General features: G+C 41.9%; 1 protein-coding gene across 1 annotated transcript; it reads right to left on the bottom strand.

Annotated features, from left to right (window-relative positions):
- Positions 1-55,443: 55,443 nt before the first annotated feature.
- LOC138350334 (uncharacterized) lies at positions 55,444-130,520 on the bottom strand. The gene is made up of 2 exons (XM_069300960.1): positions 129,443-130,520; positions 55,444-55,622 (listed from the first exon to the last, which is right to left on the bottom strand). The coding sequence occupies exons 1-2, from the start codon at positions 130,308-130,310 to the stop codon at positions 55,444-55,446; spliced, it is 1,047 nt and encodes a 348-aa protein (XP_069157061.1). The 5' UTR covers positions 130,311-130,520.
- Between the last annotated feature and the right edge of the window lie 13,659 nt (positions 130,521-144,179).

The following is a 144,179-nucleotide window of genomic DNA, read 5'->3' as shown; positions in this document are numbered from 1 at the left end:
GCTGCAACTGTGGAGGCGTTCACAATGCCAGCTCAGCTGTGTGTAGCAAGAGGCCGAGTATGGCTGTTCTCCGGCCGGTGAATGTTACAGAGCAAGCAAGAGCTCTTACCCAGACACCGGGAGCACAGCAAAACAGTCTGCCCCAAACAGCGACAGTGAACCGGACGAATGCGTGGGTAAAGGAGTCACCTTTACTTAGGCAGGCTCCAGCAACAAGCAGCCACGCCACCACTCAGGACTCCGGCAGTGACAGTGTAACGGTGAGTGAAGTGGCTACTGTGGCTCAGAAAGAGGGTCATAATAATATGGTCAAGGAAGTGTGGGCTGAACTTAAAAAAGTTGGTGAGTTCCTCCAAAATCTGGGGCAGAGAATCGAGTCCATCGAGGCTAAATTAAACGTTCAGGAGGTCAAGGAAAATCACAAAACGGTGAAGGATAGTCAGGATATAGTGGTTGAGGACAAAAATGAAATATTGAGTGATGAAATGAAGGAAAGTGAAGTGTGTGTGAATGATGATAGTCGTAGGGAAAGGAAGAACCCTATAATTACACATAAAATGAAAGAATCATTTGGGCCAATAATGGACGTCTCAGGGCTGAAAAAATCTCTTGAGAATCGCAATGTCGCTTTTACTGGTGAACTTGGGAGGAGGTGGGAGATGTTATACAAGGTATGGCTATCATTTAGTGAACTTATTGGGGATGACTTAGGCAATGAATTGATTAATAATGGATCACCCTAGACTGAAAGTGTTGTCATAGAATGTTAATGGTTTGAGAAACAGGGTTACAGATGTTCATTGTTATGTGATGGGAAATGATATTGATGTTGTAGCTCTCCAGGAGACAGGGGATAGGAATGAAGGATTATTGAAATTAAATGGCTATAAAGGGTTTAACCTCTTCGCTGCAAATAACATCAGAGGCACGTCGATTTTTGTTAAGAACTCCATACCAGCAGAGTTAGTAGAACCGCCATCAAAAACGCAAGGTATAGAGAGTGTCTGTGTTAAATTATCATTAAGGGAAGGGGAATTTATTGTAGTTAATTTGTATGTATCCAGGAACTGCTTCGACGCTATTTACCTGACTGCATTTATACTAATCCTTCACTGGTCATTGGGGACCTTAATGCTCGGCACACAAGCCTTGGGACAGTAGGTAGTATTAATACTAATGGGGTCAAGTGGTTACAGTTTCTACAAGATCATCCAGATACCTGTCTCTTGGGAAACAATGAACCAACTCACATCAGGGGAGGACGGCTTGACTATGCCTGCGTTTTAAACTCTCAGGGGATTATGGGGGAGGCTCGGGTTGTTCGGGAACTACTTAGTGACCACTTTGCCTTGAACGTTGAATTACCACTGGGGAAAAAACAAGTCCACTTTCAAAGGAAAAGGCTAAATATTAATAAAGATATGAAAAATTACTTTATTCAAAATATGGGAGATTGGTATCAACATTACACGCCGCTCTGCGTTGATAGTTTTTACGAGGACATGGTCGAGAACATAGAGAAATTAGTACAGAGGGAAAATAACGGGGGCAGGGGAAGCAAGACGCACGGACCTAAGAAATTTAAATATTCCAATGATCAGCAAGTCAAGGGATGGGAGAGAATGCTACGGAGTGCGCATAAAGCATGGTTAAAAATGGAATGAGGGATGAAGAGAAAAATACAATGTTGGAAGTGGCTAGGGAATGCAGTCAGGTGAGGAAGGAGGCGCGGGACAGATACTGGCAAGAATTTGCTCAGTCCATTGGTAATACTAAGAACCTTAAAGACATATGGAGAGCAGTAAATAAAGTCAGGGGTTGTAAGACCAAATTCATTGCTCACTCAGATCCAGGGAAAGTTGCTAATGAGTTAGTAGATAAATGGGCTAGTGCTGCTAGTATGGAGTCCTTACCTGCAGACACGAGAGTCACCATTGAGTCATGGGAAAATATTAGAAATGGAGTAACTTTATGTGCCTTAAATACAAGATCTATAACATGCACTGAGATAACCCACGATGAGCTACTGGATGCTATAAAAAGTGGCAGTTCCACTGCTCCGGGAAAAGATGGAGTAACGTATGACATACTTAATTATTTAGCCGGTATGAAACCTAATCCCTTACTTGATTTGTTTAATATGAGTTATAGAGAGGGAAAGTTACCAAGAAAATGGAAAGAGGCTGTCATCATTCCTATCCCTAAGTCAAACGGAGGCTACAGACCTGTCTCCTTAATATCCTGCTTTTGTAAAATGATGGAAAGGATTTTGTTAAATAGGCTACTCTACCTTGTAGGTGATAACATGTCCAGTAATCTCTTTGGTTTTATCAAAGGCAAAAGTACTGCGGATTGTCTCTTAAAGTGCTTGTCTAATGTGGATGACAATTGTAGAGTTTTTGTTGATCTACAAGGAGCGTTTGATAAAGCCAATGGGGAAGTAATCTTATACGAATTAGCCAATCTGGGAATAACAGGGAGATTGCTACACTGGATAAGGGATTATCTACAAGGCAGAAAAGGTCAGGTGTATTACCAGGGATACATGTCTGAGGAACGGAGGTTTCAGTTAGGTACCCCACAAGGGGGAGTATTAAGTCCCACCTTATTCAATGTATTAATGAACAGATTAGCATCAGAGATGTATCCTCCAGGGGTCACGACGATCATATATGCTGATGACATTCTTATACAAGGCACTTCTGGGAACAAAATTCAAGATGCTCTTAACATACTTGGTACAACCTGTCACAAGTTAGGCTTAGTTATAAATGCAGATAAAACCAAATACGAGTATAGGAAACGAAGAAATATAACACTTACTCTAAATGGTGTGGAACTGAGCCGTGAACAGAAGTACAAGTATCTGGGCATGTATGTTGGATACACATGTGAGAGTAAAAATGCTGAAATAAATCATATCAGCACCTTATGTAAAGCCCGTCTGCATCCTCTAAAAGCACTGGCTTTTTCTGGTAAAGGTGTTGGGGTACCTATCTTGCGGATGTTATACATAAGCACTGTTCGATCCCTGATAGACTACACAGCACCCGTATTGTCTTACACAGGCCAAGGCAGAATTCAAAAAATAGAGCTGATACAGAACGAGGCTATGAGGATTATTCTTGGATGTCAAAGAAATGCAATGATTGAAATAATGAGAATGGAATTAAATTTACAGAGTGTGTGTGATAGAGTCCGTGACATTAACACTAGAGTATCTATTCGTTTCATGCGGAGAAAAGGAGGGGATAAGCTGTTTGAGAGCGTTCAGACCTGCTTGAGTGACGTACACACTTCCAGGAAACTGAGGGAGACACGCTATACGAGAGGATTAGCTCATGACCTCAGGGAATACGACGTACTTGACTGCTGTAAACCCTCTCGACAGTGTAATATGTCTGCTCCCTGGAAAGTACAGAAAATAGACGTCGAAATTGTACCCCTCAAGGTGAAAAAGATTCATCATGAACCGGGACAATTACGGTGTTTGTATGGAAGCATGATATCTCGGTTACCAAGAGGCAACAGTTTACATGTATATTGCGACGGGTCGGTGGCGGAAGATGGCAGGGCAGGGTGTGGTGTCCTAATAAGGGATTATACGGAGTTTGGGACTGTGGACAGGATAATTGAACTCCGGCTTAGTAATTATATATCATCCACACAAGCTGAACTGCAGGCCATTCTGGCGTGTTTGGAGGAAGTACGTCATGACGACAAAAATGTTTTTGTATTTGTCGATAGCCGAGGAGCACTGGAGTCCTTAAACAGTCGAAACCCAGTCTTCATGTCTATAGTGGAGGACTGTAAGAGAAGAATAACTGAGATACAGCTGAAAGGTTATAGTGTGAAATTCATGTGGATTCCGTCTCATGTTGGAATAGTGCTCAACGAGGTGGCGGATGACTTGGCCAAACGTGCCACATCAAAACCACAAGTTGACATTGAATGTGAATTCACAATGAGACAAATAAGAAGCAAAATCAGAAATATTCAGGCACAGGCGGGAGTGGAGAGGAGAGAGATAATGTATGAGAGAAGTCAAACCATGCAACACTACATGTATGTGAGTCAAAACACCCATTTCACTTATGGTAAAAGGAGAAATGCTTGGAGTGACTCTGTGTACATGCGGCTCAGGCTTGGGTACAAATATTACTGGGAATATGGGATAGATGTTCATGGTAATGACACGAAGTGTAAACTATGTGGTATGTTAAGGTCTCACACCCTTGCCCATTATGTTCTTGATTGTCCGTTGATTAATGTATATAGAAACACTGAGATGAGGACTGTTCCTGAGCAAATAGCCTGGATGTGTCACAACGGAAAGGTTGATGATATTCTTGAGAGATATAAGAATTTTGCACCAAGATTGTAATATTTTGTTGAATTATCTGCAGGTGTCTTGCAAATTGTCTATACAGTATACCTAGGTCATAAAAGTATTTGTGTGTACGTCTGATACCATACTACTTGTGAGGAGGAAATGTATATGTTTACCTCTCAGAATGTTTGGTAATGTGTTTATTTGTGATGTGTGTCTATGTATATATTAACACGTTGTACTGAATGGGGTGAGAATAGCTTGAGCTACCTCATCCCTTTGTGTGTATTTTACCTCAATAAACTTATTTCAATTTCAATTCAACAACACCCATATCGTCTCAACCCCCGGAAAAGAGGTGGTGAAACGCTAGGTGGAATATATGATGCAGCACCATCTGATAGCCCCGAGCATAAGTCCATGGTCATCCCCGGTTCTGCTAGTGCTCATAACTGGTAAGGAATACAGATTGTGTATTGATTACAGACAGGTTAATAAGGTCACAGTAGCAGATACCTATCCTCTTCCAAGAGTAGAAGTGTCTAGATACCATCGGCAGGGCGCAATACTTAACAAAATTCGACCTATGGCAAGGCTAATGGCAGGTTTCCCTCACGGAGCGAGCCAAACCCATCTCAGCGTTTGTAACCCCCAGACGGCTTGTTTGAATGTCAGGTGATGCAGTTTGGGATGAAGAATGCCGCATCTACCTTCCAGAGGATGATGGGTATGGTGTTGTGTGATGCAGGTAATACTATGGTCTATATCGACGATATCTTAATCCATGATTCAAGTTGGGACGACTACCTACGTCATCTAAAAGAATTATTTATGGTCATGCAAAATGCTTGGTTAGTAGTCAACCTAAATAAATCTGAGTTCGCTAAAACTTCCATTATCTTTGTAGGATATGTGGTGGGAGGAGGATGGATTGTCCCAAAAACCAGCAACGTGGAAACTATCATCCAGTACTCGACTCCTTCAGCAAGGAAGGAAATCCTGCGTTTCCTTAGTATGACTGGTTTTTACCGTAAATTTGTCCCCAACTTTTCAAGCATCGCAGTCCCTCTGATGAATCTTCTAAAGATGGGCGTAAAGTTCCTGTGGGGCAAAAGCTGTCAGGAGACTTTTGAAAATTTAAAAGCAGTTTTGATTTCTTCTCCTATCCTCATGTCCCCAAATTTCGAAGATAAATTCCCTCTCACCGTAAATGCTTCCGATTACGCCCTCGGGGCTGTATTATCACAAATTGATGCTAAAGGAGTGGAACACCCTATAGCATACTATTCTAAGAAGTTTACTAATAGCCAGCTAAATTACTCTGTGATAGAAAAGGAGACGTTGGCCTTGGTCAGTTCTGTACAACACTTTGAAGTTTACCTAACCAGTAATGGCCATCCAATACTGGTCAGGTCTGACCACAATCCCCTAAAATTCCATGCGTAGTTCAGGCAGAAAAATCTTCCGCACTCCAGATGGAGTCTACACCTCCAACAATATCCTCTATATGTCAAAGGAATGGATAACGTGGTGGCAGACACATTGTCTCGCATCTAAGGTACTGACTTTGTCTTGCTCAAACATACTAATTTGGTTTATTTTCCTTTTAGAAACCAAACCATCGTTGGAGGGTGGAGACGCAATTACAGTGCGATCTGTGAGTCGGTACTCCCGTACCCCTAGTATTGAACGCAATGTGGACAGCGCCATCTGTTGGTGGTGGCGTGGTAGCAATGAATGGCTCTGGTTTCCTGCCTTAATCAGAAAGAGAGGTCGATGTGGATGACCTGTGGTGGGTGGCGTGTCATGATCAGCGCCATCTAGGTTGTGCTACAAGCATAACGTTCACTCCCTGGTGAAAGAGTGTTACCTCATGGTTTCCCCAGTATCCTGCCCATCTTATTAATGACGTTTTTATGGCCACAGAAGTGAAGTGTGGAGGCAATTGTTGTGAGGAAGGCAGTTTACCTTAGACAGCTCACGAATCCTTAGATTGGTCTTGAAAGAAGACTAAGTAAGCCGCCGTCGATAAAGGCAGTGTGTTAGCTGCTAGTATACGCAGCAGCTAACACACGGTGACGATCGGCGTACCCCGGGATTGGCTATTAAGGGTTACAGTGATATGCATAGTGTGAAGTGCTGCTGGCAAGCTGCTAGAGGCTTCTGCTGAGGGGTTTGCTACCCATGTGTGAGTTCGTTTGGTACCCATGTCAGCATGTTGCTGGAGCCCTCTGCCAGCGAGTAGCTGGAGAGCAAAAGGTTAGGTGTTGGTACATCGTGATACTGTGTGGATGGACTGGCCCGTATAGAAAGGTGAACTCACCAGTGTTGTCCAGTATGAGTGGATAAGGTATTGGGACGTCGTAATCACTGGAATTGGTGTACACTGCAAACGCATTTGTTTCCTGAGTGAAAGTGACGTTATTGTATGTAAGTGTTCCAAGGGGTTGTCATAGCCAGGGGTGGTAATGGGGGACGAGCTCCCATGACCTATAAAATGCTCCTATACGGCATGCGTCTCAAACAGCCTCTGACAACCAAGTCCAACTCCTGGCCTGCACGGGTGGCTTAGTCTAAGTCCGGTAGAACTGCTTTTACCGACAGGATAAGAGGTGAGGGGCGTGCCTCTGGCGCCTTAAAACCAGCTGCTCCGGGTAGATGGGACTCGATAGCCTGGGAAGGCAGCCCATCTAGGGGAAGGAAAACCCTGATTTTAAACCTCCGCTGCCTTGCGGCCATAACCTTTTTTGGGAAAGACTTCAGCAGTCAACCTCGAGGAAAAATCCGGAGTTGGAGCCGCTAAGGCAGTTCGTTGTTGACGTCGACCTCGTTCTGGCAGCTCCTGCGACGTTGCTGGAACCATGTGTATTGGCATTTGCCTTCTATTGGATAATTTCAGCAACGTGGAGAGGGGGGACCTGCTGCATGGGTAACAGCTTCTCCTCCATATCTACCTACCAGGCTTTGCGCCCTGGAGAGGGCACTCCAGCTTCGCCTCACAGCCTCGAACCAACACGGGAAGCGACAGTCTACCAGTTTTAAGTCTTCTGCTCGATTATCTTGAGATGAGATCTTGAGGTTATCTTGAGATGATTTCGGGGCTTTTTAGTGTCCTCGCGGCCTGGTCCTCGACCAGGCCTCCACCCGCAGGAAGCAGCCCATGACAGCTAACTAACACCCAGGTACCTATTTTACTGCTAGGTAACAGGGGCATAAGGTGAAAGAAACTCTGCCCAACGTTTCTCGCCGGCGCCTGGGATCGAAATCAGGACCACAGGATCACAAGTCCAGCGTGCTGTCCACTCGGCTCCCCCTTTTGGCGAAGAGTGTGACGCCAGGGATTGCTTTCGACGGTGGGAGGGGTCATCGTGTCCCACTGGGCAGCTACCGCCCGCCTCAAGCTGGGCAAACCCCAGCCAATAAGGTGTTGCCTCGCCACGGTCCGTTAACCTCACTGGGTGCGTCGGGTTTAGGGTGAAAACCGACAAGCGGCCCGACAACTTTGCACCAAGCAATACCAAACCTAAGAAGAAAATATCAACTGCCCTAAAGCTGGGCACATGGAACGTCAGGACACTGACACCAGGTTTCTCTGACGACCTGCAAGAAATCAATGACGCCCGAAAAACAGCAATCATCGATAGGGAGCTAAGCAAACTGCAGATGGATATTGTTGCTCTCCAAAAGACCAGGCTCCCAGGATCAGGATCTGTGAGAAAGAGGACCTTCTCTTTCTTCTGGCAATGAAAACCACCTAATGAGACCAGAGAACATGGTGTGGGATTTGCCGTCAGGAATACACTGTTGGGACACGTTAGGCCACCGATGGGGGAAACCGTACGAATTCTGTCTCTGCAACTGCACTCCCAAACAGGACCAGTAAATGTCATTAGTGCATATGCACCAACCCTGACTTCTCCAGCAGAGGCAAAGGAAAAATTTTATGATGACCTCAACTGAGTCATAGCGAGAATCCCTGTAAAGGAGCCACTGTTCATCCTCGGCGACTTCAACGCCAGAGTGGGTGCCGAGCACAACATTTGGCCCACTTGTCTGGGTCAATTCGGCATAGGGAGGATGAATGAGAACGGGCAACGTCTGCTAGAACTCTACTGCCTTCATGGTCTTTGTGTCACCAACACGTTGTTCTTCGGCACAAAGCCTCAACGCCGAGTATCTTGGAGACACCCAGATCCAAGCACTGGCACCAGCTTGACCTGATTCTTACCAGGAGTGCAAGTCTACCCAGCGTCAAGATTACGTGTAGCTACCAGAGTGCTGTCTGTGACACCGACCACTCCCTGGTATGTAGCAGGGTCAAGATGCAACCAAAGAAGATTCATCACTCGAAAAAGGCGGGCAGACCTCGCATCGACACCACCAAGACCCGCAACCAGGACAAGGTGGAATATTTTGCACGCGTGCTCGAGGAAGCTCTCCCTGGCCCAGCTGGGGTCACTGCCTGTAAAAGATGGGAGCACTTCAGAGACGCTGTGTTCAACGCTGCCATTTCCACCTTTGGCAAGAAGACCAGCAGGTCGGCAGACTGGTTCGAGGCTCACTCGGAAGAGATGACACCTGTCATCGAAGAGAAGAGAAACGCCTTGGCAGCCTACAAAGCCTGCCCAAGTCAGCGCAACTTACAGATCCTTCGGGCCGTCCGCTGCAAAGTGCAGCAGAGCGCCAGGCGATGTGCCAACAACTATTGGCTCCAGCTCTGCTCCCAGATACAGACTGCAGCTGATACAGGCAATGTAAGGGGAATGTATGACGGCATCAAGCTGATATAGGAGCGACGATGATCGTGGGCATCAAGCAGGCCCTCGGCCCAATCCAGAGGAAGACCGCTCCTCTGAAATCTGCCACTAGCGAGGTGATTCAGGACCAGACACTGCAGCTGAAGCGCTGGGTCGAGCACTACTCTGAGCTATACGCCAGGAACAATGTGGTCACCGAAGACGCCCTGAGCGCCATTGAGAGTCTGCCTGTGTTAATGGAGCTCGACAGCGAACCGACCCTGGAAGAACTCAGCGATGCCCTAGACTCCCTTGCTTCTGGCAAAGCTCCTGGCAAAGATGGCATTCCTGCTGAGACCTTGAAGTGCTGCAGAGGTAGCCTGCTCATGGAGCTGCATGAAATTCTCTGCCTCTGCTGGGGAAGAAGGTGAGGTGCCACAGGACATGAGGGACGCCAACATCGTCACGCTGTATAAGAATAAAGGTGACAGGGGCGACTGCAACAACTACCGTGGAATCTCCCTCCTCAGTATTGTCGGAAAGCTGTTTGCTCGAGTCACATTGAAGAGGCTCCAAGTACTTGCAGAGAGAGTTTATCCAAAATCACAATGCGGATTCAGAGCTGGCAGGTCCACCATCGACATGGTCTTTTCCCTCAGACAACTGCAGGAGAAATGCAGGGAACAGAAGCAGCCACTCTTCATAGCCTTCATAGATCTGACGAAGGCCTTCGACCTCGTCAGCAGGGTTGGCCTGTTCAAGATCCTCCCCAAGATCGGATGCCCACCCAGGCTCCTCAGCATCATCAGATCTTTCCATGAGAACATGAGGGGCACCGTGGTGTTTGATGACCTAACATCAGACGCCTTTGACATCCGAAGTGGAGTAAAGCAGGGCTGCGTACTGGCTCCAACCCTATTCGGGATTTTCTTCGCAGTTATGCTGCGGCACGCCTTCGGATCTGTCACGGAAGGCATTTACCTCCGGACCAAGTCGGATGGAAAGCTCTTAACCTCGCCAGGCTGAGAGCCAAGGCGAAGGTTCGGCTGAGGTGTCTGCGCGACTTCCTTTTTGCCGACGACGCAGCAGTCACTGCCCACTCAGCCGAAGACCTCCAACGGCTCATAACCCGCTTCAGCGAGGCCTCTCAGGCTTTTGGACTCGCCATCAGTCTGAAGAAAACACAAGTCATAGGACAAGGAGTGGACTCCTCACCTGACGTTGGCATCTCCGATTCCAAACTGGAAGTCGTTCACGACTTCGTGTACCTGGGCTCCACAATCTCTGACTCCCTCTCTCTTGATACGGAGCTAAACAAACGCATCGGTAAGGCATCTACTACCATGTCCAGACTGACAAAGAGAGTGTGGGCCAACAATAGGCTAACTGAGTATACTAAGATTTAGGTTTACAGAGCCTGTGTCCTAAGCACTCTCCTTTATGGCAGTGAGTCTTGGACACTCTGCGCCCGTCAGGAAAGACAGCTGAATGCCTACCACATGCGCTGCCTTCGACACATCTTGGACATCACCTGGCAGGACAAGGTGACAAACAACAACGTCTTGGAGAGAGCAAGAATCACCGGCATGTACACAATGCTGAAACAGAGACGAATGCGCTGGCTCGGGCACGTTGTGCGTATGGGCGACGGCAGGATCCCCAAGGATCTCCTGTACGGAGAGCTGATGCAGGGAAAGCGTCTAACAGGCAAGCCCCAGCTACGGTACAAAGACGTATGCAAGAGGGACCTGAAAGCCATGGACGTCGATCTTGCTATATGGGAGACACTGGCTGCAGACCGTTCAGCCTGGGGGCAGTCTGTTCAAAGAGGTCTCTCCAAGTTCGAGGAGTCACTTGCCAAGGAATCGGAGGCAAAGAGACAGAGAAGGAAAGCTGGTAGCCAGGAAGACAGACCAAAATCGGACTTCGTTTGTGCTCGGTGTGGGATGGACTGCCACTCTCGGATTGGCCTCATCAGTCACACCAGACGCTGCACCAGGATTGACAACCAGGGCGCAACTCCATAGTCTCCCGAGACTGAAGGATGCCTACTATGTACTACGTGTATGTAAGTGTAGCAATAGTCTATTTTAATATGTATTTAATGGTGGAGGTGAATATTTTGGTGAAGGCAAGTGTGTAGTGTTTATCCCCCTTTATATCTTTATTGCGCTATACAGTCAGTTCTTGAAAGCCTACTACCGACTTGGGGTCGGATACACTAAAAGAGGTTATATTACCAAGAACCCGGTTACTGGTCCTAAGTGGCCGTAACACTCCAGTAGGACATGATGAGGGAGGAGAGAGCCATGGCAGCAGCAGCAAGGAAGAAACGAAGGGTGGGAGGAGAAAACCAGGAAATCACAGCCTCCAACACAACATCCCCAGAGGTGAAGGGGGGGGGGGGAGGGGGGACCCACAACCAGCAACCCAGTAACACCAGAGGGGAGGGCAACTCCACCACCCTCCTCTGCATAGAAACCTCCCAACCCCAAACACTCCCTGATCTTGCTCAAATTATCAGTCAACTCTCTCTCCCCCTTCATCCCATACCCACCCTTCTTCCCCTCCCCCAAACCCACCGTGTCCCACCTCCCCCCATTCCATCCCTGTCTCCCCTCCCCATTCTTCCAATACCCTCCTTGTCCCCCCTTCACTTAACCCACCCCCCTCACCTCAATATCCTCTGAGATTCACCTCACAAATCCTCACACCTATGGAACAGCTTCCTCCATCAGCAGAACGCTTACAAAGAAGGGGACATGAGAAGGAACAGAAGAAAACCCAGACTTAATAGCACTCACAGAAATAAAGCTAACGAAAACCATAACAAATGCCGCATTTCTACACGACTACTGTATTGTGAGGAAAAGAGAGAGAAGGAAGAGGAGGTTGTGGTGTAGCTCTGCTGGTAAGAAAAGACGGGAGATTTGAGGAGAATGATATTCAGGGCTGTAAGGTTTCAGTGACTACATAACAGGTACCATAGCAATTGGAGGACAAAACATTATAGTGATAGTCATATATAACCCACCACCAAATGACAGAAAACCCAGACAGGATTATGACAGAAACAACATGGCCACCATTACCATAATATAGAGAGCAGCTTCTGTCACTGGCAGGAACGGATGCCGACTACCAATCAATGCTAAATTTCAACCACAGGAAGAGATTGGGAGAACAGAGACCCACATGGAGGAAAATACACACGGTGAGCTAAGCTGCTGGACGTGGCAACAAGACACTTTCTAAGCCAACACGTCAAGGGACCGACAAGAATGATAGGGGAAGATGATGCTTGATTTGATATTTACCCTAAATGAGTGGGATATAAAGGGAAGTTAAGTTTGAAGCACCCTTGGGAATGAGTGATCACACTCTATCGATCATTGAGTACCTGGAGGAGCTAGATTGTATCTCCCTCCCAAAAAAGAACCAGGAAACAAAACGCTGGCGTACCGAAAGGGGAATTATGAGATGAGATGTTTCCTAAGGGATATACCATAGGACACAGAACTCGGAGTTAAGTATGTACAAGACTTGATGGACTATGTCACCCAAAAGTGCCAGGAGGCAGTAAACAGGATTATCACGGCCGGAAAGGAAAACTCTGAGAAGCAAAAGAAGAATCCATGGTTTAATAGGGCATAAATGGAAGCAAAGGAACCGAACTAAAGGAGGTGAAGAAACTTCCGGAATAACTGAATACCTGAATGCAGAGAGAGATCAGAGAACCAGGAATGAGTATGTTAGAATGAAAAGAGAAGCAGAGAAAAATTGTGAGAATGATATAGCAAACATAGCCAAGACTGAACCAAAGCTACTCCACAGTCACACCAGGAGGAAAACAACAGTGAAAGAACATTTGATGAAACTTAGAACGGGTGAGGACAGGTACACAGAGAATGACACAAGGAGAAGATCGTGAGAAAAAAACCTGGTAACACATCTGGAGAGAAGCTACTTTGTGACAAATCGCCAACATGAGTTCAGGGAGGGTAAATCTTGCCTGACTCGCATTATTAGAATTCTACGACCAGGTGACGAAGATTAAGCAAGAAAGAGAAGGCTGGGTCGACTGCATTTTCTTTGATTGTTAGAAAGTCTTTGATACAGTACCCCAGAAGAGGCTAGTACATAAGCTGGAGAGACAGACAGGAGTAACTATTAAGAGGTTCCAGTGGATAAGGGAGTACCTAAGCAATAGGAAGCAGAGAGTTACAGTGAGGGGGGGAGACCTTAGATATGCGGGAAGTCACCAGTGGAGTTCCACAGGGCTCTGTACTCGGACCTATCCTGTTTCTGATATACGTAAATGATCTCCCAGAGGATATAGACTCATTCCTCTCAATGTTTGCTGAAATTGCCAAAATTATGAGAAGGATTAAGACAGAGGAGGACTGCTTGAGGCTTCAAGAAGACCTGGACATACTGAAGGAATGGTCGAACAAATTGTTGTTCGAGTTTAACCCAAGCAAATGTTATGTAATGAAGATAAGTGTATGGAGCAGGAGGCCAAATACAAGGTTTTATTTCGGAGATGAAATTCTTCAAGAGTCAGAGAGAGAGAAGGACTTCGGAGTTGATATTACGTAAGACCTGTCCCCTGAAGTCCATATCAAGAGTATAACATCAGCGGCATATTCCAGGTAGGCCTAATTAAGAACGGCCTTTAGAAATTTGTGAAAGGAGTAATTCGAACTTTGTATACCACATATGTCAGACGAATCCTGGAGTATGCAGATCCAGCAATGAATCCATATCTAGTCAATCATAGAACTAAACTGGGAAAGGTTCAAAGGTTTGCCACCAGACTAGTACCCGAACTGAGAGGTATGAGCTACGAGGAGAGACTATGGGAATTAAACCTCACGTCGTTGGAAGACAGATGAATTAGGGGGGACATAATCACCACATACAAGATTCTCAAAGGAATTGAAAGGGTAAATAAAGGCTATTTAACACAAAGGGCCACACTCACTAGTGGACACAGGTGTTAATTGAGTGCCCAAATGAGCCACAGAGATATTAGACAGAACTTTTTTTTAGTGTCAGAGTGGTTGACAAATAGAATGCATTAGGAAGTGATGTGGTGGAGGCTGACTTCAAACACAGTTTCAAGTGTACATATGATAGAGCCCAGTAGGTTCAGGATCCTGTACATCAGTTCATTGTCAGTTGAGAGGCGGGACCAAAGAGCCAGAGCTCAACCACCACAATCACACCTAGGTGAGTACAACTTGGTGAGTACATGCTCACATGTACTCGCTCACACGCACACGCTCACACACACACACACTAGAAGCACTAAGTGTACCACTCTCTATAGTGTATAACAGGTCACTGGAAACAGGAGACCTACCAGAAAGTTGGAAGACAGTTAACGTGGTCCACATATACAAAAAGGGTGACAGGCAAGAGGCACTGAACTACAGGCCAATTTCCCACATGTATACCATTAAAGGTGACGGAGAAGATCGTGAAGAAAAGGCTCGTAGAGCATCTGGAGTGAAATAGCTTTGTAACACACCACCAGCATGGGTTCAGAGATGGTAAATCGTGCTTCACAGGTTTATTAGAATTCTATGACCAGGCAATAAAAATTAGGCAGAAAAGAAAAGGTTGGGCCGACGGCATTTTACTGGACTGCAAGAAAGCCTTTGACACAGTACCCCAAAAAAGGCTATTAAAAAAGTTTGAGCAACAGGCAGAAGTAAAAAGGAAGGGGCTCCAGTGGATAAGGGAATATTTAACCAACAGGAAACAGCGAGTAACGGTGAGGGGGGAGACATCAGAGTGGCTAGATGTCACCAGCAGAGTCCCACAGGGCTCAGTACTTGGACCCATCCTGTTTCTAATATATGTAAACGATCTTCCGGAAGGTATAGATTCATTCCTCTCAAAGTTTGCTGATGATACAAAAATTATGAGACGAATCAAGACAGATGAAGATAGACAGAGGCTACAGGATGACCTGGACAAACTGGAGGAATGCTCTAGAAAATGGCTGCTAAAGTTCAACTCAGGAAAGTGTAAAATAATGCAATTAGGCGACGGGAGCAGAAGGCTGAACACTAGGTACCATCTAGCAGGTGAAATCCTGCACAAGTTAAATAGAAAGATCTGGAGGTTGATATCACACCGAACCTGTCCCCAGAGGCCCACATCAAAAGAATATCATCAGCGGCATATGCTAGACTGGCCTACGAACTGCCTTTAGAAACTTGTGTAAGGAATCGTTCGGGACCCTGTATACCACTTATGTAAGACCAATCCTGGAATATGCAGCTCCAGCCTGGAGTCCATGCCTAGTTAAACACAAGACAAAGTTAGAGAAGGTTCAGCGGAATGCCACCAGGCTCGTCTCGGAACTGAGAGGAATGAGCTACGAGGAAAGGCTAAAGGACCTGCACCTCACGTCCCTGGAAAACAGAAGAGTAAGGGGAGACATGATAACCACCTACAAAATTCTCAGGGGAATTGACAGGGTGGACAAAGACAAACTCTTCAGCACGGGTTGAACACGAACAAGGGGAAACAGGTGGCAACTTAGTACCCAAATGAGCCACAGAGACGTTAGAAAGAATTTTTTCAGTGTCAGAGTAGTTAATAAATGGAATGGACTCTGAAGTGTTGTGGTGGAGGCTGACTCCACACACAGTTTCAAATGTAGATATGATAGAGCCCAGTAGGCTCAGGCATCTGTACACCAGTTGATTGACAGTTGAGAGGCGGGACCAAAGAGCCAAAGCAAACCCCCGCAAGCACAAATAGGTGAGTTCTAACACCTGTCCCATGAAGCCCACATCAAGAGGATAACCTCAGCGGCATAAGCCAGGCTGGCCAACATAAGAACGACCTTTAGAAGCTTGTGTAAGGAATCCTTCAGAACTTTGTATACCACATATGTCCGACCAATCCCTGAGTATGCTGCTCCAACATGGAGTTCATATCAAATCAAGCATAAGAGTAAGCTGGAAAAGGTTCAAAGGTTTGACACCAGACAATTACCCGAATTGAGCAGGTATGAGCTCTGAGGAGAGACTACGGGAATTAAACCTCATGTCACTGGGAGACAGAGGAGTTATGGGGACATGATCTCCACATACAAGATTCTCAGGAGAATTGATAGGGTGGATAGAGACAAACTATTTAACACAAGAAGGGAGACACAGGTGAAAGCTGAGTGCCCAAATGAGCTATAGAGATATTAGAAAGATTTTTTTAGTGTCAGAGTAGTTGACAAATGGAATGCATTAGGATGTGAAGTGGTGGAGGCTGACTCCATACACAGCTTCAAGTGTAGAGCTCAACCCCTGCAAGTACAACTAGGTAAGTACATTTAATTGACTAAAATTAACGCATGTTTTACGTTAAAAAGACGTCTTTATATAAACAGTTACTGTGTCCCTTTCTGTGACCAAATAAAAACATGAAAAAAAGTTTTGTGTTTCCTGGGAATTTATTGGGCACATTAAAAAATACATTCTAGGGTTCGTTTTTATTATGAGGTTTCACGAGTTTCTCCAACAAGTTTCTTACACTAGTTTGTGTAAAATATGGAAATATGAATATATCTCTTTATCTCTCTTAATATCACTCCAATCGTTTTTTAAAGATTTTCGTAGATGCATGCAATATTACATGAAGGAGTTGGTGGTTTGGGAAAGCTATTGAGCACATTAAAAATTATATTCTAGGGTTCATTTGTATTTTGAGATTTTACGAGTTTCTTTAACAAAATACAAGATCATGAAAATTTGTAAATGTGAATAGATCTCTTTACCTCGTAACATCGTTTCAGTCACGTTTGTAAAAAATCAAACATGCTTTTAACATTACAAGAAGGAGTTTGAGGCTTGGGAAAGCTATTGGGAAGCTAAAGCTATTGGTTTGAGGCTTGGGAAGGCCCGTATGGCTAAACGTGAATGTTGGGCATCTTATGTTTTCACCATTACGTCCGAAACTCCTCTGCGACAGATCTGGAAGCATATCCGCAAGATATATGGTTCTTGGTTCGGTTGCTACCCAACTGGGTTCCCACTTTTCTTCTGTTAGCTCTGGTCTTCATCTTCCCCAACCTTTCCTTCTTTGTAAACCTGTCCTTGAATCTCGTCATTTCGATTTCTGCACTCGTCTTCGACTTCCCTGTAACGATCCCTTCTCTCTCTCTGAACTTCGTTCAGCCCTGGCCCTCTGCGGTTCTACGGCAGCGGGCTCCAATGGCATTCATTATGAGATGCTATGCCATCTCTCTCCGTGCTCGTCTCAGTATTTACTGAGTCTGTATAATTGGATCTGGGAGTCGTCGTCGGTCCCTGAGGACTGGCTCGATGCCGTTGTCCTCCCTGTTCGCAAACCAGGGTCTCTGGGAACATCCCCTAAGGACTTTCGCCCTATTGCCCCTCACAAGTTGTGTCTGCAAGCTCTTTGAACGTATGGTTAACGTTCGTCTGATGTGGTTCCTGGAACACCATCACCTCCTCTCCCCTTCTCAATTTGGTTTCCGCAAGAGCCGCAGCACGACAGATGTCCTGGTGAACTTGGAGGTCTATATTCGTACTGCTTTTGCTGCGAAGGCCTCCGTTGTTGCCGTCCTTTTTGACCTGGAAAAGGCTTACGACACCACTTCGCGTTATCACATTCTCTCCCAGCTTCATTCTTTTGGCCTTCGTGGTCATCTCCCTCTCTTTCTCCGCAGCTTCCTCTCTCGTCGTTCCTTTCGGGTGAGGCTTGGTACCGCTCTCTCTGCCTCTTTTCAGCAATACAAAGGTGTGCCCCAGGGTAGTATTCTGAGCACTACTCTTTTTCTGGTTGCTCTCAATGGTCTTCTTTCCTCTCTTCCCTCTGGTGTCTTCTCCGCTCTCTATGTCTAAGATCTTACCCTTTGCTGTCAGGATGATGATTCGCCTCTTCTTCAACGCCGGCTTCAACTTGCGATTGATGCCGTGTCGTCTTGGGCCACTGTTCATGGCTTCAAGTTCTCTTCTAATAAGACTTGTGCCATGACTTTTATTTGGAAACGGGTCGTTCTTCGTCCCTCTTTGTCACTTTATGGTCATCCCCTTGAGTACAAATATTCGGCGAAGCTTTTGGGGTTATTCTTTGACACTCGTTTGTCTTGGTCTCCCCTTATCTCTTACTTCCGTGTTGAGTGCTCTAAGGCCCTTGCCCTCCTTCGGGTATTATCCCATACTTCTTGGGGAGCGAATTGGCGCACTCTCCTTGCTATACATTCCTCTCTCGTCCTGTCTAAGCTCGATTATGGTTGCCCTACTTACTCGTCTGCTTCTCCTTCTACTCTTCGCCGTCGTGATGCTTTGCACCATACTGGGTTGCCCTTCAGTTCTGATGCCTTTCGTTCGACTCCCGTCCTCAGCTTGTATGTTGACACTGGTTTCCTGTCTCTCCAGGACTGCTGTGATCGCTACTGTCTTCGCTATCTTGCGCGGTCCTTGCAACATCCTTCCTCTCGCCTCTGTCGTGCTTTAACTTTTACCCCTCCTGCGATTCCTGTCCCTCTTTCTGTACGGTTACAGGATTCTGTAACCGTACAGAAAGTACGGATTCTCTTTGCTTACAGGATTCTCTTTCCGTTCGTATTTCTAATATTTCTCCTCGTGTTGTTCCGTCTTTGGTCCCGTGAAGAGTCCCCCTTCCGCAGTTTTGTACATCCTTAACCCGCATTACTAAAGCTTTTACCCCTCCTACGGTTCTAAAACGCCTTTTCCTTGAGCACTTTTCTTCTCACTCCCTCTCCGTTTCTGTCTTCACTGATGGCTCTAGGTCTGCAGACGGTGTTGGCTACTCTGATGTTTTTCCTAATCACACTTATATGTATCGCTTACCTCCAGAGACTAGCATCTTCACAGCGGAGCTTTATGCTATTCTCTATGCTCTTCGTCTCCTGCTCTCTCATTGTCATTCTTCCTTTGTAGTTGTTGTTGACTCTTGTAGTGCCCTCATGGCTCTCAGGTCCTTTAATCCAGTTCATCCAGTGGTTGTCGGGATCCAGCATTGGCTGTTTCTTGTTCACAGTAAATTTAAGTCGGTTGAGTTTTGTTGGGTTCCCAGCTATGTTGGTGTCCCTTTAATTTAAATGAGTGTGCGGATGCTGCCGCCAGGGAAGTTGTCCGCTCTTGTCCCATCTCTCGTAAAGGTATTCCTTATTCCAACTTTTACCCGGTTATCCATTCCTTTGTCGTCTGTTACTGGTAACAAACTACATTCTCTTAAAGGTTGTGTGTCCTCGTGGCCGTCCTCCTACCACCGTAATCGGCGATGGGAAGCAGCTCTGGCGAGGTTGCGTATTGGCCATACTCGCTTAACTCATGGTCACTTGATGGAGTGCCGCCATGCTCCTTATTGTCCACATTGCATTGTCGCTCTTAGGGTCGTGCATATCCTTGTTGAATGTCCTGACTTCCGGAATGAGCGTGTGTCTGGTTTTCCGACCGTCCCCTGCGGTCGCTTGTCTCTCCATAGTATTCTTAGTGACTTGGATACTTTTGATATCGTTCGCCTTATGCGTTTCTGTTCTCGTATTGGCGTTCTTGGTGATATTTAGCGCCATATGATTATCCCGCCCATTTGATGGTGCTACGTAACCTTCCCGGTTTGTTGCCTTCTTTTTGATAATTACATACTTAAGTTCTCATATCCAAGTTATACCCATTGTTTCGTGTTCTGTCTTGTGTTTGTCATAAGTTTGTTCACCTCACTCAAAACTTTTGTACCATATCACCTCACCCAAAATGAGTATAAGTTCGATAAATTTGTGTGTAAATTGAGTCTTTGAAAATGTAATAAGCCATTACGAAACGCGTTCAGGCGTCAGACCATTAATAAAAAAGGAATTTTGGAGAATTGATATTTTCATTACCACCGACAGTGAAGAAAAACATAAGAAATATTGAGAAAATTCGCATTACAATTATTAATCTTACCTTTTCGGTTATATTCAACAACATATGTTTACAAGAAAGACTGCTACCAAAAAATAATATAAATATATATATATATATATATATATATATATATATATATATATATATATATATATATATATATATATATATATATATATATATATATATATATATGTATATATATATATATATATATATATATATATATATATATATATATATATATATATATATATATATATATATATATATATATATATATATATATAATATATAATATATAATATATATATATATATATATATATATTATTAAATATGACCGAAAAAGTAAGATTAATAATTCTAACACGAATTTTCTCAATCTTTCGTACATTACGCTTCACTGTTGGAGGTAAATCAAAAATCAATTCTCCAAAATTCATTTTTATTTCTAGTCTGACGCGACACGGGCGCGTTTCGTAGAACTTATTACATTTTCAAAAACTTTAGTTCACAAATACACAACTGAATAGAACTTACGTATCTCCGATTTTATGTCTACATTTGAGTGAGGTGGAAGGGGTGATGTGGCATTAACACAAGACAGAACAAAATGTGGTATTAATAGGGTATTAATTTCATCAACACAAGACAGAACAAGAGTATTAATAGGGTATTAATTTCATCAACACAAGACAGAACACGAAGCAATGGATATTGAATAGAAGTGTTTGTAGAAAGCCTATTGGTCCATATTTCTTGATGCTTCTATATTGGAGCGGAGTCTTGAGGTGGGTAGAATATAGTTGTGCAATAATTGGCTGTTGATTGCTGGTGTTGACTTCTTGATGTGTAGTGCCTCGCAAACGTCAAGCCGCCTGCTATCGCTGTATCTATCGATGATTTCTGTGTTGTTTACTAGGATTTCTCTGGCGATGGTTTGGTTGTGGGAAGAGATTATATGTTCCTTAATGGAGCCCTGTTGCTTATGCATCGTTAAACGCCTAGAAAGAGATGTTGTTGTCTTGCCTATATACTGGGTTTTTTGGAGCTTACAGTCCCCAAGTGGGCATTTGAAGGCATAGACGACGTTAGTCTCTTTTAAAGCGTTCTGTTTTGTGTCTGGAGAGTTTCTCATGAGTAGGCTGGCCGTTTTTCTGGTTTTATAGTAAATCGTCAGTTGTATCCTCTGATTTTTGTCTGTAGGGATAACGTTTCTATTAACAATATCTTTCAGGACCCTTTCCTCCGTTTTATGAGCTGTGGAAAAGAAGTTCCTGTAAAATAGTCTAATAGGGGGTATAGGTGTTGTGTTAGTTGTCTCTTCAGAGGTTGCATGGCTTTTCACTTTCCTTCTTATGATGTCTTCGACGAAACCATTGGAGAAGCCGTTATTGACTAGGACCTGCCTTACCCTACAGAGTTCTTCGTCGACTTGCTTCCATTCTGAGCTGTGGCTGAGAGCACGGTCGACATATGCGTTAATAACACTCCTCTTGTACCTGTCTGGGCAGTCGCTGTTGGCATTTAGGCACATTCCTATGTTTGTTTCCTTAGTGTAGACTGCAGTGTGGAAACCTCCGCCCTTTTCCATGACTGTTACATCTAGAAAGGGCAGCTTCCCATCCTTTTCCATCTCGTAAGTGAAACGCAGCACGGAACTCTGCTCAAATGCCTCCTTCAGCTCCTGCAGATGTCTGACATCAGGTACCTGTGTAAAAATGTCGTCAACATACCTGCAGTATATGGCCGGTTTCAAGTTCATGTCGACTAAGACTTTTTGCTCGATGGTACCCATGTAGAAGTTTGCAAACAGGACACCTAGGGGAGAACCCATGGCGACCCCATCTACTTGCTTATACATGTGCCCATCCGGGCTCAAGAAGGGTGCCTCTTTAGTACAAGCTTGGAGTAGTTTCCTCAGAATATTTTCTGGTATGTCAAGAGGAGTACAGGCTGGATCACGATACACTCTGTCGGCTATCATTCCGATTGTCTCGTCCACAGGTACGTTGGTAAACAGCGATTCTACGTCCAACGAGGCTCTTATCCCTGTGGCCCGTGTGCCCCGCAGTAAGTCAACAAATTCCTCTGGAGACTTCAGGCTGAAGGCGCAGGGAACATAAGGAGTCAGCAGGCCGTTGAGTCGCTTCGCCAGTCTGTACGTGGGTGTGGGTATCTGGCTAATGATTGGCCGAAGTGGGTTTCCAGGCTTGTGCGTCTTGACATTTCCATATGCATATCCAGGTTTATATTCCCCAATGATCTTTGGCAGGTGGAGTCCGGATTTCTTGGCGTTCACAGTTTCGATCAGTTTGTTGACCTTTGCTTTTAATTCGGCTGTAGTGACCTTCGTTACCCTTTGGAACTTAGTTTGGTCTGAGAGTATGATGTTCATTTTCGCCAGATATTCGTCTTTTTTAAGAATGACATATATTGGCGACTTGTCACCTCTCCTGACAACTATCTCCTTGTTCTCACGAAGGCTTTTAGCTGCCGCTTTAAGCTCGGGGGACAGTATGGTGCTTCTGTAGTTGCCTCGATTCTTTCCTCCTTCTGCAATAAGTTCTGCTTGTAAGGTATCTTTGGTAGTGACCTTCTTTTGTGTCTCGAGGTCGAATATGTCGTCCAACAGAATTTCCAACTCTACTTTCCGGGCCATCTCATTCGGTCTGAACATAACATGACAGTTTATAGCCCAGATTTAGGAGAGTGACTTGGTCCTCAGTGAGGTTAATTCCTGCAAGGTTCAGGAAGCCATCTCTTGGTCGTGGAATTGCCATAGGTCCTCCATATAATGTTGTTAGTTTCTTGATAATCCTTGTTTCAGTGCTGAGGTGATGTTGGTCTGTGAGGATGTCGAGGTGTTGTTCAATACGGGTACGGATACTATCGTCGATGTTGCTATTTCTCCACTCGTTTGTAGCATGAAGTAGTTGCGTTTTGTTGTCTTTGATTTCATTCTCTGCCTTGTATATCTGATCACGAATCAGATCCTGGCGATATTTTATCGTGAAGGCTTGATTCCTTGCTGCTGGGTCGTGCGCTTTAATATTAGTATATTTTGGTATAATGAGGTGATAGCCTCGGCTATCACCTCATTAGTCCGGTCGTGATGGTCAAGTGGATTAAGGCGTCTTGTACATACCAGTTGCGTTGCTCCTGGGAGTATGGATTCGAGTCACTTCTGGGGTGTGAGTTTTCAGTTGCATATTGTCCTGGGGACCATTCAGGCTTGTTCGCATATATATATATATATATATATATATATATATATATATATATATATATATATATATATATATATATATAAATAAATAAATAAATAAATATGTTTATTCAGGTAAGGTACATACATACAAGTGATGTTACATTAATGGATTGATATATAGATAGAGCTAGTACATACAATGCCTAAAGCCACTATTACGCAATGCCTTTCGGGCAAGAAAAACATTAATATCTAGAACTTAATACTAATTGAGCATAAAGAATAAAAAGTGTTGAAAACAAATACAAATAAAGATAAAAAAAAGGGGGAACATGACTGAAAAAGCAGCACAAATACAATAGGTTGACAAACAGTGTTGATTAAAAAAAAAATAATAATAATAAAATAACAGACATGGGTTGACAATAAAGGAGTGAGGTGGGTTACAGGGAATTTATTAGGTAGTGTTTAGTTTTTATCTTAAACTGGTTGAGAGAGGTACAGTCTTTAACATGGTTGGGAAGGTCATTCCACATTCTGGGTCCCTTGATTTGTAGAGCATTTCTAGTTTGATTAAGTCGTACTCTAGGAATATCAAAACTGTATTTATTCCTGGTGTGGTGCTCATGGGTTCTGTTACAACCTTCAATGAAGCTTTTGAGGTCAGGATTGGCATTACAGTTCAGCGTTTTATATATGTATAATACACAAGAGAGAATGTGCAGTGACTTAATATCTAACATATTCAGAGATTTGAGTAAGGGTACCGAGTGATGTCTGGGGCCAGAGTTGGATATTGTCCTAATAGCAGCTTTGTGTTGGGTAATAAGAGGACGTAAATGATTTTGGGTAGTAGAACCCCAAGCACAAATACCATAGTTGAGATATGGATAGATGAGGGAGTAATAGAGAGTAACCAGGGCAGGGCGGGGTACATAATATCTGATCTTAGAAAGAATGCCAACAGTTTTTGAAACTTTTTTTGATATATTTAGAATGTGACCCTGGAAATTCAGCTTGTGGTCGATGAGAACGCCAAGGAATTTGCCATCTAATTTGTTACAAATTTGGGTATTGTTTATTTTGAGATTTATCTGATTAGAGGATTTATTGCCAAACAGAATATAGAAAGTTTTGTCAATGTTAAGGGTGAGTTTGTTGGCAGTTAGCCAAAGATGGACTTTCTCTAGCTCAGTATTTACTGTGGCATTTAGAGCAAGGGGGTCAGGACTGGAGTAAAAGAAGGTTGTGTCGTCAGCAAATAGAATTGGTTTGAGGTGTTGGGAGGCATTTGGAAGGTCATTAATGTAGATGAGAAAGAGGAGAGGGCCAAGTATGCTGCCCTGAGGAACACCAATGTTGATGGGTAGGGTGGGAGAAATTGTATTATTCACAGAAACATACTGGAGCCTGTCAGTAAGATAAGATTTGAGGTATTGCAGGGAGTGTCCTCTGACTCCATAATGATGTAATTTAAGAAGAAGGTTTTGATGGTTGACAGTGTCAAAAGCCTTACGCAGGTCCACAAATAACCCAACAGGAAACTCCTTTTTATCAAGAGCTGCGTGAATTAAGTTAATCATACTAATAAGTGCATCGTTAGTGCTTTTTTTGGGTCTGAAGCCATATTGACAAGAGCTAAGTATATTGTGTTTGGCTAGAAAAGAGTAAAGCTGCTTGTAGATTAGCTTTTCGAATATTTTTGACAAGTTAGGCAGGATTGATATAGGTCTGTAGTTGTTAACATCAGTGAGATCACCACATTTGTAGACAGGGGTTACTCTTGCTTTTTTTAGAATGTCAGGAAAGGTTTGGAGTTCAAGTGACTTGTTGAAGAGCAATGCAATAGCAGGGGCTAGAGATCTGGAGGCTTTTTTGTAAATTAAAGTTGGTATCTCCTCGAGGGCACTAGACTTAGTTTTAAGGGAAAGGATTATTTCATTGACATCAGTGGAACTAGTAGGCTTTAGGTACAGAGACTGTGGATAGTTACCTGTAAGATAGTCCTTAACATCAGTACAGGAAGATGGAATATCATTTGCAAGGGATGACCCAATGGAAGAGAAGAACCTATTGAACTCAATAGCAGAATCAGAGGCTGAAAGCTGACCAACGTTATTGGAAAGGAGTGTTGGTTTGTTATTTAAAATCTTCTTTGATCCCAATATTTGTGAAATTGTGCTCCAAGTTTTTTTAATGTTGCTCTTTATTTGGGTAAATTTATCTTCATAGTATTTAGTTTTGGCTCGTCTAATTATTTTAGATAGCAATAACGAGTAATTCTTTGAGAATTCTTTGGAGACTGTTCCTAGCCTATACTTCTTCTCAAGGTCGTGTTTTTTGTTAATGGATTTAAGTATTCCCTTTGTAAGCCAAGGATTGTTAAGTCTTTTGCTTGTGACTTGTTTTGTAAGCATAGGACAGTGGGTGTTATAAAGGCTAAGAGTTGTTTGTAGAAAAGATTTCACTGCTAGGTTGATGTCCCCTATGTTACCTAACTCGGACTCCCAGTTGACATTATCAGCAGCAGTTATAAAATTGTTTATAGCAGTTTCATTGTGCAGCCTAAAGCTTAACTCCCTTGTCTCTAGAGGTGGTTTGCTAATGTTAGATAAGAGAAATGTGGGGTAATGGTCTGTAGTGCTATCGGTGATTATACCTGAAGTAAGCGGAGAGGTTATGTTGGTCCAGATGTGATCTAGAGTCGTAGCAGTACTATCAGTGATTCTAGTTGGTCTAGTGATTAAGGGTATGAGGAAGCAGAAATTCATACAGTTGAGGAAGCTAACAGCAGTAGGGTGTTCAGGCTCGCAGAGGTCAATATTAAAGTCCCCTGCGATAATTAGATGGTTTTTGTTCAATCTGTTATCTAGTATTAGATTTCTAAGGTTTGAGTTGAATTCAGACACATCAGTGTTAGGAATTCTATAGACTGCACCCACAGACAGGACAGACTCGGCACCCTTGACTCTGAAACTGGCGAAGATATACTCCCCACAGCAGTCTCTAGTTCTAATTATTTTTAAGCATGTTAGTTCTTGGTGGTAGTAAAGAGCAGTACCACCACCTCTCTGCATTTGACGACAGTTGTGAATTGCCGAGTAGTTAGGCATGTTAAAGAGTTGAGTATTATCCTCTTTCAACCACGTTTCAGTAAGTATAATAAAAGAGAATTTGTTGTCAATAGTTTCAATCAAGGCACTAACATCATCGAAGTGTTTACCTAGGGATCTAACGTTCAAGTTGATTACAGAGATATTGAGATTATCTGTTAATACATTGTTTACATCATGTGCTGTAAAATATCTGCAATTTTGATCATTGAAGTGATGATTGTCATAGATAGTGGATAAGAGGTTTAGTTCTGGGTCTATACTTGTCTATATATATATATATATATATATACATATATATATATATATATATATATATATATATATATATATATAGTAAAGAGCAGTATATATATATATATATATATATATATATATATATATATATATATATATATATATATATATATATATATATATATATATATAATGTACCTTTGAAGCCAGAACGTCGTACTCGGCCTACTATGCAAGGCCTGATTTGCCTAATAAGCCAAGTTTTCCTGAATTAATATATTTTCTCAAATTTTTTTCTTATGAAATGATAAAGCTACCCATTTCATTATGTAAGAGGTCAATTTTTTTCATTGGAGTTAAAATTAACGTAGATATATGACCGAACCTAACCAACCCTACCTAACCTAACCTATTAGGTTAGGCTAGGTTAGGCAGCCAAAAAAGTTAGGTTAGGTTAGGTTAGGTAGGTTAGGTAGTCGAAAATTATTAATTCATGAAAACTTGTCTTATTAGGCATATCGGGTCTTGCATAGTAGGCTGAGAATTGCGTTCTGGCTACTAGGTACGACATATATATATATATATATATATATATATATATATATATATATATATATATATATATATATATATATATATATATATATATATATATATATATATTATTAAATATGACCGAAAAAGTAAGATTAATAATTCTAACACGAATTTTCTCAATCTTTCGTACATTACGCTTCACTGTTGGAGGTAAATCAAAAATCACTTCTCCAAAATTCATTTTTATTTCTAGTCTGACGCGACACGGGCGCGTTTCGTAAAACTTATTACATTTTCAAAGACTTCACAAATACACAACTGATTAGAACTTACGTCTCTCTGATATTATATCTACATTTGAGTGAGGTGGGAAGGGTGATGTGGCATTAACACAAGACAGAACAGGAGGGGATATTAATAGGGTATTAAAAGTATCAACACAAGACAGAACAGAAACAATGGGTATTGAATAGAAGTGTTTGTAGAAAGCCTATTGGTCCATATTTCTTGATGCTTCTATATTGGAGCGGAGTCTTGAGGTGGGTAGAATATAGTTGTGCAATAATTGGCTGTTGATTGCTGGTGTTGGAAGTCAACACCAGCAATCAACAGCCAATTATTGCACAACTATATTCTACCCACCTCAAGACTCCGCTCCAATATAGAAGCATCAAGAAATATGGACCAATAGGCTTTCTACAAACACTTCTATTCAATACCCATTGTTTCTGTTCTGTCTTGTGTTGATACTTTTAATACCCTATTAATATCCCCTCTTGTTCTGTCTTGTGTTAATGCCACATCACCCTTCCCACCTCACTCAAATGTAGATATAATATCAGAGAGACGTAAGTTCTAATCAGTTGTGTATTTGTGAAGTCTTTGAAAATGTAATAAGTTTTACGAAACGCGCCCGTGTCGAGTCAGACTAGAAATAAAAATGAATTTTGGAGAAGTGATTTTTGATTTACCTCCAACAGTGAAGCGTAATGTACGAAAGATTGAGAAAATTCGTGTTAGAATTATTAATCTTACTTTTTCGGTCATATTTAATAATATATGTCTACAGGAAAGACTGCTACCAAAATATACTAATATATATATATATATATATATATATATATATATATATATATATATATATATATATATATATATATATATATATTGGTGTATACTGTCAGCAGGTTTTCTTTCAAACATGCTTCATTGAATATGACCGCATATTCTGTATTTATTATTTTCTGGTTTAGGGCTTCTATCCCTCTAACTATTTTCTTAGCATCAGGGCTTAATTGGAATAGGAGTTCTCCAAAACTCATTTTCGTACTTTTAAGGTGAAGAAAAGAAGTGATTTACTATAGAGTGTATTACACTTAACTTCTTATGATCTTACCCAGGACCAACGAGACCTCTTAAATCTTGGTCTAAATTGTCAATTCTTATCTAAACCAAAGATGCATCAAAAACGCCTGGAAATCGAAATGCTTCTGGACGATATCCATAAGCTAGAAGACAACAAAAAAGTCATCACCACTGAGACACTTCAAGCTGAACTACTTGCAGAAGCAGGGAAAAAACGAGGAACATATTCATCTACAATCTTAACCCCACGACTCAAAGAAGCAGCGAAACAACTAAAAAATCTGAAAGACGTAACAATAAGAAAAGCCGACAAAACAGCAGCATATGTATTGATTCCTACCCATGAATACATGAACAAAATTAGCGACATCCTAAGTGACGACTCCAAATTTCAACGAATCACAAGGAACCCCGTAGAAGACCTTAAGCGGAAAGTAAACAAAACAATTACAGCAATCAACGCAAAGAAAGGTAGTGTGCATTTCAATAAACTTCAAGGCGACTATGGCTTAGGATATGCCTACGGCAATGTTAAGACGCATAAACCAGGTAACCCACTACGCCCTATAATCAGCCAAATACCAACCCCAACTTATCACCTGGCAAAGAAACTCAATGAACTCCTAACTCCATACACTCCAAGTAAGTTTAGTCTACAATCATCAGCAGATTTCCTAGAATTGATCAAATCTACCCAGCCCGATGGAATCATCGCTTCCCTGGACGTTGAATCCCTTTTTACCAACGTCCCAGTCGACACAACCATAGGAATGATACTGGACAGAGTATACAGAGACGAGAGCACCCCCAAATTAGACATACCTGAGCCACACTTGAAAAGTCTTCTCGAAGCATGTACAAAGGAAGCCCCTTTCATCAGTCCACAAGGAGACATGTATTTACAAATAGACGGAGTAGCAAAGGGCTCCCCCTTAGGAGTTTTATTTGCTAATTTTTATATGGGAACCATCGAAGATAGGGTCTTCAGTAGCAGACAAAAACCAACTGTATACTGCCGTTATGTAGATGACATATTCGTAATAGTAAAAGACTCAGATGAACTAATTGACCTAAAAAGACACCTAGAGAGAGAGTCAGTACTCCGATTTACACATGAAAATAGTGAAAATAACAGTCTGCCATTCTTGGATGTACTAATAACAAAAACAGGAACTTCTTTAAGCACCAACGTATATACCAAGCCCACCAACATACGATTATGCCTTAACGGTAGAAGTGAGTGCCCCCAAAGATACAAAGCCAGTGTTCTCAATGCTTATATTCGTCGAGCGCTTACCCACTGCTCTGAATGGAGCAACGTGAGTAGAGTTTGAAAGAGTAACTCAGGTATTGGTGAACAACGGATATAGCAACGCGGAAATAAACGCTGCTATAAGAAGACACTTGGACCGTTGGTATAATTCAGAACCTAGAACAGAAACCACAACACCCCCAATAAAATTATATTACAAATCAACCATGCACAGTGAACATATAAAAGAGGAAAGAATAATGAAAGAAATAATCCGTAAAGGAGTAAAAAGAACTACTCCTAACCAAAACATAAACCTGATAATATTCTACAAAACCAAGAAGACTTCCGAACTCCTTATCAAAAACAGCCCGAAGCCGACGGAGAACCCTCTACAGCAGTCAAGCGTTGTATACATGTACACTTGCCCCCACGAAGGATGTAACCTTCAATGTAAGTACATAGGTATGACGTCGACCAAGCTGACGAGGCGTTTGACATGCCATCTTCAATCTGGTGCCCCTAGGAATCACATGAGACAAGCCCATGACATTACTCTAACAAGAGAAATGTTGAACAAGAATACTTGCATAATAGACAAAACCCAAGATTCAAGAAGATTACAAATTCTTGAGGCAATTCACATAAGAATAGAGCGACCTACCATGAACACCCAAATCACGGAACTATTTACTCTACCCACCATGAGAGTAAGGACAAGACAAGAACATATCGATGCCAACACAGAAGACAATGTCCAACATAACAGGCCAATTACACTGGATTAATCTTTGTGTTTAGATAGGAGATGCCTCGTATGGGCCAATAAGCCTTCTGCAGCCCCTATGTTCATCCCTTATGTATCCCCCCCATGTTTTTCACCTTCATTGTATTATCACCTGACCTAATGCGGGTATAAAATCAACTAGTATTGTAAGATCTGTTCACTTGAGAATGAACCATGGAGGTTCGAAACGTCGCGCAAATTATACAAATAAGTGTAATACACTCTATAGTAAATCACTTCTTTTCTTCACCTTAAAAGTACGAAAATGAGTTTTGGAGAACTCCTATTCCAATTAAGCCCTGATGCTAAGAAAATAGTTAGAGGGATAGAAGCCCAAAGCCAGAAAATAATAAATACAGAATATGCGGTCATATTCAATGAAATATATATATATATATATATATATATATATATATATATATATATATATATATATATATATATATATATATATATATATATATATATATGAAATATATATATATATATATATATATATATATATATATATATATATATATATATATATATATATATATATATATATATATATATATATTTCATATATATATATATATATATATATATATATATATATATATATGTATATATATATATATATATATATATATATATATATAAATATATATATATGTATATATATATGTATATATATATATATATATATATATATATATATATATATATATATATATATATATATATATATATATATATATATATATTTCATTGAATATGACCGCATATTCTGTATTTATTATTTTCTGGTTTAGGGCTTCTATCCCTCTAACTATTTTCTTAGCATCAGGGCTTAATTGGAATAGGAGTTCTCCAAAACTCATTTTCGTACTTTTAAGGTGAAGAAAAGAAGTGATTTACTATAGAGTGTATTACACTTATTTGTATAATTTGCACGACGTTTCGAACCTCCATGGTTCATTCTCAAGTGAACAGATCTTACAATACTAGTTGATTTTATACCCGCATTAGGTCAGGTGATAATACAATGAAGGTGAAAAACATGGGGGGGGATACATAAGGGATAAACATAGGGGCTGCAGAAGGCTTATTGGCCCATACGAGGCATCTCCTGTCTAAACACAAAGATTAATCCAGTGTAATTGGCCTGTTATGTTGGACATTGTCTTCTGTGTTGGCATCGATATGTTCTTGTCTTGTCCTTACTCTCATGGTGGGTAGAGTAAATAGTTCCGTGATTTTGGTGTTCATGGTAGGTCGCTCTATTCTTATGACTTATCGCTCTATTCTATTCCATAAGAATAGAGCGACCTACCATGAACACCCAAATCACGGAACTATTTACTCTACCCACCATGAGAGTAAGGACAAGACAAGAACATATCGATGCCAACACAGAAGACAATGTCCAACATAACAGGCCAATTACACTGGATTAATCTTTGTGTTTAGATAGGAGATGCCTCGTATGGGCTAATAAGCCTTCTGCAGCCCCTATGTTTATACCTTATGTATCCCCCCATGTTTTCACCCTCATTGTATTATCACCTGACCTAATGCGGGTATAAAATGGAGTTGTGCCCTGGGTGTCTAGTTGTAGTCTAGTTGGATGCAGCGCCTGCTGTGGCTGTGAAGGCCAACCCGAGAATGACAGTCCCGACTGCAGCAAGGGCAGATAAACGCTGAAGCGGGTGCGTCTGACAGGGGTCAAGATCTCCTGTGAAGTCTGTTATCCTCCGCCTGCCTCTTCAGTTCGTCCTCGAATTGCTTGAGTCCCTTCTGCACTTTTCATCTCCGGGTAGATCTATCCGCAGCTGCTGCTTTCCAAGTGTTGATGTCGATGTTCATCTGCTTGAGGTCACGTTTGCAGGCATCTTTGAAAGGCAGCTGAGGTCTTCCGGTGGGTCTCCATCCTGATGCCAGATCTCCAAACAAGAGGTCCTTCGATATGCGGCCATCGACCATGCGTGTAACATGTCCCAGCCTTCGAATGCGCCTCTGCTTCAGGATAGTGAACAGTGAAGGGACTCCTGTTCTCTCGAGTACTATGTTGTTGGTGACGTGGTCTTTCCACGTGAGGTCAAGGATGCGTCTCAGGTTCCGCATGTGAAAGGTATTGAGCCGTCTCTTCTGGCAAGAGCGCAGGATCTAGGATTCCGAGCCGTAGAGAAGTGTACTCACCACACATGCCATGTAGACTTGTGCCTTGGTGTGCACTGTCAGTTTGGCATTTTCCCAAATTCGCTTTGTGAGTCTGGCCTTCCTTTGTTGCGGCCTTCCCGATACGCCTGTTGAGCTCAGTGTCCAGGGAAAGGGTGTCTGGGATTATGGAACCCAGGTACACAAACTCGTGAACTGCCTCCAGCACATAGTCTGCTATATATATATACAGGGTAGCTCATTGACATCTTGTCCCATCACCTGTGTCTTCTTCAGGCTGATTGTCAGGCCGAATGCGGAACAGGCTGCGACAAAGCGGTTGAGTAGCTGCTGCAGGCCTTCTGCTGTGTGTGTGTGGTGATCGCTGCGTCGTCGCCGAAGAGGAACTCACAGAGGATTCGCATCTGTACTTTTGTCTTTGCTCGGAGTCTGCATAGATTATAGAGCTTTCCATCATATCTTGTACGGTGATAGATGATTTCTGTGGTTGTTCCAAAGGCATGCTTGACGAGGATCGCGTAGAAGATGCCGAACAAGGATTGGAGCTAGAGCACACTCCTGTTTAACACCACTGTTGATGTTGAATGGTTCAGAAGTTGAGCCGTCGTACACGACTGACCCTTCATGTCCTTGTGGAATGATTGTATCATGATGAGTAGGGTGGGTGGGCAGCCAATTTTGGCCAAGATCTTGAAGAGTCCGTCCCTACTCACGAGGTTCGAAGGCCTTTGTAAGGTCAACGAAGGCGATGTACAAGGCTTTTCTCGACTCCCTGCAGTTTTCTTGAGGCTGTCTCAGGAAGAACATCATGTCAGTAGTCGACCTCTCTGCTCGGAAACCACACAGTGACTCGGGGTACACTCTTTCGGCAAGAATCTGAAGCCTGACCAAGATGACCCTAGCGAAGAGTTTGCCAACGACGCTGAGGAGGGATATGCCGCAAAAGTTATTGACATTGCTTCTGTCACCTTTATTTGTGTAGAGAGTGATGATGTTTCCATCTCCCATGTCTTGTGGCACCGAGCCCTCCCTCCAGCACTGGCACAGAAGTTCATGAAGCTCAAATTTAAGTGTTCCACGCGCGCACTTGAGAACTTCAGGCGGAATCCCGTCGTCTCCTGAGGCCTTCCCTGAGGAAAGTGAATCCATTGCTTTCTCAACTTCTTCCACAGTTGGTTCAAGATCAAGTTCTTCCATGATGGGCAGGAATTCGATAGCATCTAATGCCTCTAACAATGACCAAGTTCTCTCTGGAGTAGAGTTCGGAGTAATGTTCCACCAAGCGATTCATCTGTTGATCACGGACTTTAATGATCTCTCCAGTGGCTGACTTCAGAGGAGCCGTCCTGTTTTGTGTAGGGCCTGTTGCCTGTTTGATCCCTTCGTACATGACTCTTATGTTGCCGACAGTGGCCGCAGCCTGGATGCTGGAACAGAGTCGAAGCTAGTAATCGTTAGCACAACACCCTCGCAGTTTGTTGAACTCTACTGCGGGCAGTACGGAGGGCCTGTAGGTTCCTTTCTGAGGGCAGGTTCTTGTAGGATGAGAGAGCTCGTCTCTTTTCCTCTACGAGGGGTAACAGTTCCTCTGCACTGGCCTCGAACCAATCTGCTGACTTGTTCTGCCTCTTACCGATTTTCAGTGTTGAAAATAGTGCCCCTGAGATGTGACCACCTCTCACTTGCGCTATCGCAGGGTGGTACAGGAAGGGCATTTACCAGCGCTGCAGTGAATTCCTCCACCTTGTAAAGATCACGGGTCTTGTTTACATTAATCCGTGGTCTTCCCTCCTTCTTTGCTCTGTGGATTTTCCGGGGCTGGGACTTTACTCTGCAAACGACGAGAGAGTGGTCGGTGTCACAATCTGCGCTCTGGAAGCTGCGGGTCAGTTTGACATTTCTCAGATTGCTACGCCCCGTAAGCACCAGGTCGAGTTGATGCCAATGCTTAGACCTGGGATGTCTCCAGGAAACCTTATGCTGGGGCTTGGTGTTGTAGAAGAAATTGGTGATGCAGAGATCATGACGGCAGCAGAACTCCAGGAGGCGCTGTCCACTCTCATTCATCTTCCCAAATCCAAACTTGCACAGGCAGGAAGGCCAAGAGCTGTGATCAGAACCAACTCTTGCATTAAAATCTCCTAGGAGGAAGACTGGCTCTTGTTGAGGTATGTCTCTGAGAGCTAGGCCGAGGTCATCATAGAACTTGTCCTTCGCTTCGGTAGAGGAGGTCAGTGTTGGTGCATAGGCGTTGATGAGGCTGACCATTCCTGCTGCTGTATGAAGCTGAAGTTTGATGATTCTTGCAGACCCCTCAGTGGGCAGTACTATGCACCCTAACAATCTGTTCCTGATGGCAAAGCCTACGCCATGCTCCCTTACCTCTTCTGGTGGTTTGCCCTGCCAAAAGAAGGAAAAGTCCTTCTCCCGTATGCTGCCGGTTGCAGGCAGACGTGTCTCCTGCAGGGCGACTGTGTCCATCTGGAGCCTGCTCAGTTCATTGTTGATCACAGTTGTCTTGCGGGTGTCGTTCACTTCCAGTAGATCTTCCGAGAGACCCGGTGTCATGGTCGTTACATTCCATGTGCCCAGTTTGAGAGCTGGGTGGCTCTTTGTTTGTTTTCTTTTGCCTGGTACATGGGTTGACGATCCGCTTATTGGATTGTGTGTGTGTGAGTGTGTGTATATATATATATATATATATATATATATATATATATATATATATATATATATATATATATATATATATATATATATATATATATATATATATATATATATATATATATATATATACACACTCACAAGTCCTTCTCCAAGTCCAGATTTATATATATATATAATATATATATAAATCACGTGTGTGTGTGTAAATCACGAAAAATAAACACGTGATTAAAAATGTGAGAGTCAGACCACGGAGGAAAATTGAAACAGGAATTTCCTTCAGTACTTTCGTATATTAATACATCTTCAGAAGGAGTGGTTTTGCAGGTCGAGTACTGGACATAAATGGGCAGGAAAGAATGGTGGAGTGAGGTAAGGTACAATAAGTGGACACAAATATTGCTCTGCACAAAAACTGCAGAGGGCCTATTGGCCCATCCGATGCAGCTCCCATTCAAAACCACACACAGGCCCACACATGTATATATAAACCACTGCTAATGTTCAAATTACTTTCTTTTGTGATTTGTATCAAAGCAGATTCAATTATGTTTTTGTTATAGGTCCTTTTACAATTCGTTATTGAAGAAGCCATCTCCCAATCAATTTGGTGAGCATCTCACTGCCACCACTTCGTATCCACTCGCCAGAGTCCACCTGGATTGTCCTTTCGTGAAAGGTGAAGTCCAAGTCGCTATCCGGGAAAAGCCTTTTCCCATGTCAGGGGTACAACTTCTCCTGGGCAACAATTTGGCCGAAGATCTACAGCCTTCCAACTTGATCATCGTGGATAAACCCCAGGTATGTGACTCTGTAGTGGAAAACCCCATCTTGAAGTATGTTCCAGCAGAGGTCCAAGAAAGTGATGAAGTCTCTCCTCCGGTTTTGGTAACAACCCGTGCGCAAGCTGCACGCCCGCAACCAGCTGACTCTACTGCCACAGCTGTCCCTCAAGACCCTCAGAATCTACCACCGAATCTTACTATGCTGGAGTTCCGTAAGTTACAGAGGGAGGATCCCTCATTAACACCATTATTCTTCCAGGCCGAGACTCAATCTGATAGTATTCCTGGGTTCTTTATAGAGAATCAATTGCTCTACCGCAGGTACCGACCCAGTAAACTAACGGAAGATGACGATTGGGCTAATGTCCATCAACTCGTAGTTCCCACCAGCCTACGGCCCGATATTCTACACCTGGCCCATGGAGCGCTTTCTCAATACGGTTTTAATAAAACCTATCACGCCATCCGACAAGACTATTACTGGCCAGGTATGGTTAAAGATGTAAAAACTTATGTACAACAGTGTCATACATGTCAGATGGCAGGTAAACCCAACATCTCTTTTCCCAAGGCTCCCTTGATTCCTATCCCTGTGCCTTCGGAACCCTTTCACATACTCATCATAGACCATGTTGGAACTTTTCCCCGGACCTGTTCTGGCAACGCTTATATACTAACCATCCTGTGTCCAACCACCAGATTCCCCATAGCAGTTCCTGTAAAGAACATTACGGCTGCTACTGTGGTGAAGCAGTTGTTGATGTTTACACAATATGGATTTCCTCGGGAGATTCAGAGTGACTGTGGCACCAACTTCTCCAGTGATCTCTTCAAGATGACACTGGAAGAATTCAACATCACTCATTGTCCATTGTCCAGCCCCTATCATCCTGCTTCACAGGGTTCTCTTGAACGTAGTCAGCAAACTATAAAATCACTCCTTAAGAAATTTTGCCATGAAACTATGAAAGACTGGGATAAACAACTTGACATCATCATGTGCATTTTCAGAAGTCTCCCAAATGAGTCTCTAGGAGTGTCTCCTTATGAGATGCTCTACGGACGTAAGTGCCGTACTCCTCTTAAAGCTTTTAAAGACTCTATGTAATGCCACCTTCAGTGACCCTCAGTATGTGCCCCAGTTTCTTCAAAACTTAATCAAATTCTAGAGAGAGTACATAAATTTGCCAACAATAATTTATTAAAAGCTCAAGATAGGATGAAGACTCATTTTGACAAACATAGTAAAATCAGGAAATTTAAAGCAGGAGACTTCGTTTTAACATATTTTCCGATCCCTGGTTCTCCATTGCAAAATAAGTTTTCAGGACCTTACCGCATCAAGGAGTGCAGAAACAACCACAACTACGTTCTTGAGACTCCAGATAGGCGGCGGAGGACCCAGTTGTGCCACGTCAATCTTTTGAAGAAGTATAAAGGTACACCCCCACTGTGTTAGTATCTCTCTCCACCTTTCAAGATCCATACCTCCACAGTGAGACCTTCCCTGCTTCTCCTCCCGAAAGCACTAACTCTAAGTCAGTGCCTTCCAACTCGGAAATTCTTACAGATCTTCCTAAATATTTTCAGGACTGTAACAGTGCTCCTCTCATCAGAGTGTTCCAAGAACATCAGAAGATGTTCAGCGATGATCCCCAGGAATGTAATGTGATTCAACACGACATCCAGCTACTTCCTGATACCCGGCCGATTCGTCAACCCTTCTACCGCATCAGCCCGTACAAAAAGGAAGTTATGCGTGCTGAGGTACAGTGCCTCCTGGATCATGGGCTGGCCACCCCTTGTGAGTCCCATTGGGCCTCACCCTGCATCTTGGTGCCGAAACCTCACGGTAAAGTACGATTATGTACAGACTATAGGAAACTGAACCTTGTGACCGTCAAGGATGCTTACCCTTTACCTCGTATAGATGATATCCTTGACGCTGTAGGTAATGCTACTTATCTCTCCCAGATTGACTTGTTAAAGGGCTATTATCAGATTAGTCTCACAGAGCGGGCTAAGGAAATATCTGCCTTCACCACTCCTTTTGGCCTGTACAGATATGAACGCCTTCCTTTTGGACTGTGTAATGCCCCGGCCACCTTCCAGCGAGCTGTCAACCGCGTCATCCATGGCCTAGATCACACCTACGCCTACTTGGATGACATCGTTGTGCCAACCGACACCTGGAACGAACATCTGCTCCAGCTGCAACGATTGTTCTCCATGCTCCTGACTGCCGGTCTCACCATCAACTTGGGCAAGTCCACCTTTGCTAAAGGTAAAGTGCGTTATCTTGGTCATGTAATAGGAAGTGGCAGCCTAGCTCCTTTAGTCATTCATACTCAAGCCATTCAGCATTACCCACAACCTACAACCAGGAAGCAGCTCCTGCTCTTCCTTGGTCTTGCATCTTACTATCGTAAGTTTGTGAAAAATTTCAGTACGGTAGCGACACCACTGATTAATCTGACCAGCCCCAAGCAATGGTATCATTGGACCATTCAACAGACCGTTGCCTTTGAACAACTCAAATCTCTGCTATGTTCTAATCTCCATTCTCGCCTCTCCAGATATTATGAAGCCCTTCATCATCAATATCGATGCAAGTGGCACCGGCATCGGGGGCGTTCTAATGCAACAACGTGGCGAAGAGATTCTTCCTGTCAGCTACAAGTTGAAGCCCCATCAGAAGGACCATAGCACCATAGAAAAGGAACTCTTCTCCATCGTCCTGAACCTACAACATTTCGAACCTTACCTACAGGGTAATCGGTCTATTACCATCTACTCAGACCACAATCCCCTACGATTTCTGCATCAAGCCCAATTCAGCAATCAACGTCTTCTATGCTGGGCTCTGTACCTGCAAAACTTTAACCTGGTGATCTTCTTCATTAAGGGCTCAGATAACATCACAGCCGACGCCCTCTCCAGAGTCTACGAGGTAGAGGCAGCAACTCCTACCACTCTACCGTCTAATGAAGTAACTTAACCCGTAAGAGCAGGCTTCGGGGAGAGCTGTGACAGCAATCTCTTTCAAGAGAGATATAGTCTGCTCTTTCCTATATCTCGTTACTTCTTTACGTCTGCAACATCAAGATACCACATTCAAGAATATTATAGAAGTGGAATAACAGACGTCTCTACAGGAAGGTACATTCACTCCACCCCCCCCTCCCCCTCCTCTCTGTCGCCGCACCACCCTCGTCGATCACCAAACTACCACTTCAAGCCAACGCTCTTCCCATTGGTGAATCAGCGACTTCACGCAACTCCAGCGCCATCTGCTCGCCTATATATACTCTTGCATGAGCTGTTGGCCTCAGAATATTCTTTGTGCCTTAGAGCTGACGCTTCTATCTAAGCTTACGACCTGTATACTAAGTGGAGGTTTCAGCCAGCCAATATTCTCAGCCCTTTTGACTAATTTTTTGTCTTGCTAATTGTAGAGTAACATAACCATTATTTTATTTTATATTGTGTTTTTGTCTTTGTATTTTTGATCAGCACTGTACATAGCCAAGGGATTATCTTTATTTTGTTTCTGTTTGTTTAAAGTAAATTAAAGTTCATTATTTATAAAATTTGATTTGCGTGTTTTCCCTCTCACTTTACCTCAGGAAGACAACCGCAAAGCAGTCAACATTTTTTTTCTCTTTTTTTTCTAATGTGATTGTCATTTCCACCAGCCATAGAGAAGACTCACCTCATTCTTTGGGGCACACGTGAGGAACACAAATGCGAACAAGCCTGAATGGTCCCCAGGACTATATGCGAATGAAAACTCACACCCCAGAAGTGACTCGAACCCATACTCCCAGAAGCAACGCAACTGGTAACTACAGGGCGCCTTAATCCGCTTGACCAATTCGACTTAATTCGACTTGACTTAATTCGCATATAGTCCTGGGGACCATTCAGGCTTGTTCGCATTTGTGTTCCTCACGTGTGCCCCAAAGAATGAGGTGATTTGGTGAAATGCTATGCCCAAGATTACCATCCGAGTTGCCGTCGGGGAAGTGGCTCAAATAGCCTCGGCTATCACTTCCTTTTGACGGCCGTGATGGTCAAGCGGATTAAGGCGCCCTGTAGTTACCAGTTGCGTTGCTTCTGGGAGTATGGGTTCGAGTCACTTCTGGGGTGTGAGTTTTCATTCGCATATAGTCCTGGGGACCATTCAGGCTTGTTCGCATTTGTGTTCCTCACGTGTGCCCCAAAGAATGAGGTGATTTGGTGAAATGCTATGCCCAAGATTACCATCCGAGTTGCCGTCGGGGAAGTGGCTCAAATAGCCTCGGCTATCACTTCCTTTTGACGGCCGTGATGGTCAAGCGGATTAAGGCGCCCTGTAGTTACCAGTTGCGTTGCTTCTGGGAGTATGGGTTCGAGTCACTTCTGGGGTGTGAGTTTTCATTCGCATATAGTCCTGGGGACCATTCAGGCTTGTTCGCATATATATATATATATGTATATGTCGTACCTAGTAGCCAGAACGCACTTCTCAGTCTACTATGCAAGGCCCGATTTGCCTAATAAGCCAAGTTTTCATGAATTAATATATTTTCTCAATTTTTTTCTTCTGAAATGATAATGCTACCTATTACATTATGTATGAGGTCAATTTTTTTTATTGGATTTAAAATTAACATAGATATGTGAGGAACACAAATCTGATTTGTGTTCCTCACGTGTGCCCCAAAGAATGAGGTGATTTGATAAAATGCTATGCCCAAGATTACCATCCGAGTGCCGGCGGGGAAGTGGTTCATATAGCCTCGGCTATCACTTCCTTATGTCCGGTCGTGTTGGTCAAGCGGATTAAGGCGTCCCTGTACATACCAGTTGTGGGAGTATGGGTTCGAGTCACTTCTGGGGTGTGAGTTTTCAGTTATATATATATATATATATATATATATGTATACATATATATACATATATATACATATATAAACATTATCAAATATGACCGAAAAAGTAAGATTAATAATCTTACAAGGAATTTGTTGACTTACTGCGGGGCACACGGGCCACAGGGATAAGAGCCTCGTTGGACGTAGAATCCCTGTTTACCAACGTACCTGTGGACGAGACAATCGGGATGATAGCCGACAGAGTGTATCGTGATCCAGCCTGTACTCCTCTTGACATACCCGAAAATATTCTAAGGAAACTACTCCAAGCTTGTACTAAAGAGGCACCCTTCTTGAGCCCGGATGGGCACATGTATAAGCAAGTAGATGGGGTCGCCATGGGTTCTCCCCTAGGTGTCCTGTTTGCGAACTTCTACAGGGTACCATCGAGCAAAAAGTCTTAGTCGACATGAACTTGAAACCGGCCATATACTGCAGGTATGTTGACGACATTTTTACACAGGTACCTGATGTCAGACATCTGCAGGAGCTGAAGGAGGCATTTGAGCAGAGTTCCGTGCTGCGTTTCACTTACGAGATGGAAAAGGATGGGAAGCTGCCCTTTCTAGATGTAACAGTCATGAAAAAGAGCAGAGGTTTCCACACTGCAGTCTACACTAAGGAAACGAACATAGAAATGTGCCTAAATACCAACAGCGACTGCCCAGACAGGTACAAGAGGAGTATTGTTAACGCTTATGTCGACCGTGCTCTCAGCCACAGCTCAGAATGGAAGCAAGTCGACGAAGAACTCTGTAGGGTAAGGAAGGTCCTATCAACAACGGCTTCTCCAATGGTTTCATCGAAGACATCATAAGAAGGAAAGTGAAACGCCATGCAACCTCTGAAGAGACAACTAACACAACACCTATTCCCCCTATTAGACTATTTTACAGGAACTTCTTTTACACAGCTCATAAAACGGAGGAAAGGGTCCTGAAAGATATTGTTAATAGAAACGTTATCCCTACAGACAAAAATCAGAGGATACAACTGACGATTTAATATAAAACCAGAAAAACGGCCAGCCTACTCATGAGAATCTCTCCAGACACAAAGCAGAACGCTTTAAAAGAGACCAACGTCGTCTATGCCTTCAAATGCCCTCTTGGGAACTGAAAGCTCCAAAAAACCCAGTATATAGGCAAGACAACAACATCTCTTTCTAGGCGTTTAACGATGCAAAAGCAACAGGGCTCCATTAAGGAACATATAATCTCTTCCCACAACCAAACCATCACCAGAGAAATCCAAGTAAACAACACAGAAATCATCGATAGATACAGCGATAGCAGGCGGCTTGACGTTTGCGATGCACTACACATTAAGAAGTCAGCACCAGCAATCAACAGCTAATTAATGCACAACTATATTCTACCCACCTCAAGACTCCGCTCCAATATAGAAGCATCAAGAAATATGGGCCAATAGGCTTTCTACAATCACTTCCATTCAATACCCATTGTTTCGTGTTCTGTCTTGTGTTGATGAATTTAATACCCTATTAATACCACCTTACCCCATCCACCTCACTCAAATGTAGATATAAACAAATCGACGATGTGTAAGTTCTATTCAGTTGTGTATGTGTTAACTAAAGTCTTTGAAAATGTAATAAGTTTTACGAAACGCGCTCAAGTGTCGCGTCAGACTAGAAATAAAAATGAATTTTGGGGAATTGATTTTTGAATTACCACCAACAGTGAAAAGAAACGTACGAAAGATCGAGAAAATTCGGGTTAGTATTATTAATGTTGACCAGACCACACACTAGAAATTGAAGAGACGACGACGTTGACACAATCGACTTGAGAATGGTCCAGGACGGACCGAAACGTCGTCGTCTCTTCAATTTCTAGTGTGTGGTCTGGTCAACATACTTCAGCCACGTTATTGTGACTCATCGCCTGCATATAGTATTATTAATCTTACTTTTTCGGTCATATTTAATAATATATGTCTACAGGAAAGACTGCTACCAAAATATACTAACATATATATATATATATATATATATATATATATATATATATATATATATATATATATATATATATATATATATATATACATATATATATACATATATATATATATTAGGTTATCCAGACCTAATGACCCTCAGAAGCGCCCGGATGGGGTCACCTTGCTACCTTGGAAAGATGGTAAGCAAGTGGTATGGGACTACACGTGCGCTGCCACACTGGCCAGTACCTACCTCCACCACAGCACACGTGAAAGTGGTGGTGCTGCTTCTTTCAGGGAATCGCAGAAAATTATTAAATACAGAGGTCTGGCACACAGTTAAAGCTTTGTTCCGATCAGCTCGGAGACCCTCGGTTCGTGGGGAAAATGTGCATTGAAGTTCCTGAAGGAATTAGGGGACAAATTAATCAGCGCTACAAAAGACCAGAGAGCAAAAAGTTTCTTGTTCCAGCGCCTCAGTGTTGCGATTCAGAGGGGAAATGCCTGTTGCGTCTTGGGTACTAGTCCAACTTCAGAGGAACTCGAAGAAGTGTTTGACTTGCAACAATGATCGAACCTGTCTGTGACATTCATCGATGTTTCTCATTGTCGTGTTTTTCAAGAGATCCATAACCTTTAAGCACCTTTTTGTATTATTATTTTTGTATCAACCCATGTATATCTTGAAACCATCAAATACATAATACAGCACAAAAAATAAAAAAGGAAGGGGGTTTTTGGAGAAAAGCACACAGAAACTGTATTGGAGGGGATCTAAACATTCCCTCTAATGCGTTATGCGTGGTTTCCTCCGAGGCTATGGGTCCCCCTTCTTCCAGCTAGAGGTGGTACTAAATTTAAATATATATATATATATATATATATATATATATATATATATATATATATATATATATATATATATATATATATATATATTATTAAATATGACCGAAAAAGTAAGATTAATAATTCTAACACGAATTTTCTCAATCTTTCGTACATTACGCTTCACTGTTGGAGGTAAATAAAAAATCACTTCTCCAAAATTCATTTTTATTTCTAGTCTGACGCGACACGGGCGCGTTTCGTAAAACTTATTACATTTTTAAAGACTTCACAAATACACAACTGATTAGAACTTACGTCTCTCTGATATTATATCTACATTTGAGTGAGGTGGGAAGGGTGATGTGGCATTAACACAAGACAGAACAGGAGGGGATATTAATAGGGTATTAAAAGTATCAACACAAGACAGAACAGAAACAATGGGTATTGAATAGAAGTGTTTGTAGAAAGCCTATTGGTCCATATTTCTTGATGCTCCTATATTGGAGCGGAGTCTTGAGGTGGGTAGAATATAGTTGTGCAATAATTGGCTGTTGATTGCTGGTGTTGACTTCTTGATGTGTAGTGCCTCGCAAACGTCAAGCCGCCTGCTATCGCTGTATCTATCGATGATTTCTGTGTTGTTTACTAGGATTTCTCTGGCGATGGTTTGGTTATGGGAAGAGATTATATGTTCCTTAATGGAGCCCTGTTGCTTATGCATCGTTAAACGCCTAGAAAGAGATGTTGTTGTCTTGCCTATATACTGGGTTTTTTGGAGCTTACAGTCCCCAAGTGGGCATTTGAAGGCATAGACGACGTTAGTCTCTTTTAAAGCGTTCTGTTTTGTGTCTGGAGAGTTTCTCATGAGTAGGCTGGCCGTTTTTCTGGTTTTATAGTAAATCGTCAGTTGTATCCTCTGATTTTTGTCTGTAGGGATAACGTTTCTATTAACAATATCTTTCAGGACCCTTTCCTCCGTTTTATGAGCTGTGGAAAAGAAGTTCCTGTAAAATAGTCTAATAGGGGGTATAGGTGTTGTGTTAGTTGTCTCTTCAGAGGTTGCATGGCTTTTCACTTTCCTTCTTATGATGTCTTCGATGAAACCATTGGAGAAGCCGTTATTGACTAGGACCTGCCTTACCCTACAGAGTTCTTCGTCGACTTGCTTCCATTCTGAGCTGTGGCTGAGAGCACGGTCGACGTATGCGTTAACAACACTCCTCTTGTACCTGTCGGGGCAGTCGCTGTTGGCATTTAGGCACATTCCTATGTTTGTTTCCTTAGTGTAGACTGCAGTGTGGAAACCTCCGCCCTTTTCCATGACTGTTACATCTAGAAAAGGCAACTTCCCATCCTTTTCCGTCTCGTAAGTGAAACGCAGCACGGAACTCTGCTCAAATGCCTCCTTCAGCTCCTGCAGATGTCTGACATCAGGTACCTGTGTAAAAATGTCGTCAACATACCTGCAGTATATGGCCGGTTTCAAGTTCATGTCGACTAAGACTTTTTGCTCGATGGTACCCATGTAGAAGTTTGCAAACAGGACACCTAGGGGAGAACCCATGGCGACCGCATCTACTTGCTTATACATGTGCCCATCCGGGCTCAAGAAGGGTGCCTCTTTAGTACAAGCTTGGAGTAGTTTCCTCAGAATACTTTCTGGCATGTCAAGAGGAGTACAGGCTGGATCACGATACACTCTGTCGGCTATCATTCCGATTGTCTCGTCCACAGGTACGTTGGTAAACATGGCATGTCCTCTTGACATGCCAGAAAGTATTCTGAGGAAACTACTCCAAGCTTGTACTAAAGAGGCACCCTTCTTGAGCCCGGATGGGCACATGTATAAGCAAGTAGATGGGGTCGCCATGGGTTCTCCCCTAGGTGTCCTGTTTGCAAACTTCTACATGGGTACCATCGAGCAAAAAGTCTTAGTCGACATGAACTTGAAACCGGCCATATACTGCAGGTATGTTGACGACATTTTTACACAGGTACCTGATGTCAGACATCTGCAGGAGCTGAAGGAGGCATTTGAGCAGAGTTCCGTGCTGCGTTTCACTTACGAGACGGAAAAGGATGGGAAGCTGCCTTTTCTAGATGTAACAGTCATGGAAAAGGGCGGAGGTTTCCACACTGCAGTCTACACTAAGGAAACAAACATAGGAATGTGCCTAAATGCCAACAGCGACTGCCCCGACAGGTACAAGAGGAGTGTTGTTAACGCATACGTCGACCGTGCTCTCAGCCACAGCTCAGAATGGAAGCAAGTCGACGAAGAACTCTGTAGGGTAAGGCAGGTCCTAGTCAATAACGGCTTCTCCAATGGTTTCATCGAAGACATCATAAGAAGGAAAGTGAAAAGCCATGCATCCTCTGAAGAGACAACTAAAACAACACCTATACCCCCTATTATACTATTTTACAGGAACTTCTTTTCCACAGCTCATAAAACGGAGGAAAGGGTCCTGAAAGATATTGTTAATAGAAACGTTATCCCTACAGACAAAAATCAGAGGATACAACTGACGATTTACTATAAAACCAGAAAAACGGCCAGACTACTCATGAGAAACTCTCCAGACACAAAACAGAACGCTTTAAAAGAGACTAACGTCGTCTATGCCTTCAAATGCCCACTTGGGGACTGTAAGCTCCAAAAAACCCAGTATATAGGCAAGACAACAACATCTCTTTCTAGGCGTTTAACGATGCATAAGCAACAGGGCTCCATTAAGGAACATATAATCTCTTCCCATAACCAAACCATCGCCAGAGAAATCCTAGTAAACAACACAGAAATCATCGATAGATACAGCGATAGCAGGCGGCTTGACGTTTGCGAGGCACTACACATCAAGAAGTCAACACCAGCAATCAACAGCCAATTATTGCACAACTATATTCTACCCACCTCAAGACTCCGCTCCAATATAGGAGCATCAAGAAATATGGACCAATAGGCTTTCTACAAACACTTCTATTCAATACCCATTGTTTCTGTTCTGTCTTGTGTTGATACTTTTAATACCCTATTAATATCCCCTCCTGTTCTGTCTTGTGTTAATGCCACATCACCCTTCCCACCTCACTCAAATGTAGATATAATATCAGAGAGACGTAAGTTCTAATCAGTTGTGTATTTGTGAAGTCTTTAAAAATGTAATAAGTTTTATGAAACGCGCCCGTGTCGCGTCAGACTAGAAATAAAAATGAATTTTGGAGAAGTGATTTTTGATTTACCTCCAACAGTGAAGCGTAATGTACGAAAGATTGAGAAAATTCGTGTTAGAATTATTAATCTTACTTTTTCGGTCATATTTAATAATATATGTCTACAGGAAAGACTGCTACCAAAATATACTAATATATATATATATATATATATATATATATATATATATATATATATATATATATATATATATATATATATATATATATATATATATATATATATATATATATATATATATATATACATATATATATATATATATATATATATATATATATATATATTTATATATATAATTTTTAATATAATCAATTTATATATATATATATATATATATATATAAATTTTTATATATATATATATATATATATATATATATATATATATATATATATATATATATATATACATATATATATATATATATATATATATATATATCACAACCCAGAAGTGACTCGAACCCATACTGCCAGGAGCAACGCAACTGAGTTTTCAGTTGCATATAGTTTTGGGACTATTCAGGCTTGTTTGCATTTGTGTTCCTCACGTGTGCCCCAAAGAATGAGGTGATTTGATAAAATACTATGCCCAAGATTACCATCTGAGTGCCGGCGGGCTGATGGACAAATAGCCTCGGCTACTGTGGGAAATCTGGGGCTTGACTCAATTTATTCAATTATTAAATTAATGAAAACAATTGCGAAGGACCATCCACTTTTAAGAAAAGAGGGAAACTAATAAAAAGTGATCATTAGAAACACAAGGAAGAACCAGTGTCTATGGTTAAATATTAGGAAGCATAATCACTTAAATAAATTAATGGGCTGTATAGTTAATTAACTTAAATCAAAGCCTCAAATACCTACATTGGGAGGTTATTGCTAGAACTTCATATACGTCTAGGAACTAGTGTGGTTCGTGCACCAGTTCATTGTGTAATAACTAATCTTATGGCCAAATTAAAGAATCTATAGAAGATTATCACCAGAAATTATAAGGATTATTAGCATCAGGAATTAATCATTCAAAAAAACACAGATCATCTCCAGTGCACATGACGAGCATCCGATTAGATAGAATGATGTATAAATAATCAATTTTAGAGTAAATAATTGAATACAAAAAAGTCTTAGCTTTAAGACGATTTCTATGACATCATTCACGCCTCATCCTCGTGATCTCCGGAATTCCTCGTAGAAACACTTACAGGTGAATAACACGAAGTTAGGTAACAGCTCGTTGACTCCTCACATGCGAGCTGTAATTTAAGGGATATTACGTAGCATTGAACTAGGCTACTTAAATCTCTATATTCATGAAATGGAAAATAAATTTGATGTGATACTAACGTTGGATTTGTTATGGTCGCTCGATATAACGACAAGCTGCCCCGACATATACAATCTCTAATGATGCATCAAAAGGGAACTATATACTTATCTAAGGGTACAAATTATGTTGAAGCTTGCCGATACCGCGTCTCAAGCTAAAACTTCCGCAATGTCGTACACGTGGTTGATAGCTTGGCTTGAATATCGACGCGTTATTAGTTGGCCGGTCACTGCAGATCACGTAGAACAATAATAACTCATTCTCTGTTGAGTACCAGTGTAATTCTTGCTGATAATCTCAACGTCACAAATAATATTATTTCGCGTAATTGTGGCTGAAAGATTTTAATAGAGACTAGGTTGTAATTCTGGGGATTTAAATATTATTACTTTCTTGTTTTATGGTAGAAAATCCACTTGACCATCACAACCGGAGTGCCGGCGGTGGGGTGGTTCAAATAGCCTCGGCTATCACCTCATTTTGTCCGGTCGTGATGGTCAAGTGGATTAAGGCGTCTTGTACATACCAGTTGCGTTGCTCCTGGGAGTATGGGTTCGAGTCACTTCTGGGGTGTGAGTTTTCAGTTGCATATTGTCCTGGGGACCATTCAGGCTTGTTCGCATTTGTGTTCCTCACGTGTGCCCCAAAGAATGAGGTGATTTGGTAAAATGCTATTCCCAAGATTACTATCCGAGTGCCGGCGGTGGGGTGGTTCAAATAGCCTCGGCTATCACCTCATTTTGTCCGGTCGTGATGGTCAAGTGGATTAAGGCGTCTTGTACATGCCAGTTGCGTTGCTCCTGGGAGTATGGGTTCGAGTCACTTCTGGGGTGTGAGTTTTCAGTTATATATATATATATATATATATATATATATATATATATATATATATATATATATATATATATATATATATATATATATATATATATATATATTTATATATATGTTTCATTGAATTGAAAGAAAACCTGCTGCCAGTATATTTATATATATATATATATATATATATATATATATATATATATATATATATATATATATATATATATATATATATATATATAAGCCTATACTTGCATAAACCACAAGTGAAGATAAACAATCTTTGGACAACACCCACCAGTGGGACTCGAACCCAGAAAGCACAACTACCTTCCAGTAGCTGGCATAACTAGTATGCTTTAACCCACTACGCCATCAGACCTTACAAAAGAAGTAGATAGTTCGAGATATATATATCTCAAACATCTCTACCTCCCGAAGGCACCAGATGAGTGAGGGGTCAGTCTGCAATTTTCGTCAAGCCACTGTCAATGTGAGAGAACTCGTGTCCAGCTTATAAGCCTATACTTGCATAAACCACAAGTGAAGATAAACAATCTTTGGACAACACCCACCAGTGGGACTCGAACCCAGAAAGCACAACTACCTTCCAGTAGCTGGCATAACTAGTATGCTTTAACCCACTACGCCATCAGACCTTACAAAAGAAGTAGATAGTTCGAGATATATATATCTCAAACATCTCTACCTCCCGAAGGCACCAGATGAGTGAGGGGTCAGTCTGCAATTTTCGTCAAGCCACTGTCAATGTGAGAGAACTCGTGTCCAGCTTATAAGCCTATACTTGCATAAACCACAAGTGAAGATAAACAATCTTTGGACAACACCCACCAGTGGGACTCGAACCCAGAAAGCACAACTACCTTCCAGTAGCTGGCATAACTAGTATGCTTTAACCCACTACGCCATCAGACCTTACAAAAGAAGTAGATAGTTCGAGATATATATATCTCAAACATCTCTACCTCCCGAAGGCACCAGATGAGTGAGGGGTCAGTCTGCAATTTTCGTCAAGCCACTGTCAATGTGAGAGAACTCGTGTCCAGCTTATAAGCCTATACTTGCATAAACCACAAGTGAAGATAAACAATCTTTGGACAACACCCACCAGTGGGACTCGAACCCAGAAAGCACAGAAAGGGTTAAAGCATACTAGTTATGCCAGCTACTGGAAGGTAGTTGTGCTTTCTGGGTTCGAGTCCCACTGGTGGGTGTTGTCCAAAGATTGTTTATCTTCACTTGTGGTTTATGCAAGTATAGGCTTATAAGCTGGACACGAGTTCTCTCACATTGACAGTGGCTTGACGAAAATTGCAGACTGACCCCTCACTCATCTGGTGCCTTCGGGAGGTAGAGATGTTTGAGATATATATATCTCGAACTATCTACTTCTTTTGTAAGGTCTGATGGCGTAGTGGGTTAAAGCATACTAGTTATGCCAGCTACTGGAAGGTAGTTGTGCTTTCTGGGTTCGAGTCCCACTGGTGGGTGTTGTCCAAAGATTGTTTATCTTCACTTGTGGTTTATGCAAGTATAGGCTTATAAGCTGGACACGAGTTCTCTCACATTGACAGTGGCTTGACGAAAATTGCAGACTGACCCCTCACTCATCTGGTGCCTTCGGGAGGTAGAGATGTTTGAGATATATATATCTCGAACTATCTACTTCTTTTGTAAGGTCTGATGGCGTAGTGGGTTAAAGCATACTAGTTATGCCAGCTACTGGAAGGTAGTTGTGTTTTCTGGGTTCGAGTCCCACTGGTGGGTGTTGTCCAAAGATTGTTTATCTTCACTTGTGGTTTATGCAAGTATAGGCTTATAAGCTGGACACGAGTTCTCTCACATTGACAGTGGCTTGACGAAAATTGCAGACTGACCCCTCACTCATCTGGTGCCTTCGGGAGGTAGAGATGTTTGAGATATATATATCTCGAACTATCTACTTCTTTTGTAAGGTCTGATGGCGTAGTGGGTTAAAGCATACTAGTTATGCCAGCTACTGGAAGGTAGTTGTGCTTTCTGGGTTCGAGTCCCACTGGTGGGTGTTGTCCAAAGATTGTTTATCTTCACTTGTGGTTTATGCAAGTATAGGCTTATAAGCTGGACACGAGTTCTCTCACATTGACAGTGGCTTGACGAAAATTGCAGACTGACCCCTCACTCATCTGGTGCCTTCGGGAGGTAGAGATGTTTGAGATATATATATCTCGAACTATCTACTTCTTTTGTAAGGTCTGATGGCGTAGTGGGTTAAAGCATACTAGTTATGCCAGCTACTGGAAGGTAGTTGTGCTTTCTGGGTTCGAGTCCCACTGGTGGGTGTTGTCCAAAGATTGTTTATCTTCACTTGTGGTTTATGCAAGTATAGGCTTATAAGCTGGACACGAGTTCTCTCACATTGACAGTGGCTTGACGAAAATTGCAGACTGACCCCTCACTCATCTGGTGCCTTCGGGAGGTAGAGATGTTTGAGATATATATATCTCGAACTATCTACTTCTTTTGTAAGGTCTGATGGCGTAGTGGGTTAAAGCATACTAGTTATGCCAGCTACTGGAAGGTAGTTGTGCTTTCTGGGTTCGAGTCCCACTGGTGGGTGTTGTCCAAAGATTGTATATATATATATATATATATATATATATATATATATATATATATATATATATATATATATATATATATATATATATATATATATATATATATGCATGTGTGAGAAAGCTGCATGAACGCGCAAGCCATATATCACTAAGAACTCTTTGACCCGGCCAGGATTCGAACCCATGCCGTCCAGGATCACCCCTAAACGTACACAGTACCGTGACCACCGCACCAATGATCGTCTAAGACGATCATGGTGCGATCATATATATATATATACGATCGCATCATATATACATATACGATTACATATATATATATATATATATATATATATATATATATATATATATATATATATATATATATATATATAGATAGATAGATAGATAGATAGATAGATAGATAGATAGATAGATAGATATATGTGTGTGTGTGTGTGTGTGTGTGTACTCACCTAGTTGTGTTTGCGGGGATTGAGCTCTGGCTCTTTGGTCCCGCCTCTCAACCGTCAATCAACAGGTGTTCAGATTCCTGAGCCTATTGGCTCTATCATATTTATACTTGAAACTGTGTATGGAGTCAGCCTCCACCACATCACTTCCTAATGCATTCCATTTGTCAACCACTCTGACACTAAAAAAGTTCTTTCTATTATCTCTGTGGCTCATTTGGGCACTCAGTTTCCACCTGTGTCCCCTTGTGTTCAATAGCCTGTCTTTATCTACCCTATCAACTCCCTTCAGAATCTTGAATGTGGTGATCACGCTCCCCCTAACTCCTATATCTTTCAGTAAAGTGAGGTTTAATTCCCATAGTCTCTCCTCGTAGCTCATACCTCTCAGCTCGGGTACTAGTATGGTGGCAAACCTTTGAATCTTTTCCAGTTTTGTCTTATCCTTGACTATATATGGACTCCATGCTGGGGCTGCATACTCCAGGATTGGCCTGACGTATGTGGTATACAAAGTTTTGAATGATTCTTTACACAAGTTTCTGAATGCCATTCTTATGTTGGCCAGCCTGGCATATGCCGCTGATGTTATCCTCTTGATATGGGCTGCAGGAGACCGGTCTGATGTGATATCAACCCCCAAGTCTTTTTCTTTCTCTGACTCCTGAAGAATTTCCTCTCCGAGATGATACCATGTATCAGGCCTCTTGCTCCCTACTCCTATCTTCATTACATTACATTTGGTTGGGTTAAACTCTAACAACTATTTGTTCGACCATTACTTCAGCTTGTCTAGATGTTCTTGAAGCCTCAAACAGTCCTCTTCTGTCTTAATCCTTCTCATAATTTTAGCATCGTCCGCAAATATTGAGAAAAATGAATCTATACCCTCCGGGAGATCATTTACATATATCAGAAACAAGAAAGGACCGAGTACAGAGGCCTGTTGGACTCCACTGGTGACTTCACGCCAATCGGAGCTCTCACCCTTCACCGTAACTCTCTGCTTCCTATTGCTTAGGTACTCCCTTATCCACTGGAGCACCTTACCAGCTACACCTGCCTGTCTCTCCAGTTTATGTACCAGCGTCTTATGTGGTACTGTGTCAAAGGGTTTCCGACAATCCAAGAAACTGCAGTCCGCCCAGCCCTCTCTTTCTTGATTAATCTTTCTCACCTGGTTATAGAATTCTATTAAACCAGTCAGGCAAGATTTACTCCCTGAACCCATGTTGGCGATTTGTCACGAAGTCCCTTCTCTCCAGATGTGCTACCAAGTTTTTTCTGACGATCTTCTCCATCACCTTGCATGATATACAAGTCAAGGACACTGGCCTGTAGTTCAGTGCCTCTTGCCTGTCGCCCTTTTTGTATATTGGGACCACATTCGCCGTCTTCCATATTTCTGGTAGGTCTTCCGTCTCCAGTGACCAGTGATACACTATGGAGAGTGGCAAGCAAAGTGCCTCTGCACACTCTTTCAGTATCCATGGCGAGATCCCGTCTGGACCAACAGCCTTTCTAACATCCAGATCCAGCAGGTGTCTCTTGACCTCCTCTCTCGAACCCTTCCAAGGCCGCCTGGTTTATTTCCCTTTCTCCTAGCATAGTGACCTCACCTTGTTCTGTTGTGAAGACCTCCTGGAACCTCTTGTCGAGTTCTTCACACACCTCTTTGTCATTCTCTGTATACCTGTCCTCGCCTGTTCTAAGTTTCACTTCCTGTTAATTCACTGTTGTCTTCCTTCTGATGTGACTGTGGAGTAGCTTTGGTTCGGTCTTGGCTTCGTTTGCTATATCATTTTCATAACTTTTCTCTGCTTCTCTTCTCACCCTGACATACTCATTCCTGGTTCTCTGGTATCTCTCTTTGCTTTCTGGTGTTCTGTTATTCCGGAAGTTCCTCCACGCTCTTTTGTTCAGTTTCTTTGCTTCCATACATGCCCTATTACACCATGGATTCTTCTTTTGCTTCTCGGATTTTTCCTTTCGGGCCGGGATGTATCTGCTTACTGCCTCCTAACACTTTTGGGTGACATAGTCCATCATATCTTGTACAGACTTAGTTCTGAGGGCTGTGTCCCAAGGTATTTCCCTTAGGAAGCTTCTCCTCTCCTCATAATTTCCCTTTCTGTATGCCAGCCTTTTGTTCCCTAGTTCTTTTTTGGGGGAGATAATTCCTAGCTCTAACAGGTACTCAAAGTTCAATACAGTGTGATCACTCATTCCCAAGGGTGCTTCCATCTTGACTTCCCTTATATCCCACTCATTTAGGGTAAATATCAAATCAAGCATTGCTGGTTCGTCTTCTCCTCTGTGTGTGTGTGTGTGTGTGTGTGTGTGTGTGTGTGTGTGTGTGTGTGTGTGTGTGTGTGTGTGTGTGTGTGTGTGTGTGTGTGTGTGTGTGTGTGTGTGTGTGTGTGTGTGTGTGTGTGTGTGTGTGTGTGTGTGTGTATTAAACTAGATGAGTTTGGTATTGTCATTTAATCTTTACAAGGATTCGCTGTAGCCATAAGTAAATATCTATCATATTTTAATCAACCCCAATGTTTCAGCATTCCTATCGTGCTGTTTAACAAAATATATTAGAGGGCGTTCTTAAAGGATTCACGCTTTCAATTTGCAATATAATCTTCTCCAACTCCACTTATTGTGCAGGATATCCCGCACAAAACTTAAACTTCTCACACCTTGCAACACTGAACTTGTGTGAGATTTCTATCTCTTACCTTGTGATTTGTATAATTTGATTTAATAAATTTGCACAGTATAGCATGATGCTGTCACGTCGCCTTCTTTCTGAAGCAATATACAATCTGATGAATTCTACTCTGCTTTCTTTATAATATAATATTTCTCTTTATGGCATCATGGATAATAGTTGGAGATGTCGCATATTTTAATCCCACTAATCCCATTTACAGTATTCAAAATTATTGGCCCAACTAAAATTGGCAAGTAGAATAGAGGACAACAACATAGAATATATGACAAAAATATCATCTTTTGTTTGATTTATCAAATTAAGAAGTAAACTTAACATTTCCTTTATTGTAACAATAACAAATCATTTGTCAAGTTACCTATGGATCCGTGAATGAGCGTACTGGCCGCTCCTATTTCAAGCCAAGAACATTTAGAAGTATTACTTATGAAATATTAGGTATTAAAAAATGTTGATATTTGAGTGAAGTCTTTCGAGTGCAACACACATCCCGACTTACCACAAGAAAGTTCGTCGGAGTTATCATTGCAGTTATCGTAGCCATCACATTGCCACGTCATGGGTAGGCATTCAGAACCATCCAAGCAGCTGAATTCATCCTCAGCGCATGCACCTATGGAGAGAAACAAAATTATTGATACACACGCTTTACCCAGCAATGCGTTGTTGTGGTTCAGCAACGCATGCACGTTGCTGAGCCACATCAATCATTCCCTGTCCGTCAGTCCTCCCCACCATTCCTCCCTTCCCCATCCCCTCGTCCTCCAAACCATTTCCCATTCCCCCGTCCCCCATCGTCCTCCCAACCATTCACCCCTCCCATGTTTTCTTTTCCTCCCCACCATCTTCCACTCCCCTGTCCCTTCGTTCTTCCCACCATTCCCCCCAGTCCCCTCGTCCTCTCCACAATCCCCCGCTCCTCCGTCCCTCGTCCTCCCCAAAATTCCCCCATCCCCGTCCCCTCGTCCTCCTCACCATCTCCCAATCCCCCACTCCGCTATCCCTATGTCGTCCACACCATTTCCCCCCTTCTCCTGTCCCCTCGTACTCCCCACTCCTCTCTACCCTTGTTCTCCCTACCATTGTCCCCTCATCCTCCCCACCATCCCCTAATACTGTCCCCCTTGTCCTCCCCACCATTCTTCACTCCCTCGACCTATGCATTCCCAAATGATCTGATGTTCCCATCAGAAAAATGACAACAGCAAATGATCTGATGTTCCCATCACTGAAAAATAAGAACAGTTAAAAAAATCGTAATGAAAAAAAAAAACGAAAAAATAAACAAAAACTATACTCACGAAATGAACAGTATGGTAAACAACACAGCTCAATTCCAATGCAGAGTCACACAAAATAATCAAAACAAAATTAAATAAATCAAAATCTATGAAAATTCAATTTATCAATGCCATCAGAAACATTGAAATGGAATCATAACATATTTAGAATATCATGTGTTGCTTTTACGTGCAAAAGATGGCATTGTTTTTCCCCCAAAAAAATTGTTTTTACCTGTCACAGGTGTGGCATCTATATAGTAGGTATATAAAAACACACGTATATTCGAATGTAACGTTGTGTCAAAATTTCAAAGCAATCGACGAAGAGCTTTAAGAGATTACAGGGTGTTTCTTTTATGTGTAACAGATGGCGGTGTTTAAAAAAAAATATTTTGACCTATCACAGGTGTGGCATGTATATAGTAGGTACATAAAAACATGCATGTATTTGAATACAATGTTGTGTCAAAATTCAAAAGCAATCGATAAAGATGATTCAGAGATTTCCCACACATGAAAAACACATTAAAGAAACATGTTTTTACCTGTCATTGAATGACATCTATATAGTAGGTATATCAAAACACACTGATATGCGAATGGAACGTTGTGTAAACATTTCAAAGCAATCGGTGAAGATCTTTCGGAGATTAGCAATTTTGAACAAACGAACATTTACATTTTAATTCAGATAGATTCTATTTTACACTATAAAACCTACTTGCAGCCTTTGCAACATTTTTTTTTTTGTTATAAAACTCAACATTAATGGTATACACAGTTTTGCACTATAAACACCGCTCACAAGAGAAAGGGCACATAATGATAACTACTCTGGCAATGAACTTTAATGCTGGACTATTTTCTGGACTACAGAATACCTGCTGGTTGGTAAATAAGCTGCTGTTACCATAAAAACCATTCCTCAGGAAAAACAGGCCATAAATCCAACACCAAGCAAATGTATTATTATCACAAAATTTCTAAGTAACCAATGGTCAGGTTCACATCTTACTCGGTAAGCTCTCTTTTGATAAGTTGCTGACGATTGCTTTCGTCGGCCACTGATCTTGCAAGATCGGATTTATGTCTCACACTCTGGTAAATAATATTGTACATACTGTGAGGAATCCGTCAAGTGTAACCCACCCTTATTAGCCTTAGAAGATCAGAGCTTTAATTATTTGATTTGTTACCACACGAAGGCAATCTTTTAAATTTTTTAAATATGGTAATTTGTTCTTTAGTACATCTGGCACAAGGGGAAATCCATCAGTGGTTACGATGGGTCAATGGCTCCTGGCAAACGAAGGCTCATTACCTGGGCCCCTCACAGGGTAGGATATGGGCGATCCTCGGATGGTCCTCGTTTTTCTACATTTGTATTCATTACTGCTACAGTTTCTTTGGCTCTGACTATATTCTCATTCCTTTCATGATTACGAAAGATGTTTTCGGTGCTGAGTTCGTAAATTGGCTAATAACTCACTCGTTAGTCTTATAAATTCAACTAGGTCTGGGACTCGATGAAGTTGCGTTCAAATTCTTGAAAAAGACATGTTTACTGCTGAGGTTTGTTTGTCATGCCCGAGAATGATATTGTTACTGAATTAGCGGATCATCAGGCCTTTAACAAGAAGGTTATGACAATGTTGTTGAATAACGAGTAGTGGAAACTCATTCGTTAAACTTACTTTTGGATTAGAGAAAAATATTGTTAATTAGCAATTATTAGAGGAAGACTGGGAGTGACTACCGACGAGCGAAGACGTGCTTTGACACACACCAGTCAACCCGTGCTTGGACCAAGTCCGTTCTATCCAGCGGTCGACCCCAAAAAGGCATTCATCAATTTTAACATTCAGTTTATTTAAAAGAGAACTTTTTCATATAAATTAATATTATATATTAGCATATTGGTCATATTTAGGCACTGGTTAGGATAAGCTAGGTGTTTAGGTTCTGTTGGCAATTATTTGTAGTATGAGGGTGAAGCATTTACAGCATTGTAGTTCAAAGAAAAGTCGGCAGCGAAGCACTTGTTCCGGAAGTGTTCGGACGTCACCATTTGCTAGTCATGTGTAAACCGTTTTTCATTCATAAAAAGGGAATTTGGCGGTTGTATGGAATGGATTTTGGGTCTTTGTTTGGAGGATTGGCTGATCCAGTTGGTGGTTGATTGCCATGTGATTTGGCTGTCCATGATTTATTGTCTACGAGTTCACGTTCAACGCAGATGTAAGACCGGGGATGTTTATAACGGGCACTCGTACGAATTCTTGAAAAAGACATGTTTACTGCTGAGGTTTGTTCGTCATGACCGAAAATGATATTGTTACTGAACTAGCGGATCATCAGGTCGTTAACAAGAAGATTATGACAATGTTGTTGAATAACGAGTGGCTACGCCGGTCAATCTCAACTGAACCAGTTGGGCCCATTCCTCCTGTGGCCACTCCTTGATTACACACAGAAATCACACTAACGTGATACATCAAATGAACAAAGCCACAGGGGCCGTGACGAGGATTCGAACCTGCGTCCGGGAGCATCCCAGACACTGCCTTAATCGACTGAGCTACGACAGGGTTAAAAGAGTTGAAACCGAAGTTCTACTGAACTTACTGGATCCCGTAGCCTCTCCGAGGCACAAACCAGGATTTTACTCAACTCCCCCCCTGCACTTGAACTATGTCAATAGGCTGTTCTCCCTCTTCGCCCTTACATCATTACACACAGAAATCACACTAACGTGATAGATCAAATGAACAAATCCACAAGGGCCGTGATGAGGATTTGAACCTGCGTCCGGGAGCATCCCAGATACTGCCTTAATCGACTGAGCTACGACAGGGTTAAAAGAGTTGAGTTTGTGCCTCGGAGAGGCTACAGGATCTTGTAGATTTGTTCACTCCTTGATATTGGCGACTGTTTCGAAATACTCGAAGAATCTCTCTGCCTCTTCGGGCACAAACAGGGGAATATCCTTTTCCCCAACCCTATTATCTGGTGGGAGTGATACCTGTGTGGTGCTCTCTGGCAACCCGTGTTCAATCCTTTGTTCAGCCAAGGTTCTATTTGCTTCTATCTGCATTTGTTTGGTCCTCTCTTTCTTTCTCCACCTCTAGTCTGGCTTTCTCTTTTTCTACCTCCATTCTGGTTTCCTCTTTTCTATCTCCAGTCCGGTTTTCTCTTTTTCTTTCTCTTGTTCATTTTTCATCTGCAGTTCTAACTTCAACCTTTCCAGTTAGAACAGTCTCTCCTCATGCTACATCTGGAGCCCTAGCTGTAATCTTTCCAAGCTCCTATTCCGGCTACTCCTGCTACTGGGATGAAGTAGCGGCTATCTGCGGCTACTCTTACTACTCCTACTTGATCCCTGGGATCTCCCTTCATCCTCCTTTCCACTTTCAGCTCCTTTCTTGGCTCCCTGTTCTGCCGCTTCACTCATGGCTCTCAGCTGCCTCCAGATCCCATCCTTCATCCCAGCCACTTTAGATGCCTTCACCCTGATGACACATCTTTCCGCTATCTGTTTCTACTGATCCCTGATGCAACCTTCGAAGTCCTCAGGCTTGCCTGACTCCACAAACGCTTGCACCTTATCTATCGTGTCCTGTGAGTCTTCCTAAGAAAGAGAATATACACCTGCGGGCACAAAGTCTACTTATTTCCACAAAGGGTGTACCAATCCACTCCTGGACAGGGTATGGGTGTGTCAGCTCACTCTCCCGGACACAGGCCCCCAAATATTATTATGTGTCGGTCTGGTGCGTACGTCCCTTCCGTATAACCAACCAAAACCCGTAGAGTGCTTGTACTTTGGTCAGGACCTGCTACCTTGTACGCTTCCTGCTCTTGGAGAGGGGCTCAGCGTCACACATTTAGGGGGTGCAGCTCCAACACTGGCCTCGTTGTCATGTGTACACGCCCAGTTCGAGCCGCTGTGACTCCCCACTCTCTCCTTGATTGGTATGACCTCCTCAGTCCGCCTTTCTTTGAATTATAATTCTGTAACACCCTGTCTACAGCTGTGGTTCTTTCTCTCCTACTTTCTGGGAAGCCTCACTAGGACATGTGCAAACACCAGAAAACTATATACATTTACTTAGACAGTGAACATGTAGAACATACATTCAAGAATAATAATATGACTCAAACACTCTGTGCTATTATAGTCAGGTTGCATTTAATCCCATCAGGACTCTATCAGCTGCTAATATCAAGTGGTAGCCCAACTCCTGGCTTGCCATTTATGCTACCAACCTCACCTAGTGGGTTAAATCTTGTAATACAATATGTCACTATCTACCCTAGAATATATATATAAATATACACAATGAATCCAGCCTAAGGCTGCAACAACATAAACATCAATATAAATATTCCTCGAATCAAATGTCCAATCACTCACCTTCCACTGCGTCATGCATGCTAATTGTCACGAACCTTGGCGCCATCTACAATCCTGGCGCCAAACTACGGCCGTTGACTCCTCCCATTATATGGAGTTTCCCATCTTTTAGTCTGCCTGCCTGAAAGGTGACGAGTAACCAGAGGCAGGCTAGGGAAGTGAGTGAAGCCAGGACAGTGGAAGACGTAGGTCGACCTAAAGGTGATAGCCAGTTGGGCTGGACAAGCGCTGTGGACTTTACTCCTGGAAGGACTAGCCATTTGGGCTGGTCGAACGCTGTGGACTTTAATCCTGGAAAGGCTGGCCAAGTGGGCTGGTCGAGCGCTGTGGTTGAGCACTATAACCAGTGAGACTAGATGAACGCTTCGGTTGAGCGCTGTAGACTACGTTTCTGGAAGGTAACAGCCAGTGGGGCTGGTCAGGCGTTGCCAACTTTGTTGCTTGAGCGTACCAACAGGTGTGCAACGAAGACCTCATCAGAGGCACCTTGTGGTCGTCATCCGTGAAGCAGGCTAGCGTAAGGGCTAGCAACGCCAATCCGGTTGACATCGCATAGACTTGTAAATATTATAATGGTGATGGGAAAATAATAATGGTTTATTTAAGTGTTCTTTCATTTTTACCTTTAAACATTACACTATTCCCGCCAAGATTAGGTTTCTCTGAACTTGAGTAGGATCATAGAGATTATAAAGAACCCAGTTACGAAGGGTTCGTAACACTAATGACACTCAAACACTATCAATCCTCTATCAGTGAACATTAAGAACCTCCTCTCTACATCTAGAGGTCCACTACCAAGAATGTCTCCAGTTTCCTCCACAATTATCTACCATGGTCCTCTACAGCTCTTCCAGCCTGCTGCACCATGAAGTTTTCCCTGAACACCAATGATGCTTCACTACTGGTATCACAGAAGCCCGTGAAACTCCACTCCACTGCTTCTCCTCTCACAGCTTGAGGTCCAATTCCTCACTATGGGACTGCTCTTCCACAGAGCTCAGTATTTCTTCAATAGCCTTGGAGTTCCACCCACAGACTCCTCCTCTGACCTGGAAGTTCTCTCAGGAACTCCTTCCCCAGACAAACCTGCAACCCATTGACACGCCATAAAGATCTTCCTCTACAAACATATAACTAAAATAAACTGCACAATAAATGTCTCCACTCGACATCCCTCTGATTCCCACCTGCCATAAGGTGACTCCCCCATGCCCGGGCGAGTCCATTCTCCACCTTCCCGTGGCGGTCCGCCTGAGACTGCCAGCCACTGGGCCCAGTCAGTTACCTCCAAGCTTTCGGCAGGAGATGATGTGCTGCTCCTCTCCTCAGCTGATTCCCTCATCTCTATTCTCTTATTTAGGCTTTCTACCTTAATAAAATATTCCTAATATATCAATAGACACTTGCTACGGTCGCTGGGCACACGACCACCACAGGCAATCACTATCAACTGGTTTAAAATGGCTTACCACAGAATTTCGTCCGCTCGTGGCGTTCACTGACTGATCAGTCACCACCAGGGCACTCTAAGCTGCCAACAAAACAGCTATAAAGACTGCTCCACACTCTCCCTGCAGTCCATGACTTGAGCGGACACGTCCAGACTTATTCCACAGGTGAGACGTCTGTCCACTTCCTTCTTCTTGAATGTATATCACTCAGGGGTTCTTCACCAGGGGCTCAACGGAGCACAACCTCCCCTCTCGATTTCTGCAGCTCAAGTAAGGTCAAACCCCTCTGAAGCGAGCCTCACACCTCACGCAAATTCTCCACATCCCATATCAAGTCGTTTATTTATATTCTTATTCACTGCCCATACTTTTAATCTAGTCGTCAAATTTATTCAAGTGTTTACTATATGTATTTCCAGGTCTATATTTCTTTGACCTCTTAGTTAGGTCAGGCCAGGCAGAATAACTCACAGGAGGAAACTCGTTTTTCAGCTACCTGGGATCATAACACCTGACATAACCACCTAGGCGTATGAGCGGTTGTACTACTGTATAATCTCGGGGTCCTCTACTTATCATGAACCCTGACAAGTTTAATTTCACCTGTGTGATTGGTTTTAATTTAAGTGCCTCTGCCGCTGTCTGAGTAATGAAAGTTTTCAGGGTCCCTAGTCGAATAGGCCACGAATGGTGATCTTGGTCCCTTTTTTCTTGACTTGGAGTTGGGCAGAGGACAATATTGCATTTACTTGAGGTGCTGGTTATTGTATGATGTAAACTTCTCACACCTTGGAACACTGAACTTGTTTGAGATTTCTATCTCTTACCTTGTGATTTGTATAATTTTATTTAATAAATTTGCACAGTGCAGCATGATGCTGTCCCCTTCTACACCTTTTGCATGTGTTCAGTGGAGTCTTACAGCTTTTAGTATTATGTGCTTGAGACACCTGGTACATTGTGTAACTGTTTGAGTCGTCTGACTCGGATGTCTCTACTAGGATAATTTATACTTTTATATAAAGAATGTTTTTGATGACAAAAACAAACACAACCCCCAGCCTACAGCATGCTTAAGGTTCACCGGTTTAGGTGAAACATTGTCTACAGGTTTTGAAGGCTTTGTTGTTTGCATGTATTTATTAATTTATTTTTTTGTGAGTACTTGCTGTACTCTTGGGAGTAGTTCTTGGGTGCATTTATTGGGATCTTGGGAGTACTTATAGTACTCTTAGGTCTCACTGATAAATCAGTGTTTGACCTGTTAGTATTACATTGATTATTAGTACCCTTATTACCTAACGACTGGGCCACTTTAGGAGTTTCAGTTAAGGAATTTAATGTGGGTACAATTTCTGTTGATTCAAGGGTGGCATTAAGTGCCTATGCAGGCGATGAGTTACAATAACGTGGCTGAAGTATGTTGACCAATCCACACACTAGAAAATGAAGGGATGACGACGTTTCGGTCCGTCCTGGTGTAACACTGTAAAAGTGTTTGGTTCAGTTTTATTTAATACATACATGGAGATACAAGAGTCACAGACAAGGATTTGAGAGGCGCCAGTTTGGTCGGCCTGAGCCTCACACCTCTAAGCATTAATGACCTCAAGTGACCTGAGGTCAAGTCATGCGAATTCCACCTTGCTTCTGCTAATCTGATAATTGGCCTTCAATCATGCCGACGTTTAAGGAGTGGCTTGGTAGAGTGCCTGAGGCTATCTACTTGTGGGCGGAGTTAGTTACTAGGTTCCCCAATATATACTCGGAGAGCAGAGCATAGGGACAGAGAGGAACAGGAGCCAGCCAGCAGAGCAGAGAAGACGGCCTAGCCAGGGAGGCTGTCGGCCGGCAGGGCGGGACAGTCTGTCAACTACAGACTCCCCCCCCCCCCCCTCTCAATCCAGCTATAGGCAGACACTTGGTGAGTTGAGCATTAAGGTGACTTGGTCATGTTTACAAATGTTGTGTGAGAAGCAGGGACAGTCAAGTTGTAGGGTTCTCAAATTCTTGGATGATGGCTCACTTTGAATATTAATCTTTAACATTTTAATTGAATTGCTTAAATTATGATACTTATCATGTGAAATATAATTGATTTTATTATTTAAATGGTCTTTAACTTTGTTCCCTAGAGTTTTGAGTTGAGATGAGAAAGCCTCTGCGGTTTCATTATTTAATGAGTACATGATACAGATGGAACAGACTAATAATGACCTCATGTTAACATTTTTGAGAATATTGTGATACAGACAAGTTCCATTCCTTGTCTTGTATGTAATGGTCTAGAATGGATGGTGGCAGCATTTCTTCTTCTACTATCTACTCTTCTACTTCTACCTATCTACCCTTCTACCTTTTCTACTTCTACTCACTTCCTACTCACTCGCTATTCTCATTCCCCCCCCCCCCCCCCCCCGTTACAATGTTGGCAGCGGTGTTGAACAATGTTTATGGTAGTGTTCATTTAACATTGTTCAGTCCCACGTGTCCTTTTGCCACCCAGGCGCTATCAGGGAGATCTTGACAGGTGTTTAATATTCGCGAGTTTAGCGAATTTTTTTCAGGTTAGGAGATAGTGATTCTCTGGCGATGTGTTTTAGTGATTTTGTGAGTTTTGTGAAGTTCAGGGAATGTTCACCAGAACTTGCGTGTGTAGGGATTTATGTTATTGATAATTTTGGCGATTTGGGAACTTAGCTGTTGATGGTAGTGCAGGTCAGCTGAGTGTGACAGGTGACCCCGCATGTCCCAGGGGAACACCCAGCCTCCGCTGGTGTCCAGGTCAGTTGGGGAGTGGCAGGTGTAGTTCTTAAGTAGGTTTAAGTAGTGGTTCTGCTCAGATTATTGCGATCGACTGTTTTACTCCATTTGAACGCAATAACCCGAGGTGTACTGGTTATTGTACAGCATACTAGGGGGAGGCTTAGTATGTCAGTAGACTTCACGTTGAGGACGCTCGACGTTAGATAGTCAGGTCACAGGGGTGGCAAAAGTTTGGAGTTGTTGACCCGCGGAGAAGCGAGGGAAACACTCTGGGTCACATAGGTGGCTGTAGGTTAAGGTTGGAGTAACGGTTATTTAAGTACTTAAGATTAAGAACGGTACATTTAAGTTAGGCTAGTGTTTTGTCTATTAGTATTGATATTTTTTTGTGGAGATTCGTTTAGTGACAAGCTAAAAGTGTGACAACCTTATTCTCTCTTCTATAACTTTACTCTGTTACTGTTTTATGTCCCACAAAGTCAATATCATTCAGTGTTAATTGGATTATTAAAATTTGAGTGTAGTCGTTGCCAGGAGGAGAGCGTTATAATTGGACTGTGTGAACCCTATACAAATTGCAGGGTCACACAACAAGTTGGAACACGAGTATTGTTGCCTTTATGTTCATTCCCAGGTCAGAGCCAGAGGAGAGACGCACATACAGAAGAGGGAGATGGCTGCCTTATACCACACTCACGGCAGCTCCTCACTACCACCACGACGACCAGCCCTACCTGGATGTCATGGCTCCACCACCATCACCACCACCCCGGGGCACCCCCACGATGCAGCCTCTCGGTCGCTCAACATTGGTCTACCCAGTGGCCCCCAGGACGGACGGGCAGATTCCAGTGGACCCCAAGACGGACGGACTCCCAGTGGACCCCAGGTCGTTCTGCAGACGACCCAGTAAAGATGGAAGAGGAACAACAACGACTCTCAGTCTGTCCTACCAACATTGGTCTACTCAGGATGGACCCCAGAACGGATGGACCCCAGGTCACTTGTCAAAGACCATGGGAGTAAGAAGAAAGACGAAAGAAAAGAGGAGAAAGAAGAAAGAAGCGAGAAGAAAAAAGAGGAGAAGATAAGACCAAGCTGAGTGAGACATGATGCCTAGTGTCCCTTGCTGGTGTCAGCATCATTGCATGGAGCGTAATTGCAAGATAGGATCGTTTGCCTTAACTGGCCGCCCCTCCTGCAAACATGTTGCTCTGTTGAGTGATTCCCCGTGTCTGCGGACTTGATGTGGCTGTCAGAAGTGACTTTCTGTAGAAGGCGTGCTGGAGCAACAGGGAGGAAAGAAGTAGGATGGGATTTCTACGGTGGTAACCTTATGGAGGTCTCGAAACTTGTAGTCCCTATAGCTGTAAAGAACCCCAATATACGTCTCTCATGGTGACTGACGTAGGGCCAATTACAGATCGGCTGGGACAACCGAATTCCACGGTCCTGTTCGCAGTTCAAGTAGTAACGGCTTCCTGGTTGACCAAGGGTTGTTGTGCGTTGACGACGGAGAAGCAACGGAGGCAGTTGTGTTGAAGAAATGTGGTACAGGACTATCTACAAGACCAAGCAGTGACGTCGCCCAGCCAGAGACAATGGACGTCTGTCTACATATTTCAGTTTTTAGAGTAGGATGATGTATATGTGTTTAGCTAGGATGTATTCTTTTCGTTAATAAAGTTGTCGCACACAGCTAGCTTGCTTTAGCAGTGTTGCAAAAACTTTATTTTCGGGGAGAAGGGGAGATGTAACACTGTAAAAGTGTTTGGTTCAGTTTTATTTAATACATACATGGAGATACAAGAGTCACAGACAAGGATTTGAGAGGCGCCAGTTTGGTCGGCCTGAGCCTCACACCTCTAAGCGTTAATGACCTCAAGTGACCTGAGGTCAAGTCATGCGAATTCCACCTTGCTTCTGCTAATCTGATAATTGGCCTTCAATCATGCCGACGTTTAAGGAGTGGCTTGGTAGAGTGCCTGAGGCTATCTACTTGTGGGTGGAGTTAGTTACTAGGTTCCCCAATATATACTCGGAGAGCAGAGCATAGGGACAGAGAAGAACAGGAGCCAGCCAGCAGAGCAGAAAAGATGGCCTAGCCAGGGAGGCTGTCGGCCGGCAGGGCGGGACAGTCTCTGTCAACTACAGACCCCCCCCCCCTCTCTTAATCCAGCTATAGGCAGACACTTGGTGAGTTGAGTATTAAGGTGACTTGGTCGTGTTTACAAATGTTGTGTGAGAAGCAGGGGCAGTCAAGTTGTAGGGTTCTCAAATTCTTGGATGATGGCTCACTTTGAATATTAATCTTTAACATTTTAATTGAATTGCTTAAATTATGATACTAATCATGTGAAATATAATTGATTTTATTATTTAAATGGTCTTTAACTTTGTTCCCTAGAGTTTTGAGTTGAGATGAGAAAGCCTCTTCTGTTTCATGATTTAATGAGTACATGATACAGATGGAACAGACTAATAATGACCTCATGTTAACATTTTTGAGAATATTGTGATACAGACAAGTTCCATTCCTTGTCTTGTATGAAATGGACTAGAATGGATGGTGGCAGCATTTCTTCTTCTACTATCTACTCTTCTACTTCTATCTATCTACCCTTCTACCTTTTCTACTTCTCCTACTCACTTCCTACTTACTCGCTATTCTCATTCCCCCCTCACCCCCGTTACACTGGACCATTCTCAAGTCGATTAAGTGCCTAGTTTGCTTGTTTATTATTTACTATAATACGCAAACCTGTTAACATATCTTGCATTGTCAGGACGGTATTATTCTGATATGAATATAATTCATTTAGCACTTCGCTAGACAATTTTCTTTGGATGACAAATTTAGTCATCCACTCAGCAGCGGGTTGATCCACTTCAATGCTGAAGGATTTTAACAGTGACTCGATTTTTAAAATAAATGTTTGCAAGGAGTCAACTGATTGATCTGGTTGAGATAAGTCCAATAGTTGATGCACAAGATTTATGATACCTTTCTCATTCTCAGCACTTTCTCTAAAGAGCTGGATAGCTTGATTGATGCTAACACATTCGGTATTACCTCTGGAGGTGCCTGACAGCTGAGTGGACAGCGCTTCGGATTCGTAGTCCTGAGGCTCCGGTTTCGATCCCCAATGGAGGCGGATACAAATGGGCAAAAAGTTTCTTTCACTCTAATGCCCGTGTTACCTAGCAGTAAATAGGTACCTGGGAGTTAGACAGCTGCTACAGGCTGCTTCCTGTGGGTGTGTATCAAAAAATGAGGCCTGGTCTAGGACCGGGCCGCAGAGACGTTAAGCCCCGAAATAACCTTAAGATAACCTCAAGATAGGAGACTGGTTTGAGTGATTAAGACTATCACTATCTTGGTTTAAGGCTTCTTGCCTAGCCTCAGTTTCAATTTCGGCTTCGGCTTTAAATACAACTTCAGCTTTCAATTCAGCTTCAGCTTTAATTTCAGCTTCAGCTGCATCTTCATCCCCTGTTTCAGCTTCACTTGTTTCTCCAGATTCTTATGAAGAAGCTTGTCAATTCAGTAGCCTCACTTATTGAATTCTCAGAATCCATGGAAAATATGGATATAATATCTGAAAATTGTTAAGATCCTGTTAATGAGTCATTGGGTGAAATTGTATTAGAGGAGACTGTAGAAAATGAATATTTAACTTTAATTATTGATCCTGTGTAAGGGTCAGACTTGATTAGAGGAATATCCTCATCTTGAGGTAGCTCATTTATTTCATCTGATGAGCTTGTTGCTTGCTGTAGTATTGGTATACTGTAAGGATGTTCTAATCCAACAGGAACATTTTCTGTTGCAAGCATCTTATTATAGTAATTTAATCTAGCCTGAATTTTGTCTTCATAGTTAACTATGTCATATATGATTAGATCTATTTCGTCTAGGTCAGTATTGCTGACATGGAATGCACCTATGTACAACACAATAAATTCTTGTACCTGTTTGAATTTCTGGTTAGCTACTGTTGCTGAGAATTCCAACGATATGAGATCAACTGGGGCTACTTCTACCCAGCCGTCACATATGTTGATCAGCCTTGTCAAGAGACTTTGAAGGCATTTCAAAATTCTTCCATTTTTTTCTGGTGTAGCCATGCTGGCTATGGGTTGAAGCCTTATAGGGCTTATATAGCTAATTATAGACAGTTAAGATACTTGCTCATATATGTGGAGCAGGTACGGTTATTATTACCCTAATATTTGATTTCTTGGTTAGGCTGATTGTAATTTACCTCATATAGAGGTTAGCTTACCTACCTAATGGTAAATAGCTATGATTTGAGTGATTCTTTAATGCCACTACGGTTGTACGTCCAGTTAGCTCTTCTTTATCACCATCAGTTGGTATAGTGACACCTAGTAACACTCAAAGATGCACAGTAACTATGTAATAAAATATAAGTACACAATAGTGTGAAATAATAAATTCACCCTACTTAAGGTTTGCACAACATTAAATAGTAATGAACAGTATTGCCTAACCCAGTACTAGTTAGAAATCCACTGAACTGTGCAAAGCGCCTGCGGGTCATCGACGGGGGGGGGGGGGGGGAAGGGTTGAACAACGCGCCTCCGGGTATTTTTAGTTTTAGCGTATGATTCAACACTCCCGAGGTTCACATAAGCTTCCTCAAAACTCTTGAAAACAGGCGCCATTTAAAAAAATCGTCGGCAACATTCCCGTGTGTGCGAGCCTCAATACTGAGTGAGCAACCAACGCTGGCACACGTAGCATTAGCTCACAGCACTGCTGTTAAGCTTGTGGCCACAGCATTGCCTAATAATGTCAAATGTATAAATAACTGGTACTATTTAGCCATGATAGTATTACAGAAGAGCCCGAGTGTGATAATGACTGTGTACAATGCTCAAATATCAGTGAATCAATGCTGTTCACGATGTTCACAGCGCTAGCCACAGCATTATTTCGTCCATCTAGGAATCTTCAAACGACTTCTATGTTACTTTACAAAATAAACTTGTGGTCATTTATTCATTTATAGGATTTAGTGACCAGGATTGTGATAATAGCAGAATTGTGGTGATAATTAGACACTGTGTGTAGCAGCCACTCTTGTTTTCCTCACCATACTAGCTTAGTGGTTTGCTATGGTGAACACACATGTACATGGGTATATACAATGTGTATATACCCTTGTACATATGTGCGTAGTATTGTGGGAGGAGGAATTTTGGTTGGAGAGGGAGAAGATCAAGGTAGCGTCACTGAGTTTGGCAACCACACTTGTTATGCACATCATACTTGCTTAATGGTTTGCTATGGTGAACACATATATACATGGGTAAACACAATGTGTGTATATAGTGTAATAACAGCAACAGGAGTTTGGTGGGAGGAGCCTTTTTTGGTGAGGGAGGTGGCGACATGCCCGTATCATCGTCTGCTGTGTGATTTCTCATGCAGTGTATGGTGGCCACTATACTGTTTGGACACAATACCAGCTTACTTGCAGAGTTATGGTGAATAAAACATGTAGATACTTATACATAACGTGTGTAAATCAATATATAAAAAACATGGAAATGTTCGTTTGTTCAAAATCGCTAATCACCGAAAGTTCTTCACCAATTGCTGTGACATTTCCACACAACGTTCCATTCACATCCAAGCGGGGTTTTATATACATATTATATAGATGTCACGTTTGTAACGAGAAAAAACATGCTTTTTTGAAAAACTGTGCTTTTCATGTGAGGGAAATCTTCAAAACCCCTTTACCAATTGCTTTGAAATTTTGACACAACGTTGCATACGAATAGGAGCGTGTTTTTATATACTTAATATATAGATGCAACACCCGTGTCAGGTAAAAACATGTTTTTTTTTAAACGGCGCCATTTGTTGGACTTAGAGCAACACAAGCTGTGATCTCCGAGAGTTCTTCACCGATTGCTTGGAAATTTTGACACCATTCCATTCGAATACGCATATGCTTTTATCTACTACTATATAGATGCCACACCTGTGACAGGTAAAAACATGTTTGTTTGAAAAACAGCACCATCTGTTGCACGTAAAAGCAACACAGGCTATGCTAAATACGTTATGATTCCATTTCAATGTTTCCTGTTATATTGAAAAATTAAATTTTCATAGATTTCGATTTATTTTCATTTTGATTTAATTATTTTGTGTGACATTCCATTGCAATTGAGCTGTGTTGTTTACCATGTCGTTTATTTCGTGAATATAAATATTGATGCCTCACCTGTGACATGTAAAACCATACTTTAAAAAAAACAGTGCCATCTGTTGCACAAAAGAGCAACACACTTTATAGTAAATATGTAATGATTCCATTTCAATATTTCCAATTGCACTGATAAATAAAATTTTCATAGAATTCAATATATTTTTATTTAAGGGGGCATATCAATGTAAAATTAAAAGTGTTTCAATTTGCTTATAAATTTTTTTATGAAATGGTTATAGAAAGGGCTGCAGCTGGTCCACGTTTTATCATCACACCCTAAACAGAAAAGGAGAAAAAAAATAAACAACGAATTATGCAACGAATTTTCAAATAGTTTCAGGGAACACATGTGTCAACTAAAATCATTTCTATTACACTGAGATATTAAATTAAGGACATAATAAAGGATTCTAGTGATCAGTTTTATCAAAAAAGTGTTTAGTGCAATAATTTAATTTTTCAAATTTACCCTTCTAAAAAAATATGCAATATATGATATTTATAAATTTTTATAAAATCAACAAATAGACTTTGGACTAAAATGTCTACTAGATTCTGTAGAAGCACAAACGCTACATATAAGGTGTAATTTGCATGTAAATTGATTAATAAATGAAAGCTCTGAAGTAATTTGAAGGTGTAAATTACTTTCCAGAGTAAAATAAAGATCCAAGTTCGGCCACCTGTAGCTGAGCTTGACTTTGACAGATTTCGTTCATAATTGGCACCCTTGCAAATAGGCATCCATTGAGCAAGGTGTGCAAGTTTCATGCAAATCCCTTGATAACAAACGAGAACAAAATATTGGCCCCAAAAAAAAAGAAAAAAAAAGAAAAAAGAAAAAAAAAAATTTAAATATAAATATATTGCACATACATATTACAATTATTACAAGAGTTTGTGCTTCTACAGCACATAGTAGACATTTTAGTTGACACACGTCTTCCCTGAGATTATTTGAGAATGTTGAACATTCGTTGCATAATACGTTGTGTATTTTTTTTCTCCTTTTCTGTTTAGGGTGTGATGGTGAAACTTGGACCAGTTGCAGCCCTTTCTATAACCATTTCATAAAAAAAATTATAAGCAAATTGAACAACTTTTAATTTATAACGATTTAGAATGATATGCCCCCTTAATCATTTTGAGTGATATTAGCTTGGAATTGAGCTGTGTTGTTTACCATGACGTTCATTTCGTGGGTATTGTTTATTTTTATATTTTTCATTTTTTTTATTTAAATTTCTTAACTGTTATTCCTATTTTTCAATGATGGAAACATCAGATCATTTATGTTCCCAATTTTCTAATGGGAACATCAGATTATTTGGGAATGCATCGGATGAGGGAGTAGGATATGGTTGGGAGGACAAGGGGACGAGGGAGAGGGGTAATGGTGGGGAGGACGAAGGGATGGGCGAGTTGGGGATAGTGAGGGATGAGGGGACGGGGGAATGGAGAATGGTGGGGAGGACAAAGGGACATGAAAGAGGGGGATAGTGGGGAGGAAGAGGGGACAGGGAAGGGGGAAATGGAAGGTAGGATGAGGGGGTGGGGGGAGTGGGAGATGGGGAGGATGAGGGGATGGAGTGGGGAATGGTGGCTAGGACTAAGGGATTAGGGAATGGTGGGGAGGACGAAGGTATGGGGATTGGTTGGGAGGATGAGGGGACGCAGGAGGGGGGAATGGTGGGAGGACTTGAGAACAGGGGTAGGTAGTTGTGGCTCAGCAGCGCAAATGTGTTGCTGAGCCACAGCAACGCGTAGCTGGGTACAACTAGTAGTATAATAAAAACAATAACAGTATGGTGGGAGGAGGAACGTTGGCGAGTAAGGTGTAAGGAGTAAGCTAGGTGTTGGAGGAGTGAGGGAAGTGTGGCTGGGTGTGGCAGCTCACAATTGCAGAGTTCTGAGTGTGTTGATGGTGAAGGTATATAGTGTTTGATAGTGTATAGTGTGTAAATATGTTGAAAATATACATAAATGAACATGAAACATCGGATATATGAGCAATATATGTGGACACATTTGAGACACATATAACACAGTCTTGGGACATTGCGGATGTTCTACTGCCATAATATTGTGTATGTGTTCATTATACATAGGATTGGCAAGAAAAAAACAAAACAAATGTATATGGAAATGAACGCAAAAAATGAAATAAAATATTTGTGGGAACTCGTGCATGTTGAAGCTGGCAGGCGACTGGCTCCGGGACCTAGATTCAGGAAGCTCTGTGTATTTCTTCGTAAGTGGGTTTGCTACGAAGGTTCCTAAGTGCGCCCTAAGAAGATGCTTAGGTGCGATTCAATAAGGTATACTTAGGAAGAAAATTGTTGGTTCACCTGCGTGCCGATAGAGGTCACTACTGTGTTTCGTTTGGCCAATCAGAGAGCAGCAACATTCTTCATATTGAAGATTTAGCGCTGGCTTATCGGAGCTCTACTGCCTCCTATTTACGTCGAATTTTCTTATAAAATTAGTATATATCGAAGTAAAACAATATTTTTTCAACTTCCACAGCCAGCACCGACATTGTAGTAAACAAATATGTTACATTTGTTGTTTACCTACGTAATTCTAAGAGATACTGTGTAGGCGATGAGTCACAATAACGTGGCTGAAGTATGTTGACCAGACCACACACTAGAAATTGAAGGGACGACGACGTTTCGGTCCGTCCTGGACCATTCTCAAGTCGATTGTGATGGGGAGGTAGGGACAGGCATTAAATAGGCAAGAGAGAGCTGAGGAGGAAAGTCAGGTGTAGGGGATAGTAGTAATGAGAACTGCAGCAGGCCTATTGGCCCACACGAGGCAGCTCCTATTATAACCACCGAAGGAGATAGTAATAGGAAAAAGAAGAGGATAGCAAGGGAGCGTAGGAGAAGACAATGAACAGAAAAAGGGAGAAGAGAGAAAGAAAGGGAAAGAGAAAGAAAGAAAGAAATGGAAGGGGGAAAGCTTATGTTAAGTCACGTTTGTTAGAAAGATTAGAGCACTTGAGTATATACTGTGAAAGGGAAGAGTCCACAGCAACAAAGCCAGGACTCAAGTTCATCCGTCATTGTTAATAAGAGCCGATTCTACAAGACGGCGTCTGTGTAGAGTAGAGGCAGGAAAGATTATTTTGGAGGAAGACCAATCAATGGGATGATTAGAATCCCTCACATGGCAGAAGAGAGCATTGTTAGTGTCTGCAGACATAACACTTCTCTTGTGTTCTTTAAGTCTATCATTCAGTGTACGGCCAGTTTCGCCAAAGAATCGGAGAGGACAAGATGAACAGGAAATAGCGTAGACACCAGCAGCATTAGAAGCAGGAGGAGCAGTGTGAACTAGATTGCTACGAAGTGTGTTAGTTTGTCGAAAGGCGAGTTTAATGTCAAGAGGACGAAAGGTATTGGTAAAAGTTTTGAGTTCAGATATGAAGGGAAGACATAGTACAGTGCTACTAGTGTAGGAAGCAGGTTTAGGATGAAAGAAATTTCGTTTAGCTTGAGAGTGGGCGCAGTTGATGAAATGCAAAGGATAACCAAGGCGAGAGAATGATTTGTAGATAAAGGCAATTTCAGAATCAAGAAACTGAGGGTCGCTGATGCGTAGAGCGCGGAGGAAGAGAGAGACGAGGACACTTTTCTTAACAGAAAAAGGATGGTAGGAAAAGAAGTGAATGTACATGCCACTATGCATGGGTTTACGGTAGACAGAGAAAGAGAACCCAGACACAGAGCTGTGAACATGAACATCAAGAAAAGGAAGGAGGGAATTAGATTCCCACTCAACTTTGAAATGGATAGAAGGAGCCAGATTGTTAAGAGAGGCGAGGAAAGGCTGGAAAAGATTAAGGTCATGAGGCCATAAAGCAAAAATGTCATCAACATAGCGAAGCCAGAGAGAGGGACGAGTATCAATAGAAGGAAGAAGAACAGTTTCGAAGTATTCCATGTAGAAATTAGGAAGAACAGGGGAGAGAGGGGAACCCATAGCGACACCGAAAGTTTGAGTGTAATATTTACCGTTGAAAGAGAAAGAGTTAGATTCAACACAGAGTCTAATGAGATCGAGGAAAACGTCAGTGGGAAGTGGGAGAGGAAGGAGACCCTCTGACGCCTTCTGTCTGAGGAAAGAGAGAACGTCATCGAGCGGAACATTAGCAACCCGTTCTCACACAAGACAGCACATATATGACTTAATGCTTAAAGTCAATATGTTGAATATGAATTAGTAAATATGTGATATATTCCCAGTTACTTTTTTTCTAAGGCCCAAACTCTTCCTCACGTACCAATTTACGTCTCACAGTATCCATCCGTCAACCTAGATAGCAGAATAGTCGTGATTGGTTCAATTATAAGGAAAATTGTAGTTTTCAGATCCCACATGGGTTGTGAAATTTACCTACTATTGTCCATGCTCCTAGAATATTACAGATCAGCTACTTCCTATTGAAGGCTCGTAGTTTTGTTTTGAGAAATATTAGTTGTTCTTAGTAAATTATAATAAGCACTAAAAATTATTACATAGAATAACAGTTATTCGTCAATGAATATTATATACCATAGTTTGTGCTTTACAAATCTTTAAAGGATGTTTTGTAGGAACGCTAACAGAAAACGATGTTATGTTGGAATGTCTATGGGGTAAACTACTGCAAACAGGATATTATTGTGTCTACTATACCAACTATAGCTAGGATGGGTATATTGTCCACTACCACCTGTTAGGTGGGTAAGGGGTCCAATACCACCCACAGGATGGGTATGAGGGTCACATCCACCCACAGGATGAGTATGGGGACTGTGGTGTTTGTGTGTTACTGAGGAAGTCTTGGTTGTAGGGTTGATGTAAAGTCATGACTTGGTTACTGACTTTAATACTTAATATGATTACATGACTAGTAGCTACCAAGCTTGGCGGGCGTCCTGTACGCTCTATTGTTTACCTCCAATCTCTCTCTGGCGTCCCAGCCGCCGCACATAGAAAACGGATGGTACCATTTTCTGTGAACATGACAGCCCTCCTTTTCTTTAAAAAGAATGAATACAGGATGTCTACCATGCGTGTAGCACAAAGCAAAGTTATTGACACAAAGTAAGTTATTACCATATCAAGAGATACTGCATACATTTAACATTAATTAAGCACACAAAGAATTTAAACAACTTAATCTTTTCCACAAAGGATTTCAATGTTAAAAATACATATGCAATGTTAAACAAACATGAAAGAAACTGTAATACAAAGTTACAAAATATTGAATGAGATATCTGCATTATTCAAACAATATTAAATTTAGTTCAGCATAATAAGTAAATACTTTGCATTACATAGGAACACAATTAATCATCAAATCGTGAAGGGCGTTTAACATGACGTTTAGGACGAGAGTCTCCAAATACAATAACATCCCTTGATGAATTGTTTGTCGGGTTATAACTATTTTTCTCTTTTTCTTTTGCACGACTTTGCACTTCATCATTTTCTACACTAGTTGGAATCACTTTGAAATAGGCCATATTACGTGTTATACTATGATCTCTATTACTCGCTGTTACCATAGTTCCTTTTACACTAATCACTTTATATGGTTTTGTATCATACGGCATATCTAACTTTCACTCTTTTTTCTTTTTAACGAGAACAGTGTCTCCAACCTTTATGAACTGTTCCTTTGCACGTTGATCATGAGCAATTTTCATTTTGCCCTTGGCTAGTGCATCCTTCTGAGCGAGACGTTTATCCGTTACCTCGGCTGGCATGACGGGTAGTGCGATTCTCATAGGACGTCCAAATAAAAGTTCGCCAGGCGACTTGCCCAGTGTTCCATGTGGTGTTGCACGGTAGTTCCTGAGAAAAGCATACATAGCTTGTTTCCAGGATCGTCCTTCGGCATGAGCACAGCATACCGCTTTCATGAGAGGTTGCATGAATCTCTCAACTTCTCCATTTGCTTGAGGATGTAGTGGCATCACACGGCGGTGTTTGAATCCAATATGCTCAGCAAAGTTGACAAAGTCTTGTCCATTGAATGGCGGTCCATTGTCCGTCTTGACAACTTCAGGAATGCCAAAGTTTGAAAAGATCTTGTCGAGTTTCGGGATGACGGCCTTTCCAGATGTGGAATTCATGATTTCTACTTCTGGATAACGTGAGTGATCATCAATGACTACCATCAAGTACTCTCCAGTTGGTAGTGGTCCGCAGAAGTCCATCGATACTTCCGTCCATGGTGCAGCAGGTAGTGGTGAAGGTTGTAGAGGTGTTGGTCTTAAAGTATCCACTGCAGCTTGGCAAGGGACACAGGTATCATGCATATCCTTTGCTTGACGATCAATGCCAGGAAACCACACCTTTTCTCGTAGCAGCTGTTTCGTCCTAACAAGAACTTGGTGTCCTTGATGTGCAAGCTTCAGAGCACGTTGCTGGAGAACAGCTGGAATCACGATACGAGTACCTCGCAGCACAGTGTCGCGTTGTTGCGTAACACTTAATTCTGTCTGGATGCGTTCAAGTGCTTTGAATGCATCTTGGTCAACTCCTGAGGGTGGGATGCGTGGAAACTTTTTCTTAGTCAATGCATCCACTGTTGCTTGCAGAGTTGGGTCCTCTAGGGTTGCAGTACGGATTTCATCAAGAGTAAGAGCCTTAGGGACTGCATCACAGGTTACAGAGTGTACATATTCCTCGGCAACTTGCTGATGCTTGGTGATGGTGAAACTGTTGGCAGGATGTCGACTGATGTAATCAGCGGGATTGCCTGCACCCGGCTTGTATTTCACCGTAAAGTTGTATGGTTGCAGACGAAGAGCCCATCTCTCAATGCGAGCTGGTGGTTTGGACTTTGGATTATTGAAGATGGTCTCCAACGGTTTTTGGTCAGTGACTATCGTGGTGAAGGGTGCACCAAGCAGATACACATTGAAGTGTTCACAGCCCCATACAAGAGCAAAAGCTTCCTTCTCTGTCTGACTGTATCGTTGCTCAACATCTGTGAGAGAACGGCTGGCGTAGGCAATTACTACTCTGGAATCTGGTTGACCAGGTTTGTGTTGGGCTAAAACAGCACCTAATCCAACAGGACTAGCATCCACCGTTAACTCAGTGTCCATTGATGGATCAAAGTATGCAGCAGTCGCATTCTCTACTAGTGCATCTTTCACAGCATCAAATGCATTTTGCTCGATATCGCTCCAGTACCATGATGCGTTTTTCTTCAGGAGCTCACGTAGAGGCTTTGTAATGGTAGCAAAATCTGGAATGAAGCGAGAACAGTAGTTTGCCATTCCCAGAAAACTATGTACTTCAGTGGACGTTGAAGGAGGTGCAGCATTCTTGATATCTGCAACTTTCTTAGGATCTGGAGACAGACCTTTGTCACTAAGTACATGTCCAAAGAATTCAATTTTATGTTGATTGAACTCACACTTTGCTCGGCTTAACGTCAGATTCTTTTCTCGTAAGCGTTGCAATGTTGCACGAAGAGCTTTGTCGTGTTCAGCTTGGGTACGGCCATAAACAATGATGTCATCAGACATGTTGTCAGCATTAGGTATGTCTTGCAATACCTGGCTGATGATGTGCTGGAATACCTCGGCAGCACTGTTGATACCAAAACTCAGGTGCTTGTACCTATACAGACCTCGATGTGTCGTAAACGTTGTGATGAATCGACTCTCCTCATCAAGTTCAAGCTGATGATAGCCCTTGTTTAAATCTAACTTGCTGAATACAGTTGCACCATTCAAGCGGTAGATCATATCATCTACAGTCGGTGTAGGATGGCGTTCACGCATTATTGCCTTGTTGGGAACACGCATGTCCACACAAATGCGTATCTCATCTGGATTCTTCGGCTTTGGTGGAGTGACAATTGGGCTTACCCATGGTGTTGGGCCTGTTACTGGTTCAATGATATCTAGTTCCATCAGCCTATCCAGTTCGGCATCAACTTTCTTGCGAGTATGGAATGGTTGTCGGCGATGTGGTTGGGCAACTGGAATTACATCTGGGTTGATATGCAGATGTACTTTGCTATCAGTATAACAACCTATGGATTTAAATCGATCAGAAAATTCAGCAACAATACCATCAACATTGTTTGCAGATTCCACTGCTACAGCATTAGAAAGCTGAAGTAGCCCCAATTTGGTTGAAGTCTTGTAACTGAGTAAAGACTCCTTTGCATTCCTAACAACATGGAATGTAGTAATGAGCATTGCATTCTTTGACTTAATCTCTGCAGTGAAAGTTCCAATCACTGGCAAGGCTACCTTTGAAGCATAGGCAGTGGCTTTGCCATTATAGTTCTCAAGCTTTGGGAACTGTTTTTTAAATTTCTCATAGTGGCACTCAGCAATGGTGTCAATGTTTGATCCAGTGTCAATGAGAACCTTGAGACAAATACCAGCAATGTATACACATGTCTCTGGGTTGTTTGGAAGATCATTCCATTCTGTGATTGCTTGTACTCCATAAGTATAATCACATTCACTGTCATCTGAGACTGGTTGTAATGAAATGTTGTCTTGTACATTGTTAACATTCTTGATTTGAGGTGCAATATTGTGTTTACCACCTCGACCCCTATGACCTGATCCTCGTACAGTGCTTTTATTCATTGACTGTGGTTTCTTTAGTGCTGAACGACACATAGCACCAAAATGACCTAGTTTTCCACACTCATAGCACTTCTTACCTTGAGCAGGACAAACATTATCTTGGTGTGGGTAGTCTCCTCCACAATTGTAACATTTATTGTTGACACCCCCTGATGTGGGTCGTTGTGACTGCTTGAGCCTTGTTCCTTGACCCCAGTTGTGACGTGGTTCTCGGCTAAATTTACTGTTAGGTTTGCCATGATATCTTCTTTGATCACGGTGTCCTCCCTGAACCTTACGTACCTCATCACTGTTAGTAACAGTGGCAGAACCGTTATTGGCACTGCACTCCATGACACGAGCATCACGTGCAGCATCTTCCATTCGACGAGCCATATCCAGTATCTTGGTAAGAGAACTATCATCATCAACAAGTTCTAGAGCTCTTCGACGGAGACGTGTAGATGTGCATGTTTCAATTATTTGCTGTTTGATTTCTTTGTCAACATCAGCAAACTCACAATGGGCTGCTAAACCCTGCAGACGTGTGTGGTATTGATCCACAGTTTCATTAGAGAGTTGTTTTGCTCTCCTGAAATGCATAATTTCCATTGCAGTATTTTGCCTTGGTTTGAAATGCTCTGTTAGTTTGGCTTTGGCAGTGTCATAATCTTTGGCACCACCTGTGTCTTTCAGTGTGTCAAAGATGTCACAAACTCTATCACCTGCATAATGAAGTAGAAAGGCACGCTTTCTTTCAGCACTTTTGATGTCAGAAACTATCAACAAATTTTCAAACTTTTTAAGCCATTTGACCCACCTCTGTGACAGGTTTGTCTGGTCACAGTCAGGATCAAATGCAGGAAACTGAGGTATATTTGCCATTTTTACTAAATAAATGTAACTTATCACTTAAATGTTCCTCAGAGTATTAAACACTTACTGCACTGTATATGTTAGTCAAGAATTCACTGTAATTACTTTAATTTTGCAAAGCACACAAGCATTTTAATGCAAAAGTTCACAACAGTGCACAATATAGCAGCAACTGACTTCTTACCTAGCCCTTGTGTACATGTGTTGTTCCTACTCACAGCAGCAGCACAGCAGTTGGTACAGCAGCAGTTGGTACAGCAGTTGGTACAGAAGTTGGTGCAGCAGTTGGTACAGCAGCAGTTGGTGCAGCAGTTGGTACAGCAGTCAGTTCAGTGTGATGAATTTTGTAGCACGAAGCGTCGTTTCGTAACCAAAATATCAGGTTTTGTACACATCAATGCGTCGTTTCGTACACAACGTCGGCAGATTCCTCAGTACAGTTTCTTCAGCACAGCTTGGGTAGCACACAGCTTGGGTAGCACACAGCATCGGTTAGCACACAGCATCGTTTAGCACACAGCATTGGTTAGCACACAGCATCGGTTAGCATACAGCATCGGGTATGGCGCTCACAGCTTCTCTTCCTCCTCCAGGCAGCATGCTTCTCCCTTGTGTTTGAAACTGAACAAATACCTGCGTTCACAGTTCATCCTCGTCGCCAATGTGGTGTTTGTGTGTTACTGAGGAAGTCTTGGTTGTAGGGTTGATGTAAAGTCATGACTTGGTTACTGACTTTAATACTTAATATGATTACATGACTAGTAGCTACCAAGCTTGGCGGGCGTCCTGTACGCTCTATTGTTTACCTCCAATCTCTCTCTGGCGTCCCAGCCGCCGCACATAGAAAACGGATGGTACCATTTTCTGTGAACATGACAGGGACCACATCCACTCACAGGAAGGGTATGGGGTCCAATACCACCCACAGGATGAGTATGGCGTCCACTACAACCCACAGGATGGGTATGGGGCTCCAACCACCCATAGAATGAGTATGGGGCCCCAACCATCCATAGAAGGGGTATGGGGTCCAATAACACCCACTGGATGTGTATGGCGTCCATTGTCGAGCTCGAAAACCGCAGCATTCATCTCAGAACCATGCCTATTTCACGCAGATTCCTTAATAAACGTAAGAATTTTATATGTCAGAAGAAAGATAGAAATATAAGCTTCATTCTAAATACCTTACCATGGGTATATTTAAATTTAAAGCGAAGATACGTGTATTTTTATAATAGCCGAGCTCCGACCCCAGACAGATCGATCGACCGAGCAACTCTCTCGCAGAACAATGTTTATTTTACGTGAATTCGTTAATAAACATATGTGTTTTATATGTCTCAAGAAAGGCAGACATATAAGCTTCACATTAAACACTTTACCATAGACATATTTAAAGTTCTAATGAAGATACATGTATTTTAAAAATTACGGAGCTCCCACCCTGTACAGACTGAACGACAGAGCAACTCTCTCTCAGATCAATGTTTATTTCACGTAAATTCGTTAATAAACACAAATGTTTTATATGTCTTAAGCAAGATAGAAATAAGAGCTTCATTTTCAATACATTACAATAGACATATTTATAGCTCAAGTGAAGATACATATGTTTTTATAGTAGCGCTCAGTAGCTTGTCGGGCATGGAGTGCAGACGCCTACGCACTTGCCGATATATTGTATAATTAACAAAGATACGCTAATAAAGCCTAAAATCTTATATGCCTCCAGAAAGACCGAGATATGAACATTATTATGATTGCACCAAATGAAATATATCATGTTCGAGAACAAAGATATATCAATTTTAAATTAAGTTTCGACTCTTGCTCGGGCGAGAGAGATGGGGCGACTCTCGCCCCATCTATTGGGGATTCTGTCCACTAAAGACCCAAAGCTACTCAAACCCTCCTAGCATTATTTAGGTAATGAAGTAATATGGTATATATACTCACTATAATGTGGGTGCTGAATGCAGAACATGAGAAAACATATTTACTCCAAACTAATGTAATTTCATTATGAAATAAGTAAATAAGTAGCATCAAAGGAAGTCGACGGTCCAAGCATCAATGTTGTGGAGCGACTTATCCAAGATATATCGTTGTTTGGAAAGTGTTTGTTGGCATATCCAGTTGTCGCACTTCTCTGCACAAATTATCACAAATTTAAATTATAATGTTAACAAGTAGAATACATATTTTTAATAAAATCTAACATAACTAGTCAGAAAACATTTAACATATATTAAAAATATATGTTTGGAAGTTAAATTTATTTATTTTATTTATTTATTTATATATATACAAGAAGGTACATTGGGTTTGTCAGAATACATTGGAGAGTACAGTATTTACACTCTTGTAAAGCCACTAGTACGCGCAGCGTTTCGGGCAGGTCCTTAATCTAACAGATAATTTTAAGTAGGTAATTTCTATCAGAATTGATAAATGACAAAGATACATTGCAAGAGAAAAATGAGATGAGAGAGCTTAGTAAGTATATTAAAGCACATTGTTATATTAAAGCTCTGATTGATTACATTGACAGCTTGATTAGTAATTTAAACAAGATTAATAGACACCATACAGCAGATTGACAGCACATATAAGACAGCAATGATCACAATGGTAAAGATGTTCAGATTGGGTACATAAAGATTGGGAGACTGGGTAGCAAAAGATACAGATAAACAAGATTTATAAACACCATACAGCAGATTGGCAGCACATATAAGAAGACAGCAATGATCACAATGGTAAAGATGTTCAAATTGGGAACATAAAGGTTGGGAGATTGGGTAGCAATAGATACAGTGCAATTTTAAGGCAAAAAGTGAAAAACTATGAAGATGAAATTAGATACCTTTTAGTATTGATTTTGAATGATGTAAAAGTTGTACAGCTTTTCAATTCAGTAGGGAGTGAGTGCCATAAACTGGGTACCTTTATTTGCATAGAGTGTTTACACAGATTAAGTTTAACTCTGGGGATATCAAAGATATATTTATTTCTTGTGTGGTGAAAATGGGTCCTATTACATCTGTCCAGGAAGAGTTTCAGAGCAGGATTTGCATTTAAGAACAGGGTTTTGTAAATGTAGTTGACACAAGAGAATTTATGGAGTGAGATTATGTTTAGCATGTTTAGGGAGTTAAACAAGGGGGCTGTGTGTTGTCTGAAAGCAGAATTTGATATTATTCTGATAGCAGATTTTTGCTGGGTGATGATGGACTTGAGGTGGTTTGCAGTGGTTGAACCCCATGCACAGATACCATAGTTGAGATAGGGATAGATTAGTGCATAATATAGAGAGATGAGAGCAGAGTTAGGTACATAATATCTGATTTTGGAGAGTATACCAACTGTTTTAGAGACTTTCTTAGTTATGTGTTGTATGTGGGTACTGAAATTGAGTCTCTTGTCTAGGAATAGGCCAAGAAACTTTCCATCATTTTTATTGTTAATGTTTACATTGTCTATATGAAGCTGAATTGCATTTGTAGATTTGCTTCCAAATAGGATGTAGTAGGTCTTTTCTATGTTAAGTGTTAGTTTGTTGGTTGACATCCATAAGTGGACTTTTTTTAGTTCATTATTAACAACATCATTTAGTGTATGTGGGTTGGGGTTGGAGTAGATGAGGGTAGTATCATCAGCAAACAAAATAGGTTTCAGAATGTTAGACACATTAGGCAGACCATTGATGTATATAAGAAATAGAAGAGGCCCCAAGATGCTGCCCTGTGACACTCCAACGGTTATTGGCAGAATGGGAGAGGTTATATTATTGATGGCTACACATTGGTGTCTATCACTAACTTCAAATCGATTTCATAGGACAATAGTTTTGAAATATATACTCGCTATTCGTTGACATGCGTTCGCTACTTATACTACCATGTACTGTACTTATGTAAAATCTCCCATGTCTCTTCGCTCATCTCACCGAACCCTACAGGCTCTGTGATATATTGTTTAATTAAGTTGACCAGACCACACACTAGAAGTTGAAGGGACGACGACGTTTCGGTCCGTCCTGGACCATTCTCAAGTCGATTGTGAATGGTCCAGGACGGACCGAAACGTCGTCGTCCCTTCAACTTCTAGTGTGTGGTCTGGTCAACATACTTCAGCCACGTTATTGTGACTCATCGCCTTGTTTAATTAATTGAGATTCACAAATAAAGCTTATAATTGTATATGTTATCAAAAAGGCAGAGCTTAGTTTAGTTCATTTATTATGCACCCCATACCCATCCTATGGGCGATAGTGGAGTGTTACAGAGGCACATAATGGGCTCAGGGACTGAGCCCCACAATTCATATAGCCAAGCAAGTTATAATCTTGATAAGCTAGTTACAAAAGTCAATGCACATTGTCACATCAACAATGGGCTCGAGACCGACCACAAGTACAGTTTATAATTTAAGCAACCGACATATATGGAGGGCTAGTGTCACAATTGATATGTTTATCCTACACATAACCCCCTCTCCCCCATCAAATGGGCAGCGGTGGATAGGTTACAATCAAGTCATTTTTTGCGTTTTATTCAGAGATTAGATCTTATTGGGTGAGGAAAGATATTCATATTTTAAAGAAGGCTTCTTGGCTGATGCTCTCCATTGATGGAAAATATACAACCTTTTGAAAATCAATGTTAGTTTGATCTAGATATTGTAATTAACGAAAGTATTTGTCATCAGAAAGGTAGAAATATAGGCTACATTTAAAATCCTTTGACATAAATATAACTGAAGTGAAAACGAAGATATATGCGTTTTGATAGTTACTTGATGGCTAGCTCTGAGAGTGTGAAGCCCTGCACACCAGCCAATAAATTGTATAATTAGTTTCCATATATTTTAATTAATCTTAAAAATCTATATGTCAGAAGAAAGGAAGATGTAGCCGTTAATGTGACAACATTTAAAAATATATATCTCTTAAGTTAAATAAATAATACCACCTTATCGCCTGTGTCCGGACACATGAAAACTACCTAGGTATCAGTATCCAGCCAGGCGGGGATCACAGGCTGCACAATACTGATAAATTATGTAATGCACTACTTGTGGTCGATCTCGAACCCATTTATGATGTGACGACTTAAAGTGAATTTTGTAACTAGCTCATCAAGATTGTAACTTGCTTAGCTAAATGAATTGTGGGGTTCGGTCCATTCATTTTCTTTCTTAATTATGCACCCCATAATACCCATCCCGTGGGCGGTGGTGTAAAGGTTTACAGAGGCACATAATCGGTTCAGGAACTGAACCCTCTAGTTCGTTCAGCGAAGCAAATAACAATCTTTTGACGCTAGTTACAAAATTATTAATGTACACATACTTATGCATACATGTACATATACATATATACATTCACATGCATATTTAATCACCCACACAAATACATACATCAGTAATCTTTTGTATCACAAGTGATTCAACAAGAGGCTCACAACAGTAACTATACAAGGCACTTTACATCTATGAAGAGTCGCACAGTTACTAGTCTTGCTCCACACCCACCCAACTGGGCGGCAGCTTTACAGTCATGTGCTCCACACCCACCCAACTGGGCGGCAGCTTTACAGTCATGTGCTCCACACCCACCCAACTGGGCGGCAGCTTTACAGTCATGTGCTTCACACCCACCCAACTGGGCGGCAGCTTTACAGTCATGTGCTCCACACCCACCCAACTGGGCGGCAGCTTTACAGTCATGTGCTCCACACCCACCCAACTATGCGGAAACTTTACAGTTACCTGGTGTTATTCTTCACCTATATCTTTTTCTGGTTAATCCCTATTTACATTATGCAGTTCAGGTTTCGTCGCCATGCTATAGTTTTTAGTTTAGTTAATTTATCACATAATGGGTTCAGGGACTGAACACACAATTTATTTATCTAAGCAAGTTTCAATCTTGAGGAGCTAGCCACAAAATTCATAATACATCGTCACATCAACAACATGGGTTCGAGATCGACCACAAGTACAGTTTCTAAATTAAGCAAATGCCATATGTGGAGAGCTAGTGTCACAATTGATATGTTTGTCCTGCACATTTCCACAGTAGTTTGCTTGGGTTCTTTTAATTATCTTAAATATCATTGAAGAGAACCTCCTAGGTACTATACTGTATATATGCTGGTAAGAAGTATAATTATCCTGAGAAATCGTGTAAATTATGTTGTACAAGTGCTTCCAGTTAAGTAACATAGTTCATTTGTGTGCGCGTTCTTGAAGAGGAAATGTTATCCCCCCCCCCCCCCCCTCCCCATTGTAAATATTTGTGGGTTTCAGACCATACGGCCGCGGCTTACCCTCGCCGCGGTCGAGGGTAAGAACACCGGATGTATACCCAGTATTACAAGTAAACATTAGCAATAACAATTATGGAAAGTTCCTTCACCTATACATAGAGAAGAGACTAAACTTCAGCACCCACATACAACACACAAGGGGATGCTCTGAGAGAGAGAGAGAGAGAGTGAGAGTAAAAATGTCCACTGAGGTCTGATTAAGTCCTTTTGGGGACCTTAATCATTAGGACGTCCAATGATTAACGCAAAGTGAGGCGTATTCAGATGGTATATTGACAACATTCAGCATATCTCATAATGACCTAGTAGTACTTGGTGCACAAATACCTTTTGCAAAGGAATCACAAAACATAATTAAACACAACTGTACCGTACAGTGTTATATATTTATTTCAGTTTGAACAATTTTTAACATTAAAGGATAAATCCTTTAATTGGTTGAAATTGGTTTTAATATTCGAAATCTAATTTGTTGATGTTAAATAATATAAGGTTCAAATTTATTAAGATACATACTTTAAAAACTATTTCTATTTGAAATTTAAATAACATAAAAAGAGTACAGAATATAACAAATACCGACTATATAAAAGACCCAACACTTGCAGCACTTAATTATGCTATTGTAACATATTGAAAGTAATAACATTATTTGATTCAGCAAAGCATTTGGTAAAGTTATAATAATAATAATAATAATAATAATAATAATAATAATATTAATAATAATAATAATAATAATAATGTATTAATTATTTTAAGTTATAATTCACAACTTGCTAGCGCACAAGAAACAAATCCACTAATCATCATTACATTCTGTAACACCTACACATGATCCATGGTTCCAAATATTGCAACGGTCACAGCATACCATCAGCTTCAAATCATTTGGCTTTCTGCAAATGCAGTACACTTCCATCGAGCATGACCGGATGATTCGTTTTCTTCTCAGTGTCTGAGCTGCAGGGAATGAGATGAGATACTTTCCTTTGAAGTTCTCTTGTAGATGTTGTCTCATATTCTGCACATCATACGAGGTTCACCGGATCTACACCACTTGCAAGTGATGCATCAAACGCCACAGCATATACCCCACTCATACTTGAGTCCCTGTGTCTGCTGACAATCATTACATTGCATATCAGCTTATCATCCAAGCTTATCATCCAAGACATTTTCAAGAGGAAACTAGATTTATTCCTCCAAGGAGTGCCGGACCAACCGGGCTGTGGTGGGTATGTGGGCCTGCGGGCCGCTCCAAGCAACAGCCTGGTGGACCAAACTCTCACAAGTCAAGCCTGGCCTCGGGCCGGGCTTGGGGAGTAGAAGAAATCCCAGAACCCCATCAACCAGGTATATGTGGGCCTGCGGGCCGCTCCAAGCAACAGCCTGGTGGACCAAACTCTCACAAGTCAAGCCTGGCCTCGGGCCGGGCTTGGGGAGTAGAAGAACTCCCAGAACCCCATCAACCAGGTATCCTGGCAATTAGCAAGAGCATACAAGATAACTTCAGTAGATTTGGATGGTAATTTATGCCTGGTGTCGTATATGTTAATTTGTCCAGTTACTCCAATGTTGGAAACGTTGATGGTTGGTGACCCAGTGACAACCATCAACTTGGATAATTTGAATAAATTCACCAATTGTAACTGGCCAGGAGAGGTCCCGCTACAACGCTGGGTCATGAAGGCCTTCTACGCTTGGCACAGTTTGTTTGATGAGGTCACATGCAGATTTTATATGAAGGTCAGAGAGCTGTACATTTGTTCCAATGTTCATTATCTCGTCATCTGTTAAATAATTTAACATTGTCGAATGTGAAGCACTGTTATCACTCTCCTTATTGTTGCATTGGTGTGAGGAGTGGCAGTGATTGGTGCAGTTTATTTTTTCTTTAAATAGGGACATATATTTGTACTGCAGATACCAGTACAGTTGCACCGTTTCTTTATATATTTTATACTTGGGTTAGCAAGGCGAGACGCTTCTCTTAACGTGATACTGTTGGTATCAAATAGAAATAGTTTTTAAAGTATGTATCTTAATAAATTTGAACCTTATATTATTTAACATCAACAAATTAGATTTCGAATGTTAAAACCAATTTCAACCAATTAAAGGATTTATCCTTTAATGTTAAAAATTGTTCAAACTGAAATAAATATATAACACTGTACGGTACAGTTGTGTTTGCCTGCCACAGCCTGCCACAGCCTTGAGAGCACGGAGCCTCTCTCTACATTGGCGCCCCAGTCTGGCTAAAACATTGCGGTACAGTAGAACCTCAAGACCAAGGTATTTGTATCTGGTAACATAGTCGAGCAGAGAGCCATCATCCAACTGCATTTTGCGAACGGCCCCACCTCGTCTGGGTGGGTGTCGGTTCAAGATCTTTGTTTTCTCTACTGAGATGACTAAGCATAGTTCCTAACATGTGTACAATACAGAGTTCAGAACATTTTGGGTGTTGGTATACCCATTGGTGCGGATCAGTATATCATCCACATAGCTAATGATGTGTTCGCTGGACCTTCTAGTTACTAAGTTTAAAAGTGCATTGATTAACACATTGAACAGAGTACGACTGAGGACACCTCCGTGTGGAGTGCCAAGTTCAAAACCTCTCGTTACACGCCTATGCCCTTGGAACAGTACAGATGACTTCCTGTTGGATAGATAGCCTCTTATCCACCGTAGAAGCCATCCTCCTACATTCATTTTAGCAAGTTCTCTCAGAATGACGTGTGGGTTAGCAATGTCAAAGGCTGACTTAAGATCTAGGAAAGTGGTATATGACCTATCAGTATGCAGGGTGAGGAATGTGGTAATACAGTGATGTACACTTTTTCCATGCGTAAAGCCATATATCTGGGGAGACAACATATTATTAATTTTGTAAAGGAGACGGTTGAGAACCATCCTCTCAAGACACTTATAGAGACAACTAGTGAGGGAGATTGGGCGAAAAGCACTCGGCTGGTGAGGTTTAGGAATGGGAATAATAACACTGTTGGTCCATGACTTATGAAGCTCCCCAGTTACATAGCTCATATTATACAATTGAAGAAAGGTATTCAATGGAACTAACAGAAGCATATGCAGTATGCCGTCAGTAACTCCATCCTCCCCGGGTGATGTAGCTTTGCCTTTATGTAGAGCAGAATCTAGTTTGTATTCAGTAAAAAGCATGTCACAGTCATCCTCTTGATGACGCATAAAGTCAAGGAGCCTTGCCCTATCAGTATATCTATCATTTAATTCATTCTGTGAGGGTAGAGGAAGACTGTCAAAGCTGGAAGTCGTGGCCCAAGCACCAACAAGCTCATTTGCTCTGTGCAGAGGATTAGGGTACGAGATCTCTGCAGCATTTTTCCCTTTGATCTTGTTGATATCCTTCCATGCCCGACTTAGTGGCGTGTAAGAATTGAGACCACGGACAAAAGTTTCCCAGTCTGTCTGCCTCAGCTCCACCATACGTTCCCTGGCCTTAGCCAGAGCCGCTTGAAAGAGCCGAAGCATTTCAGCAGTGCGGGTCCTTCTATAAGCTGGTCCAATTATTCTGGCAGTGCGTTTTAGTGCATGCAATTTAGAATCATTATAATAAGCATAAGTGCTATGACCAGTGTAATTTGGGTTACGTGGCCTGGACGATGGATCAAGTGATTCTATAAACTGCTCGAAAGTACCTGTGAGCTCATTGTTAAAATCTTCAACTGATGAAGGCTCAGATGAACTGCACCAATCTGACACATGGGCAACAAAATTGTCTCGTTGATCGATGGGCACAGCCAGCCTCTTCCGCTTGAACTCTCCACCAGGGAGGATAGAGCTGCCAATGCTTATAGTGGCTAATATGGTCAGATGATCAGACGCCATATCTGGCACTATTGACGAGGCGCACACGGTGTGGGAGACGTTGACACCAAGACATAGATCAAGAATACCCCCGTAGATATTCGTCGGTTCAAGGTCACCCACAATCTGTGCATCATCGTGGCTACCTAATAGTGACAACAGTTGGTTGCCGTTACGATTATTGAACTGCGAATTACCAATATTCCTATGCCTAGCGTTATAATCACCTATAATGATGGTAGGCACAGTCTGAATGCAGATAGGAAGGTCAGCATAATTAAAGTTACAAGGAGTTGATTATTTAGTACATAGTTGTTTTTCTTTTTAATTGGATGATAGAGGAGTCTTTAACGTGATTGGGAATACATACACACATACATACATACATACATACATACATACATACATACATACATACATACATACATACATACATACATACATACATACATACATACATACATACATACATACATACATGCGTACATACATTCATACATACATACATACATACATACATACATACATACATACATACATACATACATACATACATACATACATACATACATACATATACATACGTATACATATATACATACACATACATATTTAATCAACCAAACAAATACACACATCAGTAATCTTTTGTCACAAGTAATTCAACAAAAGGCTCACAACAGTCACTATAAAAGGCACTTTACGTCTATGAGGAGTCGCAGTTACTAGTCTTGCTCCACACCCACCCAACTGGGCGGCAGCTTTACAGTCATTTGCTGCATACTTACCCAACAGGGCGGCAGCTTTACAGTCATGTGCTGCACACATACCCAACTGGGCGGCAGCTTTACAGTCATGTGCTGCACACATACCCAACTGGGTGGCAGCTTTACAGTCATGTGCTCCACACCCACCCAACTAGGCGGCAGCTTTACAGTCATGTGCTCCACACCCACCCAACTGGGCGGCAGCTTTACAGTCATGTGCATGCATTACCTACAGTAAGCAAATTTTGGATACTTCGCTAAGATTTCGGGCAGCACATCATTATGAATGAAGTACTTATACACATTTCATGGACACTATTGATGTTGTTATCTTTAAATTCCGCGATTTTTTCGCATTCCATTATATAATGACGCAAAGTATGCGAATAGTTCTGCTGACAGAGTTTACATTTAGTCAAATCTACATCATCAGATGTTACAAATTCCCAGAGGTACTTGTAGCCGAGCCTAAACCTAGCAGTGGTAACATCTAGAAGTCTGCTAGCATTATTGGATGACCCATAGACGTGCGATTCATCAAAGTTTATACAATATTGTGAAATTGAGTCAGTGTTGTAACATAAATTGGTAAATCATAAATATTGTAAGTTAAGAATCTGATGCATGTGTGTGTGTTGGGGGGGGGGGGGGTATACCCTTGGTAAGCGAGAGTGAAAAGTAACCTTACACGTTCTGCGGTCAATGTGGGGGGCGAGGGAGGGTGGGAGAGTCAAATCCACCCTCCAACATCTGGGCTTTACAGCCCAGGGCTTCTGGGCTTCTACAGCCCTCCAACATCTGGGCATGACTTTACAGTCATGTGCAGTCATGTCATGTGCATGCTCCAGCCTGGAGTCCATACCTAGTTAAACACAAGACAAAGTTAGAGAAGATTCAGCGGTATGCCACCAGGCTCGTCCCGGAACTGAGAGGATTGAGCTACGAGGAAAGGCTAAAGGAGCTGAACCTCACATCCCTGGAAAACAGAAGAGTAAGGGGAGACATGATAACCACCTACAAAATTCTCAGGGGAATTGACAGGGTGGACAAAGACAAACTCTTCAGCACGGGTGGGACACGAACAAGGGGACACAGGTGGAAACTTAGTACCCAGATGAGCCACAGAGACGTTAGAAAGAATTTTTTCAGTGTCAGAGTAGTTAATAAATGGAATGCACTAGGAAGTGATGTGGTGGAGGCTGACTCCATACACAGTTTCAAATGTAGGTATGATAGAGCCCAGTAGGCTCAGGAATCTGTACACCAGTTGATTGACAGTTGAGAGGCGGGACCAAAGAGCCAAAGCTCAACCCCCGCAAGCACAATTAGGTGAGTACATACATACATACATACATACATACACGTCCAGTCAGCATATAGCTATTTCGGGACAAAATCCAATACAGTTTATATTGGTGAGACGCCACTGTGATGAGTTTAATTATCACAGGAACTGTAGGTTAATGTGTGACATAGGTGAGGTTAGATGAGGCATCTACAAGCATCAGCTGGAGGCTGATGGAGTGTTGTGGAGGCTGGTGGTACTATGCCCAGATGTTGGAGGGTGGATTTGACTCTCCCACCCTCCCTCGCCCCCCACATTGACCGCAGAACGTGTAAGGTTACTTTTCACTCTCGCTTACCAAGGGTATACCCCCCCCCCCCCCCAACACACACACATGCATCAGATTCTTAACTTACAATATTTATGATTTACCAATTTATGTTACAACACTGACTCAATTTCACAATATTGTATAAACTTTGATGAATCGCACGTCTATGGGTCATCCAATAATGCTAGCAGACTTCTAGATGTTACCACTGCTAGGTTTAGGCTCGGCTACAAGTACCTCTGGGAATTTGTAACATCTGATGATGTAGATTTGACTAAATGTAAACTCTGTCAGCAGAACTATTCGCATACTTTGCGTCATTATATAATGGAATGCGAAAAAATCGCGGAATTTAAAGATAACAACATCAATAGTGTCCATGAAATGTGTATAAGTACTTCATTCATAATGATGTGCTGCCCGAAATCTTAGCGAAGTATCCAAAATTTGCTTACTGTAGGTAATGCATGCACATGACTGTAAAGCTGCCGCCCAGTTGGGTGGGTGTGGAGCACATGACTGTAAAGCTGCCGCCTAGTTGGGTGGGTGTGGAGCACATGACTGTAAAGCTGCCACCCAGTTGGGTATGTGTGCAGCACATGACTGTAAAGCTGCCGCCCAGTTGGGTATGTGTGCAGCACATGACTGTAAAGCTGCCGCCCTGTTGGGTAAGTATGCAGCAAATGACTGTAAAGCTGCCGCCCAGTTGGGTGGGTGTGGAGCAAGACTAGTAACTGCGACTCCTCATAGACGTAAAGTGCCTTTTATAGTGACTGTTGTGAGCCTTTTGTTGAATTACTTGTGACAAAAGATTACTGATGTGTGTATTTGTTTGGTTGATTAAATATGTATGTGTATGTATATATGTATACGTATGTATATGTACATGTATGTGTACATTAATAATTTTGTAACTAGCGTCAAAAGATTGTTATTTGCTTAGCTAAACGAACTAGAGGGTTCAGTTCCTGAACCGATTATGTGCCTCTGTAATCCTTTACATCACCGCCCACGGAATGGGTATTATGGGGTGCATAATAAAGAAAGAAAATGAATGGACCGAACCCCACAATTCATTTAGCTAAGCAAGTTACAATCTTGATGAGCTAGTTACAAAATTCACTATAAGTCGTCACATCATAAATGGGTTCGAGATGGACCACAAGTAGTGCATTACATAATTTATCAGTATTGAGCAGCCTGTGATCCCCGCCTGGCTGGATACTGATACCCAGGTAGTTTTCATGTGTCCGGACACAGGCGATAAGGTGGTATTATTTATTTAACTTAAGAGATATATATTTTTAAATGTTGTCACATTAACGGCTACATCTTCCTTTCTTCTGACATATAGATTTTTAAGATTAATTAAAATATATGGAAACTAATTATGCAATTTATTGGCTGGTGTGCAGGGCTTCACACTCTCAGAGCTAGCCATCAAGTAACTATCAAAACACATATATCTTCGTTTTCACTTCAGTTATATTTATGTCAAAGGATTTTAAATGTAGCCTATATTTCTACCTTTCTGATGACATAAATACTTTCGTTAATTACAATATCTAGATCAAACTAACATTGATTTTCAAAAGGTTGTATATTTTCCATCAATGGAGAGCATCAGCCAAGAAGCCTTCTTTAAAATATGAATATCTTTCCTCACCCAATAAGATCTAATCTCTGAATAAAACGCAAAAAACGACTTGATTGTAACCTATCCACCGCTGCCCATTTGAAGGGGGAGAGGAGGTTATGTGTAGGATAAACATATCAATTGTGACACTAGCCCTCCATATATGTCAGTTGCTTAAATTATAAACTGTACTTGTGGTCGGTCTCGAGCCCATTGTTGATGTGACAATGTGCATTGACTTTTGTAACTAGCTTATCAAGATTATAACTTGCTTGGCTATATGAATTGTGGGGCTCAGTCCCTGAGCCCATTATGTGCCTCTGTAACACTCCACTATCGCCCATAGGATGGGTATGGGTTGCATAATAAATGAACTAAACTAAGCTCTGCCTTTTTGATAACATATACAATTATAAGCTTTATTTGTGAATCTCAATTAATTAAACAATATATCACAGAGCCTGTAGGGTTCGGTGAGATGAGCGAAGAGACATGGGAGATTTTACATAAGTGCAGTACATGGTAGTTTAGGTAACGAACGCATGTCAACGAATAACGAGTATATATTTTTTTTTTTTTTTTGTAATATAACAAAACTATTGTCCTATGAAGTCGATTTAACTTCCAAACATATATTTTTAATAAATGTTAAATGTTTTCTGGCTAGTTATGTTAGATTTTATTAAAAATATGTATTCTACTTGTTAACATTATAATTTAAATTTGTGATAATTTGTGCAGAGAAGTGCGACAACTGGACATGCCAACAAACACTTTCCAAACAACGATATATCTTGGATAAGTCGCTCCACAACATTGACGCTTGGACCGTCGACTTCCTTTGATGCTACTTATTTACTTATTTCATAATGAAATTATATTAGTTTGGAGTAAATATATGTTTTCTCATGTTCTGCATTCAACACCCACATTATAGCGAGTATATATACCATATTACTTCATTACCTAAATAATGCTAGGAGGGTTTGAGTAGCATTGGGTCTTTAGTGGACAGAATCCCCAATAGATGGGGCGAGAGTCGCCCCATCTCTCTCGCCAGAGCAAGAGTCGAAACTTAATTTAAAATTGATATATCTTTGTTCTCGAACATGATATATTTCATTTGGTGCAATCATAATAATGTTCATATCTCGGTCTTTCTGGAGGCATATAAGATTTTAGGCTTTATTAGCGTATCTTTGCTAATTATACAATATATCGGCAAGTGCGTAGGCGTCTGCACTCCATGCCCGACAAGCTACTGAGCGCTACTATAAAAACATATGTATCTTCACTTGAGCTATAAATATGTATATTGTAATGTATTTAAAATGAAGCTCTTATTTCTATCTTGCTTAAGACATATAAAACATTTGTGTTTATTAACGAATTTAAGTGAAATAAACATTGATCTGAGAGAGAGTTGCTCTGTCGTTCAGTCTGTACGGGGTGGGAGCTCCGTAATTTTTAAAATACATGTATCTTCATTAGAACTTTAAATATGTCTATGGTAAAGTGTTTAAAGTGAAGCTTATATGTCTGCCTTTCTTGAGACATATAAAACATTTATGTTTATTAACGAATTCACGTGAAATAAACATTGTTCTGAGAGAAAGCAAATCATCAAGTGCAATTCAGCTACAGATAGACAACAATAACATCAGTAATAAAAATGATGGCAAGTTTCTTGGCCTATTCCTAGACAAGAGACTCAACTTTAGCACCCACATTCAACACATAACTAAGAAAGTCTCTAAGACAGTTGGTATACTCTCCAAAATCAGATATTATGTTCCTAACTCTGCTCTCCTCTCACTATATTATGCACTAATCTACCCCTATCTTAATTATGGTATCTGTGCATGGGGGTCTACCACTGCAAACCACCTTAAGCCCATCATCACACAGCAAAAATCTGCTATCAGAATAATAATTAACTCTGCTTTCAGACAACACTCAGCTCCCTTGTTTAAATCCCTAAACTTGCTAAATATTAACTCCCTCTACACATTCTCTTGTGTCAACTACACTTACAAAACCCTGTTCTTAAATGCAGACCATGCTCTGAAACTCTCCCTGGACAGATGTAATAGGACCCATTATCACCACACCAGAAATAAATATCTCTTTGATATCCCCAGGGTCAAACTTAATCTGTGTAAACACTCTATGCAAATTAAGGGACCTAGTCTATGGAACTCACTCCCTAGTGAATTGAAAAACCGTAAAACTTTTGCCTTATTTAAAAGCAAAACCAAAAAGTACCTAATTTCATCTTAGTTTCCTACACTGAGCTTTAAATTTGCTCTGTACCTAGTGTTACCCAATCTCCTAATTTTTATATAGTATCAAACAACCTTATCATTGTGTTCATTGCTGTCTTCTTTTATGTGCTAGCCATATGCTGTATTGTGACTACCAATTTTTGTCAATACCATTCAAGCTGTCATTGCAATCAATCTTATATTGTTTCTGCTGTATTGTGCCTACCAATTTTTGTCAACTACCATTCAAGCTGTCATTGCAATCAATCTTAGCTACCTATGTGCTTTAATATGCTGTACCTACAATTTTCTCTCATCTTATTTTTTTCATTCCACGTAACTGTTATCATTTTTTTGTCTATAAATTTTGCAAGCATTTACCTACTTAAAATTTTCTTTGATTAAGGACCTGCCCGAAACGCTGCGCGTACTAGTGGCTTTACAAGACTGTAATTACCATATTATGTATCCTCACATTCTCAATGTACATTCTTGTATATGCATAAATAAATAAATAAATAAATAAAGAGTTGCTCGGTCGATCGATCTGTCCGGGGTCGGAGCTCGGCTATTATAAAAATACACGTATCTTCGCTTTAAATTTAAATATACCCATGGTAAGGTATTTAGAATGAAGCTTATATTTCTATCTTTCTTGTGACATATAAAACTCTTACGTTTATTAAGAAATCTGCGTGAAATAGGCATGGTTCTGAGATGAATGCTGCGGTTTTCGAGCTCGACGCGCGACAATGGACGCCATGCACATCCAGTGGGTGTTATTGGACCCCATACCCATTCTATGGGTGGTTGGAGCCCCATACTCATTCTATGGGTGGTTGGAGCCCCATACCTATCCTGTGGGTTGTAGTGGATGCCATACTCATCCTGTGGGTGGTATTGGACCCCATACCCTTCCTGTGGGTGGATGTGGTCCCCATACTCATCCTGTGGGTGGATGTGACCCTCATACCCATCCTGTGGGTGGTATTGGACCCCTTACCCACCTAACAGGTGGTAGTGGACAATATACCCATCCTAGCTATAGTTGGTATAGTAGACACAATAATATCCTGTTTGCAGTAGTTTACCCCATAGACATTCCAACGTAACATCGTTTTCTGTTAGCGTTCCTACAAAACATCCTTTAAAGATTTGTAAAGCACAAACTATGGTATATAATATTGATTGGTGAAGCACTGTTATTCTATGTAATAATTTTTAGTACTTATTATAATTTACTAAGAACAACTAATATTTCTCAAAACAAAACTACGAGGCTTCAATAGGAAGTAGCTGATCTGTAATATTCTAAGAGCATGGACAATAGTAGGTAAATTTTACAACCCATGTGGGACCTGAAAACTACAATTTTCATTATAATTGAACCAATCACGACTATTCTGCTATCTAGGTTGACGGACGGGTACTGTGAAACGTAAATTGGTACGTGAGGAAGAGTTTGGGTTTTGGAAAAAAAGTAACTGGGAATATATCACATATTTACTAAGTCATATTCAACATATTGACTTTAAGCATTAAGTCATATATGTGCTGTCTTGTGTGAGAACGGGTTGACATTAGTAAACAGAGAGTCGACATCAAGACTAAGCATCTCCTTTCCCTGAACATGCCCGCCTTCTTCTTCAAGAACTTATTCATGCCACCTCCTTGCAAGTTGACGAGGCTTTTCTTGCTGTTCGTCAACAGCAACGCTTTCTGTCCTCTTCTCTTCCCAGTGATCTATGCAATATCATTTTTCCAATTGCATTTGACACTGCTCACGTCTCCTCTTCCCAACACTCCTCCACACTACACAACAAACTTCAACGCCTGATCCTCAACAGTCCTTGGGCCAAATACTCTCTCTCTGACTGTGTTACCAACCTTTCGTCCTACTCTCTTTCTAAGCACCAGCAAGAACTTCTTGGTCTTGGTCTGTCTTTTGCTACTTCCCCTGGCCCACGCTGTGGCATTGATCTCATTAGTTCCTTTAACAGGTTTGTCAATTCTAACTCTAGTACTCTTTCGGACCTGTCTGCCTTTAGAGGGGCCCTTATCCCCGTTCTTGACAGCTTGTTTTCTAAAAATCACCACCTTCCTCGTCGCTTCCAGCTTGCCCTTGCCTCCCTGAAATCTAACAACTCTATTCTTATCCTTCCTTCAGACAAAAGCAATTCGGTGGTTGTCCTTGACCGTGAGGACTACCTCCGAAAAGCAGATGTCTTGCTCTCTGACTCTCACACTTATGCTCCTCTGACTTCTAACCCTTTGGATCGCCTCAAAACTTCCTTTAACCGCAAACTAAGACAGCTCTCTAGTCTTTGCCCTCCTGACTTTGATCTCATTAAACGTTTCCGTGTCATCTGCCCTTCTCTTCCTTATTTCTATGGTCTTCCTAAGACTCATAAACCTGGTGTTCCTCTTCGTCCTATCATTTCTTCACGGGGCTCTGTCAGCTATCCTCTTGCCTCCTGGCTCGCTAAAACCCTGACACCTTACCTTGGCACTTTTTCCCCTGCCCACCTTCGTCACTCTCAGGACTTCATAGAAAGACTGCGCCTGCAACCCTCTTGTAAAATGCTTAGTCTTGATGTCGACTCTCTGTTCACTAATGTTCCGCTCGATGACGTTCTCTCTTTCCTCAGACAGAAGGCGTCAGAGGGTCTCCTTCCTCTCCCACTTCCCACTGACGTCTTCCTCGATCTCATTAGACTCTGTGTTGAATCTAACTCTTTCTCTTTCAACGGTAAATATTACACTCAAACTTTCGGTGTCGCTATGGGTTCCCCTCTCTCCCCTGTTCTTGCTAATTTCTACATGGAATACTTCGAAACTGTTCTTCTTCCTTCTATTGATACTCGTCCCTCTCTCTGGCTTCGCTATGTTGATGACATTTTTGCTTTATGGCCTCATGACCTTAATCTTTTCCAGCCTTTCCTCGCCTCTCTTAACAATCTGGCTCCTTCTATCCATTTCAAAGTTGAGTGGGAATCTAATTCCCTCCTTCCTTTTCTTGATGTTCATGTTCACAGCTCTGTGTCTGGGTTCTCTTTCTCTGTCTACCGTAAACCCATGCATAGTGGCATGTACATTCACTTCTTTTCCTACCATCCTTTTTCTGTTAAGAAAAGTGTCCTCGTCTCTCTCTTCCTCCGCGCTCTACGCATCAGCGACCCTCAGTTTCTTGATTCTGAAATTGCCTTTATCTACAAATCATTCTCTCGCCTTGGTTATCCTTTGCATTTCATCAACTGTGCCCACTCTCAAGCTAAACGAAATTTCTTTCATCCTAAACCTGCTTCCAACACTAGTAGCACTGTACTATGTCTTCCCTTCATATCTGAACTCAAAACTTTTACCAATACCTTTCGTCCTCTTGACATTAAACTCGCCTTTCGACAAACTAACACACTTCGTAGCAATCTAGTTCACACTGCTCCTCCTGCTTCTAATGCTGCTGGTGTCTACGCTATATCCTGTTCATCTTGTCCTCTCCGATACTTTGGCGAAACTGGCCGTACACTGAATGACAGACTTAAAGAACACAAGAGAAGTGTTATGTCTGCAGACACTAACAATGCTCTCTTCTGCCATGTGAGGGATTCTAATCATCCCATTGATTGGTCTTCCTCCAAAATAATCTTTCCTGCCTCTACTCTACACAGACGCCGTCTTGTAGAATCGGCTCTTATTAACAATGACGGATGAACTTGAGTCCTGGCTTTGTTGCTGTGGACTCTTCCCTTTCACAGTATATACTCAAGTGCTCTAATCTTTCTAACAAACGTGACTTAACATAAGCTTTCCCCCTTCCATTTATTTCTTTCTTTCTCTTTCCCTTTCTTTCTCTCTTCTCCCTTTTTCTGTTCATTGTCTTCTCCTACGCTCCCTTGCTATCCTCTTCTTTTTCCTATTACTATCTCCTTCGGTGGTTATAATAGGAGCTGCCTCGTATGGGCCAATAGGCCTTCTGCAGTTCTCATTACTACTATCCCCTACACCTGACTTTCCTCCTCAGCTCTCTCTTGCCTATTTAATGCCTGTCCCTACCTCCCCATCACAATCGACTTGAGAATGGTCCAGGACGGACCGAAACGTCGTCGTCCCTTCAATTTCTAGTGTGTGGTCTGGTCAACAGATACTGTGTAGCTGTCCTTGTTGCTCGGAAGATGCGCTGACAATTATTGTATATATTTACTGAATTTACCCAAGGGCCACTAACTATCTAGTGACCTCGAAGAGGACAGAAAGCCGACGGCTTGTTAAAGGGCCCGCCAATTGTCTTAATGATATTTTTTAGCTGGAATTTGGCATTTACGACTTCAGCGGGTAGGCGGTTCCATGGTTTATAGCCCTCTTCGTGGAAAAAAAACATCTGTTTTCAGTCCTACTTGAGAGAACATACTCTCCAACACTATATCTGTGATTGTCCTGTTATCAGTGACTTCATACCAAATGGTATGAGGTATTTTGAGCTCTGTAATTACTTCATACACTCAGGAATATTGGAAGATATTCTTGTGCTGCACCCAGATTTTGCCAGTGGAGGCTAATAGATCAGCATTAAGTATTTTGTTCTCTCCTAATTCCATGTATGACTGGCCATCCTGTGAGGTGAGGATGTTGGGTGAGCTTGTAGCTGGTTTTTGATCTACACTGTGTGGTCCTTTATACAGAATAGGGAAGCAGCACATTGCTCTGTATACCTAAACATGTTTAAAAATACATTGTCTGAGAGGAGTTTTGTAGAAACTGGTAAGAGTAATTATAATATAATGTTTCCATGATTCAGAGCTTACCTCTTGTGAAAATTGCTAAGAGTTGTTTAGTCAGAGTTGATTTGTTTTTTTGTATTGAGGCTGGTATTTTCTAAATTGATTCCATGTACAGTATGTCTAACCATCCTGTGAGATGGGAGTATTAGATAAACTTATAGCTAGTTTTGTATCTACACTGTGTAATATTCCATATAGAATAGGGTAGCAGCACATTGCTGTGTATACCTAATCTTCTTAATAAAAAAAATCAGTAATAAAGATTTTAAATTATAGTTTGTATTATTACAAATACAGTACTGTATTATCCTTATTAAATCATGTTGACCATGGATCATTAAGATCTCATGTTGATATGTAATACAAGTCATATTTTTTTTGAACTGCTAATCCATGCTAATCATTCATTAAATTGTGCATTATGTCTCAATTTTTCACTTCCTTGGATATACTATATAGTACAAAAAGATAGGATAAAAATAAACCAGTAATATATCTTTCATTATATTTTTCATTTAAATAACTGCATCAATATTTTTACAGCTGACAGGATTTGTTTTCCCATACAGGTGCATTATTTGTTAACAAAAAATTGGTTTATTGTTACACACAATGGTGCTACATAGCCTTCCCAGCTTGGTGCCTTCTTTTAATACTTACTGATTAAAAAAAAATAATAAATACATTTTATTCAGGAAAAGTACATACAGTTGATTTACAAACATAATGTTGGATTTATAGGCAGAGCTAGAACATACAATACCTAAAGCCATTAATACTCATAGCATTTCGGGCAAGGTGTGGGGGGAAAAACACAGACTAAAACTTAATAGTAATCGGGATTAGGTAAAAATTGTGTTGAAAGAAAGAATATAAAATACAAAAAGGGGGTTAACATAGCATAAATCAGCAATTGCACATGTTGGTGAACAGCGTTGTTTAAAAAATAGCAAGACATGGGTTGACATTTAGGAGGTAAGTTAGGTTACATGGAGTTAATTAGGCAGTACTTGGTTTAACTCTTAAACTGGTTGAGAAAGGTACAGCCTTTGACATGATTCGGGAGGTCATTCCACATTCTGGGTCCCTTGATTTGTAGAGCACTTCTAGTTTGGTTACACACAGCCAAATTGAGTAACAGGAAGAGGTCTTGGACACAAATTTGTTCCATGCTAAATGTAGAGGAATAAGCTGAGTATTCCTCAAATAAAATAAATTGCCTCCGCTTATAAGGTAAATCAAATAAGCATTTCTCAAATAAGTAGCTGCCTCACCTCACTGCCTTACTGCTACATAGCCTTCCCGGAATGGTGCCTTCTTTTGATAATTACTTGTTCCACACCCAAATTGTATAACAGGAAGAGGTCTTGGACCCCTACTTCCCTCTCTCTTTTTTAATAATCTATATAGTCATAATTATAGCTTTAAGTATTCAATGAATAAAGTTTTTGACATTTTTACCCTTTTCCTTACCTAACATCATTTGTGCAGCATATTTTTATTTTATATCTCACCCAGATTTAATTTCAAAATAAAACCAAACTACATAAATTAGAAATGGGTATGTATAGCTAAGGTACACCCTTACTACTAGGTGAACAGGGGCATTTGGTGATAGTAAATGATCCCATCAGGCAGGGCTCATCACCTTCTCTCATATTTCATGTTCACCAGTGTTTATTTACTTAATAACTACTGGTATAATATCTTGCTATTATAAAACTAATTCTACTAGCATCAAACACATATTTACTTCAAGTTTCAAGCAGAGAATGCATATATAACTAACACGAAGGATTCCTCTTCACTAGATTCACCAGCTATAATATTTTGGTCATGTTCCAATATCATAAATCGATCCCAGTGTTATGTAGTAGAGAAAAAATTACTTATATCCAGTTTACGTAAAGCTACGAGTGGTCGAAACCACACTTAAATCCCGGAATGAACTTACGAAGGTTTTTCCACTTAGGGTAGCTAATTGAATACGGACGTAGCCGCCACGAAGGCGCTAAAAGACAGAAAACGCTCTTAGGTAAGAGGAAAAACCTTCGTAAGTACCTTCCTGAATCCGGCCCCGGGAGTCTATGTCACGGACGACCACCAAATCGTATTCCGGACCCCATTGCAGCCAAAGTAATTCCCCGCCAAAGACACACCGATACTACGACGTTGGTACAACGTTCGAACAAGTTTTAACACCTCCTAACCAGTTATAACACCTCCTAACCAGTTATAACACCTCCTAACCAGTTATAACAACCAATATAGCAAGTTGTAAAAACGTTCTAATACATCATAAACATGTTAAGCCAAGATGTAACATCTTTATTACAAGTTGTAACAAGCGGAAAATAGACAGTTACAGTTTGTGTTTCCAGGGATTTAAGTACAACTTCGACTTTTTGTTAACATATCCATACTCATGGAAGGAATTTTGACACTTTCAAAGGAGAAAATAATTTTTTCCAGAGAATTTATTTCCTGCGCACACACACGGAAGGGGGGGTACCGTATTTGGAAGCTGAGCAGCCCAGTGCATAAGTTGCTAAATAGTTTAGGCTAGAGTTGTACATACCATAGTACAATTCCAGTCGAAAAATATCCTACCCCTGTGGGTTGGCATAAAATACGATAAATGATGTGCAATATTGGTATACATATGGTGTTATTTTTTTTTTTTAGTTTTTTTTTTAGTTTTTGATATACAGAATATACACTTATAGGAAATACGTGTATATGAAATTTAACTATATACACTTACTGTTGTCTCTCTGGCCACAATCTTCTGTGAAGATCAATATCATTGATCATCATTACTAGTCACATATGCCCTAAATTCCCGTGACTGATTTTCACGAAATAGTCTGGCAAAATGAATATGGGTGGCATTACCACCAAGAAAATAATGGTTATATGGTGTGACCAATTTAATGTAGTTATTAACACGAGGTTATTAATTGTGAGCAGTTGCTCTAGGCGACCTAGTTATCCTCAGCTCTGTGTGAGGTATAGGTCTGAACATTGTGGGTAATTAACTATAGCCCATTAAAGCCAGATGTAGACATTAGCTTTATTCTGGTAAATTAATAATAGGAAATAATGGGGGTTAGGATATAATATATGTGTCGCAGTTCGCTGTTAGTTGTAACTAACAATGAATATATAGCCTAGTACCTGATAATACTACTTAATTAATAATAGACTAAAAACAGACTTAGTATATGATTAAATATAGTGGATTATATAGGACCAGTAATTTAACTTCGTATACTGGACCGTAAATATTTGTGAATTTATATTGGTTTATGTAGATCAGTAATTTATTTGAATGTGTTGGTCTATGAACCACTAATATTTAATGAACTAATTATCCGGTTCTAAGTCGACCAAAAAGGATGAGGAAATCTGGCTCCAGTATAATGATAATAAATCTAATATATAACTCGAAGTACCATTCTTATGAAAATAAAATAAATTAGAGAACCAGTGCCCATGGATCTCTTATATAAAGTGTAACTGAAATCTATTAATGTATAATAATGAACTGTAGTTTACTGTAAACTATAGAGCCAAATCCCTCCACACACTTTGGGGGGGGGGTGGGATTAATTTGTAAAGAGAAATTAATGCTCTTTAAATAATAAAATAATGAGATGTTAATGCATATAAAGTCATAAATCACATGTATGAATAATAAACAGGCATATGATATTAATAAATCAATGAATACTACTAAAGGTTGTCTACAAAGAAAGTATTGACAGCTTAGCTGTAGGTAGGAAGAATAGCATGCGCCTTGTAAACTCATAAAACTCGTCACCGTAAACTTGTTTCAGCAGGCTACTCTGGGAACATGTGATTGTTGTGGAAGTTATCGTCTCTCTTACGCTTGTACTCCAGCTGAAAGACAATTCACATGTAAAATCTATTTGAGAATATATAGTTCCTCACGTATTCATAAAAATTAATGTGGGGAGATAGGGGGAATGAAACTTACGGGTTTGTTTTAAAGGGTACGTATCATGACAACAAACCCATCCTATCTAACTTATTAAATGTGGCCACAAAAATTACTGTAGGACAAACTGGTTTGCCGGGCACAGTGTCTGAGATAACGAAGCAGTTGCGTCTTGATGGCGTTTGTAGATGCAAGGATAGCTCGATATTAAAACGATGATACGACCAACTATTGTTCTAGTTTGTTAAATATTTAGTCCAACTAGTCAATGGTAGCCTCTAGTGTTATTTGGAATTATCAGTTATTTTATTACTGACTTCGCAAAAAAAAAAACACTACAAATTTTGTGTGGATAAACTCTGCGAAGATGTAGCCTTAATTTGGCTGGAGTTATTTTATGCGGTGTCACTCTGCAGATATAAAAACGCCACACAATTCATGGTTAAACTCGGTGAAAACCACTGAGACTAGGCTGGGTGGCCAGTCTGTGACTGGGTATTTGTTTATAAGATATTGTTTACTGATTTTTTCATTTAATATTAGTCTAGCTCTCTAGACTTTCCCGCTTCGAAGACCCAATCATATGGATCTGAGAACTAGTGTATTTCTAGATATAATGAAAAACTGGCTAATTCTGGTTCATCCGGTTTGATGTAGACCAATCATGTAGGGAAAACTGACCTATGGGATCAATTTGTTTATTTTATTTATTTATTAAGAAATTTATATTAATTTCACATGTTAATGTATTTGTTTCAATAATGGACGGTTTGATACTAAATTTCTACAAATCATTTCCTACACGAGCTGGGGCGTTCATTAATTATATGATATATCAATCGAAATTAATCAATTGGTAGACATTTACTACAAATGTCAAGACACCTAGGTTAGTAAACTAAATTAAACAAATGCAGCTTATCTGTATAGTTGTTTATGGCCTGGTCAACCAGATATGAACCCCAATGATTAATAGACTAATACTCCCCTAGGTGATGCTAGTGTAATCACATGTCATGTGTTGAAACAGTTAATTGTTGCTAATTCTTCTTCACCTTCAATTACACTTGTCAAAGGGTATGGAACACAGTAATAATCGTAACCAATATATGACGGCTATACCAGGGGAAATTACTGTAATTTATTAGTTAAGATTGAGTTAGTATTTACGCTGTTGGGTGGCTCACTGCGTGTCCTGTTATGTACTCCTAGCTGGATACGTATATAAATTTAAATAAACTTATTTTGTTCCATTTCATCATTGCCTGTATATGTATATATATTATATTTTTGTAATTTATCGTGTAGTGTGGCAATATCAGTGAGATAGGAGCGCGGATTACTAGTCAGGTATTAGACCTATGATAGTCGAGTCAACTTCCTGCTATAGTACAGGAAGCTGGTATTGTGTAGTTGCCAGTAGTTTCACTTTTATTATTATAAGTGAATAATTGTATTTATTATAACATACATTATCTATGTTTATGCATGTAAATTTAATCATTCTTATTTAAGTTAGCCAGTTTGATTATTGTTATACATAAATGACCATATTTTAGTTTTATAAATATATATTATCATTATTTACATAGTTTATATTCGTGTGAGTTTCCTAATCCCTGGTGAAGTCAATTTTACTTTTGTTGAATGTGATGTACTGATGAGACGCCTTGGTTGGACGCCTTTAGATACAGGTTCTCAAATCTATTCCTAGAATTACAACGTCTTATCCCTGTAAGTCCAACGAGCGGTGTGTACAAGTCATGACATATTTTGGGGGCCTAGGTTCGGGAGATGTTGTTTCCCACGTATATTTAAATCTTTGCTAATCTAACCTTGCCTTCCTAGGAATCTGTGTGCTTTAAGAACCTTGCAGTATGCCATGCCAGAGTCGTCCTGTGTAACTAGTAACCTACGCTTCACGATTTTTGGAGGTAAGTCATCCATACTTTTGTTTGTGCAGTGAGGCCAAGCAAATTTTCAGTGTCTGTGTCAATATAAAGTGAAGTGTGTAGTGCCGTGCCATTCTGTTTAATTATTTTAGTTAGTAAAGTGTCAAGAGTTAGTTAACAATGGACGATCAAGTGGTGTCGCTGTTGGCTAATCCAGACTTTGAGGGAATTAAAAGCCTAAAAAAGTCTGCCTTAATAAATATGGCAAATAAGATAGAATTAACAGCCAACAATAAAATGAATAAGGCACAAATTCTGAGAGTCATAGTGACCCATTTAGTAGAAAATGGTGAGTTAGGAGAAGAAATTTTGGATGAGGTCAAAGAGGAGACTAGTGAGCAAATTGCTTTAAGGCGTCTTGAGTTAGAAGCACAAGTAGAATGTGCTAAGCTTGAGGCTCGAGAGAAAGAATGTGAATTTGAAAAGCAACAGAAAATATTAAAGATTGAAGCTCAAAACCAACAGAAAATATTAGAGGCTGAAGCTCAACAGAGAGAGCTTGACGCTCGACGGTTAGAAATTGAGGCTCAGGCTAGACAGCAACAGCTAGACATTGAGGCTCAGGCTAGACAGCAACAGCTAGAAAATGAGGCTCAGGCTAGACAGCAACAGCTAGACATTGAGACTCAGGCTAGACAGCAACAGCTAGACATTGAGGCTCAGGCTAGACAGCAACAGCTAGACATTGAGGCTCAGGCTAGACAGCAACAGCTAGACATTGAGGCTCAGGCTAGACAGCAACAGCTAGAAAATGAGGCTCAGGCTAGACAGCAACAGCTAGACGTTGAGGCTCAGGCTAGACAGCAACAGCTAGACATTGAGGCTCAGGCTAGACAGCAACAGCTAGACATTGAGGCTCAGGCTAGACAGCAACAGCTAGACATTGAGGCTCAGGCTAGACAGCAACAGCTAGACATTGAGGCTCAGGCTAGACAGCAACAGCTAGACATTGAGGCTCAGGCTAGACAGCAACAGCTAGACATTGAGGCTCAGGCTAGACAGCAACAGCTAGACATTGAGGCTCAGGCTAGACAGCAACAGCTAGACATTGAGGCTCAGGCTAGACAGCAACAGCTAGACATTGAGGCTCAGGCTAGGCAGCAACAGCTAGACATTGAGGCTCAGGCTAGACAGCAACAGCTAGACATTGAGGCTCAGGCTAGGCAGCAACAGCTAGACATTGAGGCTCAGGCTAGACAGCAACAGCTAGAAAATGAGGCTCAGGCTAGAGAGCAACAGCTAGACATTGAGGCTCAGGCTAGACAGCAACAGCTAGACATTGAGGCTCAGGCTAGACAGCAACAGCTAGACATTGAGGCTCAGGCTAGACAGCAACAGCTAGACGTTGAGGCTCAGGCTAGACAGCAACAGCTAGACATTGAGGCTCAGGCTAGACAGCAACAGCTAGACATTGAGGCTCAGGCTAGACAGCAACAGCTAGACATTGATGCTCAGGCTAGACAGCAACAGCTAGAAAATGAGGCTCTGGCTAGACAGCAACAGCTAGACATTGAGGCTCAGGCTAGACAGCAACAGCTAGACATTGAGGCTCAGGCTAGACAGCAACAGCTAGACATTGAGGCTCAGGCTAGACAGCAACAGCTAGACATTGAGGCTCAGGCTAGACAGCAACAGCTAGACATTGAGGCTCAGGCTAGACAGCAACAGCTAGACATTGAGGCTCAGGCTAGGCAGCAACAGCTAGACATTGAGGCTCAGGCTAGACAGCAACAGCTAGATATTGAGGCTCAGGCTAGACAGCAACAGCTAGACATTGAGGCTCAGGCTAGACAGCAACAGCTAGAAAATGAGGCTCAGGCTAGACAGCAACAGCTAGACATTGAGGCTCAGGCTAGATAGCAACAGCTAGACGTTGAGGCTCAGGCTAGACAGCAACAGCTAGACATTGAGGCTTAGGCTAGACAGCAACAGCTAGACGTTGAGGCTCAGGCTAGACAGCAACAGCTAGACATTGAGGCTCAGGCTAGACAGCAACAGCTAGACATTGAGGCTCAGGCTAGACAGCAACAGCTAGACATTGAGGCTCAGGCTAGACAGCAACAGCTAGACATTGAGGCTCAGGCTAGACAGCAACAGCTAGACATTGAGGCTCAGGCTAGACAGCAAGAGCTAGACATTGAGGCTCAGGCTAGACAGCAACATCTAGACAGTGAGGCTCAGGCTAGACAGCAACAGCTAGAAAATGAGGCTCAGGCTAGACAGCAACAGCTAGACATTGAGGCTCAGGCTAGACAGCAACAGCTAGACATTGAGGCTCAGGCTAGACAGCAACAGCTAGACATTGAGGCTCAGGCTAGACAGCAACAGCTAGACATTGAGGCTCAGGCTAGACAGCAACAGCTAGACATTGAGGCTCAGGCTAGACAGCAACAGCTAGACATTGAGGCTCAGGCTAGGCAGCAACAGCTAGACATTGAGGCTCAGGCTAGACAGCAACAGCTAGAAAATGAGGCTCAGGCTAGACAGCAACAGCTAGACATTGAGGCTCAGGCTAGACAGCAACAGCTAGACATTGAGGCTCAGGCTAGACAGCAACAGCTAGACATTGAGGCTTAGGCTAGACAGCAACAGCTAGACGTTGAGGCTCAGGCTAGACAGCAACAGCTAGACATTGAGGCTCAGGCTAGACCGCAACAGCTAAACATTGAGGGTCAGGCTAGACAGCAACAGCTAGACATTGAGGCTCAGGCTAGACAGCAACAGCTAGAAAATGAGGCTCAGGCTAGACAGCAACAGCTAGACATTGAGGCTCAGGCTAGACAGCAACAGCTAGACATTGAGGCTCAGGCTAGACAGCAACAGCTAGACATTGAGGCTCAGGCTAGACAGCAACAGCTAGACATTGAGGCTCAGGCTAGACAGCAACAGCTAGACATTGAGGCTCAGGCTAGACAGCAACAGCTAGACATTGAGGCTCAGGCTAGACAGCAACAGCTAGACATTGAGGCTCAGGCTAGACAGCAACAGCTAGACATTGAGGCTCAGGCTAGACAGCAACAGCTAGACAGTGAGGCTCAGGCTAGACAGCAACAGCTAGAAAATGAGGCTCAGGCTAGACAGCAACAGCTAGACATTGAGGCTCAGGCTAGACAGCAACAGCTAGACATTGAGGCTCAGGCTAGGCAGCAACAGCTAGACATTGAGGCTCAGGCTAGACAGCAACAGCTAGACATTGAGGCTCAGGCTAGGCAGCAACAGCTAGACATTGAGGCTCAGGCTAGACAGCAACAGCTAGAAAATGAGGCTCAGGCTAGACAGCAACAGCTAGACATTGAGGCTCAGGCTAGACAGCAACAGCTAGACATTGAGGCTCAGGCTAGACAGCAACAGCTAGACATTGAGGCTCAGGCTAGACAGCAACAGCTAGACGTTGAGGCTCAGGCTAGACAGCAACAGCTAGACATTGAGGCTCAGGCTAGACAGCAACAGCTAGACATTGAGGCTCAGGCTAGACAGCAACAGCTAGACATTGATGCTCAGGCTAGACAGCAACAGCTAGAAAATGAGGCTCTGGCTAGACAGCAACAGCTAGACATTGAGGCTCAGGCTAGACAGCAACAGCTAGACATTGAGGCTCAGGCTAGACAGCAACAGCTAGACATTGAGGCTCAGGCTAGACAGCAACAGCTAGACATTGAGGCTCAGGCTAGACAGCAACAGCTAGACATTGAGGCTCAGGCTAGACAGCAACAGCTAGACATTGAGGCTCAGGCTAGGCAGCAACAGCTAGACATTGAGGCTCAGGCTAGACAGCAACAGCTAGATATTGAGGCTCAGGCTAGACAGCAACAGCTAGACTTTGAGGCTCAGGCTAGACAGCAACAGCTAGAAAATGAGGCTCAGGCTAGACAGCAACAGCTAGACATTGAGGCTCAGGCTAGATAGCAACAGCTAGACGTTGAGGCTCAGGCTAGACAGCAACAGCTAGACATTGAGGCTTAGGCTAGACAGCAACAGCTAGACGTTGAGGCTCAGGCTAGACAGCAACAGCTAGACATTGAGGCTCAGGCTAGACAGCAACAGCTAGACATTGAGGCTCAGGCTAGACAGCAACAGCTAGACATTGAGGCTCAGGCTAGACAGCAACAGCTAGACATTGAGGCTCAGGCTAGACAGCAACAGCTAGACATTGAGGCTCAGGCTAGACAGCAAGAGCTAGACATTGAGGCTCAGGCTAGACAGCAACATCTAGACAGTGAGGCTCAGGCTAGACAGCAACAGCTAGAAAATGAGGCTCAGGCTAGACAGCAACAGCTAGACATTGAGGCTCAGGCTAGACAGCAACAGCTAGACATTGAGGCTCAGGCTAGACAGCAACAGCTAGACATTGAGGCTCAGGCTAGACAGCAACAGCTAGACATTGAGGCTCAGGCTAGACAGCAACAGCTAGACATTGAGGCTCAGGCTAGACAGCAACAGCTAGACATTGAGGCTCAGGCTAGGCAGCAACAGCTAGACATTGAGGCTCAGGCTAGACAGCAACAGCTAGACATTGAGGCTCAGGCTAGGCAGCAACAGCTAGACATTGAGGCTCAGGCTAGACAGCAACAGCTAGAAAATGAGGCTCAGGCTAGACAGCAACAGCTAGACATTGAGGCTCAGGCTAGACAGCAACAGCTAGACATTGAGGCTCAGGCTAGACAGCAACAGCTAGACATTGAGGCTTAGGCTAGACAGCAACAGCTAGACGTTGAGGCTCAGGCTAGACAGCAACAGCTAGACATTGAGGCTCAGGCTAGACCGCAACAGCTAAACATTGAGGGTCAGGCTAGACAGCAACAGCTAGACATTGAGGCTCAGGCTAGACAGCAACAGCTAGAAAATGAGGCTCAGGCTAGACAGCAACAGCTAGACATTGAGGCTCAGGCTAGACAGCAACAGCTAGACATTGAGGCTCAGGCTAGACAGCAACAGCTAGACATTGAGGCTCAGGCTAGACAGCAACAGCTAGACATTGAGGCTCAGGCTAGACAGCAACAGCTAGACATTGAGGCTCAGGCTAGACAGCAACAGCTAGACATTGAGGCTCAGGCTAGACAGCAACAGCTAGACATTGAGGCTCAGGCTAGACAGCAACAGCTAGACATTGAGGCTCAGGCTAGACAGCAACAGCTAGACAGTGAGGCTCAGGCTAGACAGCAACAGCTAGAAAATGAGGCTCAGGCTAGACAGCAACAGCTAGACATTGAGGCTCAGGCTAGACAGCAACAGCTAGACATTGAGGCTCAGGCTAGACAGCAACAGCTAGACATTGAGGCTCAGGCTTGACAGCAACAGCTAGACATTGAGGCTCAGGCTAGACAGCAACAGCTAGACATTGAGGCTCAGGCTAGACAGCAACAGCTAGACATTGAGGCTCAGGCTAGACAGCAAAAGCTAGAAAATGAGGCTCAGGCTAGACAGCAACAGCTAGACATTGAGGCTCAGGCTAGACAGCAACAGCTAGACATTGAGGCTCAGGCTAGACAGCAACAGCTAGACATTGAGGCTCAGGCTAGACAGCAACAGCTAGACATTGAGGCTCAGGCTAGACAGCAACAGCTAGACATTGAGGCTCAGGCTAGACAGCAACAGCTAGAAAATGAGGCACAAAATCATAGGGTTATAGCTCAGTTGCAGCTAGAAGCAACAAAGAAACAGCAGTTAGAAATTTAAAACCAAATGGCTGAGGGTAACAACAGACTCGAGACACAGCGATTGGTAGCTGAGCATAGTAATACTAGCAATATTCCTAATAGTAATGATAGTAATCCCATTAGAATAAATAAATACATAGAGTTACCCAAGTTCAATGAGGAGGACCCTGTGGTTTTCTTTTCACATTTCTCTAAAATTGCAGTCAGTATGAACTGGCCAACGGATCAGTGGGTTGCAATCGTGCAAAATCAATTAAAAGGGAGAAGTCAGGAGGTTTTTGCATCCTTGCCTGATGAAAATAGTTTTGACTACGAGTTTGTTAGCATCTTAAAAGCATCTTAAATGCTTACCAATTAAATCCTGAAGCACACAGACAAAAGTTTAGGAATTTAAAGAGGGTAAGTGAACAGACAATTGCAGATTTCACCTGATTAAAATCTAACTATTGTAACAGATGGCTTAAATCACTTTCTATCACAGAGTATGATGCTCTTAAGAATCTTCTTATAACAGAAGAAGTGTTGTCATGTCTCCCAGATAAATTGTCTAATTTTATGGCAGAGCAGAAAAGCATAACAGATATTTATGAGTTGTCTAAGCTCGCTGATGAGCATGAGTTGTTAACTAAGGCCCAGTTTAAGGCCAATCACCTAAGTTTAACCGTAGAGTAAATTATAATGCTCACAGAACTCCTTATCAGAACCAATCCATTACTAGTGCTCCAGTTACTCCCATGAGCTCTTCTCTTACAAAACCTAATCCTGCTACTTCATTGTCAGGAATATCAAATATTAGTAATGTTAATTCTAAACCTACAGTTGGTTCCACAGGTGTGTCCACTGTAAGGTACTGTACTATGTACATGCCATGTGATTTCTTCATGTTTTATTCTGCACCCTCAGTTACGACCAACTGGTCTCATTTATTGTAGAGGTGTGCAGAATAAATTAACGAATGAACATGTCACTGTAAACCCCAATTGGATGAAACAGTATTCTCCATAAATGTCTTCAGGTGAAGTTTTGTGTGTAAATGGGAAGTGGAAGCCAGTGGTTCTTCTTCGTGATACGGGTGCTTCCCAAACCTTAATTTCTGCCAGTATACTTTCTAGTGTTGCAGAGAGATACTGGTAAGTTTGTAGTTCTTCGGAGTATTGCAGGATGTTAAACTGTACCTCTGATAGATGTTAATTTGAGATCTACCATTACCCCAGGTTTATGCACGGTGGGTGTTAGTACACAGTTGCCCATCCCAGGTGTGGATGTTATATTGGGTAATGATGTGGCCATAAATCATGTTGTGGGTGAGATTGATCCCAGTTTAATTAAACAGCCAGTTGCAGACCATGTTGTTTGTTCTGCTTGTTCTGAAGTTAGTTCTATGAATGAACAATCTGTTGTAGTAGATGGTTTGATCCATCCTACCTGTGCTGATGTCAGTACTATTATTAATCTAGTTGTCAGTTCTGATGTTACTCAAGTAATTGTTCCAGTAACCAGTACCCCTTCAGTGGAGAAGTGGGATGTGGATGTTCCTGATTCATGTGTGGCCAACCTAGTTGTTGAGAGTATGCCTGGTACTATGACTCTGCTTTATTCCAATTTGGTAAAGGATGTCCATGTACCATTGTCTTGCCCGCTCACTACAAGCGTTGTGCCAGGAGTTGAGAGAAACTTAAAAGCGACGACTCTATTGTATTCTAGCCAAGTGAATGATTTAGGACAAGATGTCGGGTTGGCAGAAGTATTCCCGCTCACTCCAAGTTTAGAATCAGTTGACCAGTTAGGATCTGTTGTCGAGAGTAAGTCTGTTGTAAAGGCCCCGCTTCACCCTTGTCAAGGTGATAGTATAGGGGAGGAGGTCAAACTACCTGTTACTTGCCCGCTCGCTTCAGATTCCTTTAATTTATGTAATTTGAGTAGAACTGACCCAAAGATTTCAAAGAGAAGCAAGGAGACAGTCTGTACTGTAGATCCAGTTCTGGAGAGTGTGGGAGAGCAGCCAGAGGATCAGCTTCCGTCGAGTAGATGAAGACCCATTGAGCCTCCCTCTTCAGTTGTCTGTGAGGATGTGACCCAGCTTGGTAGTGTTATTGATTTTGAACAGACAGTACTCCAAGCAGCTCCAGATATCATGGGAGGAAATTTGGGTAAATCATGTATAACCATTAAGGGTTGTAATGTATTTTTTGGATCTAAGTTGCAGAGTTTTGTGGATTGTGATTCTTATTCCATGGGGAGTAAGTATTTGTCATTGTGTAAATTGAGTCAGAGTGTGTGTAGGATGTTGTTGCAATCTACTTTCATTCCGCAGGAGACATTCTCTCTTGTAGCAATGGACTGTGGGACATCTTTGTCCAGCCTTGCTGTTGAGCAGAGAGAGTTTACTCAAGTAGGTTGTGCATCCAGTTCTGAGGAAGTGGTGAGTCATACTAGTGCAGTGTCTCTATTTTCAGATCCAGTTTATTTTGATGTACGAGTAGTGAACAACATATATGTTCCACTCAAGTGTTGTGTTGACTTTCAGAGTCATATTGGTGTTGACGGATTTAATCACACTTGGGAGCAGATGTTTGAGGCTCCAGGTGTGTATTTCAAGTTGGGGGACAAGGTTATCCTTCCTAGTGTTAATAATTATGAAGGGTTACAGATTATCCTTGGGAGGTTCCCAGGTAATCTGCTGTGCATCATCAAGAGGATGAGACCCTTAAACCTCTTGTTTGATTGTCTGTCACCAGAAGGAAATCACTTGGGAATTGAAATCCATGGTGAGGGTTGTCCAGGTTTCAGCATGTTTTTGTTAGTTTTGAAGACTAGATGGCTTATGAGAGTGTGTGTTGTGTTCAAGTCCACCATCAGAGGGTGTGAACTTGTTTTTGGAGTTGTGATTGAGATATGGTGCCTAGGCATAAGCCTGTTTTCTTTCACTGATCGTCATGACAGAGTTATGAAGAAATTGACTTACGTGTTCATTATGGATAATCTGAGTTAGTTCGATCAGGTAGTCTTTGCACTTATCTTGGGTTGTATTTATTGGTTTGGAGGTCAAAGATTTGCCTAGTCGTTGTGTTGTGTTTCTGCAGGTTCTATGAGTGAGAAAGTTTTATATGAAATTGTGAGGTTTAACGCTAATTTCTCTAATTTTAGTATCCATTGGGCGAGAGTATGTGTTCCACAGAGGATCAAGTGTGATGAGAAGCAGATGTCTTTGTCAGGGCATACCCAGGAGAAGTCCCTAAACTACCTTACATCCAGTCAGCTTCAATTATGCAGTTCAGCTCCAGAAAAAGGGAGTAATGGAAAAGGGAGTCTGTTTAGGACAATTTCACCAATTAGAAAAGGGATAATCTGGAAACATGGGACTGATCTCAGAACAGTAGTAGAAACAGATGGAAACATAAATGGCGGTATTGACTTTGTGAATGCAATTACCTTTATTGACAATTCTATTCATGCAAATAATAATAATGTTTTTGATAGGAATGTGAAATATTATCTGAAACTAAGTGAACTAAATGAGATAGTACCCTGGAGAGATAAAGTTACATACTCCAGAGGAACATAAGTAAAATCCCTGATATGTAGAAACAGTGATGTAGAACAAGATCACAAGACTGAACTTCTTAATTTTCTTGTAAGAATATATTGGAAGTGTTTTCATTTTTGTTCAGAAATATGTCCTTATTGCTTTTACATGTTTGATGTAATTAATTCAATAAATCTCAAGTGTCACACATTTATATTTTCAGAAAAAATGCCATTGATCATCAGTCAATTGCATTTTTTTTCTTGGAGGTGGAAGTGTTACGTATTCCTAGCTGGATACATATATAAATTTATATAAACTTACTTTGTTCCATTTCATCATTGCCTGTATATGTATATATATTATATTTTTGTAATTTATCGTGTAATGTGGCAATATCAGTGAGACAGGAGCGCGGATTACTAGTCAGGTATTAGACCTGTGATAGTCGAGTCAACTTCCTGCTATAGTACAGGAAGCAGGAAGTATTGTGTAGTTGCCAGTAGTTTCATTTCTATTATTATAAATGAATAATTGTATTTATTATATCATACATTACCTCTGTTTATGCATGTAAATTTAATCATTCTTATTTAAGTTATTTTAATGTTTACTTTTGCAGTGTTGTTGCTCATTAAACAAAATTAATTTTATATAAATTTACCATTCGTTATGTTGTGAGCGAGTGTGGGGCGTCCCAACGCCATGTTTAGTTCAGTAACTGGGAGACGAGCGTGGCGTTAACTGTCCTGGTCTGATAAGTGTCTGTGTTGTTTTTATTTTACTGATTTTGCTTTTGTAGTACAATTATCTAGAAGGACAACATTACGATAGTTAATTAATAAGCCAGTTTGATTATTGTTATACATAAATTACCTTTTTTTTTAGTTTTATAAATATCTATTGTCATTATTTACATAGTTTGTATTCGTATGAGTTTCCTAATCCCTGGTGAAGTCAATTTTACTTTTATTGAATGTGATGTACTGATGAGACGCCCTGGTTGGACGCCTTTAGATACAGGTTCTTAAATCTATCCCTAGAATAATAACGTCCTATCCCTGTAAGTCTAACGAGCGGTGTGTACAAGTCATGACATGTCCTAACCGGTATGCCCCTAATCTACCTGCATTACTGGCAAGGAATGATTAGATTTAATTAATGGGTTATCGGGTAAAGAACACTTCCCTTATTGTTGACGAAGATTGTGATGATGATGGGAGCTTGCACTTCACATAACCATGCGTCTAGAGGAATATAATTGTGTAGCTACAAGCATTTTCCAAGCGAGACTTGTTGATGTTAAAATTTACGGCGTTTGCCTCCTTCCCGGCTTGAGAGACGTATCTCTCTCGCCAGTTCCTATAATGTCCTTTTATTCACAATGGGAGGCAGACTTTTGTTTTTAGTAATTATATTAGATCCAGTCATATAGAATACTTTTCGTTAATTCGAAAGCTTACACTGGTGTTTAAAGTGATTCACATTATTGTTAGCTGGTAAATTTAATTGGGATATGGCAGTGATATCTCGTTTTTCTCGAGGAAAATTCCACCGCAATCTCGTTTCTTTGAGTGAATTTGTTAGTACAAAAACAGCAACAATATTAACTGAATATTGTATTAAAGGATAGTAAATGGTGTCGGTTCTTCTGATCTTCATCTTAAATCTTCAGAAGATGTATAAAGTAAATCTTCAGAAAACATTAATAAACATCCACATCCAACTAACTGTGGTGTGGCCAGATAATGAAGCAGTACTGCAATTGAAATACAACTATAGGAGCAAAATGCTCTATGTCAGTAACAACTCTAAAGTAATTAGAGACTTATCATTTGGATACAAACTCTGATAGTCCCAACTAAGGAGAAACCAGCTGATAATCTATCTAGAGGACTGACATTTAAGCAAATAACTAAAGCCGAGAAGTGGTTCCATGGGTTTTAGTGGATTGTCATTTACAAGTGGCCCGAACAAAAGTCACAAGTCATAGTGACCAATGTCACTGTTCTCACTGAGATCCCAAGCCTCACTTGACTTCAGTAATTGACTGTACTCAGTGCTCTGCTCTGAATAAACTACTTAGTGTAACCCAGTGTTGGATTTCTTGCAGAAAGTAGGTATCAAGCACAAGTAGATACATTAAGAGCACAAGGTGCTCCTAAGTACTGAGTCAAACATGCACAAGTGTAAACCTAGAGTGAGGACTATGAAACTTCTCACCAAAAAATATAAATGACTTAAGTCTCTGGATTGACCAAGACAATCAGAACGTTCTGCATTGCGGGGGAAGATTACAGCACACAGACGTTGATCTTGAAGTAAACAACCTCAGTTCCTCCCCGAGGAATCTTTAGATAAGTAGATTGCTTGTGCTTTACTTTCACGACCACTGTGCACTCCATGGTGGGGTACTGGCTTCCCTAATGTTGCCAAACTGTTAAGTTAATTCTTAAATCCTGTCTGCCTGAGGTGCGATGCTCGATGTGTCCTTTCCCTGGACCTCCACCACATCCTAGGGACCGAGAACTGCACCTTCATTCTTTTGAGACTACTGTGGTAGACATCACAGGAGCTATTATCCTAACAGGCAACAGGTGTCCCTGTTAAGGCTGTTAAGGCCTTTTTACTTGTGCCACCACTCGAGGAGCTCACCTGGAAGTAACTCCCCAATGAATGTTGAATCATTCATCCAGGCCTTCCACAAGTTTGGTGTATGTAGATCCTGCCCCAAGTTGATGATATGCGATAACGGGTCTAGCTTGGTGGCTGGTGAAGCATGCCTATTGTAGGTCTGACACCACCCAGTTGTTCAGACTGCCCTGAATCAATGGCAGTGATACTGGCAATTTTACCACCCATAACACTGTGACACGGGTGTTCTACGAGAGGATGGTAGGGACAGTGAAACGCTGTCAAAGGAAAAAACTCTGAACTACCAGAAAATAGATCTCCATGAACTCCAATCCGTTGTCACAGAAATTAATTCCCGAGTCAATAACCGACCACTGACTTACCTCTTTGACGACAACTCACAACACGAGCCTGTTAGTCCATCTCATCTGATGTATGGAGGATCTGTCACCCCTATTGCCTCCCTCACTGATGAAGAACGTAGAGATCCTTCAAACGTTGGGGAAAATGGTTTACCTCGGAGTTATAAACACCTGTCACAGGTAATCAGTCGGTCGAATGAATTTTGGACAAGGAAGAATTAACTGTTCTGCGTGAGTATCGCATTGGGACTACCAACCCCTATAACCGAATTCACTTACAACCATGGCGATGTTGTTCTAATGGACAGCAACAGCCGCACGTTCAGAGTGGCTTATAGGTTGTATTGTTTGTGTTCACCCACACAGCCAGGGTACCTTGACGATAGTAAAAGTAAAGTGCAAAGGCACCACTAGCCCCAAGACATTGTAAGTTAGTACCACTGGAGTTGGCTGGAGAAGAAGTCGCCAAGAGACCTCCAATACTGAACGTCCATCCTGTACGTACTGGTGCACAGGAGTGCACAGTAAAATTAAAACAATATTTAAAAAATCTGAAAAGGAGTAATGAAGTGTTCGGCTAGTCCTAAACAGTGGGTTCCGATCCATGTTTCTTTTCCCTGGAATTATGTGGGAAATTTCCCACACAATATATATTTATAGTTATTATATTTTACCTAACTAAATATACACCAGGAAAAGATAGTTTCTGTTGCTGTGTAGAAATATCAAAACAAAATTAAAGTTAAGTTTATCTTCAATAGGAAGAAATGTAAATAACTCCTCCACTCATTGTGGAGAAAATGTGACCGCCACGTCACAAACATGTAGAGTACAGAGCGTATTTGTGTGTATACATAAATATTTAATTCATAGAGTCTGGTTACGGTTTTCATCATAAGTTAACAAAATAAATAAAAGCTGAAATCATTTTAAAGAAAGTAAAATTTAAATACCTCTCCTCTGGGATTGTGATAAAATATATATGGGCTAGAGCGCTCCTTCACTGAGAAAGGAGACTCGCCATATTACACTTAACCCAAACGGAACACACTCTAAGGGAGTACCTAAGTAACAGAAGACAGCGAGTCACTGTGTGGGGTGAGGTCTCAGATTGGCGACACGTGACCAGTGGGGTCCCGCAGGGTTCAGTCCTTGGACCCATACTGTTTCTTATATATGTCAATGATCTCCCAGATGGTATAGAATCATTCCTCTCATTGTTTGCTGATGATGCAAATATTATGAAGAGGATTAAGACGATGGAAGACAGTATGCGACTACAAGATGACCTAGACAGACTGCATGAATGGTGCAACAAATGGCTACTAAAGTTCAACCCGAGTAAATGTAAGGTAATGAAACTAGGCCGTGGAAACAGGAGGCCAGACACAGGATACAGAATGGGAGATGAAGTCCTTCATGAAACGGACAGAGAGAGAGAGATGAATCTAGGAGTTGATATCACACCAATCCTGTCTCCTGAAGCCCACATCAAAAGAATAACATCTGCGGCGTATGCGAGCCTGGCTAACATCAGAACTGCCTTCAGTAACCTGTGTAAGGAATCATTCAGAACCTTGTATACCACATATGTAAGACCAGTCCTGGAGTATGCGGCCCCAGCATGGATCCCGTACCTTGTCAAGCACAAGGCGAAGCTTGAAAAAGTTCAGAGATATGCCACTAGGCTAGTCCCAGAACTAAGAGGCATGAGTTACGCGGAAAGGCTGAGAGAAATGCACCTCACGATATTAGAAGACAGAAGAGTAAGGTGAGACATGATCACTACCTACAAAATTCTCAGAGGATTAACAAGGTAGATAAAGATAAACTTTTTAAAACGGGTGGTACGCGAACAAGGGGACACAGGTGGAAACTGGGTACCCAAATGAGCCACAGGGACGTTAAAAATAAACTTTTTCAGTGTCAGAGTAGATGTGGTGGAGGCTGACTCCATACAGAGTTTTAAACGTAGATAGGATAAAGCCCAGTAGACTCAGGAATCTGTACACCAGTTGATTGACAGTTGAGAGGTGGGACCATAGAGCCAAAGCTCAAACCCCGCAAGCACAATTAGGTGAGTATACTTGATGCAGGGCTGGAGTTTTGAAGAGTATTAAAGTTCTATGGTACACTCCGCTGATTGACTTCTTCTACAATAAGGGAAGTGCCTTGTTCCATTTCTGATAGTTATAGGGAGGTGGCCCTTCTTAGTTTACCAGCCTCATATGGTTATGTGGCATGATTAACCAGCCCCGAAGGGTAAGTATTCCCGATAATAAATCACCCTATTTCGTGATTTAATAATTCAATAAATTTTCTATGCATTACTGCAATGCATATTGTAGGCAGGCTGGCGTCCAGACTGAGAGCAAGACCATATAGCAAAGCAACGCCTTAAATCCAAATTCTAAACTTAATTAACAGATTTTTTAAAGATTAGTTATTTATGGTTTAAATATAATCCCCCCCAAGTGTGTAAGGAATCAGTTGTACAGACTGATTAAGTCCACTACTTTTAATAAAATAAATTTATAATGTAATTAAATATATAATTAACCAAAATTTAAAATAATTATTCATATAAAATTAAGCTTATTAAATATTGCTCTCATATGTAAATTCCCACAGTCCTTCCTTGGTGTCCACGGGAAGAGGTGGGTCTGACTAAAGGTGACCATGGGAAGAGGTGGGTCTGACTAAAGGTGCCTATGGGAAGAGGTGGGTCTGACTAAAGGTGACCACGGGAAGAGGTGGGTCTGACTAAAGGTGCCTATGGGAAGAGGTGGGTCTGACTAAAGGTGTCCATGGGAAGAGGTGGGTCTGACTAAAGGTTCTGATACTCTAGCTTGCTAGAGTTAGTTGCCATTATTAATCTGATAAAAATGCAGCATGTCTTTAGGGTCCCAAACTACTCCATACTTACTGCTCTGTTTAACAATTCCTCCATCATATATTTAAGGCTCAGACACAACCAGATTAACCACATTTGGTTACTGACCATCTTAACTCAAGGCTGCTTCCCTTCTGCCCATCTCCCACCTTTCCCAACCTGCCTGTCAGCTAGCCTGCCAGAGTGCGTTCTAGCTAGCCTACCTGCCATCCTGTCGGCCTACCTACCAGCCTGTCTGCCAGCTTACCTACTGTTCTGCCTACCAGCCTGCCTGCCAGCCTGTATGCCGTTCTGCCAGCCTATCTACCGATCTGCCTGCGAACCTGTTTGCCGTTCTCCCAACCTGCCTGCTGTCCTGCTAGATAGCCTGATATTAGAACAAACATTAAGCAGGTTAGCCTAATTTCCGTCCTGCCATCTAGGCTGCCATTCAACCTGTCAGTCTCCTAACTTGTCTGCCGTCCTACCTGCCATCTTACCATTCTGCCAGCTTCCCTGACCTCATGTCAGCCTGCCTGAGGGGGAATCTGGCTCTAGTTTAATACTGATAAAGTGTATAATTCTATAAATGCAAATAATAATAATTCTAATATAGCTCGAAGGACTAGAATGCGTTGTTAAATGAGAGAACCTGTGACTTATTGATCTCTATGATTATATGTAATAAATTCTAATATTCTATTCTGCAGTGACTAAATTCTATTCAATCTAGATACAGCTTCCCATGACACATCTTGGGGGTATTCTATGAGATTAATCTACGTGCAACATATATTATGTAATAATAATAATGATAATATGTACACACATAGATAATGATAAAAACTTGTAATGCAAAAATACTACTGCATGATAAAGATTATTAAGTAATCAATGCAATATAGTATGTATTGACTCTCAATAATTAAAAAGTACTATCTACAATGAAAACTGATCAAATTTCAGCTGTGACAGAGGGACGAAGGTGGAGTCCAATCTCTACAACAGTTTGGAAACAGCTTGAGATAGTGATCCTTGGAACACGTGAGTATATGAGTCACAGGCTTCCTCAGTGGTGTTGTCCCAGGCCTCAATAATTAAATTCTATAATTTCCACTCCAAATTAGTATTCACACACATAAATGCAATATCTAAATATTTGCAGGGGTGGAAACAACACTTACATGGGGTTTATTTTATCGCCTGCAGCGTCACGATATGGCACCTATATTAATTATTATTAGAGCTTAAAATAATAATACAAAAGGTAAAAATGTCTGCCGAACTGGTGTCCATGATTCTGGTAAGCTGCGTCCTCAATCTGAAGCCCGATGATGTACGGATGCTTGCTAGATTGTGGGATTTGTAAGGACCGCTTCGGAACACCGTATTGCCAGTTGATCAAAAATGGCGAGAGTTCCCTTCCCTCTCTGGACGTGCATGCTCGATAGCTCCCAGTCGGGGCCCCGACCATAAATTATATTTAATTATTTGAAGTTTAAAAGGGAAGGAAGTGTTTATGACGAATATTTACGTCATATATAAATGCATCATGTAGTAATATATTTTCTCGTAGTGCTAGTCTGTTAATGTAGACTGCACAAATAAAACGACAATCCTTTGGAAGTGAAAATCCTTTTAGATTATAATATTATTTACTGGCACAGCTATCAAGCTTGGTAAAGGAATTCCAGTAAACTGTTGTATACTAAATAAAGTAAACCTATTACTAAATAATTATCCTTGATGACGGAAAGTAAATGGTTGGACTTCTATTACATCTACAGATATGTGGAAATATATTCTCCGTGGGTGGCTGACGCAACACTGCCACAATTCTAGGAGAAATTACATGATGTTTCACATCCTAATGCAATGAATTCTGTGATACTAAACTACGGATTAGTAGTGTTAGTTAATTACTACGTTTAGTACAGGAAATACATCCCATTGTACTAAGGATTAGTAAATGAGTATTAAATGAGTGTGAAGTGTGTGTATACAAGAAATACATCCTATTGTATTAGGGATGAGAATAACTGTTGGAAATTTCCAACACTGCCTGTCGTTCTGTCGACCATCAAAGCCTGTTTACCCTCCTCCAAGTGTGCCTGCAGTCCTGCCATCCTGCTAGCCTGCCTGTCATTATAGCAGCGTGTCTCACAGACTGATCGCCAATCTTTCAGCTTCCTGCCTGACGTCCTAACAGCCTGTATGCCTTCCTGTCAGCCTACCTGCTATCTTGCCTGCAATCCTGTCAACTTTCCTGCCATCTTGTCAACCTTACTGCCATCCTGTCAACCAGTCTTTCGACCTGCCAGCCTGTTTCCGTTCTTCCTTCTCTCCTGCCAGCCTACCTGCCAGCTTACGTGCCGTACTGCTAGCCTGCCTGCCGTCATGACAGACTGCTTGCCATGATATCAGTGTGCCTCACAGCCTGTCAGCCAATCTGCCAGCCTTCCTGCCAGTCTGCAGGACGTCCCGCCTGCCACTTAATCTGCTGTCCTGCAAACCTGCCTCTCATTCTTCCCGCCTGAATCATGCCTCCCAGCCTGCTTGCAATCCTGCCTCCCAGACTCCATGCCATCCTGTCAACCTGCCAACCATTTTGCAAACCTACCAGCCTGATTGTCATTCTGCTTCACCTCCTGCTTTCTGGCTATTCTGCAAGCCTGTCTTCCTTCCTGATGGCCTACCTTCCAGATCGCTTGCCTCTATGTCTGCCTTTCTGTCTCCCTGCCTATAATCTTGCCTTCCTGTCAGCCTGACTGCCTGCTTGCCTATTTTCTTGAATGTCGGGCTAGTTTACTGACTAACTTGCGTGGGGGCGACTGCTGGTGTGGGTGGAGTTGTACAATTTATTTAGATACTTCGTAATACAGGTGTTCACTTCTTTGTTTATCCATAGTTTACTGAGGCTTGCACCATATTCTCCAATTCTTTGTGCGCTGGGTGCAGTTTCTGCAGTGGGTGAGAGGTCTAAGTGTGTATGAGTTCATCACACTTGTCTTGCATCATCCACACACATACACACCCATGATTGTTGGTGTCGTGTAGACGTCAGTAGTGAAGGTGGCGTCTCTGGTCTTGACGAATACGTCGAGGAGAGGGAATGCACAGTCGATACGAAGATCATTTGTGAACTGGAGTACTGAGGACTCGGTAAAAATTGAGACTCATGGATCACATCCGCATGGAATGTAAAATGGGACAAATGGAAAATTTTTACTTTGCTCATGTGTATCATGTAAATGGAAATGTGAAACCAAAATACTCCGTAATCCCAAATGTCAAAGTTAATGAGTTTTTTCAGGGTGGTTAACCCAATACTATAATACATAGTTTGAAAGTGAAGAGGCTACAGGCATTATTGTGTTGAAGACTATACATTCTCATATATAATGTATACGAGAATCGGAGATCTACAAGTGAGTTTATTGCTTAACGTTAATTATCATTTCAACAAAGAATTTCCATCAGCACACTGGGATTTGAATTTTAGATTATTAAGGTCAGCCCTAATTGCACAATAAAGTTATGTAGACATACAAGTATGAACAGATCACTACCAGTGTTTGGTTGATGTTATACTATGTAGCCAGCATTTGAGTAAGAATATATAATTATGTTGACCAAACCACACACTAGAAATTGAAGGGACGACGACGTTTCTGTCCGGCCTGGACCATTTTCAAGTACATTCACTTCCTTTCCTACCATCATCCTCTTCAGAAAAATATTCTTGTTTCTCTTCCTCCGCGCTCTACGCATCAGCGACCCTCTGGTTCTTGATTCTGAAATTTCCTTTATCTACAAATCATTCTCTCGCCTTGGTTACCCGTTTTATTTTATCAACTGTGTCTATTCTCAAGCTAAACAAAATTTCTTTCATCCTATACCTACTTCCAACACAATTAGCACTGCTCTGCCTTCCTTTTATTTCTGAACTCAAAACTCCTACTAATACCTTTCGTCCTCTTGACATAAAGCTCGCCTTTCGACAAACTAACACTCTTCGTAGCAATCTAGTTCACACTGCTCCTCCTGCTGCTGGTGTCTACTCTATTCGCTGTTCGTTTTGTCCTCTCCAATACTTTGGTGAAACTATCCGAACACTAAATGACAGACAAAAGGAACACAAAAGAAGAGTTAAGTCCGCAGACACAAACAATGCTCTCTTCTGTCATGTTAGAGATCCTAATCATCCTATTCATTGGTCTTCCTCTAAAATAAACTTTCCTACCTCTACACTGACGCCGTCTTGTCGAATCGGCTCTGATACACAACCTAGTCCTGGCTTTGTTGCTGTTGACTCTTCCCTTTCACAGTATGTACTCAAATGGCTTACACTTTCTAACAAACGTGACCTAACATAATCGTACCCTTCCTTTTATCTTTGTTTTTTTTCTTTACGATCCCTTTCTTATTCCTATTATTACACCTTACCTTCCGTACCTTTTGCCTTGCTCTTATCTTCCTCTAAGATTTCCATCTCCTCATTTCTCTCTTGCCTATTTAATGCCCTTGCCTCCCGCGTCTCATCACAATCGACTTGATAATGGTCCAGGACGGACCGAAACGTCGTCGTCTCTTAAATTTCTAGTAAGTGGTTTGGTCAACATTTTTCAGCCACGTTATTATGACTCATCATCTGAATATATAATTATACATGAATAAATGGATCCAGATAATATGTGCATGGAGATAGAGATGTTATACTCACCTGACAATCACTGTAACGTCAGATTACAGGCCGAAGGCACAACTTGAGGATTCCTGAGGTCCCTTTCTGCCTCTTTAACTCAAACTTCAAGACATAGTCAGTAATGATTATAAATTGTCAGGTGAAGAGCATTGTAGTTGCATAAGTATATCAAGGTAATATTAGGGAGAGAAGTAAAGTGTTCAGTCAATCCCTCTTATACCGACCCCAATAACAGGGATTTAAGTATCCATATGATGCAGACGAAGGGCTGCTCGCTGCTCCAGCCCGTTCTCCCATACGTTTCTAACGTACTAAACTGATGTACTAAATTTCATGAAATTACCCTACACGAGGACCCACTAACAGAAAACAGAGTACGAACATTTTGCGAGCCGCTACGATTTATACTGCTTCAGTTTTTGGCCTAAGTAACTCTGTTAAAAATCCGATGTAATTTTGGAGCAGCAAGCAACCCATTCCTTAACATTTTCTATGTTTACACATTTTCCAGTGGTCATACTTATAAATAATTATCTTGATAACATAATTCTTTAGAGTTTGATGGAAACTTTAATGTGCATATAATTGTCATTATTGTGCAGCATTGAATTGTGTCAAATGTGGAAAGATAAGACTGTTTTAAATTTCAAATAATACAAATCGTGTTTGTCGTGATTCAATTGTTGAGTTTATTTTATTAAGTAGGCTATCGTTCTGGTGTTAAAATATCCACATTCAAGATATTGTATTGTGTTGATATTATTTAATGGTAAGGCTTACTCTACCTGTTATTTCTTCCTGCCATGGGGAAAAATCTTTCCCTCATTAGAAACTTATAGAAAGAGTTTACAAGATTTTTGTCACTTATGCAGTTTCTCAAATTTTATTTTACAATAAAATTTTTATTACTCTATAAAAACTGTGGAAATAATTTCATCTTATATTGTAACCAACTTATTAAATACTTGACCCTAAAACAATCATTTAACTTAAAGGTAGAAAGGGTAGTTAATTGTTGGAGTAGTTGCCCAGTAGTACATGTTCTATGTCTACTACATCAATAGACAAACTGACTTTTAACTCTGGGAGGCAGTAAAGTTGCTAGCTTTCTCACTCCGTGTAGCCAAGTATACTTTAACAGACACGTGTAGCTAAAATAACAGGTAACATAGCATGTATTATATATACCTAATAACGATGAAACATCTCCAGGTATGTAGTATATTGCCACCCCACGAAAAACCTGTTACAAAGTATAATATTTCTGAAATCAGTGGTATACATCCGTCCCTTTAAACCACAGCTGGAAATGTAGCAGAATTGCACCTTCAGCTGGTGTATGAAATTTCATGACAACTCTTTGTTGACCATTAAATTAAAGCTATATGGACATAGGGCACCTCTCTTCAATTACTTTATAACTCTTAAGGTATGGTAACTATGCTTACAAACTGCCTATGATCTATTACACTAATCTCTGTGAATCACAAGAAAAACTACAACCTAATGCATGAAGCATATCAAGACATTAGCCTAGTTTCTTGATACGTTATTACATAGACATATAACAGGATTTGTATGTTGTTCCAAATTAGGTACTAACATTTCAAAATGCTGCCATCACAAATAAGAATTAACTAAAACATTCAATTTCCCACATAAACTTAACACATTACATGCCTACTGGCCAATTTGCATATGCTGACTGTTTACTTAATCATAAACTTTTATTTGCATATTTAACATGCCACATGTGCTTTTGTTAGTAATCTGTTCTCATCTGGTGTGCAATTTCACCTACGTTAATGAGCCTCTGTTATTTTAAATTATGAAGAACAGCCTTGTTCATAACATGATAACACATACCTTGACGAGTTGGATAAGTTGAGGGCAGAGTAGATGGAAACAGGTAGGCAGTTGTCCGGTCAGCAGGTGATGGATCAGCAGGTGATGGGTCACCAGATGATGGATCAGCAGGCGATGGGTCACCAGATGATGGATCAGCAGGCGATGAGTCAGCAGGTGATGGATCAGCAGGTGATGGGTCAGCAGGTGATGAGTCATCAGATGCTGAATCTATTAGTATTTGGTCAACTCGTGCTGGAGTAGTAGATGCTGTATCAGCAGGTACCATGTCAGCAGGCAGAGTGTCAGTAGATAACGTTTCAACCGGCAGGATATCAGCAAGCACCGTGCCAACAGGCAGAGTGTTAGTAGGAACCATGTCAACAAACACCATGTCAACAGTCACCATGTCAGCAGGTACTGTGCCATCAGGCACCATATTAACAAGCTCGGTGTCAGCAGGGGCCTGAAGAGGCAGGGTATCAGCAGGTGCCGGGAGAGGCAGGGAGTCAGCAGGGGCCGGGAGAGGCAGGGAGTCAGCAGGGGCCTGGAGAGCCAAGGTGTCAGCAGGGGCCGGGAGAGCCAGGGTGTCAGCAGGGGCCTGGAGAGGCAGGGTGTGGACAAGAGGCACCGTAGCAGCCATCACAATAAACAGCCGCAACACAGCAAAAGTCGTCACCAAACTCTGCCTCTTCCTCGCCCTGTTAATCCTGACTTTCTTGTTGTGTTGTTTCCTGTGGCCATTGTGGTGGTGTTGACTCATCTTTGGCTCTGGCCACAACTGCTGCTGCTGTAGAGTACTTATGAATGTGCAGCTTCTTCCTGTGATGCTGCTGCTGTTCTCAGGCACTGCTCTGTCGCCTGGTCTTGCTACAGCTGCTGTACTCATCAGATACTGCTCTTGCTCCTAGCAATGTTCTTCACTGTAATAGAAAAGAGATAAAATATTGCAATTAAAATCAAATTTGTATATAAAATCCAAATGCTTAAGTTATTGCCATGCAATAACGTATGCATTATATTTAAGTCTTTATTTCTTATTTCTTGCTGGAACCATTTAAACCTTCCTATCAGTTCCACTTTATACTATGACCATCCATTAATTAATAATTAAATCAATTATACATCATAAATAAAATTACATTAAAATAAATAATTTTTTAATATCTATTTTTTTAATTATCAGGGGAAAGCGCCAAGCTCTTACGAATTTATAGAGCTGGGAAGGGGTCAGGATAAGGATTTGGGATGGGACGGGGGAAAAGTAATGGTGTCCAACCACTTGGACCGTCGGGGATTGAACGCCGACCTGCATGAAGCGAGACCCACAATACCTGCCTGGCGAGTACATCCTCGCACCATGACCATCCATAACTTGCTGGCAACAATGTTGTATCCAGATCATTTTGTAAACATTAGTTAGTCTCAACGTACCGGCGGCGTAAGTAGTGGATGGAGCGTGAGGAGGAGTATGTAAGTGGCAAATGGATTGGAGCCAGTGGGCGGGAGGCACTCTGGGTCAGCGGTCAGGGAGGAAGGCAAGGTGTGGCTACACAGGACTCCAGTAGAGGCAGCGAGTCACAGACGTGACCTCAAGTGCAATATGAGACGGTCATTGTTTGGCCTCATTTATTGTGAGAACACTGTTGACATATTGACCGGAAGTGGTTTGGGAAGGCTCAATAGTTAGAAGAGATTGAATAAAACAGACGCCTGCAATGTGGCATATTTCACTCTGGTGAGGACCATGATGCTGGTGGTGTGGACCTGGTATGGTGAGGACCATGATGCTGGTGGTGTGGACCTGATATGGTGAGGACCATGATGCTGGTGGTGGTGTGGACCTGGTATGGTGAGGACCATGATGCTGGTGGTGTGGACCTGGTATGGTGAGGACCATGATGCTGGTGGTGGTGTGGACCTGGTATGGTGAGGACCATGATGCTGGTGGTGGTGTGGACCTGGTATGGTGAGGACCATGATGCTGGTGGTGTTGTGGACCTGGTATGGTGAGGACCATGATGCTGGTGGTGGTGTGGACCTGGTATGGTGAGGACCATGATGCTGGTGGTGTGGACCTGGTATGGTGAGGACCATGATGCTGGTGGTGGTGTGGACCTGGTATGGTGAGGACCATGATGCTGGTGGTGTGGACCTGGTATGGTAAGGACCTGGTATGGTGAGGACCATGATGCTGGTGGTGTGGACCTGGAATGGTGAGGACCATGATGCTGGTGGTGTGGACCTGATATGGTGAGGACCTGGTATGGTGAGGACCATGATGCTGGTGGTGTGGACCTGGAATGGTGAGGACCATGATGCTGGTGGTGTTGTGGACCTGGTATGGTGAGGACCATGATGCTGGTGGTGTGGACCTGGTATGGTGAGGACCATGATGCTGGTGGTGGTGTGGACCTGGTATGGTGAGGATCATGATGCTGGTGATGGTGTGGACCTGGTATGGTGAGGACCATGATGCTGGTGATGGTGTGGACCTGGTATGGTGAGGACCATGATGCTGGTGGTGGTGTGGACCTGGTATGGTGAGGACCATGATGCTGGTGGTGGTGTGGACCTGGTATGGTGAGGACCATGATGCTGGTGATGGTGTGGACCTGGTATGGTGAGGACCATGATGCTGGTGGTGTTGTGGACCTGGTATGGTGAGGACCATGATGCTGGTGGTGGTGTGACCTGGTATGGTGAGGGCCATGATGCTGGTGGTGTGGACCTGGTATGGTGAGGACCATGATGCTGGTGGTGTGGACCTGGTATGGTGAGGACCATGATGCTGGTGGTGGTGTGGACCTGGTATGGTGAGGATCATAATGCTGGTGATGGTGTGGACCTGGTATGGTGAGGACCATGATGATGGTGGTAGTGGTGTGGACCTGGTATGGTGAGGACCATGATGCTGGTGGTGTGGACCTGGTATGGTGAGGACCATGATGCTGGTGGTAGTGTGGACCTGGTATGGTGAGGACCATGATGCTGGTGGTGGTGTGGACCTGGTATGGTGAGGACCATGATGCTGGTGGTGTGGACCTGGTATGGTGAGGACCTAGTATGGTGAGGACCTGGTATGGTGAGGACCATGATGCTGGTGGTGTGGACCTGGAATGGTGAAGACCTGGTATGGTGAGGACCATGATGCTGGTGGTGGTGTGGACCTGGTATGGTGAGGACCATGATGCTGGTGATGGTGTGGACCTGGTATGGTGAGGACCATGATGCTGGTGGTGGTGTGGACCTGGTACGGTGAGGACCATGATGCTGGTGGTGGTGTGGAGCTGGTATGGTGAGGACCATGATGCTGGTGATGGTGTGGACCTGGTATGGTGAGGACCATGATGCTGGTGGTGGTGAGGACCTAGTTTGGTGAGGACCATGATGCTGGTGATGGTGTGGACCTGGTATGGTGAGGACAATGATGATGGTGGTGGTGTGGACCTGGTATGGTGAGGACCATGATGCTGGTGGTGTGGACCTGGTATGGTGAGGACCATGATGCTGGTGGTGTGGACCTGGTATGGTGAGGACCATGATGCTGGTGGTGGTGTGGACCTGGTATGGTGAGGACCATGATGCTGGTGGTGTGGACCTGGTATGGTGAGGACCATGATGCTGGTGGTGTGGACCTGGTATGGTGAGGACCATGATGCTGGTGGTGTGGACCTGGTATGGTGAGGACCGTGATGCTGGTGGTGTGGACCTGGTTTGGTGAGGACCATGATGCTGGTGGTGGTGTGGACCTGGTATGGTGAGGACCATGATGCTGGTGGTGAGGACCTGGTATGGTGAGGACCATGATGCTGGTGGTGGTGTGGGCCAGGTATGGTGAGGACCATGATGCTGGTGGTGTGGACCTGGTATGGTGAGGACCATGATGCTGGTGGTGGTGTGGACCAGGTATGGTGAGGACCATGATGCTGGTGGTGGTGTGGACCTGGTATGGTGAGGACCGTGATGCTGGTGGTGGTGTGGACCAGGTATGGTGAGGACCTGGTATGGTGAGGACCATGATGCTGGTGGTGGTGTGGACCTGGAATGGTGAAGACCTGGTATGGTGAGGACCATGATGCTGGTGGTGGTGTGGACCTGGTATGGTGAGGACCATGATGCTGGTGGTGGTGTGGACCAGGTATGGTGTGGACCATGATGCTGGTGGTGGTGTGGACCAGGTATGGTGAGGACCTGGTATGGTGAGGACCATGATGCTGGTGGTGGTGTGGACCTGGAATGGTGAGGACCTGGCATGGTGAGGACCATGATGCTGGTGGTGGTGTGGACCTGGTATGGTGAGGACCATGATGCTGGTGATGGTGTGAACCTGGTATGGTGAGGACCATGATGCTGGTGATGGTGTGGACCTGGTATGATGAGGACCATGATGCTGGTGGTGGTGTGGACCAGGTATGGTGAGGACCATGATGCTGGTGGTGTACTCACCTATTTGTACTCACCTATTTGTGCTTGCGGGGGTTGAGCTTTGGCTCTTTGGTCCCGCCTCTCAACTGTCAATCAACTGGTGTACAGATTCCTGAGCCTACTGGGCTCCATCATATCTACATTTAAAACTGTGTATGGAGTCAGCCTCCACCACATCACTGCCTAATGCATTCCATCCGTTAACTACTCTGACACTGAAAAAGTTCCTTCTAACGTCTCTGTGGCTTATGTGAGTACTCAGTTTCCACCTGTGTCCCCTTGTTCGCGTCCCACCAGTGTTGAATAGTTTATCCTTGTTTACCCGGTCGATTCCTCTGAGGATTTTGTAGGTTGTGATCATGTCTCCCCTTACTCTTCTGTCTTCCAGTGTCGTAAGGTGCATTTCCCGCAGCCTTTCCTCATAACTCATGCCTCTTAGTTCTGGGACTAGTCTAGTGGCGTACCTTTGGACTTTTTCCAGCTTCGTCTTGTGCTTGACAAGGTACGGGCTCCATGCTGGGGCCGCATACTCCAGGATTGGTCTTACATATGTGGTGTACAAGATTCTGAATGATTCCTTACACAGGTTCCTGAACGCTGTTCTGATGTTAGCCAGCCTCGCATATGCCGCAGACGTTATTCTCTTTATGTGGGCTTCAGGAGACAGGTTTGGTGTGATATCAACTCCTAGATCTTTCTCTCTGTTCGTTTCATTAAGTACTTCATCTCCTATTCTGTATCCTGTGTTTGGCCTTCTATTTCCACCACCTAGTTTCATTACTTTGCATTTACTCGGGTTGAACTTCAACAGCCATTTGTTGGACCATTCACTCAGTCTGTCTAGGTCATCTTGTAGCCTCCTACTATCGTCCTCAGTTTCAATCCTCCTCATAATTTTTGCATCATCGGCAAACATTGAGAGAAACGATTCTATACCCTCTGGAAGATCATTTACATATATCAGAAACAGTATAGGTCCAAGGACTGACCCCTGCGGTACTCCACTCGTAACGTCTCGCCAATCTGAGACCTCACCCCTCACACTGACTCGTTGTCTCCTGTTACTTAGGTACTCCTGTATCCAACGGAGTACCTTCCCTTTCACTCCAGCCTGCATCTCCAGTTTTTTCACTAGCCTGTTGTGTGGCACTGTGTCAAAGGCTTTCTGACAATCCAAAAATATGCAGTCTGCCCACCCTTCTCTTTCTTGCCTTATTTTTGTTGCCTGGTCGTAGAATTCAAGTAACCCTGTGAGACAGGACCTGCCATCCCTGAATCCATGTTGATGCTGTGTTACAAAGCTCTTTCGCTCCAGATGTTCCACTAGCTTTCTTCGCACAATCTTCTCCATCAACTTGCATGGTATGCAGGTTAGGGACACTGGTCTGTAATTCAGTGCCTCCTGTCTATCCCCTTTCTTGTATATCGGGACTACGTTAGCTGCTTTCCAAATTTCTGGCAGTTCCCCTGTTGCCAGTGATTTGTTATACACCATGGAGAGCGGGAGGCACAGTTCTTCTGCTCCTTCCTTTAGTATCCAAGGGGAGATTCCATCTGGACCTATAGCCTTTGTCACATCCAATTCTAGTAAACACTTCCTTACTTCCCCGCTGGTAATCTCAAACTCTTCCAGTGGTTCCTGGTTAGCTATTCCCTCTCTTATCTCTGGGATTTCTCCTTGCTCTAAGGTGAAGACCTCCTGGAATTTCTTATTCAGTTCCTCACACACTTCCTTGTCGTTTGTTGTGAATCCTTCTGCCCCTAACCTTAATTTCATAACTTGTTCCTTTACTGTTGTTTTTCTCCTGATGTGGCTATGCAGCAATTTAGGCTGAGTCTTTGCCTTGCTTGCGATGTCATTTTCGTATTGTCTTTCTGCCTCTCTTCTCATCCTAACATATTCATTCCTGGCATTCTGGTATCTTTCTCTGCTCTCCAGTGTCCTGTTATTCCTATAGTTTCTCCATGCCCTTTTACTTTGCTGCTTAGTGTTACGAATCTCACTAGGATTCTGCCATTACTCTTGATTCTCATATTACTTTATTGTCTTGTTCTTTAATATAGCATCTAGTTGTATGATATAAAATTTTGTATGTTATATATATATATATATTATAGCATGCAGTAGTGTGCCTGAGTTACATTATATTGTGTGAGGCTTTTGGTGTTAATTTTTCATGTAGTTTCTCCGTGTGGGCGGTTGACCATATTTGGATATGGCCAGTATGGGAACATTGTTGTCAATCGAGTGTTATAGTTGTACATTGATTATTCCCATATTTTGGTTTCTGTATTATTGTATGGAATGTTGTACCAGTGTTTACTACTCTTTAGTTTAACAATGTTTTGATTATTAGTGCTGCGTTTTATTATTAGATTTTCCACAATGTTTGTGTGGACGGTTAGTTGACTTTTTGGTAGACGCTTGGCCTGCGGACCAAGGCGTGGGCAGAAGCGTGGCGGCTGCTGTCGTGAGGAGTCATGGTTTAAGTTAAGTCATTGGTCACTGTTATTTTAGCCCATATAAATGTTAATTATCTGGTTAGATGATATTGTATATATCTCTCTAATTAATCCATGTCTTAGTGATAGTGCTCATGTCTCAATACGGAGGTTATTCTATGATTTGCATGCTGAAGAATATTTCTGGTTATTATTTATACATTTAAGTGTTGGTTTGATTGTCCCCCTTAGCATAAATATATTGTTCTCCATTTTATGCAGTGGTGTATATTTACCCCTAGACAGTTGTTGGCAAGGCCGATTTATTATTTTCTTTATTGCACTGCGGGGAGAAGAACCTTATTTAGTCTCAAGGGTGGTAACAAATGAGGGCCTGTGTCCGGGAGAATAAGCCTTAATTCCCTGTAATGTTTGTACAATTAACAGTGCTAATTATTAATAGCAATTGCCTTCCTAGGTACTCTGTGATTATCTAGTGACACCTAATCAAGCCTGTGAAATTATCTGTTCAATCTGAGCTGCTGTGAAAACTTCTCAACGCTTCACGATTTGAGGTAAGTGTTCAGCTTGTGCCAGGGGCCAAGCATAATTTTCAGTGTTGTTTCAAGTGTAAGTTGTGATAATTGAGCCAACCATGGAGGATCAGGTTGCTGCGCTGGTAGAACAGCCAAATTTTGGTAAAATTAAAGACTTAAAGAAGTCTGGTTTGTTATTGCTGGCTGATAAATTGAACATAGCAGTTTCCAGTAAAATGTTGAAAGCTCAAGTGTTAAGAGTGATTGTCACACACTTGGTGGAGGAGGAGAGACTTGAAGAAGAGTGTTTGGGAGAGTTAGAAGAAGAGTCAAGTGACAAGGTGGCAATCTTAAAGTTGGAGTTGGAGACTCAATTAGAATTGGCTAGGCTGGAAGCAGACAAGCAGAGGTTGGAAGCAGACAAGCAGAGGTTGGAGTTGCAGATCCAGACAAAACACCTTGAATTGGAGGCTCAGTTAAGACTAGCAGAGCAACAAACTAAACAAACCGAGCAGCAGACTAGACAATTAGAAATTCAGCAGAGTATTGCTGAAAATAATAACAGGTTAGAACAGCAGAGAATTGCAGCAGGGCAAGGTAACACTAGTAATAATCCAGAGAGTACAAATAGTTCTTCCAAGTACAGTAAACATGTAGAATTACCTAAGTTTAATGAAGAAGATCCAGAAATATTTTTCTTGCACTTTAAGAAACTAGCAGTCAGCATGAACTGGCCTGTCGATCAATGGGTTAGCATATTACAAGGACAATTTAAGGGTAAAGCTCAAGAGGTATTTGCATCTTTGCCGGCTGAGAATTCTTTCGATTTTAAATTTGTTCAGCAGAGTATTTTGAATGCTTACCAGCAGATCCCAGAGGCACATAGAATTAAATTCAGAAGTTTAAAAAGAGCACATGACCAGACTATTTCTGACTTTGTAAGAGTAAAATTAAATCACTTTGACAGATGGATTAAAGCACTTAATATTACAGAGTTTGAGACTTTAAGAGACCTCATAGTAACTGAGGAAGTAGTGGGATGTCTACCAGAGAAATTAGCTTTATTTATGGCTGAAAATAAACAAACCACTGATATTATCAAATTAGCCAAGCTAGCTGATGAACATGAACTACTTACTAAAGTACCTTTCAGAGCACCATTTAACCATTTTAATGCTAAAACTAATCATTATGCTCATAAAAATCATGTTTTCCAGACTCGACCAGCTACTTCACCTTCTCCCCTTAACCCTTCTCCTGTAAAGCCTAAATCTGAGGAACAGACAGGGTTGTCAACCTCAAGTAATGTAGTGATTAAGCCTGCAGTGGGTTCGGCTGTTCCGACCACTAGCAGGTATTGCACGCATTGCAGGAGAAGAGGTCATGTGGTAAATTCATGTTATGCTTTGCACCCAGAGTTAAGACCAACTGGTCTCATTTATTGTAGAGGTGTGCAAAATAAATTAACTAAGGAACATGTAACTGTAAACCCCAATTGGGTGAAACAGTATTCTCCATATATGTCTTCAGGTGAAGTTTTGTGTGTAAATGGGAAATGGAAGACAGTGGTTCTTCTTCGTGATACTGGTGCTTCCCAAACCTTAATTTCTGCCAGTATACTCTCTAATGTTGAAAAGAGAGATACTAGGAAGTCTGTAGTTCTTCAGAGTGTTGCAGGATGTAAAACTGTACCTCTGATAGATGTTACTTTAAGATCCACCATTACTCCAAGTGTATGCACTGTGGGTGTTAGTACCCAGTTGCCCATCCCAGGTGTGGATGTTATATTGGGTAATGATGTGGCCATAAATCATGTTGTGGGTGAGAATGATCCCCGTTTGTTTAACCAGCCAGTTGCAGACCATGTTGTTTATTCTGCCTGTGCTGAAGTTAGTTCTAGGAATGAACAACCGGTTGTAATAGATGGTTTTGTCCATTCTACCTGTGCTGATGTCAGTACTAATATAAATCCAGTTGTCAGTTCTGATGTTGTTACTCAAGCATTTGTGCCAGTAACCAGTACCCCTTCGGTGGAGAAGTGGGATGTGGTTGTTCCAGATTCCTGTGTGGCCGATTTAGTTGTTGAGAGTAAGCCTGATACTATGACTCTGCTTTATTCCAATAAATTGGGAAAGGATGTCCATGTACCATTGTCTTGCCCGCTCACTACGAACGTTGTGCCAGGAGTTGAGAGAAACTTAAAAGCCACGACTCTGTATTCCAGCCAAGTGAATGGTTTAGGACAAGATGTCGGGTTGGCAGAAGTATTCCCGCTCACTCCAAGTTTAGAATCAGTTGTCGAGAGTAAGTCCGTTGTAGAGGCCCCGCCTCACCCTAGTCAAGGTGATATAATAGAGGAGGAGGTCAAACTACCTGTTACTTGCCCGCTCGTTTCAGATTCCCTTAATTTATGTGCATTGAGTAGTACTGACCCTAAGATTTCAGAGAGAAGCAAGGAGACAGTCTGTACTGTAGATCCAGTTTTGGAGAGTGTGGGAAAGCAGCCAGAGGATCAGCTTCTGTTGAGTAGATGGAGACCCAGTGAGCCTCCCTCTTCAGTTGTCTGTGAGGATGTGACCCAGCTTGGTAGTGATATTATTGATTGTGAGCAGACAGTACTCCGAGCCGCTCCAGAAGTCATGGGAGGAAATTGTGGTAAAACAATTAAGAGTGGTAAAGTAGCATTTGGATCTAAGTTGCGGAGATTTGTGGGTTGTGATTCTTATTCCATGTGGAGTAAGTATTTCTCATTGGGTACATTGAGTCAGAGTGTGTGTAGGGTGTTGAAATCTACTTTTATTCTGCAGGAGCCATTTTCTTGTGAAGTAATGGACTGTGGGACATCTTTGTCCAGCCTTGTGGTTGAGCAGAGAGAGTTTACTCAAGTAGGTTGTGCAACCAGTAGTTCTGAGGAAGTGGTGAGTTATACTAGAGCAGTATCTCTATATTCAGATCCAGGTAATTTTGATGCACGAGTGATAAAAGTGTATGTTCCACTCAAGTGTGGTGTTGACTTTCAGAGTCATATTGTGGGTGAAGGATTAAATCATACTGGGGAGCAGATGTTTGAGGCTCCAGGTGTGTATTTCAAGTTGGGGGATAAGGTTATCCTACCTAGTGTTAATCATTGTGAAGGGTTTCAGATTGTCCTTGGGTGTTTCCCAGGTAATCTGCTGTGCATCTTCAAGATGTTAAGACCCTTAAACCTCTTGGTTGATTGTTTGTCATCAGACGTAAATCACTTGGGAAGTGATGGTGAGGGTTGTCAAGTTTTCTGCATGTTTTACTTAGTCTTTTGGAAGACTAGAAGGTTGATGATAGTGTGTGTTGTGTTCAAGTTCACCATCAGGAGGTGTGAACTTGTCTTGAGAGTTATGATTGAGATATGGTGCCTAGGCATATGCCTGTTTTCTTTCACTGATCGTTATGACAGAGTTATGAGGCAATTGATTTCTGGGTTCCTTATGGATCATCTGAGTCAGTTCGATCAGGTAGTCTTTGCACTTATCTTGGGTTGTATTTCTTGGTTTGAAGGTCAAAGGTTTGCTAAGTCGGTGTCTTGTGTTTCGGAAGGTTCTATGAATGGGAAAGTTTTATACATAATTGTGAGGTTTAATGCTAATTTCTCTAATTTTAGTATCCATTGGGCGAGAGTATGTGTTCCACAGAGGATCAAGAGGGATGAAGAGCAGATGTCTGTGTCAGAGCATACCCAGGAGAAGTCCCAAATCTACTCAACATCCAGTCAGCTTCAATTAAGCAGTTCAGCTCCAGAAAAAGGGAGTAATGGGAAAGGGAGTCTGTCTTGGAAAATGTCACCATATAGAAAATGGATCAATTGGAAATATGGGACTGATCTCAGAGAAATAGTAGCAACAGATAGAAAGATAAATTGCCGTGATAACTGTGTGAAAGCAGCTACCTTTCTTGACAATTCTAATAATGATAATGTTGTAGATAAGAGTGTGAAATATGATCTGAAACTAAGTGATATAAATGAGATAGTACCCTGGAGAGATAAATTTGCTTACTCCAGTGAAACCTATGTAGTGTTTCTATTCATAAGATGTATGAAATTTTTGTATTTTTTTACTGTGTGAGATATCATTGCTTTGCACTTAAATTTTAGTCGAAGCATTTTCATGTTTTATTTTCATGTTATATTACATGTTATATTTCATGCAGTAAAAAAAAAATGAAATCAACCTTCAGTTAATTTCATTTTTTTTCTTAGGGGATGGGAGGGATGTTACGAATCTCACTAGGATTCTGCCATTACTCTTGATTCTCATATTACTTTATTGTCTTGTTCTTTAATATAGCATCTAGTTGTATGATATAAAATTTTGTATGTTATATATATATATATATTATAGCATGCAGTAGTGTGCCTGAGTTACATTATATTGTGTGAGGCTTTTGGTGTTAATTTTTCATGTAGTTTCTCCGTGTGGGCGGTTGACCATATTTGGATATGGCCAGTATGGGAACATTGTTGTCAATCGAGTGTTATAGTTGTACATTGATTATTCCCATATTTTGGTTTCTGTATTATTGTATGGAATGTTGTACCAGTGTTTACTACTCTTTAGTTTAACAATGTTTTGATTATTAGTGCTGCGTTTTATTATTAGATTTTCCACAATGTTTGTGTGGACGGTTAGTTGACTTTTTGGTAGACGCTTGGCCTGCGGACCAAGGCGTGGGCAGAAGCGTGGCGGCTGCTGTCGTGAGGAGTCATGGTTTAAGTTAAGTCATTGGTCACTGTTATTTTAGCCCATATAAATGTTAATTATCTGGTTAGATGATATTGTATATATCTCTCTAATTAATCCATGTCTTAGTGATAGTGCTCATGTCTCAATACGGAGGTTATTCTATGATTTGCATGCTGAAGAATATTTCTGGTTATTATTTATACATTTAAGTGTTGGTTTGATTGTCCCCCTTAGCATAAATATATTGTTCTCCATTTTATGCAGTGGTGTATATTTACCCCTAGACAGTTGTTGGCAAGGCCGATTTATTATTTTCTTTATTGCACTGCGGGGAGAAGAACCTTATTTAGTCTCAAGGGTGGTAACACTTAGCTAGCCTACATCTCTGATTAAACCATGGGTTTCTCATCTTCATTTCACTGTTTTCCTTTTGGACTGGGACAAACTTGTTTGCCGCATCCTTGCATTTTTGCGTGATGTATTCCATCATATCTTGGGCCGTCTTTTCCCTGAGCTCTGTTTCCCATGCTATATCTGCTAGGCATTTTCTTATCTCCTCATAGTTTCCCTTTCAGTATGCTAACCTTTTGGTTTCGGTATCCCTTCTTGAGTTCAATAACCCTTCTTCAATCAGGTACTCAAACACCAATACACTGTGGTCGCTCATTCCTACTGGGTCCTCAAAACTGATTTCTCTTATGTCAGAGTCGTTCAGGGTGAAAACCAGGTCGAGTCTCGCTGGTTCGTCATTTCCTCTCATCCTTGTGGGTTCACTGACATGCTGGGTTAAGAAGTTTCTAGTCGCCACCTCCAGTAGTTTGGCCCTCCACGTATCCTCGCCTCCATGCGGTTCCTTGTTTTCCCAATCAATCCTGCCGTGATTGAAGTCCCCCATGATGAGCAGGTGGGATCTATTTCTACAGGCAGAAGAGGCTGCCCTCTCAATTATAGTGTTAACTGCCATGTTGTTGCTTTCGTACTCTTGACTGGGTCTTCTGTCATTTGGTGGAGGATTATATATTACTGCTACTACTATCCTTGGTCCTCCCATTGTCATGGTGCCTGCTATGTAGTCTCTGAAACCCTCACAGCCCGGGATAGCCATCTCCTTAAAACTCCATTCCTTTCTCATGAGTAGGGCCACTCCTCCTCCTCCCCTACCTTCCCTCTCTTTCCTTATTATTGTGTACTCCTGGGGAAACACAGCATTCGTTATGATTCCAGAGAGTTTTGTTTCAGTGAGTCCAATTACATCTGGGTTCACTTCTTGTGCTCTTTCCCTTAGTTCACTTGCCTTGCTTGTGATCCCATCTATGTTCAAGTACATTGCCCTGAAACTAACTCTCTTCTGCTTCTCCTCTGGGGAGGACCTGTGGGGTCTGGGGTGAGCGGGAGCTGGGAGGATCTGGTATGGGGAGACTGGTGGAGGAGGAAGGGCTTAGGGGGGTAGGGGGGAGGGGGAGGGTAGGGGGAGTGGGTGAGGGGGGGGAGGGGGAGGGAAGGGGGAGTGGGTGAGGGGGGGGAGGGGGAGGGTAGGGGGAGTGGGTGAGGGGGGGAGGGTAGGGGGAGTGGGTGAGGGGGGGGAGGGTTGGGGGGGTGGGTGAGAGGGGGAGGGTTGAGGGGGGTGGGGGGATGGGGGAGAAAGGGGGGTTTGGGGGGGGGCAATAAAGTGGGGAGGGCTTGGGGGGCGTGGGGGGAAAGGGAAGGCTGAGGTGGTTGAGGAAGGGGGGGAGGGTTTTGGGGAGTGGTGGAGAGGGGAAGGCTTAGGTGGGGTGGGGGAGAGTGGGGAGCTTAGGGGGGTGGGGGAGAATGGAGGGCTTGTGGGTGGGAGGGACGGAAGGGCGGGCTTGGGGGATGGGGGAGAAGGGAGGTCCTGGGGGGAGGGGGGGAGTGGGAGGAGGGGGTGAGTGGGAGGAGAGGGGTGGGGGGGGAGGGTGCCTTAGGTGGGTACTTAGTGGGGGGCAGGTAGGGTGTCTGTTGGCTGGAATGATGGGGTGGTGCCGCACTCCCTGTGGCTAATGCACTGTTTGAGGAGGGTTCCCCATTTCCCTCTGGGATTGTAGGGATCGGGGGTGTGGCTCCCTGATTCCTTTCTCTCTCCCTGCGCTCCTTCCTCGCGTCTGCTGCTTGCATTCTCTCTTCCCTTGTCATATCCCTCTGCAAGAATACTCTTTTGAACTTCTCTCCACCTGCTAGACAGCACTTCCTTTCTAATAGTTCCTCTTTCGCGATTTCGCTCATGAAAACCACCTTTATCATTCGGTCTCTGTCCTTGTTGTACTTTCCAAGCCTGAAAACCTTTTCAACATTTCGCTCAGCTCCCTCCATCCCTACCTCTTTAAGGATCTCTTTAATCATGTTTTTGTCCTTATCTCTCCGCTCCTTTGGTCTGGTCCCTGTTTGCTCCTTAACGCCTGCTACTACTACTGCTCTATTTCTCTCTATCAGCTGGCTGGTACATCTAGCCGCTTCCTGAGAGGAAGCCACTTCCATGGCAACTTCCTTAACTGCAGTCCTAGCTTCAGGGCTCGTTTTAAGTATTTCAGCAAATGAGAGCTGAGGTGTGGAGGTCCCCTCCACAGTAGCATTCCTGTCTCCCTGAGGCACGGTTTGTGTCTGGTATTGTGGAGAAGT

This window comes from Procambarus clarkii, chromosome 45, assembly GCF_040958095.1.
Source record: "Procambarus clarkii isolate CNS0578487 chromosome 45, FALCON_Pclarkii_2.0, whole genome shotgun sequence".
NCBI classification, from domain to species: domain Eukaryota; kingdom Metazoa; phylum Arthropoda; class Malacostraca; order Decapoda; family Cambaridae; genus Procambarus; species Procambarus clarkii.
This window is presented reverse-complemented; position numbering and strand designations above follow the sequence as displayed.

What these genes read in the sequence shown, in the direction of transcription:
- LOC138350334 (XM_069300960.1), bottom strand. Translation starts at nt 130,310, where the DNA reads ATGAGTACAGCAGCTGTAGCAAGACCAGGCGACAGAGCAGTGCCTGAG. An exon ending in AACTTATCCAACTCGTCAAG is followed by an intron (nt 55,623 to 129,442) that starts GTATGTGTTATC and finishes TTCTCTCCATAG; the next exon opens with GTGCATGCGCTGAGGATGAA.